We start from the raw sequence: 124,336 nt of genomic DNA, 5'->3' as shown, positions 1-124,336 counted from the left end.
ATACACTCTGACCTGCTCCATATCAATTCCTCAAACATTAGGGGGTCTGCAGACCTGCTGAGTTAACCCTCACATTCTTGTTATGTGACACTGTGAAAACCCAATAAAATTGGTTATCTAACCAAGTCTGGGACTCGGCACCACCTCCTCCTCTGTGAGGAATTGCTCTGATTCCTGTGCAACTCCAGTTTTATACCTGAACACGTGTGTGGTGGTGAATCCAGCTTAGCCATGTCCTGGCAGAGGCAAAATCCGGGCTCCAAGGAAAGCCCAGCCCAGCGTCACAGGCTGAATTAGTGCTGGCTGCGTGGTGGGAATAAAGCTGAACTGTGCAGTGCAAAAATATTGTTACCAACTCCCCAGACTGTCAGTCAGACAGAAATTAATAAGCCCAAAGAGACTGATAGGAAGTAAAGAAAAGCAAACTCAAAAGGGAAAAAGTGGAATCGAAACCCAGGCTTCAAGTTTCGTAGCTCACAACATTCTGTCTAGGGAAAATCACAGTCTGTGAAGGTAAATGGGTAGACTGAAAAATTCCTGAACTCAGGGACTCTTGCCTGGAATAATTTCAGCAAGTTTTACCTCTAATACAGCAGGATTTTGCAGCTGAAGCAAAATCCAGAATATCTGAAGTGTTATGGACATTTTATTAAATGAGAGCTGGTGTATTTTTAATGTCAGTCCCCCAAAACATCAGCAAAAAGTACTAAGATGAAGATGCTTTTGCATTTGTGGTTTTAAAATTTTTATTAAAATTTGGTTGCCAGTGAGCCCGAGATAACCATTTAAACCCGGTTTGCTCTAGAGTGAAAATCCCATTTCTTTTCTGTGGTAGTGTTTGTTTGTTTGTTTTTTGTTTTTAAGAAGAGTCTCTATGGGGCATTGACAGCTGTTGGTTGTCACCTGGTTTTTAAAAAACCTTTTAACCTCATAAATCTTGTATATCAAGTCTGTCAGTGCCAATGGGGCCAGTGTATAGCAAGTGTCAGTGCTTTGGTGCCAGTGGTTCCCTGTTTCTCACTGAGCATATAAATGATTGGTTATTCCTTATAAATCTAGTGATAACATCTGCAAAGTGCTAAGAGTTTTCCCAAATTCCACAGTCTGAGGAATTCTCTCAGACTACAAGCATCAGAAAAAAGGAGACATAAAATTAAATACACAGAGTGAGTGTGCAAATGTGAACAGGCAGAAAAGACCTGTGTACCTCACACTAGTTAACTGTAGCAGATAATTACTGTTTCTCATTCCAAGAGGTGTGTCTAGAGAGAGTATGTGGATTTTATGGGAAGTTTTGTGCTGACAAGCTGCTGACAAGCCCATGGCTGGGACCCCTGGCAGGGCAGAGATGGGATGTGACAGTCACACTATCTGCCTTTCTTGCTGTCTCCTCTAGGGTTTTACTGGGTTTACCTTTCTTGTCTCCCCTTATAAACAGATGACAGACCCTCTAACAGGGTATAGCAGCTCAGGGACAGTTTGGGGAAACCACATTTAATAAAAAAAATCAGCTAATGTTGAATAGTCTATCAGAGCTGACTACCTCGAAACAGGAAAATTTTGGTTCTAGGGTATTTCAGTTCTTTTCTGTCAGGAAGAAGGATCTTCAGCCTGGAATAGAAGGGATGGAAATAACTATTGTTCATTCTGAAAATGCAATCAATAGGAGCTGTAAAAGGTTAGTGGTTTCAGTCAGAGGTTTTCAGCTGACATTTGAAAGAGGAACAAACCCATCACAAGTTGAGAATTGGGCCTTCTTGAAGAAGAAAATGTTGTATAAACCACCTTCATATCAAACAGACATAAACCTCCCTCTGAAGCAAAAGCCCTGCAACAGATTTCATAGAACAGATTGCAAAGCAGTTTCAGCTACTGCTCTTTGTGCTGAACAAAACACTTTCAAAAATATCTCTACAGACATTCCAAAGGGAAGCAGATTGGGAAGCAGTTAATTTTCCATCCCGTTCAGGAGGTGGCAGTGGAGACCCGGCAGTGGAGGATTGTCAGCTGGAACTTAAGTGATGTCTCAGAGAAAGTTGAAGTCAGGAGAAATTCGCCAGCCATGACCATGTTATGTAGGACAAAGTAGCAGCCATTCTAAGTGGCCATTTCTAAGACACCAATGACTGAAGAGTGAAGAATCAAACTAGAGAAATTCAGCCTTTACAAAACTGGGTAGGAGACTCATTTGGGTGTAGTTACAGCTACTTCTGCTGTCAACCCTTATGGTATTTACTTTTGTTTATAGGAGATATTTCCTTCTTTAATTAGATTTGCAACACCAAAGGTGTGCACAGCTTGAGGAACGAGTAACACACAATGCAGCTCTGTTGTAGAAGGCTTGGTACAGCAGAACACATTACAGTTCAGTGTTGTTGTGCTGGTGTGAGTGTATGAAAAGATAAATTCAAAACATTTGCTTCAAAAGTGGAAATGAGGAAGAGCAGAGACCACAGTTACTTTTGTGCCTACATACAAATTCATTAATTGTTGTGCAGAGTCAGGGACATCTTTGTATCTTGTGAGTTTCAAAGCAACCTGAAAAGAGGAGGCTCAGAGGTGACCTCAGCACTGTCTAGAACTGCCAGAAGGGAAGTTCTGGCCAGGTGGGGGTTGGTTTCTTCTCCCAGGCACTCAGCAATAGGACAAGGGGGCACGATGGGCTCAAGCTCTGCCAGGGGAAATTGAAGTTGGAGAGCAGAAAAAAATTCTTTGCAGAGAGAGTGCTCAGGGATTGGAATGGGCTGCCCAGAGAGGGGGTGGATTCCCCATCCCTGGAGGTTTTTCAACTGAGTTTGGCCGTGGCACTGAGTGCCATGATCTGGTAAAGGGACTGGAGTTGGACCAAGGGTTGGACTTGATGATCTCAGAGGTCTTTTCCAACCCAATCCATTCTATGATTCTTTACAGCTTATATACACAGATTTGCAGTTGTTGAAATCTCTAAAAACCGAAGAACAAAATCCACACAGCCGTTCTTTTTTTTTAATTATTATTTGACACTCACATTACAAAATTTAGAAACCATAGACAGTTCAGGCAAACTGTTAAAACACAGTATAAATTAGGGGGGTTTAATATATAAATTCTATACATAGGTAAGTTAGCTGGAACATGACCGACAAAAGGATTTCATAACAATCTTACCACAACTGTATAAAAAGGCGTGGGAATAGGCTGGGCACTACATCATGAATGCAGGTTAAGACATTTCCACAACAGCTACAAAGCGTAACAATGACCATGCTATTCTCGCAGTGTGTATGTGGGGCAGAGTATGTATATTTACCATTAACATTTTGCAAGATCTATGTACAGTCACAAAATCATAACAGCTTTCAAGTAGCTTTGCTGTTTCCTGCCTGTGCATTTAATAAAGTGTTGGTATTTGTTCTGAGGATTTTTAACAAAGCTACGTGGTTTGGGTATTATGGATGGGGTAAAAGTTGGACTTGATGATCTTAAAGGTCCTTTCTGACCTAAATGATTCTACAATTTTATGATTCTATGGTAGAGGGATTTCAATTTTGACCTGAAAATGCTAATCCTAACATGAAATTGTTTAATTTAATGAAGAAACTACAGGTAAAGTACAGTTCCTCATTGCTATCACTCACATGATTAGTATGTACCAGTCTTTTAATCCATATTTTTTTCCTAACTCAGTTCTTTTTCAGAACTGAAGTGACAATTAATTCCCATTTTTCTAAGCACACTTGTAAAAAGGAGTTACACCAGAAGAAATGTAAAACTATTTAGATATCTTTATGGGGTAACTTTTTGAAAGTACATGCTTCCCTGGTGACCCAGGATGTGTCATCCAGCCTTGGAATTTCTCAGTCTGAAAATAAAGACAGTTCTGCTCACCCATTTTTACTCTGTCCTTTAAGGTCTGTGACTAAACTACCATTCTAATAGTTTTGGAGTTGCATGTTCTTGGAGTTTAGGTTTTGGATAGCTGACAGTCACTGTCACTAAAAGTGAAAAAAACCTTTAAAATCTGATTTTTTACCTTTATAGGATGATGAACATTTGCTAAGAGTTCTGAAACCCACAGGATAATTTATTTTCCATCTGTGTTGTGTACCAGCAAACCGTGTTTTTACAGACAGACCCCTAAGGGAAGTACTTGTACACTCGTAAGAACCATATCTTCAAACACTTGAATTGAATAGCTCTGTTGTGCATGTTTTGCTAAGATTTAATAATTAGGAGGATTCTGTTGGAACAACTCCTTTTGGTTCATGGCAAGGACAGTGAGTGATAACACCACCTGGCCTGCTCCAGCAATACATGTGATACCAACTGTCCAGACAGCTCTGCCCATGGGCCAAACATCAACAAACAAACTTTTTGTTTCAAAAAGACTGGAATTTTAGAAGCATAATTAAATAATGAAAGCAGTGATATAGTCCTGACCACTAACAGTTCACTGAGGAAGTCACGTTTCTCTGAAACTATAGCTGGATTCTGGAATTTTCTCTGTAGCTGGACTATGGAATTTTGTGTTCATAATTCCATTAAATGGGCTTTGCACCTTTTAGAAGGAGGTTTCCTGTAACTTGTAGGACTCCTAAGCTCTGAACTCTTATGTCTTTCTGCATTCAGGAAAGCTTGGGAACATTGCTGCACTGCAGCATTAATCTGGCTTGGCAGCTTCAGGGCCACAGGGATGAAAAGGGAGAAGGACTCTTATTCTATTATGACAGATCTGGAGTATGATTACAGAGCCTTTGTGTGGCAGAGAGCTAGAAAAATGTTCCTTTGGCATTTTGCAAGAGCTGTTTGTGGAGCAAAATACCACTTCTGTGGAGGGAAAGGCACCAGGGGAAAAGGGAGCAGTCTGAGCCACTCTGAATTTACAGCACTACAGCCTGTGCCTGGCCCCAGTGAAGGACAGCAGTTACTAACACTTAGTTTTTTATTGTAGCTGAGGCTGTAGCCTGAGTTTGAGTGTCTTGCACCCATGCAGAGTATATGAAATACCACCCACACAAGCCATTGGCTCCCCACCTACATCTTGCATAATGTAAAAATGCAGGATGTGATGTAAAAATAAATTAATACCAAACAGATCAAACTCCAGATCTGTAACAAATTCTTCACTGTTTCATGTCCACCACAGAAATCTCTTTTAGTTCAAAGCATTTTCTTGTATTCATTCTGTTGGATGGAAAAAAAGTGTAGTAGGTTTTGTCCCAGGTGAACTTCCAAGAACTGCCTTCCAAAAGGGATGTGTCCCAGCACCAGAAAGCTCAGAGTGCAAGGTCAGATATGAATTGCATGTCAGCTTTGTACAGGATCACCTAATCACCCCTGTGCCTCAGTCAGTGCATGTGCCACCACACAGACCCCAGGCACGTTCCCCAGCACTGATGTCCTGCACCAGCTGCAGAGGTCATTTCACTCAACAGGTGATGTTAGAAAGGACAGAAGAAGACAGCCTTGGCCCACAGCTGAGCCTCTGAGCAGTAACAAATGGGCTTTTCCCTGTTTCCTTGTCACTCCCTTACCTCATTCTGCAACTACAACAATGAAAATAATCAGTTCATAATCAAAGGGGTTTTAATTTCCAGTGAGAGAGCCATCTGAGACAGTATGGCTAATTTCTACAAGTCTAAAAAGAGAAAAAGGTTCTTAAGGCCAGAAAGTCAAATTTTGATCTCAGACATGAGTTAAATCATTGGATCAGATTTAGTCCTTGATTTGCTGCTGAAATTTCAGCAATGTCAAACCTTTTGCTAGGGCTGGATTTTCAGCCTATGAAGTGCATCTCCCATTTGAGAGTTGCAGCTGGCACGGGGACCGTACCAGTTGTCGATGCAGTTTAATCCCTATGAATAACTAAAAACTGTACTACAGTTAATAATTGCAGGACTGCTCCAGAGTCCATCACAATCAACTGGAGTTTTTCCTCTGGCACATCCCTGTGCTTGGGGATCTGTCTCACTCCAAGGAACAGCCATTGCTAAGCCACAGACTGTTACCTTTGTAATATTTTTACCCTGATATACATAACAGTATCTTTTCCACTAACATGTTTTCTTGTTGATAATTCCAATTACATATTCAGTAATCTGAGCTCTGTTCTAAACTGGATTTACAGTCATGTGCAAACCAGTGCTCATGTGCTTTAACAAAAGGTGCATAAACTATTGCAATAAAACATGACAAAGTAACCAAGATAGCAGTTAGGGACAGGCTTAATTTGAAGTTAGTGAGTGTCTTATCACCACTGACCACATCATAAAATATTTTCAAGCTGAGAAAACTATCTATATACTTAAATTGCTTCTTATTTGAAGTGCTTTAGGAGCTGTCCACACCTTGCTAAAGTGAAACCTCAGCAGTGGCTGGGATCACGGTTTGCTTCCAGATCTGCATATCCTCTCTCCATATGGGGAGGAGCTTCCAGAGATGTACACAGGATTGTGTTTCCTGCCTGACAGGGGCAGTAACGACAGGCTGAGCTCAGTGTGCTCTGGTGCACAGGGCTCTTGTGTGAGTTTTGGCCCTGAAAACTCAGCCACACCCAGCTGACCTACATCCATCCGTCTTTCACTGCATAATGTGATGGATGCTGATGTGAACTTGAGGGCGAGATGGAAGGATTTAAGTGTCTTTTGAAAGGCATTGAGCAAGTTCATCTCCTGACTTCGACACAAGCTGAAGGCACACAATTCCCTCATTGCTTCCCACTGGGCTTGTATCGAGCCCAGCGTTGCAGAATGGCACACTCAGAAAATGGAAAAATGGGGCTTTTGCTACCACTGATTACACTGTGGAAGGAGCAGAAGTGATTTCATGTATTTGGGTCTTTAAAATGCTGCTGCACACAGAAGCTAAGTTAATGCTTCTGAAGGACTGTGTCTTATTCACACCTTACTAGCTTAGGGGTCTGATACTAACACTGCAGACCTGTAGGTCTAGTTTTGCTCTGTGTAGCATTAGTTCAAGCAGCTGTCAGGAAGGTGAATCCACTCAAAAAAGTGGAATTAGAAAGCCATGACATTACTACTAGTAACGTGCCTAGAAATTAGTCTAATGACCACATGCCTTACAGTGGCTTAGTGCTTGAATATCTTTATAGCAAGAAAAATTAATTACTGGACATGTTGTTTTTTCTCATTTTCATATAATACTAATAAATTTTTGGAAGAAATCTATTCTCCAAGTTGTCATGCTTTGTTTTCAGTTGTACTCATGCTTCCTGAAACTGTTGGTGAAGCAAAGGTCTAACCACTCTCCTGCAGGAGCTGTACCCCCTGGTTAGGCTAAACATGAATTAGAAATGCAACTGACAGCTGTAACTTAAGGCTTACATCATTTCTGTTTAAATCAATAGGATTTTGGCTACAAAATTATGTGAAGACAAGCCATGATTCCTGAAGCCCATTTTTTAAAAGCACTGTCTTCTCATGTGAAGCTGCTCTGCACTCCCATCTCCAAGTCATTCTGCAAAGATGACTGGACACCAAATACTACAGATTAATGTGCCATGCACCTCTATAAAGCAAGTCTGAGTACTCCCCAAGAGATGAGGATGTTTAGCACCTCTGAAAAAAGACCTTTTAAATGTGTGACTACATAAAGGCTTAAGGATATTTAGTGCTTTTGACAGTTCCACTAAGCCCTTAATACCCACCTAAATATGACCTTTATGCTTCCATTTTAAGCACTGAGGTTTGAAAGTTTTGTACTATGAAAGTGGCTTAGTGATAAACTTTAGGAGATCTAATTTAACTTATACTTACAAAATTGACCTAATTCATGAAAGGTACTCCAAAATATAAAGTATTATGGTGAGAAATCGCATTTTAATTACCTTCAGGGTTTTATGATCTCAGCTGCACCAACCTCTATTGGCTCGTTAGAAAAGGAGTAAAGATTTCAATTTTAAGAAGCAGGTTTTAAGAAAGGGCCCATCCACCAACACTACATTTCAAATAAATAAACCCCTACGTTTCCACTATGAAGTCACACTGTGCCTGTTTAAAAATGCAGATAGTAAGAAAAAATGTCCATTTAGCAAACACACTTAAGCATTAGCACTGTTGTGAGTATGTTTATGGTTATTGCTCTGTATTTGTCTGGAATTTAACAGGCTCTTAATGGCTTCATTTCGGAAATGGTTCTGCCTGAAGGAATGGCTGTGTGTGTATGTTGCTCTGTATTGCTCTCAGCTTATGTACAAAAATTAACAAACAGCCTATTGCAGTATCAGCAGAATATTCATCATTCCCTGGCTGGTATGATGTTGTACCTTACCTTGGTTCTTCCAGCAAGTTAGTAATCAAAATGAAATGTTCAATGTCATGGGCATTTAGGTTTCATTTAAGCTTTTTGAGGTCCTTCCTTGGGCAGCTGGAACCATTCCTTCCATATACAAACAATTAGTCTACTCTTAGGGCTTAGTTCTGAATCTAATATAGTACATTATCATTTAACATACCTGTTACAGTAGCACCTTGATTATTGTACAACTTTAAAGACCATATTTTATATTATCTGTAAGGTAAGAGTGAACATGGTTTAGATCCTGAAAGTAAAAAAGACAAAAACGGTTATCTGCTCATGAATGACAAATTCTTTAGTGCATTCACTCCAGTCTGAAACCCTTTCTCCTTTCAAAGCATACCATGTGGTTTCCAAATTCAGAGCAATTACCCCCCATCCTCCTGGTGTCCTGTTGCAAAATAAACAGTACTGTGTTAATTGGAACCTGATAGAAGTGGTGATGTAGGTTTGTTTTGTTTTTTAAGATGTGATAAAACCCTCTAAAAGATACAACTTGGCATCAGTGAATTTAGGGAATACATTACATACATTAAATAGAGGTAAGCTGACTCCAGAGTTATCTTCTTCTTCATTCAGCTTCAGGAGTGGTAGGGGTGTCTTCAAGCAGCACCATCTGCACTCTGTGCCCTCCTCAGACCAGCCAAGATTCACAGTAAGAAAAGCAACAACAGCCATGGGAGAATACTAAGCAATAGTCACACTTCAGATTGTTCTCTGCAGAAGTCCAGGGGGTCTGTACGACCATCCCATGCTGACCCTTTACGTGACATACATGGATATGTGGGAGTGATGGCAGTTTTCATCCCTGCAGCAGTCACTGCTTTGCTCAACAAGGCTGGGGGACTGCTAATGCAAGATGAAGTTCTTTCTTCAGTCAGCAATTAACCAGATTGCTGTAATGTCTGTCTTTTGATTTAATTTTACAAGCCTCAGAGGGTTTAAAGAGCTGCTGTCTGAAGCACCTGCTTCTGAGAAATACTCGTGTATTTTTCCTTTCCTTTTTTATACTTTTCCATTCTCTATTGCAGTACCATGATTCTCCATGCTCCTGGTTTTCTTGCATTTTCCTTCAGAGGCAAAATTACAGTGATCCTGATGCAGTTTGGGCACAGCCACAAATTGTTTGTCCTTCCTCCCCATGTCTCATAGCTAGAAAAGCATCATTGTGCACACAGTTCAGTTGATTTCACTGGATGAATCCAGTTCATCCATCACGTTAGGCAGTCAAAAAAACCCAACAAAAAAACTCAAACAAAAGAAATTGTCTAAATCCCAAACAGGCATCTTTGGAATCAGTAGTGCAAAATGTTTGCGGATGTCTTTTCCTTGACCTACTGCAATAATCTCTTAATCTTCAAGTCTTTCCTAAAATAGTGGATCTGCAAATTTAAAACATAAGAACAATGAAAAAAAAAGCAAATGTAAAGTGTTTTGGGTTTTTTTAAAAATTACTTTCTTCAGATTTTCACTTAAATCATTATGCATCTCTGATAAGAGCTGTAAATTGTTAACCAGTTAACTTGGGGAATTCCTCATGCTTTAAATGGAGGATAATTTCAGATTACAACCAGCTTTTAGCAGTGCAGTCTCAGCTCTGCAGATCAGTTTTAAATGGAAGAGACCTCCCTCAGAGCTCACAGTTTAAATGCCTGCACTTCACAAACTTTGGCTATCAGTGCAGATACTTTAGAAATGAGCTGATAAAATGGGAGGTTACCTTAAGGATTTCCACCTGTCTTTTTCTGTCTGGTTTTCCGGACTTTCACTTTCATAGGAAGCCAGATATAAACCTGGAAAGGTAAATATATGTTATTCCAACAGCATCAGTAACCCCCCATCTCTCTGCATTGTTGTATGTCCTGTATTGTCCCACTCAGCAAGAGAAACTAAACCCTCATGGTCCATCAGGTGGCTGGTAATGAGCAGGACTGGTGTTTAGCTCACATGTCTGCCTTGGAAAGCTGTTTTTGATGGAACACTAAAGGAGTCCAGAGTTAAAATATTTTATCATGACCTTCTTGTAACAATATTAAGCAGTTGACTGGTCTCTGGTTTTCCATATAGAGATTTGAGCCTATTTTCTCCATCACAGCATAGAGTTATAGAAAAACTAAAAAAGACAAGCAGAGCTGACAGTTAAATATTACAGCTTTTAAAAATTAAGCATTGCCTTATTATTTAACACAAATTTATCTTCCTCAATCTTTTCAAAGCTTATGGTAACATGGTATCTTGAATGGATACACAACACCCTCAAGGTAAGAGTGAGTTACAGAAACCACCAAGGAATGCAGTGGAAGAAAATAAACCTCTCGAGGGTTTTTCCCCTGCAAATTTTTACACTGTAGGTTGCATTTTATGACACCAAAATGTGTCTTTTGCAGAGTCTCCTCTGCAAAAGCTGGCAGTGAATATCTCACTGTCTTCACAGGATCACAGGCTGGGATTTGTGTTCACACGCATTTCCTCACTGGAATGCTTCATGTTGCTTTATTCTTTAATGCTGGGACCATCTCAGTGTTCAAGTCTGTGCTGCGAATCAATTGCCTGTGAATCCTCGAGTGCTGGCCCACCATTCCACCCTGCTGTGACAGGCACAGTACAGCTGCATTTCACATGCCACTGCAGCATCTCTCATATATCCCCTCATGAAAGCAGTAGGAATATAGGGGAGGGCATGAGAGAGAAAATCTGCAAACAATTAGTGGGTTGAGGTCACCCTTTTTTTAGCCCAGTAGCCTGAACGCTGTACTTTTACCATGACTTTTGTTTTCTGTCCCTATCAAGCCTAAAACCAGAACAAATGCCTCCATCCTATCTCCTTTTGATAACATTACTGTAATCACATTAATTATTCTATTTTTGCAGTCATTCTTAGGATTTAGGCAGGATTTTAGAAGAAGTATTTTGTGTTCTGAAGTAGTCTGTGAAATAAAACCTGTCTGGTCTGATTAACGTGGATTAGTGCAGAAAACTGCCTATAGAATCAAGAAAAAACAAACCCCACAGCAGTATAGCTTAGGGGAAGGTAATTATAGACAATTCTCTGTGTGACAATGTACCGAGAGGCAGCTGACACAAACCAATGGGAAATGACACAGTCTGACATGCTGGATGCCAGACTGGAGAGGACAGATGAGTATAAAAAGACAATCAGAGAAATAATTTCAGGACAGGGCTTTCATAGCTTCAGTTTAAATCATTTACTAGAAGAGGTTTTCTTAAAAATTCTTTTTCATAAATAGCATGTTTCTTTGTTGCAGAGAAGAAGGTCAGCTGGACACCATCGCCCCGGGCTGTGTGTGCTGAAGAGATGACAGTGTTGGTTTGTGGAAGAGATTAGTTCTGGCTCCATCAATCACAGAGTGAGTGGCTAAGGGACAGCTGACATTCACAGCACGACACACAGGCCTTGTGTGGCCTCTTTCTGTGACTGCAAAAACAGGGCCACAATGGCAACTTCCTAGACAGCACCTTAGAGAGAAGTTATGGACAAGAGAGAAGCAATCAGGGAGCAGCTCTGTGTGCTGGAAGGTTTTATTTGCAAAAACACATTGATAGACTGAGCATAGACAAGTTGTGTGACAGGAAAGCTGGGAAAGAACTGGGACTGGTCAGGGAGAGAAATCACCAAAGCACGGATCAGTGTTAATTAGTAGTGACAAAGAGACACATTTTCAGTGATTAGGGATTGTACAGAGCCTTACCATCTTCAGTAAAAATGGGAGCAGTATGCAAGTAGTGGATGATGTTAGGGTCTTGCTCAAATGGGCATTCCACTTGCTTCCATGTTATAAACTCTCCTACTTGCTTAGCCAGTTCCAGAAATTTCTGTAAACATAAAATCATTCCACTCAGATACAGGAAGATTATCTCATACTCAGTTTGTTGGTGTGAACTGAAAATTGCAGGCAAACAGTCTCAGTGCTATCAGAACGGGATAGGTAAAAACATTTGTCAGATCTTACTTCAAAGTTGACATGTCCATTTGGAAGGCGATTAGCACATCCTTCATTCAAAAAATAAATGTCTTTGATCAATAGGCTGAAGAAGGGGATCACAATCTGTGAAGAGAAGAGAAATGACATAACTATTATCTTTCCAGTCCACTATTTTATCTGCATGAAAGAACAACTCAATTGGGAGAGAGGATAATAAAGAAATATTAACTTTTCAGTGTGCTATGAACTTAAAAAGCAGTACAGTGACAGGCAGGCAAAAGGGCAGTGGTGTACAGAGAGACCTTCAGCAATCAGGAGAATGTACACTGAGATGAAAGTAAACTGAACACAATGCTCACTGAGCACAATAGCATGACTAAGAAAATGCTAATAACCCAGTTTATTATCAACACCATCACTGTCTGATGACAGGATCAGACAGCAAAGAGCAAAATAAAATTGCAGGACTCTTCCCTATTCTGTTGTGCCTTTATAAGCAAAAGATGTTGAACACACAAACTGAGCAATTTAAAGACAGCTGGGAATCAAAGTACCACTATTGTCCCTGAACAAGGAAATGCAGAATAAAATTTGGTGACTAAGGACTTGCCTACAAACAGTTAATGGGAAGCTGTTTCATGTTCAACAGCTCTATGCATGGCTACCTCTTGAGGCATGTAATTTCCTTCCTGGTGCATGATTAGTACAACCTGCTTCTCCAAATTAGCCCACAGACAGTAGCATTGAAAATATTACATTAGTTTACAGGAAACTGCCAACAGTAGCCAGAGAGACCATTAGCCCTGGCAGAGTGGCATACAACAGTGACCCAAGCCTTCCCTCTAACCCACCAGAGGTGGGTCCTAATTTGCTATAAGAGAAGTCTACTTCTGGGCAAGGCTCTTGAAATGAATGGAATTACAGCAGGGATAAATTTGAGGCCAGATGTTGTACAGCAGAAAGCAGTAAGGGCTTTCTTAAGGGCACCCCCAGCAGTCCAGCAGAGATCCAGAGTGAAGCAGAGTCACTTCAGGTACTCTTGTGTCACAACTAAAAAGAAAAAGACTGATAACACAAAGGACCAGCCCATGACAAGGCTGACTCCCAGGGCTCTGGGATTCCACAATCAAATCTCGGTCTGCCCCCTCTCCAGCAGTGACAGGGCCATAGGAAAAGGCTGCTTGGAGGGTTTAATCTGTAAGATCAGCAGCCACCTCTGGGAGCATTTTCCTGTGGCAGCAACACCTGTATTTTAAGCCTTGAAGTATAAACTGAATCACCAGGAACACAAAGGAAAGCACAGTGCGTGGCAGAGTGTCCGAATGTTTCCACTGGCCTATTTATATATTAATTGAATTGGAGCTTCTTAAGCAGCACCAAAGCTAAAGTGCCTTCATGGCAAGCAAGACCAGCCAAGGGAGCAATCCTTTAATTAGGTGTTTAATGTGGTGCTGTTGTTCCATCTTGTGCTGTACATCAGCTGTAAGAGGATGTGAAATGGACCCAGAACAGGACTGGCAGCTGTTATTTTCCAGCCTACAGCCTTCATTTGCCATGAGTGTGAACGAGTCACAGACATGAAACGCTCACTGAGGCAACGAGTCCACAAGCCACCCCCAACATGTGCTGTGAAAATGGAACCAATTCCTGCTCCAGCTAAAATACCACATCCAGTAAACTGCTAAAGAGCTGCATTTCTGTTGGCTTTTTTATGGGACAGCCACAGATAAACTCTGTAATGTCACTGCACTAGCCATAAAAAAGCCTGGACTGACACTCCAAGAGCCATTGGCTTTATCCTGGTACATCCCACTGATAAAATACAGGAATGAAAACAAAGCACATCTGATCCACCCACAATGCTGTGCCTTCCTGTCAGGGTCAGGTGGAGCAATTTCTAGTCCAACTGAGCTAAGTGTGTTTCAGGATTCATTTTCATATTATCCAACCTAGATGAATCAACCTGCAGCACACAATACAACTCAGCCTATGTGACTTGTTTTCTACCAAAAATGATGATGGCTCTGGAACCACTGTGGTCTCATGAGGTGGAAAGATACAGAGAGCAGGAGCCAGGCACTGATCCCCAGCTAGAAATGACTGCCAAGTCCTGTCTACATAATATTTTGCAGGCAGATGTGAGCTTGTCCTGCCCTGCTCCACACTGCCTGGGAGCGAGGTCAGCACCATCAGTGCTGCTGAACATGAATGAACAGCCTTGGTGAGAGGGGAGGTCCATGAATGTGGGCTCAGTGCCATGCTAATACAGCTACAAAGCCACAAGTCAGCTCAGAATGTGGCAGAGCTTGTTCTCATCTGCATCCAAAAGGTGCCAAAGGCATGCACAAGGATACCAATTCTTTACACATTTTCATGGGATTTCTGTCTTTGGGTCACCATTTATTTTCTCTATAAAAATATATTACCCTGTATGTTTTGCTTTCCAAGTTTCTGTAGGAAAACCAGCAAAAGCTGCACTCTAATATTGGCTTCAATCCAGGCACTTTACTAGCATAAAATCTGGGTTAGTGCCAGAAACTCCTATTTCTCTGTGTTTTGATTCCCTCCCTGTGCCATCCAACCCACCCACAGGCTGAAGCACAACTGCCTCCTGCAGAAAGAAGAAAGTTAATGAGATCCAACATGTTCTTCCCTCATGGTATCAGACAGCAACAACACACAGCACTGCACTGTACATCCTCCCAACATTTCAAAGCAGAGACATGGCATTAGCACAGTGCAGGCTTTCCAAGTGGAATGACTTAATTTTGGAGGTGTTGTAGGTCATTTGACTGCACAGAGAAAACCAGACTTAGTGACTAACAAGAACACCTCTCTGCCAGCACAACTCACTTTGAAGATAAAAATTTTTGAGTTTGCCAAGCAGCAACATTACATATTCTATCAAAAAAAGGGATCATGTTCTTTCAGTTTTGTTCAAGCTCATTTAAAACAAATAAATAATAGTCTAGCTCATAAAAAGAAACCAAATTCCTTAATCCTACAACATGCATAATGTGATCTGCTTTATCTGACACTGTAAAATACTGTTTGAATAGCTACCAAATCATATCGTGGAGCATTTTTTGGAACTAATGTTCAGAAAACAGAATATGGGCTTTTTCTGATGTAAAATGGATTCCTTTTTATCTAATGGCCTCTCTGCCCTCAGTATTAACCAGCTAGGGGTAGAGATATGACAGAGATTGCTAACTTTGCAGGAAATTAAGTCAAGCAACTAGTTTGAATATCTATCATGGTTGCAGAAGAACTAAACTGCAAAAGCACCTCACACTGACAGATCCTCACTACAGTGTGTGAGAGTTAAGGGTCCCAAACATCCAAAGCCATCATCTCTCCCTTGCACAGAGAAGTGCTTTTCAGAACAACTCCATGTACTCCCATTGCAGCTGAGTCAGCCTGACACCAGATGCTGATCTCATTTCACTGTAAGTGCTGTGACATTCCATTAGCTTCAGCAGATTTACATCAAATTTACAGGGGTGTGAGATTAGCATCTGGCCTGGCTCCTCTAGTGAATGAATACTAAATTCTGTATTATGCTTGTTCGTGCAGTATCCACTTTACCTTTGCCACACTGTGCAGAGATTACCCATTTCTGACTGCAGGCAATTGCAGTGCTAAATACAAACCCTCTTCTACAGAACAACAACAAAAAAAGAATTGAATGGAAAAATAAGAAAATTAACAAGAAACACACTGGGGCACAAAACAGGAGGATCCTGCACTCTAACATCTTGTCAATCTGATTTCTGCAGCATCAGTGACATGTCAGAAAGCTCCATATGCCACGAACACTGATGAAACACTTCAGTTCTTGCTCACTGAGATGGCAGCATCAACCAAAGGAAATAAAAATTCACAAGGACAGAATATCACCCCAAATTTGCTGCAACGGATTCCATCTAGACTCTTTTGCATTGCTTGTGGTAAGGCACCTTTCCTTAAAGTAAATGGAGAACCTCCTTGTCTCCTGTGCTGTGCCCTTTGCTCTCCATCTCACATCACAACCTGCACAATGGGGGCTTGTCTGCCAGAGCCTGGGAGCACAGTTGGAACAAAGCACAGTTTCACCTGGGCCTGCCAGGCTGATGAGGTGACCTCATCACTGTCTAGAACTGCCTGCAGGGAAGTTCCAGCCAGGTGGGGGTTGGTCTCTTCTCCCAGGCACTCAGCAATAGGACAAGGGGGCACGATGGGCTCAAGCTCTGCCAGGGGAAATTGAAGTTGGAGAGCAGGAAGAAATTCTTTGCAGAGAGAGTGCTCAGGCATTGGAATGGGCTGCCCAGAGAGGGGGTGGATTCCCCATCCCTGGAGGTTTTTCAACTGAGCTTGGCCATGGCACTGAGTGCCATGATCTGGTAAAGGGACTGGAGTTGGACCAAGGGTTGGACTTGATGATCTTGGAGTTCTTTTCCAACACAATTGATTCTATGATTCTCCACACCAAAATAAAAGTAATTTGGGGCTGGAATACCTGTTCCATCAGGTTTATCAATCTGAACAATGTGAATTTCCCAGGGATGTAGAGACACTTGCAACAATGTCCTCCATGCCATGTGTCCTGCCCTCTCTGACCCCACAGTGTCTGAGAGCAAGTCCACAAAGCCCTTTGATGCCCTTCAGGATCTTTCAACCACAGAGTTACATTTCCAACCACATTTAGCGGCGCACAAGCCTTGCCCTGATGACCCATGGAAGGGAGAGAGCATCTGCATCAAGTCTCTGAGCTGCTGCCTCCCATCAGCAGTGCACTCCACCCATTTGGAGACCCATGAGCTGTGGTCACACCCACCTTCTCCCTGTTGCTGTGAGCGGTGAGGGACCTGTGGGCAGCCCCACGCAGAGCAGTTCGGTAGTTGTAGAAGTTACCAGTGGGGTCCATCTGGTGCTGGATGCACAAAGGAAGACACGTTGGTTAGAAAGCAACTTGGGTCCTCTAAAGACAAGTTTACACACCATTGTGGCAAACCCTGAGCAAGCTTTGCCTACATCTTCAAAATGTGCACCTTCAAAATCCACATAACCTGCAGAACTCCATGCACCGAAGACACAATGAGAGGTTTACAGCCCATGGCCCTCTGTACATTTGATTTTTCTATTAACAGCTTACTGAGCTTTTATGTGAAGAATAAGGGCTGTACACTATATATGCCAAATCCCAGAATCTTCAATACAAAAAGCAACTTTGGGCCTTTGTTCAACATCCAAGGTATAGATTGGGAGGTTTACATTCAGCATCCTGTCCATGCCTCAATGGAATGCTATGCCATGCATATAGGCTCATATTTCTGGGGTTTTTTAATTCCTCCTGTTTATTTGAGTGCTCTGAATCCCCTCTACATATCAGCAGCTTCACACTTTCCTCACTACACCTGGGAAATTTCAGCTTAGAATGTGTCCCTTTGTCTATGAAACGTGTCTGCAAACATCTCACACCTGGATAACAATCTGAAAATTCCCAAACAAAAAAATCTACAATATAACTGAAGCAGTACATCAGCATCTTTTATTAAAAATATTTTTTCTTTACCTCAAGAATGAAAAATTTAGCCGTTTTCACTTTTGACCAAGTCTTCTTTAGCCTGGAAACTGGGCTCATGTTCATTCCAGCTACAAGTGAGAGGGAAAAAAAAGAGAGCCATGGGTAAGAGTCAGGCTTCCTTTTTCATCTGTGACAGCTGATGGAGAGGCCTGGTTAGAAGCTGTACTTACAAATGATTGCCATCAGCGAATTAAAATTCCCGATGTTAAAGCACTCTCGGGCAACATCAATGAAGAATTCAATGACTTGTGCTCGCTGTTTCTTTTTTGCAGGCTGTAAATTAAAAGAAATGAGTATCTGTAATAAGCAGAGGCAGAACTGGAGGTTATGCCTAGGCATTTGTTCCATGTATAGCTCAGCTCCACGCACAGTTGGGGCCATCTGCTATCAGTCACTGGCCCTGATTCTGTTCCAGCAAACCACTGGGTGCTGGGGACTGACAGCCTCTGAAATCAAAGCTTTAGTGCAGTGACACAGAAGAAACCCACAGCATCCCCAGGCTTGCCTCAGTGACCACCTCAGGGCTGGAACAGACAGCCCAGCAGCTCTGGAGCAGGGCCTGAGCTCCCTGCTGGCCTCCCTCCACTCAGGGGGCACAGCAGCACAGACTTTCCTGAGGGCAGGATTTCACACTCATAGAACAGCTGCATTTTTGTCCCAGAAAGAGTTTGTTTCACTGCATTAATCCCTTTCCCCTCCTCTGTCCCTGCTAGCAATACAGCCAGGCAAAATGGTAGTGTGCATTTTAAATACACGTTTTAATTGGACTGGAATCACCCCCACTTTTCCAAAGATGATTTTCAAATGGTAATTCTTACGTGTCACAGGCTCTCCAAGCTCTTTAAACTATTATTACTCCTCTCTTCCACACTCTTTTCAAAGGGGAAAACATTAATTTCATTTCGATGGGGTCAAATTAAACAAACTAAACTCAGTACCAAGTTAAGAAACAACAGTCACAGCTACAGGAAAGGGCAGCAGGACAAAGAGCCCCGCAGTGGGAATTTACACACACAACAGAGCTTCAGGATGACAGATAACAAATATGGCTCCACTAGAATCTCTTCTACCAGACATCTCACAGGATAATTCAAGGCATTTTTTCCTCTCTTTTTCCCTGCAGGGTTCATTATTCCACACTGTGCTCCTACTACATCAAGAGGACAGAGCATCCCCCGTGTGCCTCTGGCTCTGTTTGCAGTGTGTTTATCATCCATCAGGTCGCTTCTGCAAGTGCAGCATTACTAAAACTTACCATCAGATGCTTAGCTGGGTCATGGGAAATAAATTCTCAGGTTTTCTTATTAATATAAAATCTCAAAGTGGTACCTCAGGCATGTGGTAAAACACGCCACGTACTTTTGACTTACCATGCAGATTTCTGTTGCTACAAGATAGCAGAGCCTGTTGAACCATTTCACATAAGCCTCGAGGTTACTCGTCTTCTTCTGTTCACTAAAACAAGTCTGGGGAGGGGGGAAAACACAGAAAGATATAACTGTGTTCAGGCAGATGCCTGATCACTAAGATAAATACCACACAAAGGTAATTACTGGCCACATCTCTCTCCTGCACATGGAAAACTGTGTGTTAAGAGCCCTTTCCAAAGGTCCCTGGGTGGGTGGGTGGGTGGCAGATGGGGGGCAGCTGAGTGTGTCACACTGTGCCACTCACACCAGTGTACAGAGCACAGCCCCTCTGGCCTGCAGCAAGTGTTCCCTGACTCTGTCTGCACTGACCCTTCTCACTGGGATGGGAACAGCTGGGGCATTGCAGGGTTTGACAGCAACAAGAATATGCAGAGAAAATAAGACAGGCAGAGTGTTCCACAGCACGCTCAGTCTGAGGCTTTGATTCCAGGACTTCATTCATACAGAAAATGCAATCACCCTCAGCCGTTTTCTGGTGGGGAGAGGCCAGAATTCAGTGAAGTGTACAAGAGAGAAGCAAGCAAAAACACAGTTCTAATTGCTTCTTCATCAAAAAAATCTTTTTCCCTTTCTGAATTTTCAGGAAAACAGGCACTTAATGATAAGCTCTGCCTTGATGGCTGGGCTTGAACAGGTCACTGACATGCCAGAGACACTTCAGTGATAAGAGCCATTACAAGAAGCACATTTTTCTCTTACTTACATAAAACTGAACATAAATTCCCATAACTGAGAGTGGCTGTGGGAGCAGCCACTTGGCTAAACATTTCCAGTTCCTTTGTCCTCAACAGCAAATTTGACTTCAGAGGAGTGACAGAACAGTTCACACAATCTGAAGATGTTCCTTGGGATTATAAGAATGCAAAGTCCTTTTCCCAACTCTAAATTTTTAGACAATCCACACAGGACACGCAGCTCTCTGGAGTTCATGAGATTTGTCTGAACATTCATTAACATCCACTAGAGGGTACTAGAGAATACTGATTTTTTGTTTTATTAGGATGATCATTTCCCAGCACTAAACAAATGCCACTAAGAAGAAAACAACAATGCACAAGCACAAATCCATTAATGTCAGTGGCATCACCCTATTATGTAAGGCAAACAAGTGACTAAGAACACCTTCAGCAATGGGGCTTAATTGCATTCCCGAGGGAATTCTAAGTAAGAAAATATTCACCTGTAATTCTGTATACAGGCATATTTAGAAACACAAATCACAGTGCCATGCTACAGAGGAGCAAAGCTTATGGCTGAAATTCTGAGGCATTTTATGGATAGACTACATAAACAGCTGAAGTGTATTTTAAAAGCATCTCAAAAAAGTGTCAGCAAGCAGCATGTAAATATTAAAAAAAAGGAAACCCAAATCAGCCCCAGTCTACCCATAGCAGCTGCTTTGCATGTGCTCAGTTTCTTGATCCCTGTCACAGCAAAAAGTCCATGAAACCCTGTTTTTGTTCTGAATATGGTATTTCCATCTCAGCACTGTTGTCCTGTGCCAGGGCGTAAAGACCACAGCTAATAACACAAAACTTGTGAAAAATGTGCAGCAGTTAAAGTTGAGACAGACTGCTTTTTAAAGGTTAAGCTTTATAAATGGCAGCAATATTTAGCACCTCCCAAGCATCTTCCATCTGTAACTCAGAATGCTTGATAAACATTCATAAGTGAAGCCTTTTGAAGCCCTCACGCAAGAAAGACGTTTAATATGATCTTCAGCTGGAGGGAATTCAGACCTGAGCCAGCTCCCTGTGCTCAGCTGGGGTGTTCCTCACAGGTCAGGGAATATGTGACTCCACAGAAGGTTTGTGTCACTGCGTTCAAAGACATGTCCAGAGAAGGGCAAAGAGTTGGGGAAGGGTCGGAGCACAGGTTTGATGAGGAGCAGCTGAGGGAGCTGGGGCAGCTCAGCCTGGAGAAAAAGAGGCTCAGGGGGGACCTTCTTGCCCTCTGAAAGGAGGTTACAGTGCAAGGGAGGGGTTCCTTCCTAAAGAATGTGATCAGTGCTCAGAATACCTGGAACTGAATCTCTGCCCATTTCCCTCACCCTGAAACCAACTGCAGAATCTCTGTAACTACAAGAGAAGGGCTCACTATTGCACTTTTCATCCATCCATCCATCCATCCATCCATCCATCCATCCATCCATCCATCTGAAGAATTTTCCACCCTCTTTCTTTTCAGACAATAAGTGAAATCTCTGACTCCCCCTCTCCAGCTAGGAAGTCTCTTTCTTCATTGAGGCACTCACTGAAATGCTGCTTCAAACCCCAGTGTGAAATCAGTGGAAAGACTCCAAGTGGCTTTCACAGCCTTTGGATGAAACTCTGGTCAGGCTCCATTCCCTGCGGTGCTTTGGGTTAACAGCTATTGTGTGGAGAGAGAAGAGTGTGTTGATTCATGACCCACTGAGTCATTACTGTGGTGTCTGGGCACACACTATGGGCATGACATCACTTCCCGAGCCTTTACGCCTTCAGCAGAGGGAACAGACATTCCCTGGCTGTGCACAGCCACAAACCATCTGTCCCAGTCAGAGCAGGTTGGGAGGAACAAGCCAGAGAGCAGAACATCAGGGTGCTGGCCAGTCTTGGGCTGGGCAGTCCTCTCACCAGAAAGGAATGGCAATGACCTGGCACTGTGAGCTCTGCCAACAGGTCCCATCCTTGCTGTGAGAACACAGGTCAGCAGCTGGCCTGGCCTTGCTCCTGGGGACCTCATCACACCAGTTCATCTGGACAGACATCACAGGAGACACTGCATGGAGAGGAACCATACCTTGGTGCCATCCAGAGGGTCTTTATGTACAAATGCCTGCACAAATTCCTCAGGTCCAATGTGGCTTAACCTTTCCTATTGTGGGGGGAAAAATGGGAAAAAATCAGAAGGCACCCCAGAATCTTCTGTTTCTCTTGATAAGACACTACCATTATCTGTCAGCTCTGAATGGTGTTACTGAACTGGTAGACAGCCAACTAGCACCACAAATTAAAATTCATAAGAACAATTAGAACTATTTCAGCAGAAAGAAGAAAATGAGCATAAATAAGTCTCATTACTGACAAGTTACAGTAAGAGTCCACTCCACTGTGCTGGATGCACAGGGCTCCATCTGGGAGCCAGGATATCTCAGTTCTGTGCTTGATCCTACCTCAGACCTGCTGTGGTCCAGCAAATAATTGTTTTAAATAAGCATCAAATAATTCTTACTAACAAAAAAGCATTAGACAGTTTCAGAGCAGAGTATTTGATATATTGGATGCAGTAACAAAAGAGAAGGCAGAGAGCATTGATTACAGTACAGTGGAATTAAAACCTCTACCTGCATCTCTTTTGAAAAGGCAAGGATGCCTCAGTTACAGGGAATTTCCCCTGTGTGTGGAGGGAAAAAAAAGGCAAGAAAAAAGACTGCAGGAAAAAGGAATTCTACTCTCTGGCTTAAGATATATAAAGCAAAGAGAGCCAAACCTGCATGTCCTGAAAACTAATCTAGGTGAGATGATGCTACTTTTGGGGTTTCTGAACCATTCCACTTCTTGACAAATAGAATATCAACTACCTTCAGAATTCCCAAGGCTAATTTAATGATATTCACTCCAATCCACAATCCATTTCATGGTGTGTTTTTCCAGCCTCCCTCTCAGGGCTGAACAGTGTCCACAGGAGGACAGGCAGCAGGGACTCATCAGGGCAGCAAGAGATCTGCAGAGGGCAGCAGTGTTTTATGTTCTTCTGTGCACATCCAGGAGGTCTACAGGGAGGACCTGACCCTGGGAGAAGGGTGTACAAACAACACCACATCCAGTGTTTTGGCACTGCAATTGGAGGGATTACCAACAAAAGCCTGTTTGGGAGAGCACTGCAGCCCAATGGTGGAAACAGCAGGACCTTGTGTGGGTGGTGTTTGCACACCCAAAGGGAAGAAGGAAAATCATATCAGACAACTCAGATGCTTTGTGTATCTGGAGGAATAGATTTGAACTGTTAAAATTTCTTCCAAATTGATAATAGGATTAATGGCAGCCATTTCAACAGCACCTGCAGGTTGTGGGGCTGTGAGCACCTTACAGAAGTGACCTTCTTGGGACTTGACCTTTCTGGGACCATGATTCTCATTTCACAAATGAGCAAGCTGAAGCACAGTGACCCTCCCTAAGATGCACAGGACCATTCTGTTATATAGTTTGCTTCCCAAGCATCCTTAACCTGTCAAACTCTGCCTCCTGCTGCAGTGCTGGTACAGCATGGGATGTGCTGTGCTGCAGCAGTGCAGACATTTTTTGGTTATGTCTGGAATACTTAGCAGTTCATGGCTTAAAGTAATACCTCTGGCTGCAGAAGTTGGGAACCCTTCCCACTTACCAGCTCCACATGTGTCAGCTGCTGAGCCAGAGTGTAGGGGTCACTGCAGACACTCAGGATTTCTCTCTGAATTGATGGGGGTTTACTTTTAAAGGCAACCAGCTTATCAGAGACAGCAGCACTGATCTTGACAATCCCTTCTTGCCCATGGCTGAGGGTGGCAAGCTTCTGATTCAGTGTTTGCAAAAGCTGATTCATCTTTTTCCAGTAGGCCTGAGGAGACAGGGAGAGAAAGAAACATAAACCACTCAGAAAACTTGACAAAGGAGTGTTTTTGTGCTGAATTTTCCTTTCTGCAAAATACTCCTAAGCCAGCAACAGGTTACCATTTCATTTCCAACAAGCCTATTTCAGAATAACCAGTTGGCTTAATTACAGTTCTGTGCTCTGGACCACAGAAACAGACTGCAGTCAAGAGAAAAGGCAGGCAGGACTGGTGGGTTGGGCTGGCACTGATAGTCCCATATTCCTGCCAACATCAGGGTCAGAGGAGAGAGAATGCTACAACATGAGTTATTGCAGCTTTCTGGAGCACAGCAGCACCCTTTACACCAGTGATGTGTTGGCTGAGAACTCTACCTGTTAATGGTGCCTTGTCAACTCTTATTTATTAGCAATAAGAACTGTTTCTAACACTGTTCTCTGTGTCTTTTTGAGCTGAATGCAGCAGGAGCAAGCTGCAGCTTGCTACCTAGTTGGAGTGGTTGGAGCACTGCAGCACTGTGTAGCTTTGAGTATTTAATGACCAAAATGTTAATTGCTGCTGAAGGAAGCTCATATTGCATTCTGAGCACAGCCATGTGCTCAGCAGGATGATCATTCCTAAGTTGCCCAGGTTGTTCTCAGAGCTGGAGCAGCTCCTTACAGACAATAAGTGCAGCTGCTGGCCATGGAGTATGAGCAGAAAGAAGTGACTTCAACTCTTCATGACTGACAGCTGCAGACACCACAGGACTGAGAGAATGGAGAGAACTGGTAGGGTTGATTGCAAATGTCCTTGGCAAAAGCCTTGCACAGAGGATGAGGTATACCCTGCTGAGGAACATGGTCTCATGGGCTTTCCCAGCCAGAGAAGGACGCACTGAGCACTTGCTCCATTTCAAAGAGCATGATCACTCAGGAACTATCAGTTTGCAGGCTGGTGACTTCCAGCTCCTCCCTCAGCACAAAGACACAGTGGAGAGATCCTCTGGCTGCTCACAAGTGAAATAAGTCCCCATCCCAACAGGATATAATAATGTCAAGCTGCCATAACATCAGTTTGTCATCTGTGAGTGAGGCTCCAGAGCTGGCAAGGAGCGCCCGTCACACCTGCAGATGTTCACCCTGGCACCCTGCACATCATCCTCCAACCACCCAGGGCCTGGCCAGCCTGTGCCTCCCATAGAGAGCAACACACACCCGTGCCACACAGCCCAAGGGAGTGCTTGGGAAGTACTGAATCCCAGTACTGGATCCAGCCTTTGTCTCCTTCAGCAGTTTGAAGGCTGTGGATGGGCTTCAGTGTTAGGCACTGACAGCACTCATGTTTTAGGGTGTTCAAGGCACCAGAAACCAGTCAGTGCTCTTCTCTCCTGCACAGAATCCCATCTGCACACTGGAAGTAGAACCTTCTCCTACTTCTCACTGAAAATAACATGGTTACATCTACTGTGTCTTCATTCCAGGGTAGGAAAGGTTGGAGACCTTCAGAACATCCCAAGCGCTTCAACTTTTGCCACAACACTTTGAAACTTGAATGCATCTTTTCTAACAGGTTTCACATCACTGAGGTCCCTCTGGTTTCACCTCAGGAAGGTGGTCTCTGAGCTGCCCCAGCACATGGGCTGGGCAAGCAGGATATAAACAAGCTTTTTTTTTTCCAAAATAGAGTTGTTAAGTCTGAAATTAAGTAAGTACCTAGAGGGCAGGAGGGACTTGTCTTGGAAAATGAGGACACACAATGTATTTGGAAGCAAATCACACAGAAAGAGCCAAAATTGAGTGAGGAAAACAAAAGCTCACTCATTTTTTATCTGTTACAGATGTATATTAGCTCCAAGGAAAGGAGACTATGGGCCTTCTTCATGTAAATCCTCATGCAAACAGGTGGTCACACTTTTGATTTACAAAGACTGTTCTGGACCCAAACTGCTGACCACCATGTAAATATTTCTCTGTTTTACATCCAGGTGTGTCTGCAAATCTGCTCATGAACACAATGTTATTTTTTAGTGAAGACTCAAATAGTGACATATTCGGTATTTAGTGAATATATTTTGTAAACAGGGAAATTAACTGGGGGGAGTGGGCAGGCACAGCACTGCAATCCAAGTCTGCTAAGGAGTATAAAACATCTGGCTAAAGGACTTAGCTGGAAACCCAACTATCTTTCTAAAAGGAGTTTGGTTTAGAAATATTGAACCAGCCATGTTTGTGCAGTATCAAATTCTTCACAGTTTGGATGAAAAACCAAAAAGCAGCATAAAATTGGGTGAAAGATGTGCATATTAGCCAGTCTTTCAATAAATCCCTATCAAGAGATCTAGTTTCACTTGTTTTTTTAGGGAATATGGCACAAAAATAGATACGGACAACAGTAAACAAAGACTCAGGTAAGCCAATGATCTAATAAAGAGTGAAATAAGAGACACATTTAACAGACACACAAAAAAATCCACAGAAATCAGAGCTCTTGACACAATTGGTTGGGTGCATCTTTGCCTAGAAAGCTTTTCTGTGTGCATTGGAGGAGAAATAAAAAAAAAATTCCTGCTTTTGCCCTTCTTAAAGCACTTCCTGCCTCCTTTAAACTACATTCACTAAGTGAAAACAACATTGTTCATTACCTTCAATGTGCTGGTAATTATCTTGCCACAAAGTGACCCCCCACTGTACAGGGGCTGCATGCTGGACTCTATCAACCAATTTCACTTCACTGCCACATTAACAGTCAAAAGAAGCAACTATTGCTTAATATTTCAAGAAAATGTTTCGTTCTTAACTAGGAAAGTTCCTCTGAAGACAGCAGGCCTCAGCAGGTGGCTTAGGAGCTCAAAGTTTAATTAAATTTCTAGCTCTAAATGCAAATCACAGCACTTACTCAGAAATGCTGCTCAGCATGGACACCTTTATAAGCACATCACAGAGCCTTTAGAAAGTGGACTCCACAAAGGACAGGAGCACACACTGCAGGGGAAAATCCTGCACTGACCTACATGGACAGCACGAATCTTTCAGTCTTTGTTTGCTGTGGTTCACAATGGGAACAACTTTCTTCCAAACAACTAACTGGCACCACTACTCCTCTGCACTGTTCCTTAGAAAAGGAAATTTGCTTTTGTAGGACATGAGCTGTTTCTTAAATTAATTATTGATTTTGCTTAGGCATAATCACTTGCAATTACAATATCTAGTAATATCTGAAAAACAATGATTTGAAACTAATGTGGTCTGAGGTCCCCCAGGGCACCCACAAGTATTGATACACAGCCATGCTCTCTCCAGAGTGAAGGTGTGCAGTGCTGGCTCAGGTTAGGCAAATAAACTGTTGGTTTGCACGCAGAAATTTGATTTATATCACGGCTCTTCACCAGGGCAACTACTGCTTTTAAAGAGCACACACAAAGCCCCTCTTCTCTGCCCTTGGGCTGGTTCCTTCTTCCCAGTGGACAAGATATTGAGGGGTCTGTTTGGGTTTCTCTCACTGAAGGGCTACAAAACACCTTTTGGGGTGGTTGACAGCAGCAAATCAAATGACTCTTTCGCTTGAGGGAGTTTTACTGCACTGTCAATGGAACTGAAGCTACTTTGGCTCTTTCTGAGTGTTTTTTTTTTGTTCCCTTCACCTCCATCACTGTGTCCCACATCTTCCCCTTCCCATCCCTTCTCTCCCATAGGCTGGCCAGCCCAGCCAGGGGATCCATGCCAGCCTACAGCTTCCTGAAAGTGCCAGACATGATGCCAGCCCAGCCCAGAACAGCTGTTCCCATTTCTGACATATTTCATGTGCGTAGGAGGGTCCAGTTTCATTTTGGTTGTGCTGCAGTCCTGCTGATTCCTTCTCTCCTCTCTCCACCCTTCCCTCTCTCAGCCTCATGGGTATGTTCCTGTTGTCCCTCTGTGGTTTGAGGCCACGCCTTGATGTACCCAATGGAACTGAATTCTTCCACATCCCATGGTTAACCTGGAGGTAATTAGAGACTCTGTACTATTTGCTTATTATTTTCATGGGCTTTGTGGTCTTTTTAATGTTTCTGAATTAATTTATGGGGTTCACCCACCTGAATTTGCAAGCAGGTCTCCCAGAGACTCCATCCCCTGTGACCTGCCCTGCCATACACTTGGACACCAAGACCATGCACACATCTAGTCTGAGTTTCTGCTCAGACAGAAGACACACTGCTGTCTTCTGCCACTTCCATGCTCCCAGAGAAGCTACATGTTCATTAATATTTGCATTTTCTTTAAACATAAGAACTTAAGTCTAGAGAAGCTGTGGATGCCCCATCCCTGAAGTGTCCAAGGCCAGGTTGGGTGGGCCTCTGAGCAACCTGGGCTAGTGGAAGGTGTCCCCACCCATGGCAGGGGCTGGCACAAGATGGTCTTTAAGGTCCCTTCCAACCCAAACAAGTCTGTGATTCTGTGATTCTACCTTGGGAGATCACAGCTCTTTTCCCATTTGAATTGTCACCAGCACATTCAGTCCATGCTATGCCTTCACATATTCCTTCTGTAAAACGGGAACATTGTTATACTGTGCAGTAGATAAAGTCCATTAATCACTCTGATATGTCCCCATGTCACTGCCACAGGAGTACCTAAAGTGAGAGCTGTGGCTTTCAGGGAAGCTACTGCAGCTTTTTACCATTATACAAGAACAAGTGTCCAGGAAGAAGCATGGAACAGAATGTGGCAAAAGGAGAAATGGAGGAACCAAGTGGTAAAATCATCTTAACATCTCAACACAGCATCCCAGGCCAGGCATCCTCACCTCATCACACGGGGCTATCCTGTGAATCATGTCTTTCAGATGGCCAATCATCCGCTCTTCCTGAAAGTCATACGGGAATGTCTCTGTCCACTCTGTCAGCAACTGGAGGATTTTGGGTCCAAATTTTCTGATTCGAGCCTGAAACAGAAACCATTGGATGGTGATGGACAGGGATTGAGATGTGTTTACTCATTAAAGTCTCCCACCAAATATCTGTGTCGCTGCATGTGGGGCCAGATTTTCAAATAAGGCATTTATGGTTGCACCTGCAAAATCTGCACACATGCATAGACACAGTGGGGTGCACAAATTATACATTTGGGCATGCAAAATCTGCCAGAACTGCATGCACAACTGTCTGTTTTACATGCAGATTTAAGTATTCTGCACATGCAATTGTCTGGTTTCTGGTTAGATAAACATTTTGTTGGTGCAACCTTTATACCTTTTTTAAAAACGTCTGTCCCTTTTGCTGCTTTGAGCCATTTGTTCTTCCCTTTTGTACTTACAATTCTGCTACATTTTCATCCTTCTCTGAAAAATTGATTGGAATGAATTTCTTGACAAACAAAGAGGGTTTTGGCTTCTTTGCTTTCTGGCTGTATGAGAAAACTACTTTGTGACCAGTGGCAGATGTAAGATGAAGAAGAAAAGATGGACAAAACAGCAGCACTTTAGTAACTTGATCCAAGATACTGATAATGTTGCTCTCTTCCCACATGACCTCAAGGTCATGATAGGACAAGGACACTCACTCACATAACACACAGCTGATGCCCACTCTACTTTTGGTGTAGATTTATCTGTGGATGCAGCAGTGGGAATAATCAGGATGATAAGGGGCAAGGAGGGAAATGTGGGGAATGGCACAGTTGGTGCATTAGTGTTATCTCAAAAGACGGCCAGCACAGCTGCTCCCAAAGCTTTCATCCTCTGTTATCCAAGAACATGTGAAAATAAAATCATGTTAAACAACAAACTGCATTTTTATTTACAGAAAACACAGACTGAAACAAACAGCCTTCTGTATCCTACGTACTGCAGCTAAAGTGTACTCTGTAATCAGGAGAAATTATACTCTTAAACTCCCAAGCTCTTTGTTTTTCAACCAAGGTGGTTAAAATGCATATTTCAGCTTTCCACCAACAACAGGTTTCAATGAACCACATCTCTAAAAATAACTGCTGTCAGCTAGCATTAAGCTCAGGCTCAAAGACCAGCAGGTGGCTGCTGAAGGGAAAGCTTTATTGGGAACTACAAAGGTCTGAGGAGACATTTGCTCCAGCTGTGTAAACTGTATCAGGAATCAATGGAGAGGACTTTGTGTAAGTCACAGGGCACAGGGGATGGGAGGCTGCCTGTGTGAAAAGTTTCAAAGCCAGCCCTGCTCTCAGGAACACAAACCCAGTGTCCACCAACCCAGTGTTACTACAAAACACAGATTCACTTCAGGCAGATGAGAGATCTTTGTAATAAAATAGTGTTTCTCATTCCTTGAAAGTTTCATGAGCAGCAAAACATTGCAATGGTCACATTTTAATCCTCCTAAACTTGTATCTGTCACAGAATTGACAGATTTCATCACACCTTAGAAAACTTGTTTTGCATGGTGCACTTTCATACAAATATTTCTGTTAACAAAGACTGTGTGGGCAATCCCAGTCTCGGGTTGCTGAGTAGTCTGGTGAATGGCTCTCCATGGTGAAGGCAGAGCTTCTGTTACTCGTGTAACCAGAGTGCAAAAACAAGCACAGGTGTTCAGGTGTTGGTGACTCAGTATTTGATGCCAAAACCACTGTTTCAAAGCTAGAAAGGCTGATCCTGAGAATTGTTTCAGAATTTTGGGGGTTCTGGAAAGGTGCATCTAATGCATGTTGTTCCCCAATCCACTGCTCTGAAGGTGCATCTCCTGCTCCAGGTAATGCACTGGATGCACCAAGGAGAGCTGAGCAGAATCCAGCAATGAACAGGATCCAGTGGGATCCATCCCCACTGCAATTCTGTGGCACTGCCAGAGGGTGCACATGTGTTGCTACACACTGTACCAGCTTGCACAGTCCCTGGGGCAAAACAGGAGGAGTGCTGAGGCAGGAACAGCTTGGATTTTCTCCTCTCTTTGCCTGTCACAGCTGCATTGCTGTTTCCACTCGTGCCTGGTGGGCAGCAGGAGCTTAGTGGGTACCTGCATGCTGTTCCAGAGTGTTCAAAGGCACAGGTAAGGCCAGGAGGGAATATTACTGCACCAGAAGAAAGAAAGCAAAAGGGCAGAGGCATTAAGTAAAAATGGGAGAGTGGTGTGTCGACATCCACAACTGGCAGTGTGTGAGGTTCATGTCCTACCTCTTGGCATCCCGCAGGCTTCATCAGAGCCTTAAAGAAGTTAAGGAGGAAAGTCACCTGGGAAGACTGAGACAGGGGGAAAGGGAAAATTAGAAGAAGATTTGAAGTGATTAGTGCCTGCAGCACTGCTCTCAGACATGGGTACTAGGATGCTTCAATGTCAGGATCTCAGTGGCAACCACCATCCTTTAAGAGAAAGCTTCATTCGGTCCAAAGGGAGGCAAAGGACACACCCCAGAGCTCCAGAGTCTCTGCCCATTGGAAATACCTCACGTTTTTCTGCTGTGGAGACAAACTAACCTTGTCCAGCACGGGGTCGTCCAGCCGCTGCTGCTCAATGCACTTGTGACAAACTCGGGACAAAAGCTCATGGGGTTCAATGAAGAGTCTGGAACTCAGCAGGAATGTAAAGATATAGGCTTTCTGTGGGAGAAACACAAACAGACCTGCTGTAAGCACTCACACAGTGGGTAAAATCGACCATAAAACCCCTCAACTCCACAGGTTTTGCATTTTCATGGGGCATAGTCTTTCTGTCTAAAAGACTTAAGGATTCTTGACCCTGAATATGGAACTGGTTATACTGGGGGTAGGAGGCAGTGGCATCTCCTTCCTCCAAAGCATCCACTAAATATGCAGCAAGGACAGTGTGTAGGTCAGTGTGCAGGAGCAAGCCCAGGCACAGGAGACAGCACAACCAGGAGACTGGAGGCCAATAAAGCTCAGTGTGCAGACACTCAGGAATCTCTGGGTTGTGCTGGGTTGGGAGATACAGACACCCCCCCCCCCCAGCAGCCACATCTTGCTACTGCCCTACAGATTTCACCCAGCCTGCTTTCAGCAATATTGCATTTATTCTACTAACTCCCCAAAACTCATTTCTATCAGCCAAGTCATATCATATGCAGTTCCACGTCTGTGAAGCTGTGGGAAGCAGGTCTGCTGGATAAATCCTTGGATTATTTAAATTATGCCAGCAGTGAATTTAAAATATATGCATGAAGCCTCAGTTGTTTGCATCCTGACCCCTCCTGGTACCTGAATTATCTTCTTTCCCCCAGCCCTAGCCATGCTCTTGAGCAGCAGGTATAATATTATGTATCACACATTGCTTAATGAAAATCTCACAGCCTGATCTGTCCATTACCTATTTTTATTGCCTTTCTGCTTTTTTTTTTTAATTGAGATGCTTCTTCATTACTTATTTTTAGCTGATCAGAAACTGAGCTCTGGGTAATTTAAAATATGCTGCCTGCTCTGCATTGATAACTTTCCCAGTCTTTTCAAGTGCCCAGAAGTCAATGCTACTCTGTGCTTTGAAATACAAGCCTTTCCATGGAGATATATTAGCACTTAAAAGTCTTCCAGTCAAACTCTGTCTGAATTCCACAGAGGATGTGCAAAATCCAGTGAAGTCAATAGCTTGCAGGACCATAAACCTGCTTCCAGTTTAGATCCTCACACTGTTGGTGAAGAAAAACTGAATACTCACTGATGGAGCAAGGATCAGGATCTGGGCTGTGCTGTCCAGTGACTGCAAAGCTGGTGTGACTGTAACCCCAGGTGAATTATGAACCCATCAGAAGAAGCACCTCTGTCCATGCTTTGTACATACAGGCAAACCTGGATGACTTCAGCAGCCACTGAAATTCAGCTCATTTAATGCCAGTTCAGACTTGAAAGTTTTTTGCTTCAGTTTTTCTCTAAACCTCTCTGGGATGCACTGCTATTTTTGAACTGTTCCAACTGCTACATCACTAATTCATCACCACGACAGCTCCCCTGCTCTCTTATTTAAAGGCAGTATCGTCTTTGGGATCTGCTTTTTCATGGGAACAATTATAGAGCAGTGAAGCAGCATTTAAAGCAATGCATCAATTTACCAAGCTTTAATTGTATGCAGCTTTTAAATTAGCCTTCTTAATTCAAAATTTAACACATTTGCACTTTTGCATAAAGTGCTGCCCCAATTCATCAAAATTAAACCATTTATTATGCTGTGAATTGCTTACTTCAGGGTAGTAATCAGTGGTAGGTATCAGATGCTGGATTAGAGCATCAAGAGATGCTGAGGTAAGGTTTCCATCCTGGAAGATCAGTCCTCCTTGTTCCCCTTCTTTGGAAGTATGTAGATGAGGGCTGAAGCCACATGGGGTAAACATACTGGTGGAGCTCAGTGTTTGGGGCATGCCTTCCTGCAAGAGAGGGGAGATCCATCAGACCCACAGCCACCTCTGTCCTCTGGCTGCTTAGAAAAACACAAGCCACTAACAAGAGCTTCCTGCTCACAAAATTAACACGATCCTTCATGTTACTGTTGGCATTGGCAGGTCATGCCTGTGACAGGAAGCACACAGGAAAATGGGACATTTTTATTCAGTTTTGGGCCAGAAAGTGAGGGCAGCTACTTTGGGCTCCTACCCCAATCAAGAGTGTCTGTGATGATAATTCTCTTTTTGCTGCCATCCCAGGTCAGTCCCATGTAGGAGAATTCAGCAGGTTCCTGAGCAGAATGGAGCAGGTTGTTTGAAACTCTGCCCTCCTGAGAATGAGGCAGGGAGAACTTTGGGTGAGAGAGGGAGAGAACAGGGGGGCCACCTACGGCTTGCTCAGGATGGACCTTGGAAAATGCCCTGTGGGTCCCATGGGACAGGAGATGTGTCAGAGTGAGGAGGCAGGAGCAGGAGCAGAAGTCAACTGGGGGAGGATGGAAAAATGAAGTAAGCTGGAGGGAACAGAGAATGTGGGAGCTGATAAAGTGATTAAAGAGCAAGGAAAAGAGAAATGAGGAAGAGGGAGAAAGCAGACACCTGCACTATATTTGGAGCCTGAAGTTAGTCAGTCCTAGATCTATACTTAGGTACAGAATAAATGTTTCAAAGAGATCCTGAGCACTCATTGCCGTCACTAGAGATGCAGAGTCCTCAGCACTTTGGGAAAGGAGGCCAGGCAGGCTCCAAGCACGTAGCCCAGTTTCAAGCTCCCTGCTTTTTAGTTATCCAGGTTTTTCAGGTTACATTCTAGACTTCGTATCTATTTTGGGGTTCACAATCAGCTTTAATCGTTCCTTCTGTTGATCCAAGTTGTTTTGTTTTTGAATTGCTGGAGAAGGATGACAGATTTTGCCCTGAGAGCTTTAAAGCATCTTGAGCTGCATCTGAAATCCCCCCTAAAAGCTGCTCCTCAGCCAAAGGTGGTATTATAGGACATGGTCTGGAAAAATGACAGGATAGAGACTGGGAAAAGGACAGTGCATGCTCCCTCTCAGGTCTACAAATGCATCATCCCCTCTGTGACCTGACTTTGCTTCTGCTTGATCTTACCTCATGCAAAGGAGGATGGGAAAAAGATGATGGAAGGGAAGAGTACCAGAGCCAACCTCTGTTGCCCTGAGCAGCTGCAGAACTTCTCCCAGAACTGCAGCTCTCCCTCTGGGAGAGCAAGATCTGTACCCCATGGGCTGCTGAGCCAGCACCAACCTCCCACATGGGAAGGGCCATGGGCTGACAGTGCCAGTTGCTGCACCTCAACCTGCTGGGATTGGGCACACACAGCCAGCAGTCACACCTTAGTTTTTAATATATTTCTCTGCCTTTTCTATTCAGTCACATCTACTTATCTGTCTCTTTACCATCCCACACAACTTCAAAAGCTGCCCCAAGGATTTGGCTTAAAATTTTGAGTTTGCCTTTCTCCCCCATGCACAGGCAGCCATTATGTGACCCAGGCAGTTCAGCTTCAGGTACAGCACATTGTGTTCACTCCTGCAAAAGCACCTCTCTGTCTCTGCCTGGCACATCCATCACTCCCCCAGCTCAGGCTGCTGCACTTTGCCAGCTCAGAGCCACCCTGTGCCGCCCAGGATGAGAAGGGCAGTGTTCCCGTGAGCCAGGCAGGGTGTGAAGCCCTGGGAGAGGCTGCCAGCTGGGTCCCAGCACCGTGGGAGATCAGGCTTTACAAGCAAAACTTGGGTGACTTCATCCTTCAAAGGAGGGACCGTTCCCTGGAGCCAGCAGTGATCGCTGCATCTTATCTCCTCCTGGGAGGCTCACAGGGGCTGCCTCTGGGATTTGCAATCCACACAAAGAACCAAAATGTCCAACCCAACAAATTCCTGTCTCAGCTGAAAAATGAAACAGAAGTCGGATTTGAGTTTAAAGACCTGAATATCTGAATGTCAACCCAGCCACGGTGGAAGCTGAAGTATCTACTTGTAATGAATGTGCAGATGTGCCTGTTAATAAGGTTCTCAGAACAAATAATTGCTGCTTTTTGTACACAGCTCAGACTCTGTGTAGTAAAGGGGAAGAACTGCCAAATCCCATTTGTTGCTTCTAAAACACTCTATGTTATGGCTTGTTTCTATGGCAATAATCCCACGAAGGATTTCATGTCCACACAGAGCAAGAAATAAATCTCATGGACATACAGCTGTCTAGATGAGAAGAGAAAGTTGAAACAGCTGTGAACTTACAGGACACATCCTGGCTTCAGCATAAAACACAACTCCCAAGTAATGATTTATTCAGTGCAATCCCTCACTGTCAATGCCATTTTTATTAACAAATAGAAACCCATCTAAACAGGATATTGCCTGAACTTTTGCATTTTATTACATGAGAAATCTTGCTGAAATACACAGTAATTCTTTTTCAAAAAAGTCACCTTTTTTTTTTTTTAAACTGAAATGAAACAGCTCTACAACTGTCACTGGGACATCCATTCTGGATATTGTTAAGAAATGAAATTTGAGTTTTAATTATTAAGTTCCTGGTCTAATCTCAAGTTTTTGTCCAAGTTCTGTGTCATATCTGAGCTGGTGCCTGGTTGCCACCTCACCTGCCACCAAAGAAGACCTGACAGTTTTAACTACCTGCCATTGTGTTCCCTGTTAACTGACACTGTTACATTCACATCAGGATGAGACCAACTGTACAAAGACTAAGAACCTTTTGCACTACTCAGTGTGAAAATAACTACCATTAGAATTTAGCAGACAGGAACTTAGGACAGGGACTTCTCTGCTCACAACATTTAATTTCTTTTTCTGTTCATGCATTTCCAAAGTTCTCTTTTCAAGAGTACTAAATAAAAACAGGATCTTTCTTTGGAAGTTGCTTGCAATAGGCAGAGGAGGAGGCTCTGCTGTCAGTCACTCACAGAACACAGAAACAAGGGAAGCACTGAAAGGAAAATAAACAAGCAAACAACCTCAAGGAGATTTGTCTTATTGTACTGACAGTGGTTTGGGTGATGGAAAAGGCAGGTGGTACAGACAGAGGCAGACCCTTCCCAGAAGAGCACAGTGACAGGATGAGAGGCAGCAGCCCCAGGCTACAGCTGAAGGGAAAATCATCCCCTGAGCACCTCCTGGAACTGGAGGAAGGACTTGGAAAGGATGTTCAGTTTCCAGCCTGGGAGATTTTCAACACCCACATAGACAAGAACCTGAGTAAACTTCAAGCCCTGCTTGAAGTGTGAGCTTGGACTAATGACCAGGAGGAATCCCTTCTGATTAACTTCTCTGTGATTCTAACACATCTTTCTCAAAGTGTTGTAGTATCACCTCATTTCTGAGTTTGCTAATATAAACCATGGCAAGTAAAAACAGAATCCAGATTATTAGATAATTGTCAGAAGTCCATCTCTGAAACAAAAAAAATTCCCACTTTTCCTGGAAACAAGAACTCACATTTGGTAAAAGTGACTCAAAACCTCACTTGAAAAGCAATTGAAGTTAACCTGAAGTCAATGAGATTTAAGCATGTGAACATCCAGCATGTAAGTGCCTCTATGAACTTTAGTTCATTTCAACACGCAGTGTTTTGCTGTTTCTCTCCTTTCTGAAGGAGATCAGATGCCAGTTTTGACTGATAATTGGTGCTCTGGAGGAAGTGCTGCTGGTGAAGGGCAAACTTCCACACCCCAACATGCAAAATGACTGACAATACAGGTGGCTGCACACACATGGCATTCGAACTATGTGCCCTGAAGGACTGAGACCTGGAGATGGGACCATCTTCCTGCACTGGTTAAAAAAACCCAACAAAACAACAAAAAAAGAATATCCAAGGGCAGACTATTTCTGGGACTGGTCTCTGTTACACAGGACCTCCCATGTGGGAGAAGGCAGGGCATGTGGCTCCTTCCTTGCCTGCAGAAATCAAGATAATAAATTGGAAACAAAAGCAGATTGGACTCAGAACTATCTGGACAAAGGGAACATAAAATGGTGCTGAGCTGGCAGCATTTTGCATTAATTTTACCGAAACATTAATTCACCAGCAGTGGCACAGAGCAACCAATAACCCCAGCTGTGTGCAGGTGGTGCTGAGCAAGGTGGCACAGGAAAGGTCCCTCCTCCCTTCTGGGGGCACTTTGCAGTGAGGTCTCCTCATGACCCCCTAACCCCAAAAATGAGGAGGACAGTGGTGTCACACTGGATCATAGTGGGCTCTGCAATGTTCTCCCAGGTCTTGGGTTGTGTGTTCAGCCAAGGATTCTCTGACTGGGAAATGCAACAGCTCAAGCAATAGTTTGTTTAACTGTGCCTTTTTTGGATGATAAGGTCTTGTTTGCTGTAAGTGAGCCCATTGCCACCACAGAGGAAATGCACTTCTGGGATGTTATGGTAAAAACTGGAACAGGGAACCTTCTGCATTTATTTCTACCTCTGCTCTTTTTTTGCTGTTCTTCTGTTTAATCACTCATCATCCTTGGCTTTTATTGGCTGCTACTAAGTGCCTTTTTTTTCTTGCATTTCTTCAATTTATTTCATAAGTTTGTAAGATTGGAAATTGGAAAGTAATGGCAATATACTGCTTTTTAATCCTTCTCCACTGACCAGCACAACTCAGTATTCCAACACAGCGATGAAAAAAGGCAACCCACAGACACTTCTCACTACAAATTCTGCTGCTTACACAAAAATATTTCAGGACTTGACTCAGTGAGTTAAAGCACAGAACGAAAGGATCATCACCTGGAAACTCTGTACCAATCTACATCTGCAAGTGCCTTAAAACCTCCAGAAAACCAATACCCAAACCTGGCAAACTGAGCAGGGCAGGGCTTCAAAGGCTGCCTAACCATAATACAGGCCCACAGATGTGTGGCAAGAGAGGTTGAGGTGCCAGAGGATGGCTGGAGGCTGCCAGAGGTGACCTGCAGCAGAGCCATGAGGGTAAATACCCCCCAGCCTTGCTCAGTTCCACCACCTGCTGTCACAAGTGTCCCCATGGCAAGTACAGTTAATGCTCACGTGGACATGAAATCTTCAGGAAACATTTAATGTGGTTGTCAGTGGCTTTGATGTGATAAGTGTTTTATCCTTTATCAAAAACTTAATCATGCTGTTTACTTTTGATCTTCATTTCATCTTTGCCTTCCATCTGCTCTGCCTCTCTCAAGGGGAAACAAGAGCTGTACCATGTGACGAATGGAGCGGGGCTGCAGACTCATCTTCCCACCCACTTAACTTTCAGATTAACCAAATAAATAAAAGCCTTCCCACTTCAGGGATGAAAGGCACAAGCTTCTGATGATGTCCCAGCAGAATTACAGGAGCTAAAGAGGATGGTGAGGGAAGGTGTGGACACTGGAGTGTCCAGCTGTGCCATGGAGGGGGGGGCAGTGTCACTCCCTATCCTGATCATCACAACAGGCTCCTCCTGACAAGAACTCACAGTGTGCAAGTCAGTGCTCAGTGAGCACAGGCAGGGGATAAACTTGGAGACTCAGGGTCAAGCATTACTTTGGCAAGGCACAGACTTTAACAAACACCTAATCCAGAGTGAGCTGGATTTGTTCTTGCTTCCACCTGTGAACCAAAATAGCAAACATTTCCAATCCCATCTCCATCCTTCAAAAGTCTTTACTGACCAAACATTCACAAAACCCACAGTCCAAGGAAGCAAAGATGGTTCACAACAAACATTCTGGAAAAACATTTTGGAGAAATCTTGGCCAGCTTTAGTTAACCAGATCTGCTGCCCAGCCATCACTACATGGGCAACAAATCCTGCTCCACATTCTCAGCCAGGACAGCACGAGACGCACTCGGGTCTCATCTGCCTCAGTACCTGCCCACCACTGTCACACAAACCCTAAATACCAGTGAGCTCAGCAGAAGCTTCAGCAACAGATGCTCATCTTTCTTTACATTACTGTCAGGAATTTTCCTTTATTCAGGAAAAAAATTCAGAAGATAATCATAACAAGTTAAAATTCATGTTTTTCTCAGCTTCTTTTGTAGAGAGGAAAGTAGAGGAAAGAGAAGAGAATTCTAGTGTTTCAGAATACAGAAGAAAAACCACTGCCAAGTAATTGCTTCCAGTTGTTAAGGCCTTGGTTATAAACGTTTTCTCAGCAAGAGTACCTGGCATTAAACTCAATGTATACTGATGTAATTAGGGAAATAGTAGCACATGTAACTTTCTTTTCACCTTTTCAACAGGCCCTGAAACATTCAATTTACAGCCTATGAAGTTGTGAAATTGCTGAAAACTCAACCTGTCAATCCCAGTAGTGTTGAAAATGGTTAAATGAACAATATAATGAACTTTCTCCATGAGTTAGAAACACAAAGGGATCACAAGGGATAAGAATGGTGGGACAGCAAAGGTAGGAAAAAACACTTAAACTGAAATATTCTCCAAACTCAATAACAAGGATTACATCTCAATATAGGCTCCATCCCCTTTCCTACCCATTCCCTGCAGCAGCTGAGGCACTTGACTGACATTCCTATGGATGAGATTGCAAAAGCAACAAGTGAACTTAAGGCTCTGGGTATCTAATCAGAATTAGATAACAATTCTATTTCCTTTGATCCCACCTGGTTCTCACCTCTTACTCATCCACCCTCCCAAATCACTTCCCTAAAGAGTTCACCCATGTGGAGCCTTCTCTGGGTGCAGGGGAAGGAAAACACCTGACAAATCTACACCAGCATTTGCAAAAAGCAGCCTTGGGTAAAGGAAGGAGAAGGAAAGGAAGGAGGAAGGAGAAGGAAAGGAAGGAGGAAGGAGAAGGAAAGGAAGGAGGAAGGAGAAGGAAAGGAAGGAGGAAGGAGAAGGAAAGGAAGGAGGAAGGAGAAGGAAAGGAAGGAGGAAGGAGAAGGAAAGGAAGGAGGAAGGAGAAGGAAAGGAAGGAGGAAGGAGAAGGAAAGGAAGGAGGAAGGAGAAGGAAAGGAAGGAGGAAGGAGAAGGAAAGGAAGGAGGAAGGAGAAGGAAAGGAAGGAGGAAGGAGAAGGAAAGGAAGGAGGAAGGAGAAGGAAAGGAAGGAGGAAGGAGAAGGAAAGGAAGGAGGAAGGAGAAGGAAAGGAAGGAGGAAGGAGAAGGAAAGGAAGGAGGAAGGAGAAGGAAAGGAAGGAGGAAGGAGAAGGAAAGGAAGGAGGAAGGAGAAGGAAAGGAAGGAGGAAGGAGAAGGAAAGGAAGGAGGAAGGAGAAGGAAAGGAAGGAGGAAGGAGAAGGAAAGGAAGGAGGAAGGAGAAGGAAAGGAAGGAGGAAGGAGAAGGAAAGGAAGGAGGAAGGAGAAGGAAAGAAGGAGAGCTCCACGACGAGTTGTGGTGCACAGCACTCCAGATCAGGGGAGGGATGTGGGACAGGAGCCTCAGGGAGCCTGGAAAGCTTTACTACTTTTTCTTCTGAAAAATCAAACTCCACAGAAATTACTGGGCTCTACAACTCAAATTTTTACTCCGAGCTAGAACAAGAATTGTTACTCCCTGAGATAAGCCCACAGCTGCATTGAAAGCTGCAGCAGAGCCACACGTCCCTCTGCCTGCCGAATTTATTCCATTGTGTCAGTAAAATGATCATAGAGGTAAAATGATCTTGTACTAGAGGTTTATGAGAAATAACTTGCAGTCAAATACTACACTGAAAAAAACAACTACACCAACCAATTACCTTGAAATGTGACGGACAAGCCTCAGAAAGAGGCCCAATTTGTAGGTAAGGAGGCATTAAATCAATTACCAGCACAGTGCAAGCAAGAACAAGGTCACCTTGCTGAAGGAATATTTCTGTTTATGCTCATGTCAGACTATTTTGCTCGATAGAGAAAAATGAAGACCTGATTATCATGAATTTGGTAGACTGGTCTGAAGTAGAATGTAAATCAGAAATGGGGAGATTTATGGCCAATTAAATTGAACTCCAATCAAAATCCCATTCAGGCAACAGTTCCCTGGGGGCTTCAATTTGTTAGTGCCACATTTTTTTAATAATTTTCTTTTTCATGTAACATCAGCAATAATAAAAGCCCTTCAATAACAACCAGAGCCATGAACACTTTATTTATCTTGAAATGCCATCATTGCCTGGAATCAGAAAGCATTGAAAGGACTCACTGTAATCACTCAGGAACAACTCCCCATAACACTGCAATGGGTGTAGAGCTTTTTTTTCTTAGTCTCAGAGCAATTTCTCTTTCCATTAATCTGGTTCAAGTCTGAAGTATTTCTCCTGAGCACAAGGGAGCTGGTGCTGACCCTGCCATGAGACCCAAGGCAGACTCTCATGTCTCAGACTCCCTCCCAGCCCTGCGTGTGCACGTGACACACACGGCCCGTGGCGTGTCTGAGCCTCATCATTAGCAGATTTTTAGCTTTATTAGAAGGAGAATGCCTATCACCATGTTCCAGATGCCCTTGACAATATTCAAATGTATGCCAAAGGCAGCAGTCTGGGTTTCTCTCACTTTAGGCTGGGAAATCTGTTTTCTGCTCTAATGTGCTTCTCTCTGCTTACGCCTCCCCCTTCCCGCAGAGTTCCTGGTATCCTGGTAAAACCCTTAGACAATATAAAAACTATTCTGGTGTAGAGAGGGTTTGGTTTTTTAAAAAGAAAAAGTTAGCTTTGCTTAGAAATTATCCTTTTCATCAAGGAAAGAAAGAGGATAAATAGAACATAAATGGAACAAGGAAAATGAGAGTGCTTAGGGTGGGAATGAGTTACTGTATCTTTTGTTAAACACAGAATTGCAAAATCTGCCCTGAGTGAAGTCAGAGCTCAACCAGGCATGGACAGAGAGGGAAATCCCGGAACAAAACCATGCAGGGCAGCATTCCCAGAAACCACTGACATCAACAGGAGCCTTTTGGCTCAACTCAGTTGTCGCCACCACTGTGACTGCCTGGAAATCAGTCAATGCTTGGAGCTTCTTGCTTCAGTGGTGGAAGTGGTGAAGAGAGGAAGTTATTTGAGGATAACTAACACTTATCAACCTGCAGGGCTGTGTGGCTTTGTAGGGCAGTCTGGGCTGTGCCATCATCGAACTCACACTTGAAAACAAGAAAACTGCTGTGGGAATGTTATTTAATAGCTAAATCCCCAGGCATGACATCGCCACTGCCTCCAGCCCTCAGCAGCCGCCTCCTCTCAGGAGCAGCTTCTTCCAGGCCAAACCTGGAGGAATCAGGGCAGCTGAAAAGCAGCATGGCAGAGTCTGGCCCCGCCACACCAACAGCTTTGCATGAGCAGGGACGCCTCTCCCCAGCTAAATGAATGCTGTCTCCACTGCATGCTGTCAGAATTACAATGGAAAGCCCGTAAATAAAACAGAAATGCAGATCTCAGTCCTCCTCTCGTGACATCTTGGTGAGAACAAGCCCTGACAGGAATAAAAAACCTCCCACACTAAGCAAAGCAATTCTGCTATTTATGCAGGAGGAAGAAGGAAAGCTGTATATCAAACAAATAATTACAAGAGCAGCTTTATCAGTCCCTGCTGATTACTCTCAGCTCGATTTGATGATTCTGCCAGAGCTCTGCAGGTTGTTCAGAGAGGTGGATGTCACAACATTTTACTTGCAGTTCTTTCATTTATTAGCACCTACTGCTACCTGTCTCTTAGTCAAAAATCTTGGCACACATTTAGAAATTGGTCTCTTGGAGTCTGTCAGGGAGGTTTAAAAACCTATAGATCATATTTTTATACATACACATACATCCTCAGACAGACTCTGCATGTGATTATGAAGCATAATGATGCATTGTGGGTGTTACATACGTATGTGCAGTTATATAGAGGCACACACATTTTTATGTAAGTGCCCCCTTCTCCTCAATATATAAGTACAGAAATTCAAGTGACATGCTTATCACTGCTCCAGTTTGGGTAGGACAACATTTCATTTGACTTCTTTTCTTTCCCAGGTTTGCTAAGATATTAAATGGAGGAGGGTCTAATTTTTATCTGGCAAACATCAACTCTCTCTGAAGAGCAGCATAAGCTCAGTCTGGCACCAATGTTGATTTACCACCATCATTAATTATACTACATTTGAGCACTGCTCAATTATCAGATTAGGAGCAAAAATCTGAAAGATATTTGTGCCAACTGCCATGGTCTGCAGGCATCTCTAAGATTTATGTCCAACTGCAAGACATCCTTTGTGGGGATGTCCAGCATCTCTGTGCTCTGGTGTGCAGTGCCCAGCCAAGAGGACAGAAAACCAAACTCCTGATTTGTGGTGCCACATCCTCTGTTCTCAACTCACCTCCCAGCGCTGTGAACAGAACTGTGGGCAGGAAAACCAAGAGGTCAGAGCTGAGCCTGTCAGTGATGGATCCAGCCATGCTACGTCCCCCCTCTCAGCTCTGGGTGGGAGAAACACTGATGGTGACACTCAGACACACAGGACTTCCCTCCCTGGCAGGGAGGATGGACAAGCACAAGGGCTACACCAGCACAGCCAACAGCTCCTGCTTAGCCACAGCTCTGGGTTATTTCCCCCAGGCAGCCTCAGAGTGCTCCAGACTGACAAGCAGCCTCTCATGCTCTAGGGGTGACATATGGACACATCTCCCTAAAAGAAACGAGCTCGTGATTTTCTGGATTTCCCCTTCTGGAGCACCATCTGTGCCCGCTCCCAGTGCCACCACCCACTGCCACGGCGTGACCCGAGGCCGCCGGGCATGAGGCAGCAAAGCAGCAGCAGCAGCCACAGCTCCCCCCAAATTTAAACACAGCCACGCTGGAAGAGGCTCAGCCCACATGAGCTCAGCCTTCATTTGGAGTCTCCTGCTGACAGATTTTCTCTGGTTGAATTAAGTATTTAAAAAAAAAGAAATTAAAAAGGCGAAAAAAGAGATTGCTGACATTTAGGATAATGCTGCAAGTCTGTAGCTGGAAAATAAATCCCTCTGCTTCAAAAATTTGAGCTGCAGCCCAAGGACCACCACAGGTGAGGGTGCTGGGCCCAGACAGATCCTGCTGGGGCTCCCACACCCCAGGGAAGCTCCACGCTCAGCCCCGACCACCTCTTCCCCCAGGGAAACGGGCAGGGGAGACTCACTGCTGAGCTGACTAATTGCTCATTAGCCGAAATTAACTCTGCAAGACAATTCTGTGATCACTGCTAGAAGTCTGTCATTAAAGAGGACTGCAGACATCAGTTCTCAGCTTCCTATCAAAGCACCAGTGATGTGATGCTCTGGCTTCGGGATCAACAATCTGCTCTGAGAGAACCATGGGAACTGTCCATGCCGCTCACCCGCCTGCCTGGAGCTCTGGCCACCATGGGATGCATCGTAGAAAGGCAAGAGCACTGCAGAGGGCAGGAACACAACACTTTGCTGACCACAGCAGCCTCTTTCTGCTCCTGGGTGAAGAGACTTGTTCACAGCCTGAAGCACGAAATTTAATATCCACCCAAAACCTGCTCTTGCTGGTGATTCTCAGTGCCCACACAGAAATGAGAACCTTCAGGAGCCAGCAAGCAGAACCTTTCCTAGAGCTGTGGTAGGGAGCTCAGTGAAATACACGTGTCATGGAGGAGCTGACTTTAAATATTAGGAGAATAGATTTTTCTTGGCATCATTCCACTGATTTTTGTGGTATAAAACCCAGGGGTGAATATGGTCCAAGATATACACAAAATGAGCTAAATTCTGAACTGCACTTGCTGACCTCATAATTCTTCAGCAGTTGAAATGTGGGTTACAAAGCCAATTTCCATAAAGGACGTGTTCTGTTAACAGTGGGAGACTGTGCTGACTCGAGCTGTGTGAGCACACTACTGAGACATTTCCCACATAATCTACATTCATTCCATACTTTTTGGAAGTGCTCCTCAAAAGAGGGTGTCAAGGGTGCAAATCCTATAGATCAAAAAGATATGTGACCCGTCAGAAAGCAGAGAAAGCAGAGCTTTTTTAACTCATTATTCTGGTGCTTTGAGAAGCCCCAAACAACACACAAGGTTTTTCTTTACCCCCAAGCCCTCAAGGCTGCAGGGCAGCAGCTTGCCTGGGGTATAGGCAGTCCAGATGGGGACACTCAGCCCTCCACAGCACTTGGAAAAGGACATGCTGTACAAGGACATGGTGAAAATTAATTAATTAATTCATTTTGCATATCACTTGAACAACAGCGAGGTTTTCAAAGCAGCAACTACCACTGTTGTGAAATTGTACTATTTTAATAATATAACCAACTACCTGATACAAAATTTGAATGCACACCAGAGTTTTTACCCTGTGGCTAAATGTCTCACCCTTACTTAATCTTCTAAGGCTCCAGACCTGCACAGACAAGACACACACACCAGGACTTTAAACTCCGTAGGGGAATTTCTGGTAAAACTATGCACCTACAGATATGCAAACATGGAGGATTTGCAAAAGGAAGAGTCTAATGTCACCTGTAATCTCTCAAGCCTGCAGATTTATACCTGCAATTGAGGAAAACCCTTGACTTTCCACTCTGCATGGGAAGTTGGATGAATTCCATGCTCAAATTAGGTCTGCCATCTCCATGTATCTGATGGCAACATGGCTGTAATTCTTGCCATCTTATTTCTATTCGGTGGCCACAAACTCAACAAGCCCTTGAAATCAGTGAAATACTATTCCAAGAAATATGTTTTTTTGCTGCATATGGATAAGGGGAGTCATCTTTGCTCTCCAAATACAACTGACGTCTCACACCAACATTTACAGCAACAAGCTTAGAGATCACAAATAAAAACCCAGTTCTGGTATTTGCAAATTATCCAGGAGTGCTAATACCAAAACCAGAAATGTGCAACTTGTCTTGAAACATTTATTCAGCTAAATAATTATTTCAGTTTGAATAATTCTAAAGAAGCTGAGCCAGCAGCCTACTGCAAACAAAGAATATTGACAGGAACGTTGGTGTATGCTCAATTTAAGGCAATAACTAGAAGAGACATAGAGCCCTTTGTCAACTGGATATACACCAAGTATGTGATAGCACAGAATAGCCACAAACACTATTTTAGGACTACTTAGAATTTAAATGATCATAGAGATTAGGGGTCAAGCCATCAGCATGTCCAAAACTTGCATGGGTGGGTTCCCAGTGCAATACACCCTTCCATGGATCCAGTGCTTGGGAACAGGACTCAGGCTGTGCTCACACAAACATTCACTGCCACAGGAGTTTGCAGAGGGATGGACAAGGGCAGGTGAAGATTTCATTGCTAAATGTTTTGCTGGGATGTCCCCAGCTGTAGCTTTGATGGATACAGGATATGGGAACCTGATTAGGAAACAATCTGAATTCCATAAAGAGAAAACCATGGAAATGAGGACAGTAATAAGGTGTGCAGTGCTCAGTGCAACCAAGAAGTGGGATTGAATGCTGGCTTGTAAATAATGTTAATGAGACCAGAAAATGTAAGAATTCCAGAGCATCACACAAGTCCCCAATAAAGTTTTCAGCAGGACAGGTGAGGAGTTGAAACACCACATAGAAACAGCCCAGCCCCTTCTCCTGGCAGCACTAGGACATTGCTTTAGATGTGGTGTGAAGTTATTCCCTTCTTTGGGATGGCACTTTAAGCTCCAGGATGCTTTCCTTGCGTTTCAAATTTTCAAATTCCCATTTCAGCAGTCCCTGCTGTACTTTTAGATGGCACTGAAATTTCACAGACTGTACTTCCCTACTGAGAGAATCTATTTAGGAAGGAAGCAGAGAGGTAACCAACTGGAAACCCACAATGAAGGAAAGACTACTTGTTACCTCCCCAAGGGAGAGAGAGGAGAGTAAAAGTTAATGGAAGGATAATCAAGAACTCTTCAGGGATATCAGTTTATAGGGCAGGAGAATATATAACTGCGACTTGTTTGCATAGCAAGAAACTACAGGAGAAGGTGTGACAGCCAAATGCAGCTTAGGAAAATATGGTTATCTGTAAAGCTGGGAGCTTCCTCGAGTGGGAAAACACAATCCCAACACTGAGCTTGACAAGGGAAGGCTAAACAACATCAGTGTGTCTGCTCTGGGCAGCCATGCAGTGAAATGGCTTCCTATGACATTCACAGAGTTTTCAGCAGACGTGCCTGGGACTCAAAGAAACAAGCTGGTTTTGGGGGATTTCAAGGATCCCTGTTTAAAATATCCACAAAACTGAAATACTCAAGCTGTAAAACAGCATGGTGAAATTGGGTGCCTTTAAATAGTTGGTAAAAAACCAACAGCACAGAGATTGCTTGAAAACACCACACTGTGCTACAAGAACAGGACAAAATGCAATTCAGTTTTAGACAGAGCCCTGGGTATTTAAGTTCTTCAAAGAGTTTTAAAAGACTGAACTCCAGAGAAGCTGCAGGGTCCAAAAGCAGAGATGTAATAGCTATTTACCCACACTGCAGAGCATGTCTGTGGTCATGATACCTCACCTGGAGACATGCTTGCACCTCATCAGGGCCAGGAATTGCTGTCAGTCCTGGCATGGGAGCCTTTTTGGGAAATATGAGGGGTTCACCCATATCTGAACTCCCTCCACACTATGATAAACATTTTGTTCAAGCAGTAAATTCCAAATAGAGGTACCTGTGAAGATCCCCCCTTCACACCAGTGGTTCCCATTCACACCCATTCTGCACATTTAATAAAGCCCCCAGCTGGTCCCTGCAAGTGCCACCACACTTTGGCCAGATCTGTGCCCTGACCTTCCTGCCAAGGCCAGCACAAAGCTCCCCTTCCCTTCCTGCTCTGGGCTGGTTGGCAGTGTCACCACAGCCTATTAAACACTATGAAAAGGAAGGACCATGAAAAGTCCTTTCATTGACATAAGTGATCAAAAGCAGGACTTTATTATTAGAATCTGTTTTGTCAAAAAGGAGGATATATTGGCCAAGATTATCTCAGTCTGTTTTGTGATCATTTCAGTGAAATCTTTTGCATTGGCCAAATCCGGAAATGTGTGGGAAATTAAGTGATTTAGCCCATTATGTCTCTTACCACACTAATGACCAATATTCTTTTTTATTCAGGGCATTTTTCAGTGTGTGCCTGCCATTCAAAACTATACAATTGCTTTCTTGTTTAAAATTTTTACTAACATAGAGAGTATCTAGATGGCTACCACAATTACCTGAGGGGAAAAAAGTTCCATTTTCTATTTGGCACAATTTAGCACCATTTTTCAGGACTGTAGTCCATTTTACCAGCTGAGTGACTTCTCAGTGAGAACTCAATTTCAAAATTCCCAAATCCTCCACTTTGAAACCCTTTCATGTTACACCAGCAATTCATTCCACTCCACTGCCACCTCACACACCGTGAGAAGTCAGAGTCAAGAGGTTATTCTGGAGCTCAGTCCATTGCTATTCAAAGTTCATTTCTACAAAAGGCTCCAGGAGCTTCCAAGTTCCAAACCACCTTTCCACAAAGACAGGGTTTGGTCCAGCACCATGTAGAACCCTGAGATGTTTTTCTCTCTCACGTCTGCAAATCTTTGATAATTTTCACCTTCTCTAGACAGTTCAATGACACTTATTTGGAAGTGAGTTCAGGCAGGAATTTTACCGGCTGAGTAGTTTTGCTCTCTGCATTTCACTATCACATCAGTCCTGGCTCTCTTCCAACCAGGAGACCTAGAAGAATCCTGAAGAGGTTTTTGTACTTAGACCAAGCCTTCTGCTGAGCTGTGGGCACCATCTGTAAAGTGACTCTAAGAAAATGACATCATAGTGTGGCAAACATGTTCTTCTGACAGTAAATTTGTTTGGCACACAGAGTCAAACCTGAGCTTTTTCAAATTGTCAGCGTCTTGAGCTCAGTCTTGCAGCTAAACACCACGTTGTGCTCTTTCTACTTCACGTCTCACACTTCAGCAACAATGCCATCTCGGCAATCAAACCTGAGCTGGCATTTTTTGTGATGACTCACAGAGCTGATTACAATATAATTGCTCTGCCAGACCTGGGCTGGCTCAAAATTGCAGCAAATGTATCACAGAGGTGTCTCTTAATTCCCCACCCTTTGTTCAGGAAATTAAACACACTCAGAGAGAAGAGACAGATGCAGCAATGGAGTGTGCATTTTACCCTCATTTGTAACCAGTCCAACTCTTAACTAATGGGGCTTAATGTGGCTGTACATTATGGTTTCAGATGGGTGTCTTTACTCACACTGAGTTATGCACTTCATGAGGAGCAGCAACAAAACCACGCGCTCACCAAGCAAAGCGCTGAGAAATAAGGCTGGAGTGAGACTCTGTAAGTTAAAGTGACATTTAGTAGCATAACAGCCACATAACCTCAAGACAGAGGCTCTTAACCCACAGCAGACTTATTTCTAATGCTGTGTTTGTCACAGGTGACACGCAGTTTCCTGCTCCCCAGACAGCACTGACACACAATAGAGAAACCTTCAGTCTCTCTGAAGGCAAGAATGTCCTTGTCACCCAGTGAAAGATGGTAACCCCAGCCTGGTGTGTGCTGTAATCACACCAGCACAGCAAACCCAGGGGAGGAAAATGAAAGCAGCCAAGAGGCTGTGCCTACCTTCTGAATCGATTTATCTCAGGGCATGCCTGCAGCCCTCCTCTGCCAGACACCACTGCTGTGCACCGGCAACATCACTGAAGTCGGCAACAAATATCGACCTCTAAAACATCAGCCAGGCTGTTCCATGTGAACCTTGGATGTGACTCAGTGTGGGAATACATCTTCAAAAGCAAGAGTTTCAGACGGCATTCTCATAAAAAAACCAAACCCAAACCCAATCCCAAACAAACAGTTCATTTCAAATCACTCCTCCTTCTTCCTTTTGCTTTTGTTTATAATTGCACCAGGAATGAGTTTTTCTGGGGTACTATTTTAAAAGTCCAGGCCTTGGAGAAGTTCTGCCAAGTCCTAGCAAAACACAATGTAATTTTAAAATTACAGTCTGACAAACTGCTGCTTTGAGAGAACAATCATCTCCTAAATGACTGAGCAGGCTGCCTCAATCACTGCATTGCACGAGCTAGAGAAGGGGCTGCAAGAGCATGTAGCGGTCACTGCTCTAATTCCATGCAAGACATGGACTTCAACAACATCTGAACAACACCACGTTGGATGAAAATCCCAGGAATTGCTCAGCACCATCCCTCCTTGGCCTGAATTTACTTTTTGTACTGAAATATCAGGATGGTACCACAGCAAGTCTGTTCATGCCTTGTTAAGATGTCAGATTGACACCACACAGCTCCATCAAATAACAGTAACTCATGTCTCCCAGATATGATTCAATTAATTTGTGTTATTTTAGTCTGTGCTGGGCTGAGCACCAGAGAACACTACACAGAGATAGAGCATGCTGGGTATAGCAACGATCACCTGAATGAGCCTGATGCTCCAGACAGCAACCCAGATTCAAGCTGAAGGTGGGACTGCAAAAGCAGTGACAGATGATCTTGGGATCACCAGAGATGGAAGAATCATCTATTTTCATTTCCCCAAATCCTCTGCAGCTTTCAGACCTGTCAGCAGTAAAGCACTGCCCAGCAGGAGCAAAGTAGTCCGGGATAATCCTGCGACACAGCTCTTCCTAATGAACTGCAGTGATGGGCAATGGCAACTCCACTGTCAAGCCTTGCTCTGGACTCCCACCCAGCACCTGTGGGATCTCAACATGCAGGAAGGATTTGGGAAGCTGTCAAAGGGCAGAGGACACCCAGCACTGCCAGTCCTTTTCTCTGCACAGCCACACTGCAGGTGCCACAACGACACACAGGGCAGGGTGACAAGGGCAGGGAGCAGCTGTCTGAAGCCAGACCAATCTGCAGAGAGGTGACACTACCCTGCAAAGAAACGTGCTTTGGAGAAAGTTCCAGCCACAATGCTGTCTTTTAGCCCAAAAAGAGCCCATGCCCTGCAGTCACCTGTCACTGGTCCCCACAGAGGGACGGTGTGTGACATCTACCCCATGGCTGACAGCTTTGTGCTGCTGGATGGGAACCCACATCCTCCAGCTGACTGCCCAGAGGCCATCAGACTTTGAACCTTTATCACTGTGGCCCTGTGGCCAAGGCCAGCACAAGCCACCTGCAGTGCCACCCCCAAGGTGAGCCAACATCAGCAGCACAACTTGGGGCCACCAGCAGCACAGCCACTGCCTCCAAAGAGGCTGGGGGAGGGAGAGGGTGAAAGCAAGGAAAATACAAGTTGTCTGGTGAACATTACATCAGGGCACAAGCCAAATTATCCAGGGTGGAACTCAGCCCTGAATTTGCCTCATGGGGGAAAGACCAATTCACTTCTAAGAATGTACAGACAATAAGGAATTCCAACAGCTGGACACACTGCAGCCCATAGCAGGCGTGGCTCCCTTCTTCCAGCTTGAGCAATCCACAGAGCTCTACTTGCTGCTGGCTGTAACCTACAGCATTAACTGTACAAGATTTATGTTTAAAGCATATTAGTAACACTTTTAAATGACGGAGGCATTTTAGCAAACAGTAAATTCTGCAGAAGCTCTTTTTGGCAGAGTTATCAATAATCCTATTAATGACAAGGTGCAATTTACAGCAAACTGGCAGTGGAAAGGAGATACAGGACTTATGTGAAACAAAACGATAATACAATATTATTCCATTCACTGTGCTTTCTCTTAATTGCCTTGTTATGTATGCTCAGGGCTCACAATCTATCAGGGATGAAGTTGTTTGTTCATAAAGCAGCACACAAGAGGTTTTTAATCCAAGATCCCCCTAGCTGCATTTCAGGATTCATTTCAAAGTTGTCCTTAATTTTTCCATTTTGTATAAGTTTATCCTAATATTAGCAAGCACTCTTCTGAAAAGAAACTGCTGTGCTCAGTTGTGTCACTTGTACTGGATTATGACTGTGCTTACTAAGGCTTTACTCAGTAAGACTCACAAAGAGACATAACTTGCAAAACAGACTGCAGAGCTCCTGTCACCCTTCCCTGTCCCCAGGTCTGCAGGAGGGCTGCTGGTCCTCAGGACTGAACCCAACTAATAGTCATTTGTGTCTCTCCAAGTGACCCAGGCTCAGTGCATGTGTTATAACAGAGGCATCAACAATACCCTTTGCACAATTATGAAACAACTCTACTGAACTGGATGCATAGTTCTAAAGTAACAAGAAAACTTTACCTCTAAGAACATCTCTATCCTATTAAAACATGAAAAAAACCCCACACTGGAAACTTTAAAGATGGTAGGAAGACACATCTGAGGCTTTAAAATTATTTAAATTACTTGTTTTCTTTACAACATTATCTCATCTTCAGGTGTCCACGTGGGAGGGTAGACAGATGGTTACTCAGCTGAGGAACTTGAGTCTGCTCTTTGTACAATGGTAACAACCAGCAGTCTGGAAGGAACACGAGCTCCAGACCAGGCCAAAGTCCAAATCCAGGAGAAGAGACTGTGGAAATATCATTTACAGGAACTGCTCAGTTCTAGCTTTTGTGTGGTTTTGCTTCAGCTTCGATTCCCAAGGCTCTCACAGATGGATTTGGTCATTACGCCATGAACAGCTAAAAAGCCCAAGGTGCACATTTTTATACCATATATAGTGGTGAGAATGTCAGCTATGCTGGGAATGAAGATGATGATGAATGCTTTTATTTTATTTCTAGTTTTAATTATCGGGTAAATTCCATTTACCACCTAGAATGTGAAATGTGTTTTATTACAATAATATGCTTCCGGCATGAAGCCAAGACAGAGCTTCCAAGCAAGGGGGAGGGGGCATTAAACTGTGCTGACTGGTGTTGAAAGCACTTGACATTTCTCCATTTCATTTTCTAGGTGCCACATCATAAATAAGCTCAATAAACTGTTGCTTACAGTCCTGGCCAATTTGAAACCCTACCTGACAGATTTATTTCAAGTATACCCTGTCCTCCAAAGCTGCTGGGAAACAACAACTTATCACTGTCAACCTGTTATTTCTAGATCTGACACTGTCTGTAGCATCAGCAAAGCCATTTCCAGTGCTTGTTTGCAGAGATGCTGAAAGTCACTGGAAGCTGATGGGTGCCTGCACTCATTGCTGGAGACACAACAGATAAGCAAAGTGACACTTAGTTGTCTTACATCAAATGTACTGCCAAAAAAGAGACCAAAAATGAGGAAACAGATATGGATTTTCTTCAATTCATATTCCTCCACAGTTTAGGAGAACTAGAGAATTATTCCTTGCTTCGGGTAACAGCACTGGTCAGTTCTTACCTACAGCTCTACTTGCATCTCAGCCAAGCTGACCTGCACCAGAAAACTCCAGTTTCTCAGAACTTTCTCTTACAAAAGCCATCAGCTTGGCATTACCTGCCTCTGACAAACTAGAGCAAAACTCAGCTGAGGGTGGTTCTCTAGGTGAGTGCTTGTTAAAGTACACACATGTGGCTGGTGTGCAGATGACTGATGTGAAGAGAACTGGGACTGAGAAATTCCAGTCTGGGCAGAGCCTTACCTCAAAACAAACTGGACATGAGTGTGTCATTGTTGGCTCTGTTAGCTCAGGTACACAGTGACATTAGGGAAACCAGCACAGTCCTGGGGTCTGACACCTCAGTGACAGGCAGTGCAACAGCTCTGTATGGCTGCTGTGAGATGGGAGCTCACACCGCAGGGACCATCCACATCCCACCCCTTTGGGCTCTCCAACTCAGAGAGATATTTCACACTCACAATGCTAGTGCAGCTTTGGCTGAAATTTCAGCCTGCAAATCAAACCCTACCCTGCTCATCCCCCAACAAGGCCATTTGCCTCCCACCACCTTCTGCACGCCCAGAGCCCTTCAGCAGCATTTCCTTCTCCCACACTGAGTGCAGCAGTCTGGCCTGTGATCCCGGCTGGAGCTGCTGGGCAGGAGAAGGCAGTCCAAGAGATTTCCACATTATCATGGCTCTCCATGAATGACTTCAAAGGAACACACAGATCCTATCTTCAGGAGATTAGCTGCAAGTGAACTGCCTGTGTAGGCAAGCTTGTTCCAGTCTTTCATCCTGTAACTTGCAGGATCTCCACACAGCAGAGACAATCCAAGCCCACATTTGCCCAAGCCTCCTACACTATGTCTGCAGGATGGTCATTTCCGGCTGCCAGGGCTATAAAAGAGGACAGGATAACACTCACCACCTCTCCTGTAGGACAGAAATGTTTATTCCAACCTACACAGCAACTGCCATTGTTTGGGTTAAGTATTCAAATCTTGTCCTCTTGTGAGTTCCAGAATTACTTTTACTAGTTAGTTTACACAACATACATAATTACATTTCCTTGAATACAAACCCCATTTCCTGTCATGCCTTTACATTCAGAAAAACAGCTTAGCAATACATTAATGTATGGCTGAAGGCTAGCAAGTCCCTGGGAGCTTTGGGTGTATCCTCACAGGAAGGAGCTTTGCCTGCAAAGTGGGGACCAGGAGCTGCACCTGCCACGGACAGCAAAAACACTGTTCTGAAAAAAGTACATGAGGGTTCCTGTGTGCAGCTGTGGAGCCCAGGGGAAGCTCCATATGCTGTTACACATCGAGTTAGTGCTGTCAGACAGAGGCTGCTTGGCTCTGCACAAGCTGCTGGGGACGGGGCTGGGACAGTCCCTGCTCCCAGCTCTGTACAAACACAAGGCAAATTTCCAGCAGCACTGCAGCAACTGCCAGGTATGCAATGGAGCCACCCACACCAGTGCTTTTGGGTGCACTTGGGAATTTTCACAAGTGTCTCAATGATTGACAGACTCCCAGATTCCCAAACACCCTGCCAGGACAGCACTGGAGAACCACAGACAAAGGGGCCACTCTGTGTATTTTGGCCACTGTAGAAGTTATCAGAGAGGTCTCTATGAAACAAACTTAAAGCTACTTCACTTCCACATCCTGCTCGTGCCAGCTAGGAAAGGAAGGAGAGGACAGAGAGGGAACACAAATCACATGGTTGTGGTTTTCTCTCACCAAGTGGAGCTCAGTGCAGGGGCAGGCTCCAGGCTGGCAGTGCCTGCCACCCCAGCTCCAGAGCCAAACCCCTGCACCCCTCCCAGCCCCTGCAGCTCAGGGCTCCTGTCAAGGCCTCCTGAAGGGTGTTTCTGTTCCCTCACCTACACTGAAATGTGAACAAACCTCAAAGTTCCAGGGTGGCAAAGATAAACATGGTGCACATTTCCCTCTCCTGGATGAAACATCAGGTTGTGCCAATTGGTGCTGCATTATGCACATCTCAAACTGCTCCAGCTCTGCATTAGCATTCTGGAGCACAGCTTTATCCTCCTGCTTCAGAGACCAGCCCCTGCTTTACATAAATCTTTAATGAAACACTCTGCCTCCAGCACTGGTGCCTATGAACAAAAGGCAGAGTTGAAGGAAAACAGTTTTACCTCCAAAAAAACAGAGCAGTTCTACAGATAGCACATCGAAATTACACTTACTACACCAACCTGGGGTCCCTGGAGCACCATCAAAAGGAAGGCAGAGCATCAAGAAACGTGAGGAGATGGGAAAAACTGTAAAGTGCTTTCCAGAAAGGCAGGGAGGAGAGTCATTCAGTTGAGGTTCCTGCTAAAACACAGCAGGATCTATCCACTCTTCCAACACACGTGTCTGGCTGATGCCCATGTGGGAGTCTGTGAGTGCCAGGTTGGCACCAAATGCTCTGCAGCAATGAAATAGGCTTCCCACTGATCAGGAGGCTGATGTCAAAACCCTGAGATTTAAAAACACACACACAAATGTATCAACTTTCTATTCCCTTTGGGGTTCTGAGCACTTACAGTTAGTGTTGTCAAGTGTTTCAAATGCTTCCTTCACAAATTTAAAGGTTGTAAATGTTTGTCTCCTCCTGCAAGACGCACTAAGTAGAAATAAGACTAGAAACTGAGATTGTACTGATTCAGGACTAGGAAATGTCATTCTAAGATAAAACTAAGTACCATGAAACTAAAGACAAAGTTGCAGGTGCTGGTAACAGTGTGACCAGGACTGCTGTGGTCCTGATGCAAAACAGTGACCAGGGGATGCTACAAGGCCCTCCGAGCTGAGAATACACACTGCAGTGCAAAGACATCCAACATTTAGGGCTTCAAGTTGGAACACTCAACTGATGTTTTTCCAAGCAGTCTGCAGGAGTTAAGGCACGTATCTTCCATTAATCTTAATGGAAAATGTTTGTTTAAATCCTCAACACTGCCTTGAAAAGATGTATCTCAGCTTCACAATCTGGACTGGGTGCTTAAGTTTTCATTTTTAATATCACATCTGCATGTAAACCCCAAGTCAGTAAATAATTTAAATGTGTTCTTCAAACTGCAACAGCCAACAAGGCTACTCATGTGCTCAAAATTTAGTAAACATATAAGTGTCCCATCCAGCAGAGATGAGGTTGCTCACATGGCTCTCTGTTTTCCTGAACTGATGCCTAAAGCCTGCAGAGCCTGCCATAAGGAAGTTATCATTTTGCCAACAAATACCATTGTGTTAGCACACTTTCTCCTACAAGTAAAGAGAAACAGCAATGCCAGAGATGTGCTCCAAGACAGACTGGTGTGTTGGAGTCATCAGTTGCCTGAGCATTTTGCCATTCTTATCCATATTTTGGGCTCCCTAATCAGAGATCGGAACTAAGCTGAAAAACAGGATATTTTTCAATTATCCCCTTAGTTTTTCTGAGCAGCAAGAATTCTAGACTAGGCTTTCTGCATCACAGACATCTATTGTGAAGATTACAAATAAAACAAGAAAATCCTCCAAACCCCAAACCCAATACCTTCAAATAGCAGTCAAGTGGTGTAGGACAAACCCTCCTTCCCAGATTGATTTCAAATACACAAAATACACATGGTTTTGGCAATTCAAAATACCTTCAGATTTGGCTGCCTCTTACCTGTGCAGGACACCACAGGGGAACCAGGGACAGGAACTCAAGAACTTGAGCTGAAGGCCCAAACACGGGCAGGAGGGTGTTATGTCCTTTGGGATGAGACATTTTGGGAAGAATCACCACGAGCATTTGGACCTGATCTCCAGCTTTGGAACTGAGGGCTCTGAAAGCGTGGAGACATTTGTATCCCACCACCTGATTCTCACACCCATCAGCATAAGAGTATGACAATATATTAACAACTACATGCACCCAACATTTTAGCTTTTTAAAGCTATTTGTGGCTGCATTTTGAAACTCAGAACCATACAATAATCATATAAAAGCTCAGAAGCTTCCATTTGCAGTCACATCCAAGGTAAGAAGCAGGTAAGACAGCAGCTGGATGCTAAACATAATCTGGTGAGACCATGTGCAGCACAAAGGAGAGAGAGATCCTGCTCTCCCACCCCTATTGCTTTCCTTGCAACAGAGGCAGCAACTGGCAGAAAGTGGGTGAGTCTTTTACTGTGCTGATCTAGCAGAAAATTAACACAGCAAGAAGTAAAAAGCCCTCCAAGGACTGCCCTGCCCCTTATCCAAACTGAACATTGCCCACAGAATGAGCCCAGGGAGCCCACACCTGTCAGCCACAGAACTTGCAAACCTGAGGCAAGGGAGAGGGAGGAGATGCACAGCTCTGAAAGAGGAAAGAGACTCCCTTTTGGCTTCAGTTCATGGGCAGGTTAAAACCTTCGAGCCATGCTCTCAGTGAGCAAGTGGCATCCAGCACATGTCAGGGAGGAGACAACACTGTGCATTTTTAGGTCTAGTCAGCAGACAGAGGCAGGTCTGCAGAATGACACATAGCAGTGCATGCAGAGAAGAGCAGATAAAAATCACAGCATGTGGCAGGCAATGGGCAAGATTCCTCTCCACAGCTGTGCCAAGGCACACTCAGACAGGGGGGCACGTTTGGCCTCCCCTCCCTACAGCTGGAAGGCTGGACAAAGTCCTGCCAAGCACAGAGGAGTGCCAGTTTCCACACCAAATCCCTCTCCACTCCCTGCAGTCTTACATGTATTTCTGTAATGTGGAAGGAAGAGCACATGTGACGAGGCCAGAGGACTTGCCCACCCCCTGTGTGTTCATGGGTTGGTGCTGAAGGTGTGAGGACCATTTGCTGGGGGCAGCAGGTTCATGCCAGCAGGTACCAGACACAGCAGCTCACTGCTGGACAGCTGCACAGGCTGCCACCTCAGGCAGCAATCACAGCCTGAGCTGTGTCCACATTGTCTTAGAGATGCTCAGGGGAACCCAACTTAAACAAGCTTTTATCCCCTGCACTGGTCCTGCTGGCAGAGAGACAGCAAACTGCAGACTTCTCTGCAGCCCTTTATTCATACTCTCAGTAAGGTTATTTCCCTGGCTCTTCTGCAGGCAAACAGCTTTGGGACCTACACAGACCCTCACTCCTACACTACGGCAAGACAAGGACTTACATGAACAGGTACTCGGAGTCACAGCACACCCTGCATAAAGAACAGGGTTTCCTTGAACTCATTTCTGTGTGAATGACAGCTTCATTTTCAGAAAGAGAAGCTCATTTTGATCCTTCTGAGTAATCCCACTGATTGGAGCCACCGGTAGATTGCTCTGTGGCTCATTGATTAAGCTCAATGTGAATAATTGCATTACTAAAATAGACTGGCTCAGTCACCACTGAAGATAAGGCAGAGCAGCCAGGGGTGGCAGAGGCAGTGCACCCACCTGACACCCCACCTCTGGAAGGACAGTAGAAGGGCCTGTGTGGCTGCAGAGAACTGACCTCCAGAAGGTCAGCAGCCTGTCTGTTCTCCCCTATGGCTGTATCTGGCTCCTGAGTGGATGGACCACTTGATGCCGTGGTCCTAGACGTGAATTTAGTATGCATGACGGTGTTCCTGAGGGCACAGAGCAATGCTAAACATGCTGACAAAGGCAAGGGAAGCGACCTGGAAATGACAAAGTGAAGCAAGGGAAGGAGCAAAGACGAGGTGGCTGAGGAGAGTCTGCACAGTTCTATCTCTACAGCCCACTGGGAGAGGCGATGAGGTTTGTCTGATACAGTTGGCGCAGTGCAGGCGTTGCTACATGTCTCTGGTTTGGGCAAAGCTCTACAGACTGGCAGCCAGGAGATTAATCTTCTATTGCCCAGAAGTGGTGGGGGCAACACAAGGAATCAAAAAGAAAGCCATTTTAGCTTTTCATCATGTAGAATATTATGTCGAAGGCAGAGACGCACTGTCCTGAGCAGAGCACCGGCTTCTGGCAGCAAGCACAGAGCTGCCACACAGTTCTGAGCAGCTTAGACTGTAATTCTCCAAGCTGAGGTCCCTTTTTCATAACAATAAGCAGTAGAAAACTTACTTTTAATATGCAGAAACAATCACTCATAAAATCAAAGATAAATTCTACAAAACTAAAGTATTACTTTTCATGGCAGATGAGGCTTTAAACACTGCAAGAGAGAAGAAACTTCCCTTAATTCCCTTAATTAACGAGATTTGGTAAATGAGTGCATTTCCTGTGCAACAAACTACAAACTTCCATTTCCAAAGTACACTATGTTAAATTGGACAAAGGCCCATTATTCTGGAATAAAAGATTGCTCACTGGAGGGTTCACTCTAAAGTAAGTATTCCAAGAATATCTTCATCCAAGAATACAAGCAGCGTATTTGCAAGTGGAGACGAAGCAACTCTTAATATACTAATATCTCCTAAAGGAAATAGCACAAAGATTTAGCACTTAGCAGACAAAGAAAACACAGTAGCTCAGCCTATTGGTTATACAGAAGCTCAGGAGACAGAGGGATGAGCTGCCTCCTGTGAACAGAAGACCCTCAGGGCATGTCTCTGCTCTGTGGTATAAAGCAAGGAGCTGTCTCCGCACCCTGCACTGCACCACGCAGACATCACGTCTCAGACTGTCTCAGTACCTGGGGACCACCGTGTACTTTTATTTAAACAGTGAACTACACTGTGAGCTTCTTTGTCTCGAGTTAGCTGAGCCTTTGGGCAGGTGCCCATTGCAGGGTGTGGGCAGGACAGGTGAGCACCTTTACCACTGTGCACAAGTCCACGGTGGATTTGGGCACCATCATCGCATGGGTGAGTGCATGGCTTGAGCACAAGGTAGTGGTGGAGACCACAAATGGATACCTGCTCCCACTTCACACTGAAGATCTCCCTGGCACCCTAAACCCACTGAGAGATGGCAGGGGCATCACTAAAAAGTCGACAGAAGACAGAGCAGTCACAAGATCAGTGTGGCTTATAGGGATTCTGCCCAGCTCAACCTGCAACACTCCCAAAGCCATCTCCTCCAAATTCTTCCCAAAACCTTGCCTACAAAAAGTGTTACACCAGCAGGGTGCTCAGACCAGATGAAGGGACTCTCACCAGTGATGCACACAGAGAGCTCCTAGGCAGGTAAGTCATTTGGGATGGACAACAACTTGACCACACACAACAGATTTTTGTTCCATAGACCAGCTGATGACAATCTTTAGCAGAGTATGTACTACTGATACAGAAAGACTGCTCAAGTTGTTCTGTGGAATAATAAGCATCAGCCTTTCCTTCTCAGGAGCTTCTCTGGGCACTCTCACAGCGAACAGTCAAAGTCAACTCAGCAGGATGCCCAACTCTTGACTTTCATTATCGTAAATTATTCACAGCAGAAGTGTCACTTTAGCAGTGTACAATTTCTTGTCATTATAAATATTTTCATATTATAACTTTCCTTCTCTTATACCTGTGTAGTCTTGGACCACACTCATTCTTTCACCTGTGCAAAGCTGTTCCTACACAGAGGACAGTCCTCAGCTTCCTGGAACACAGAGCAAAACTTACAAGGACACTCTCCAGACTTTCAGAAAGGATCACTAATAGTAATTTCTTACAGCACTTTTAGTGATTTACCCCATTCCCCCAAATAAATTTTTCTTTCCTACCACAATACCAGTTGATGCACACACTCCACTTTCAGTATAATCAATATATTGATACAGAAGTGAATGCCTTGCCATACATCTTTTCACTGCTTTAATACCCTGACTTCCCCCTATGGCTGTTTGAACTAATTCCATTCTAAGCCCTTAACTGCATTTCTGTGCCAATGATTTCCAATTCGAAGGCTTTGCATTGCCAATTACACACATGCATGCACATACCTACATGTGCATCTTCTGTTAATGCTTTAAGCAATACTTCAGTCCTTTAATATTCCCTTCAAGGCCTTTCACAATCTCCCCACGATGCTATTGAGGCTGACAATTAACCACACTGAAACATCCCTGCCACCTCATGCAGTGGTCACAGACAGGAAAACGTTACAGAAACACACATTCACTTTCTCATACGCAGGTACAAAGTCCTGGCTTGCCTATTATCATGTTTTATCTAGGTAGGAAAATACTTAGTGTTAGTTATTCACAGTTCTACTCACCCTCCTCTGTTTTGGTAGTTCAGACCAGGAGTGCTGAGTCATTCCAGGAGAATCATCACTTTTTCTTCAGTGATGTGTTTGCCATGGCCAGTGCCATCAGTTGGCAGATTTTGCCCACTAACAGAATGACCTGGGCTGTACAGCAGGGACAGCAGGCAGGTCTGCTAGAGCAGCTAGGACACATGGAGCTCCTGATCTCCTGCAACACCCACCCCTGAAATGGCAGAGGGAGGAGCACTAATTTCCAGCTCCAGGCCTGTTTTCATGCTGCCAACCACCTCGAGGTGTGGACGTGGGCAGCAGATTAACCTGTCACAGACAGGATATGGCTGAAGTCTACAAAGGGCTTATCCTCCTCCCTGCAGCTTGTGCCAAGAGAGCTGGAGAAACTCCAAAAGTGGAGACTCAAGCACCAGGATGTTCCTCAGAACCTCAATTTACTGTCAGCCTTCCAAGAAACTACTTGTGTACCTATAAAGTCTCCAGGACCACACTGGTTCTCTCCTGCAGGAAACCAAGAGTAGGAACAGTCCCTTCCATGAGCTCTGGCTGCCCAGATAGTCTCGCTGATGGCAAATGTTTGACTTCTTGCTGTGGGTGATTTTTAAATTGAAGTCACCTGCAGTGTCCTGTTTGGAAAAGCATTTCCTAATGCACTTTTGTCTCTCGGGATAAATACACATTTCTGTTTAAAAACTGAGGCTTTTTCCTCATCAAAGAAACTGGAATTTATATTGCACAAAACACTACAGAAATCAAAATACACTTTTCCTACTATGAGCATGAAAAAATAAAAAAGAACCTTCCTACATAAATATGATAAAACAGACACTCAAGTCACAAACTAAGCATTTTACAGTAGTTTTGGAAAGAAAAATACAAAATTTGAAGTCAATATTCCTCCTGGAATGAGATTAAAGATATTATTTTATGCCCTACTTGAAACATCATAGTAATTTTCATCTGCACTAATAAAAATAAATCAGCAGCTGATCTTCCATGCATTACAATTATCATTTCATGCAACAGTCACAATGTTTCTGAGATGCATTTGCCCTTTGGAACTCCTGCCACAAATGGAGCTGAATTTAGAGACTGCTGCATGCACAGATTTATTACACCAATTCTTTCCAAAGGAGGACATTGTCATGTAGGAAATGCAATGTGGACAGCTAGAGAGAGCCATCCAGTACTAAGTAAAGACTTTTAAGGGGAAAGTAACTAGAGCTGAACAACTAAAAAAGAAATAATCATCTTGCTGGGTGACCAGCAAAGCCCTGTTTGGAGCACATTTGTCACCCAGACATAAATTAATGAATTCCTGACCAGCCCCCCCTGCCTGCAGCTCAGCCTTTCGCAGATGTTAATTTGCAGAGCAGGACACAACTTGCTGTTACACGGGAGAAGTTCAATATTTATTAATCAAGAGTCCCCAGTCTGTGCTGCTGCTTGCAGTGGAGATCACCTGCCCATGGGTTCTGTCAGTCCTGTTGGGAACGCTGCCCCTCGAGACACCACAAAAAACACCATCACTGCCAGCCCTCAGCCGGGGTGTTTGCACAGCCAGAGTCCAAAGCTGGGAACCTGCAACCTCTTGTTGGGCAATTCAAACAGAAAATGCTGGAAAGACAAAAGGTTTAATCTCAGATTTGCACACAGCAACTTATCCTTGCAATAATTGTTCACTCTTGGAAAGAGAGCTACGTGAAAAGGGAGAATTGAAGTGGGCAGCTGCACATCGGGAGATTTACTCCAAACCCTCCCAGAGAGCCTTTCTTTTACAACCCAGGACAGTAATACATTCAACTGTGCTAAAGCAAAAGTGTCAGCCACAGAGATTTAAGGAGATAATACAGTGAAAGCTCAGGGACTAGATAAAATCATAAAAAGATGCAGGCAAAAGCTGCTTTTTCTTGCCCTTTATTATCACTTGTCACTGTTGTATTGGATGGGGAAGGCAGAGCACAACAGTTTCAGCAGGAAGGGTGGCTGGGGCAACCTTCTCTTCAGCTGCCCACAGCACACTATCATGACCCAAATCCAAACCCAGCTTGCCCCTGAGCACGTTTGTTCTTCTGGCTCAGAAAAACCCAACTCTTGTCACCAATGGAAACACTGTCAGGTGGGAGTCTAAGTTGCTTAAGAGGTCAACCCCAACCTTAGATTCTGTGTCCACATTTCTATGACTGAGCTCCACAGTATGTCTTGGCAACATACAGATTATCCCTGAAGCTTTGTAAGGCCATGGAAAGGAAATACATAGGTATGATACAGACCCAACACTACATAAGCTGCAAACCCCTCTGCTTTCATATCTCTGGAAGCCATGTAGAAAAGATCTTCATAGCCATATGCTTGGTGCCTCCAAGCACTTGGTCCCGCAGGTCCCACTGGAAAAACCCAGCAAACTGGAAAGCCCCAGAGCCACCTTTGCAGCAGCACATGGGCTGAATGGAGTCTGCCACCCCAGCACTGGACACGCTTGGTCACGCATGTTTATGTCTGCTCTGTGCTTGAAAACGCTCTCTCTAAGACACAGCTTTGCCAAATAGGTCTGCCACCATCTTCCAAATAATTCATATGAATGTCTTGCATTTTTCAAGTGATGTCATGAAACACAGGGCTGCACACACCACAAACACTGACATATTTCACTAATACAATCCAGGAGCAGCATATGGAGAATATTTATGCAGGTCTTTATTATTTTTCATGAAAGGTAAACGACCCTTTAGGGGAAATGGTGACTGGAGCTGACAGCATCTTTGTTTTTAGGAAAAAAATACTAATGGGGGAGGATCAGAGACTTTGCAGGGGTACAAATTCCTCCAGTCCTGTTGCAGGGAAAAACATTCTCTTCTTCCTACAATTTTGTTGTCATTCATCTTATAAGCTGGTCTTACTACATTTGTTACTCAACACACTAATTAGCAGAAATAAGAAGATGCATATAAATAAAATTCAGCTATTGACTCTAATTAGGTCTTCTTAATAGTTGTTTTACTAATTGGGGTGGAGCAATTTTGTCACGATTGTAGCTGCTGACCAACAATTAAGTAGAAGGCAGATTTAATACCTTCTTGATCTCCTGACAAAAGCCAACACACATCCAAACTCCTGTGAGAGAAACCAAAACTAATCTGAGCAATGTGACATTAGCTCATGTTGTCTCACCAGGTGAAAAGCAAAGCTGGGATGGTACCAAAACCTCAAGTCTTTGCTTTGAGCTTTACTTGCTGACAGCAGTAACACCCCGGTGCAGGAACAGTGCCAGGTTTGGGCAGTATTGGTTTGTCCTCCCAAGGAAGGGCAAAGGCACAGATTAGCCCAAAGGAAGAGCAGTGTGTGACTCAGGGGACCAACCTGGCTTTTAGGGTGCCAGCACTTACCTCCTGTGCTCTGAGACATCACACAGCAGCCCCTACACAGGTTCCATAATCTCACAGTCCCTGTTTCCGAGCCTCAGAAGTGGACACCGGCCTGTCTCTAACATGGAAGGATAAATGCAGTAATTATCACCAGACACCCCACTCAGCAAACAAGAAAATAAAGGCCATTTATTTGCCCATCCAGTTACAAAACCACTACCAGAAAACTCGGCAAATCAAGACTCTGGAATCTGATTTAATTAAATCAATGGGAATTATATCATAAGGCAGTTAAATGCCTCCCTGACATCCGATCCCGTCAGATCTCGGAAGCTCAGCAGGGTCAGCCCCAGATTAGTACTGGGATGGGAGACCTCCTGGGAAATGCCGGGTGCTGTAGGTTCTAGTCCTGAGGAACTTCACTGGCACTGTCCAAGCTCGCTCGGCCGTGGCAGATGAACCTCAGGACTTAAACGGTGGGGCCAGTTCTGCACACGCTGAGCCTCACCTAAAATCCATTGTGCAGGCTGGAAGGGCCCACCCACGTGGGGACAGCCCTTCCCAACTCTTCATTCGTGAAGCTGAGCCACACACATATCATCAATTTATCAGAAATCTCAAACCTAACAGGAAATTTTTTATATTGACTACAAACCCCTTCCATGGAGCCGCCTGTTAGTCCCTCCTCTATGGAACAGCCCTGGCAGCCCAGCTGCACCTCTGCTGCTCCATTTGTCATCTCAGCTCACCATTTGTTCCTCCCAACACAGATCATCTTACACAAAGCAGTTGTCATGCCTCTTCCTCGTCCCCACCATCTCAAGCACTTGACACATTCCACTCCCCACGTGCTCAGAAAAATCACTTGTCATGAGAGTTTTCAAACGGGGCTTGTCAAAACATCAAGACAGAAGCTGTGGAGGGCACAGAACCTTCAATTTCTTGTGCTCCTTGCTGAAACAAGCCCATAGCCCTGTACAACAGGCTTTTCTTTCCACAAAATACCACTGAGATATTTGGACGTGGCTTGTAAAGAAGAATCCTGACAGAAGGGGAGGTGAGGGAGACACAACAATCTTAAAAGAAAACTTCATGCCTAAAAAAGCCTACAAAAAGTAAAACCTGGGTGTCTGTAGCAAAAACGATCAGGAAGTGATTTAAGACGATTTGGAAATACCATGTCAGTGGCTGGTTGAACACCTCCTTTAGAATACAAACATTCAGCAGGCTATTTATAGTCCAAGGGGAAAAGCTTCCGCTTCCCCCACCCAAGCACAGCAGAGCACAGTGAGGAGCATAAATTTTGAGCAACTCCAATAGACATGAACAAGTCACTGGCTTTATCTCAATTTAACTGATTTCAGAAAACTTAAAGAAGTGATACTCAAGATGAGGGCTCTCAATCTCAAAGACACTCAAACCCCTCCTAGACCCGCTATTGTGTAGACAGCAATTGCTGATTTATTGACTGCAGAATGCTGTGGATAAAGCCCTAGTATTTGCTAATACCTCGCCTGAAAATGGCCTTTAATGGCCCAATTCAACTCCCATTAGCAAGAAAGGAACAACACCCATTTTCTTTAATGGAGTTGAATGAAGTTGTATCAGTTAGCAGCTGATCGGGAAAATAAAACATTTGAACCAATTAGTCTGACTGGCTACATTTTGACTGATATGAAAACTTCAAACCTAGGGCTAAACCAAAGAAATTATAGTGCTGTTTCTAGATTAAAAAGAAAGGTGTTGAGACCTCTCATTCACTTGGGTGTAACTCAGAAGGAACCCTGGTGAAACCAGGGCAGCTTCAGGGACACAAATGCAAAGTGACAGGGAAATCCAGACTTCCATTCACATCACATATTCCATGGTTCTTTCTAGTTCGCAGTAATACACCAAGTTAAGCTGCTTATTAGACGGGCACATTCTCCTGACCGCAGCCAGACTTGCATGTTATGTTGGGCTTGCCATCGGTACTGACCGCCCTTTTATCATAATTCTGCTGTCATTTGTGGTTCCACTTCAGAAGATCCTTGCTTTAATACACAAATGGGATCACTCTCAGCACTGCTACAGCCCAGAAGAGGCACGTGAGTAATGCCACGAGAGGGACTCCTTGTAACCTTCCCTTTTTATACCAGTCCCTTGCACATTTTCCTAACAATCTATACCATCAAATACGGGTGCTGTGGCACACGCTTCCAAGCCCCACAACACACCCATTAGCAAATAATGACCTTCCTGAAATGACCTAATAACAGCTAATAACTGCCACAAAGAATAAAAAGGCTGTTGCACAGAAAGTCTTCTACAGAATAAAGAAAAAATCCAAATTTTTATTAGTGTAATCACTAATAGATAAATGGTTCTTATGTGATGAATTTACTTTTAGGAAATGCCTGGTATTAGATAATGAAATTGTCCCACAAAACAAAACCAACCCCCAAACCAACAATTTCACAAAGCACACTGCAGTCTGGCAGCTCATGAATGAAACACTCCGTAGGTGTTTGTGTACATTTATAATTTACTACACCACATTAAGAAATAAGACAACTGCAAACGACAAGCTGCTGCTCTCCCAGCTGTGTACACTGTGTAATGATACCTTCCACCAGGGCTCAGCCAGCCTCACTCCCAGCCCCTCAGCTGGGAGACAGACAGACCGATCCAAATCAGTTCCAGCAACTCTGCCTTTATAAAGGTCTAAAGCAATACCCACTGAGCATCTGAAATGCTGTTTAGCACATGCACATGCCAAGAACAGAGGGACAAATCCCATCCCTGATGCACAGAAGAGCACACAACACTGGCAGTCTCCACAGAGGCTGAGAGGAACTGGAATCTTTTCTCCCGGTCTTGGCACAGCAGCAGCTACGAGAGACACTGCTCATCTTGTCCTTCAGCAGTGCTTGGAGATGGTGAGCACTAATTGCACCTCTCCCTCCATTCTCTCTCCTTGGAGCAGGGCAGAAAGTGCCAGGGGACACTGCTCCTCAGCAGGGACAAATTCCATGGCCTATTGCCTGGTTCTCACCTCTCTCATTTTGTGTGCACGAGGCACAAGTGGTTCAGCTGTGCCAGAGTTCTCCCCCAGGTCCTGAAAGGTCCCATCTCACCTGCTTCAAACCTTGCTTTCATCCAGCATCCCAAACCTGTACAAAATCACTGCTAATCTCATACAGAGGCAGATATCCATATCTGGCAGCTCATGCAGGACCAGGATCAGCCCCTCTGGAACAAGGCACCAAACTCAGCCAGCCACAAACTCAGCTTTTCATGTGCTCCCAGCTCAGGGAAGTCTCCAGATGCAATTTTCAGCACTCAGCTAAAACTATGAAACGCCAATGTAAGTGCACAGAAGTGCCTCACTGCATCACAGGATAATTTCTACACCACTTTCACCTGCCCTTGATCTTTCAACCTGAATTTCTCTACTGGACCCACTGTTTGAGGTTGCACCTGTAACCCTGGTGAATTATTTCATGCTGGGTCATCCTAAAGGCTGAGTCGTAAGTGACACATGTAACCATAACCCCAAACTCCTTTCTGTGCATGTGGATAACAAGACTCTGCAGAGTGTCAGTTCCAAGAACATGAAAGATTTGAATGAAGTGATGGAAAAAATTGAAGACCTCAGCAGTCATTTTTGCTCTCTGCAGATCTTGACTACACGTAGCATCTTGCCTGAGTTCAAGTTTCAGTACAGCTAAAGTCCACTGGCAGCAACACAGGGACAGACATCAAGCTCTGATGCTTTGAGAGGGCACCTCCAGTCCCCAGGGCAGCACAAGGGACTGTCTCAAGATGTTCCTGAAGTCTTTTCTCTTGCCTGACTCCCATACCCCTGCACGGTGCTCACTTCCATACCCTATCCTGGGTTCCAGCCCTGCAGAAAGCATCAGGCCTTTTGCCAGCACCAGTGGTTTGTCACAACTTCCTGCACTTGTGGCTTTCTCTTCTACTTGTTTGAAGTTGTGGGAAGTATGTGGAACGTGAGCCCCAAGCAAGGTGACCAGGTAGAGGCTGTTTATACACACGCATTGGAACAGCCAACACGTACACGTTCAAAATTGCTGTAATCAGGAAATGAGCCATGAAATGTGTAAGCGGCTGCACATTAATAATCTGGTTTATAGCTTAAATTAGAATCTTTGGAATTTCACAGCCAGACACTTTTAAATAGGTCAAAAATGTGGTAATCACACTTAATGATCACACTGTGATGTGCACCGCATCAGAGCTGGGAATGAGGGAACCTGAGCAGAATGGAGATGAACCACTGGCACACTCAAAAAAGCATTTGATGAACCTCAAGAACAAAACAGATAACCCAGGCCAGAAGTTTTTTATCCTTTGGTCCTGTTCTTCAGAAATGAGGTCTGAGATTTCATATGATCACACACAACAAATGCTGTACCTCTGTATTTTCTTTTAGTTACCACTGCAGATTAGTAAAGGATTCGACCACTTACCACCAGTGAGAATTTAATGATGGAAACAAAGCCTTCCCCAGCTGAGGAACATGGTTTGTTATTGTACTTGCCCATGCACACAGAGTTAAAACATATTCCTGGGCATCAGCATTTTGATTTCTTTTAAAGAACAAAAATTGAGATCTCGGTCACAGTAATCTTGTAGTCTCCAAACCAGGGAAATCCTTCACAATTTTTCTAAGTTTAGACACATGCTTATGTTCTCTTTACAACAACTTGACTTTAGGTACAATAAACCTGACGGAAAAATGAAGTAAAAAATAAGAATTTCAGCAAGAGAAGCAGTTGCTGCTAATTAATCCTGTCCTGTCAAGCTGTTGAGGAATAACCGAAAAGGTAAACCAAGGGGGAAAAAAATCAGCTATATTCTATAAAAACAAAGTCAATGTTTGTCTACTGTGAAAGTACAAAGTCAGCAGGGGAGACTGCTTGGAAGCTTATAAGAAAACAGGAGAGAAATGTTTTTTTGGTTTCTTTTTTCCTCCAGTCAAACTTGGTTTCTTCTAAAAAACAAAGCAAGGCAAAAGATGAAAGGCCTTCTCTTCTGAAGCCAAAGATGAAGAATACAAAGAATATTAATGACTAACGAGTCTGTCTGAAAATGCCACAAGCTTAGCTGTAGTGGGGACTAAAAGGAAGAAGAGTACTGCCATTAACTAATAAGTTTCTGATCTAAGGAGCAGTGATGAAGGCTGATTGGGTCATTTATGGAAGGGAACACGAGTTCAAAAGAACACAAGTTCCCTAAAGAGGATAAAAGGAAAGAGAGAGAGATGCCATTATGCACAAGCTCAGGATGGTTGTGGTTCATCCACAAAGCACATAAAGGCACTAAATTCCCAATTAGGGCTTGTCTGTCCCTCACACATGTTTGTATGGGCAGGTACAGCTGTCCTGGGGGAAGCTCCAGAGTTGCACCAAAACTTGCCTTTGTCACAGTTTATTGGCCCCAGCACCAGCCTGTCTGGCTTCCCAACGCCCTGGCATCCCACAGTGGTCTGGGAGGGTCTTATCCACCAGGGGCAGAGCAGCAAGGGAGGGAGGCAGGCACTGGTCTCTCAGCTCTGCACTGTCCTGCACCAACACAGCTCTGCAGGATCAGTGCAAAGAACGTCCCTCCAGGTTTGAAGTTTGCTCATTCTCTTTTGATAAATCCTTCCAATTTAAGCAAGTGAAGAATAATAAAACCAGGATGAAGAAAGAAAAGAAACAAAAAAACAAACCTCGGAGCCAAAAATGACATGATGCCAACTTCAGATTTGGAAAGTGATTCATTTGCCAGCTCATAGGCACACACACCTAATGTGTCTATATTTATATGCATGGACTTGGGCTCCCTGCTCTGTAGAGGCATTGAGCATTTTTAAATTAGCAAGAAATCAAAACTCACTGCACTTCGAGGAGAGAAGATGGAAAATTTCCCCTTTCTCTAAGCTTAGATTAGAGGAATCTTGATGCAGCAGCTCTGCCTGCAACATCCAGCAAGGCTGAGAGCCAGCATGGACACTCAATTTTCTCTGAGATTCCTTCCCTTAACAGGCCACTGCTCACTCCTGTAGACAGAGTATTTTGCATTGGAGTCTGATCCAGCAGATGATATGAGAAGCCTCTGCGTCAGGACAGAAATTCTGGGAGCATTCTGACTGTGATGGCAGTGTTGAACCCAGTACTGCCAGAGAGCTGTGCTGCTGCCCCTTCCTGCTGCCTTACTAGGCTGGGAATTCAAAGGCCCATGTTCAGTGCCCAGCTTTGTCCATAACACACAGTGGTATCACCAAAGAACACCACACTCTCTCAGCATCCCCTTCTGGAAAACGGGGATAAGGACATGTCTCAGCAGCATCACAAACGTTTGTTAATGCTTGTAAGCACTTTGTAGATAAGGAACATCAAGACAGCAGTTAGCAGAGGGATTTGGGACACAGACAGACATAAATCCAAAGCACTCATATCATACACTCTTTTTAGACAAGCATAGCAGCAGATCAGCTTCCTGCATTTAGTGGTTGTGGGCTCCATCCTCTCAACAGACTGAGCACTGCCTTTGATCCAAAAAATGAGTCCGTGGAGAATATTCACATGTTTAATGTTAATCATATGCTTAAATCCTCTGCATCTATAAAGAGGGTAAAGGAGAAAAGTGTTCCCCAGTTCCAAAACAAACATACATTTCCAGAAGTTATATTAAGGACATGAGCAAACATTTGACCAGCAAAGGAAAGGCCTTCACTATACACCTGCTAAGCTTCTGCATCCCTGAGGAAACGTGCAGGTGGGAAAAGGCTCCAGAGTGAGTTTGCAGAGACAAAATCTCTCAAACACAACCAACGTGGTGCTATTTGATAGAAGCTCCCCAGAGCACGTGAGCTACAATTCCACAGGCAGAGCAGTCCTTGAACAAGGAAACCAGGAACCAGAATAAAAGAAGTTTACTAAGACACTCACCACACAGACTTGAACTTATTATTGTGGATTCATTTGCAACTATTAATTCCTTCATTTATTAATTGTCTATTGTGAGAGAAGAGGCCTTCCTCTGAGTACAGGCACTGCCACCCTGTCCTCACAAACTCCATGTGGCATTGGCAGCACCTGGACAGCATCTTCTCCTAACTCAGAGAGGAACAATACTAAACAGAAGGCATTGGATATCCCTTAAAGCCTTGTTTATTTTTGGCACAGGCTGCTCTCTCTCTCTCATCTTCACTATCTGAAATATCTAACTCGATTTACATCCTCCTAAACTCCTGGCCTAGCTAATGGCTTGGGGCTACCAGCCTCCTTAGATAGCTGGTCAGTGTCCACAAGTCTCTGCTCTGTCATAAAGGCCACCTCGACCCAGGTCATTCTAAATCCTTTCCTACAGATGGATCAAGTCAGTGGAGTGAGGGCACAACTCCCTTTTCACGGGTGAGCTCAGCAGAACAAGAGCAGGTACCTGCAGCATTAGGATGCTCTGAGCTCCACGTGGTCACAGATGTGCTCCTGCAGAGCAAAGCACTCCCAGCTACATCCAGGGCTGCAGGGTGGACACAGCCCTGACCAGATGAACATCTGCAGCATAAACATAAAACTGGCTTCCAGAGATGATTTTCGAAAGCCTGTTAAACAAGGAAAGCCTCAGGCAACCAAAGGACCACTATCCAGAGCTTCACTGCTGTAGCAGATCCGTAAACATTATCCAGCTTACTCACAGCAACATCACGTATTGCCAGCAATGTGAAAAGGACAAATCACTCTCTCACCAGCATAAATTGCCCAAGATGCTAAACAAGGCTGCTAATTATTTCTGAGGATTTTTCAAGAATCCTTTAAGATTATTGTCCTCAAATTTGATTAAATAACGCTATAAATCCTTTCAACTGAACATCATTAGATGAAGTTGATGGTAGAAAAGAAACATTTTGTCCTCGAGCAATGGCTTTTTGAGAAGTGTGCTGTATTTTGACAGTACAGAGCACTAAACCAGAGGGAGCTGTTTCAGTCACAACTTGCAAAGGGTTAACAAGGCATTTATCCTCCTTATTTGGCTCAATTAGCACTATACAAAATGCCAACTATTCCCACTTTCACCTGCCCTAAACTTAGAACCAGGAGGGATGGAATCACGTTGCTGGGTGAGGCTGTAAGAAGCTCAAGGGAAGTTAACTCAGCACTAGAAATGCCGGTTATGTTTCTCCACCTCCTCTGCAAGACACTTTGCTGTTCCAAGGTTTGTAGATACTACAGAACAACACGAAGTTCACTGATGTTACAACTCATCAGCATGATCTGGCACATCCCACCACTGGGGAAACCCTCTAGAGAGGACTGAAAGCCCCAGAAGACATCTCCGTGACTTTCTTTATCACCAGCTTCCTGGAGAAAGAGGCAGTCTCTTAGGATGGGGTAAGGTACAAGGCATAACTTCTAGAGAATCTCTCACAATAAGACCTCTTAGACATCTCTGATGCCTTTCTGTTTTTTGGTGCCTCTATTAATATCACTCAGGAGGTCAGATTTCATTACCAGACACTTTTCTCTGGCTAGACCCTTGACTTTTCTTTTGCTCTACGTGTTCTTTGTTGGAATATATGAAGTGCCAAAAGGTAACAAAGGAATGCACTGCTCATCCTCGCCCCTTTACTTGGTGATCCTTCCCCATTCCACACAGGCAGTCCACTCCTTCTTCCACCCCTAACAAAACAGATGAGATTAAGAGTCCTGGAAAGCAGAGCACTAGCAAGGTGCATCTTTCAGTGCTAAAGAGGGCAGACACACCTTCAGGCACAAGGTGCTGCTGACTGCACCACAGAGCACAGGTATCTCATATCCAGGACTGCTGGAACACACCTTTTACACTCCACTGGCTTGAGAATAATAATTAAATTCCAGTCTAATTTCTTTCTGATTGACTACCCTAACTCCTGAGTGACTCCCATTAAGTCAATTCCCAGTGCCTTTAAATAAGGAGCCCGTGAAGCTGCTAAAACAATGACAATCTTTTTATCTGGGAAATACTTGCCCAGGAAATTTCTCCCATGGAATATAAGTGCCAGTATTTTAGGTTTCACTAACATCATAAGATGTGCCGTCACCACCCTACTCAACACGGGGAGGGACCATCAAGTCTAGAGAATACAATCCAAGCACAAATGCCCCCTCCTGTGCACTTCTCTTTTTGCCCTCATTTCCCAGTGTTTCATCCTGTGCCAGAGGGATCGGTGCCCAGTGTGGATCCTCACAAAAGCCACCAAAACACCCCAGGCTATACGATGTCACCCAGGAATACCGTGGGTATTAAAGCCACCACTGAGGGACGAGGTCTGTGCAGCTGCTCCCCCGTCCTGTTAATTGGGTACAGTGGACACGCTCACGCCGTAAGCACATCTTTGACATAACACAGCATGACAATTTCTTCAGAGTCACAGAAATGCAGAGCATACAAATAAACCTGAATGCTGAAACCACTTCATTGTTCATAAGAATATGCACGTTGCACCTGTTACGACCAAGAGCACTGTCTGTGCCTTGGAGCTGATTATTTCAGCCTTTAACAAGCCTCTCTTGGAGGACTGTTAAATTCCAGGAGTAAATAAAGCACAGCAAAATTATTTTACAACAAGAAATCATTACCGAATATACAGATAGAGAGGTCTTTAAATTCAAGGCAAAAAAAACAACCCTCAAACTGACATTTTCCCCCGGAGCTTCCCACGACCGCTGAGTCAGTTTAAATTAAATTTAGCTGAAACAAAATAACTCCAAGATTGATACCGCTAGAGTCCTACCCTGAAACAAATGTTTGGGCTCCCGGGAGTCCGGGTGGAGAGGAAGGGAAGACGCCGGCGGCAGCACAAGCAGGCAGCGCTCCCCAAAACCCCGTCCCGGCAGGAGGGACCGGGCGGCAGCGGCGACACTCCCGCAGCGCCGCAGGGAGCAGGTGGCAGAGCCGGTCCCCGCAGCGCAGCCCCGGCGCCAGCACGGTGCGGGGTGGGGTGATCTTTTTACGCGGAGAGAGGGACGCGGAGGAGCGCGGGAGAGGCGGCAGCACCCGCGGCTGCGGCAGCGCGGTGCGGGCAGGGCGCGGCGGAGGGGACGGGGATGGGGATGGGGACGGGACTCACCGAGCTACGCGCGGCTGCTGCCCCCGCTGCCGTCCATGGGGGCGGCGGGGGGACGGGAGCCCGCTGCGGGCCAGAGCCGCCCCGCGATCCGCCGCATCTGCCCGCCGCCGCGCAGGAGGAGGAGGAGAACGAGGAGGAGAAGGAGGAGGAGGAGGAGGAAGGGCAGCCCGCGCCGCCCCGGCCCCCGCGCAGCCCGGCCGCAGAGCGCCGCCTGCCCGCCGCACTGGGAGGGCACCGCGGCGGCCGGGGGGGCCAGGCCGGAGGCAGGTGCGGGATGCGGCGGGGGTGGCCCCGGGGAGGCGCAGCTGCCGGGGCGCGGAGAAGGCGGGGAGTGGCTGGAAGCGCCTGTGCGTAACGTGGCCCGGCGCGAATCCGCCCCGCGAGGGCTTTTAATGAAGTACAGATGTTCCCTAATATAATTATGTTGTCCTCGCCCTGAAAATTGGCTTTGGCAGCCGCGCTGATCGAATCCCCCGTGTGCAGGTGCTGTGCCCGCACCCCCGCCGGCATCTCCCCCGACACCGCGGCCAGGCACTGCCCTGGGGACCCCACTTGTCCCGAGAACTCCCCGTTTGGGACCTGCAATTGCAAAGGAAGCTTTTGGCTCACAGCAGGTGAAAATGACGGGCAGCATTTATTTGCTTATTTCTCTAAGTACGTGTCCTTAGAAAGCACGGGCTCGCTTTCTAACTGGGCGGCTCGTAGGCAAAGAGGACAAAACACGCTGGTTATGTAAATGAAAGTTTATCACAGGCATTGGGAAAGGGCCACGTTATCGAACAGGAGAGCGGCACTGCTTTAGGGTGTCCTGGCTGGCTGTGCCCTGTGCAGCTCCCTCACTATACCTGTGCTCTCAGCCAGGTGAGCTGCAGCTGCTTAAAACACTCCAGCTTGACTTGTCTTTAGGGAAATTGCCAATGAGGACACGCTAATACAAGCCAGATGTGTGGGCGTTTTCTGCATGATGTGGGGGAAATGGATCAAGCCCACAAATTCACGTTGCAGGGGACAAGGAGCCAACACAAGGTAATGATTTCTAGTCACTGCAGGCCCCAGACCACACTGCTTTCACCTGATGACTCAAAGCCGAAACCCAGCCATGCCATTCCTGCTGACACTTGGACACTGAGGAGTGTAAATACTTCAGATAAGCAGGATTAGGGAGTTCTCCTAGCCCAGGGCTGCACATCTGTACCTCTCTCATGTGTCAGCTCAGGCAGTGTCTAAGGGGTTGGGCATTTCTGCGTGTTAACAAAAAATGCAGGTTGGAAGTCAGCTCTCCAATCCTCAAAAAAGAGCATGTCCTGCCCACTCCTCTTGCACAGTTCAGGTTTTAACCACCAGATTTATCAACTTGTTGTTGTTATTTTAATTGAAGGCAAACAGTTACAGTCCTTTCAGGCAATTATCAACTTCTCAGCCCAAGCCCACAAGGATAGTCACACTCCCATTTTATATTTACCACAGGTGACACCTGTGGAGTGAGAATCATTTTGTACCCATGTGAAGGGCAAAGGAGTGGATTTACCCACAGCCTGGAGCTCCATCAGCATTAATCCTGACCTCAGCATGAGGAGCTCTGCCTTTGCCTCACAGGAACAGTAAAACGCTCCTAGTTTTTACAACTGTGCTCTGCAGATTTCTGAGGAGCCCAAGGGGACAGGGGTTTCACAAGCTGTACATGGCAGGGAGTTTCCTTGGGATGCCTTTGACTGGGCCCCTTTGGGGTTTTGCTCACCCTCCAATACCCCCATGGCTGCTCAGAAGACGCAGAGATATAAGTGATGCTACATTTTCCAGGCACTATTTTTCATATTATTCTTGATTCTGTTGTGATCCCCAGAGAGCAAAGGCATGGGGAAGGTGTAACTTCAGAGGCAGTTGTGTGTATTCCCCAAGCACAGATGCCTCAGCAGTGGATGGCTAAGGAGGCAGGATGGAGATGAAGAAATAAGACTATCCTTACCTCCAGTTCAACTTCAGCCATAGTAGAATCTTTTCTTAGAAGGATATAAATATAGAAAAGGTGAGGGAAGCACAAAATCAATACAATCTGGAACAATGTGACTCAAACCAGAGGACAAGCAGCCTGACAGGCTCACTGCAATTTCTTTCTTAAGGTCTTTTCTGGAAATGTTAATTTTTTCTTTTAAAAAAACCAGCCCATCATCATTACAGGCTCTCACTTGAGACTCCCCAATATTCCTCTAAAACCAACATAGAAATAACTCCAGAACTACCTAGTTGAGTTTTCCCACAAGGGCAGATGCAGGAGAACATTCACCCTAAATGGGGGAGTCCTCCAGCTTATAAACTGTTCAGTGAAGATACAAGTAGACTTGCACACTTATTGGCAGCATCCTTGTTTTTCTTATGCTTCAGGGTCCTTTCAGCAGAATTCTCCTTCTCCTCCTCCTCCCCTTTCCAAGGTCTACAGATCAGTACTTTTCAGCTGTCTCTCACTGACTCAGTTTTTCTACCATCTTTCCAAGTGTTAATCTGATAAGTGTGTGATTTCCAAGGATCAGCTTTGTCAGAGGGATGAAACAGTGTACTTACTCCTCTGTGACCTCTGTTGCATTTCCCATCCTCCACCCATTATTAAAGGTAGTTGGTTCAGAGCTGGCTTCAACTTGTTCCTTAGATATTCCTGGGTAATATTCCTCTGGCTTTGCCCTTCTCAGTGTACCTTTTGTTTCTGTGCCCCTCTGCAAGTAGGTGCTTGTTGTTTCCTGAAGTTCTTCTCCTAGAAGCAGAAAACAGGAAAACTTACTGTAAAATTCAAGCACTAACAGGTCAACCATTAATTCTCTTCTTTAGTTCATCCCTTTTAAAGAATAAATGATTTATTAAAAGAAACAAGGTAACCCAACTGTTTGATCCTGAGCAAATAAGAGCAATGCCTTTCCCTCCACACCCCTGGGATAACATACCTGTCCAACGTTTTATTAACTTTGCTAATTGCATTAAGCATCTTGCAGTGCTGAACAGTCATCAGCTACTAATTCCCAGATCACTATAGTTGAGTTGACTGTTAAATGAGAAAAATTCATAGCAGGGGAAAAAAAAAGAGACATTTTGGCCCCACAGTAGTAACCAACTGAATTCTGATCAGGTCTGAGCAGTGATCATATTTCATGTACTAGTGGAAGATGATGTTAGAACTCACATGATAAATATGAGCTATATGGGTCCAAGTGAGATTGATTAATAGATCTTGCATGTTCAGACATTTCTACAAACAAGAAAAATTAGGTTTCCATATGTGAATATTTTATGCAGATTTTAAAGCAGATAATTTGTACCTGCTCTTTCAGTTTGTTACCTGTAGTATGACATGTTAATGTAATAATAATCTAAATTTACATACACAAATAACTGGAAGGTCTAGATCTGGCACATTGGGGAGTAATTTCTGGCTGGAAACATTAGCAGTGTGATAACTATTTAGACAAATATATGAAATTAAATAAGTGCTTGTCAAAGGGAAAATGCACTGTTATGAAAACCAAGATTGGTATAGTCTCATAAAAATGTAACCTGTGAGAAAGAGTTAATTAGAAATTCTCTCCTACTGCTTTTCCTGGTTCTTTCCTCCTTTTTCTGAGGTGAAATCCTGCCCCCCAGGAGCAGAGTGCTGGGGTGGCTGATGCAGCCATGCCTTGCTGCAAAGTGGAAAAGCAGTAACTCAGCTTGAAGTGGGGGGCTGGCCCATCCTGCAGTCCAGGCTGGGGAGCAAACATGCCTGTGCCAGAGGGGGCCCTGTCCAGGCTGGGTGTGAGACACACACATAAGGGCTGGTGGTGCACACACAGTAGGTTTGACATGAGAAATGTGCACCTTTACTTTTGATCCTGACACTGCTGAAGACCTGAATTCTGCTCGAGCTAACAGGAGAAGCAGCAAGGTTAGAGGGGACATACAGAAGAAGCTGCAACTGTCCTGCAGTCTCTGTCAGACAGTGGTTTCCACTTGACCTGAACCCACATTTTCCATTTTTAAGAAGCATAAGGGCATTTTGACTGTAGTTTTATGAAATAAATATTTCTGCCTTTTCTAATTTGTTCATCAGGGAACCCTTTCTACAGCCAACCAGAAGAAAACTGTATGGAAAGAAGCAGGGGGGAAAAAAGAGGAAAGACAGAAAAGGCCAGTCAAGCTACTGCTAATCACATTAATTTATATATGCTGTTTATAATTAACCTGTTCAAACATTCATTTTCTTTCTTCAATAAAGACCACATCTCTCCAGGACCCTCACCATGTCCATTGTCTTTGTGACAGACAGTAGAGATAGGTACCAATTACGTGGCTGTTATTTAGTGAGTACTCCAGAGTACTTTGATGAAGCAGCATTGTAAATTCTCAGTAGCAGCTAATTGTCTCATTTTAATTCATTTTTAATGAGACACCTGGGAGAATGAGGAAACATCACAAAAGTGCCAAAATCCCAGAGTATTTTTGAGTTAGTCTCCCAATCTCTCCTTATTTCTGTCTTCCTGTAAAAGGACTTTTTGGTCCTAGTACACAAAGGTGAAGCCCCTTTGATTAACCTAACTGGTTAACAGCATCATTCATTGCCATGTCTTAACCTTCTCCCACAGGCAAGGGAGGATGATGGCAGAATCTAAGAAACACCATGGAAGGAATCCAGAAAAAAGAAGCCTCTGGTCCTTAGGCATTCCACATCTTCATCACTTCTGTCTCTCTAGACAACCTGTCCACATATCCATAGTTGCCAGCAGGCTGTAGAAGGAAGGGTTGTCTCTCATCATCATTTGACATGTAGATGTGATTCTCAGATAGAAAGAAAAGTGGCAAAGGGGTGTATTTCCTTCATCAGCAGCTGACTCGTTCCATACTGTTTTGTGAAAGGAAGGGTGTCCTCTGATGGTCTCCAGCTTGGTTTCCTTAGTTAAGAAAGACACACTCCCTCTTGGTTCTCACTCACATGGCTTAGTGTTACACTCTGTGCTAACTTCAACATCCAGATTTTATTGACTAAATGGGGGAATTACTTTCAGTGAGACAGAACTGCCCAAGTCTCCATCAGCATTCTGGCTTGGGGAGGTCATTGGCACAGCATCCTGTTGGTCTCTGCTGCTGTGGTGGCTGGAGGACAGAGGAGCACACTCCAAGGTGGCCCTCAACCAAGCCACACAAGGAGCTCATAGATCAAACCCAGCCCTGTGAATTGCACCTGGGGGAGCCCTGGACACTGAGAAATGTATGTGGTATGCTCTGACTTTAATTAGAGAGGTACCTGTGGTGACAGATTGGCTGTGTTTTCCCTGAGGGATTTATCAAAAATTGAAAGGCACACCCAGTAAGCCATGTGGCTTCACTAAGATACTGCCCTCTCAGCTTTGGTAAATAGCTGTGCTCTTTCCTTGGGGTTGTGATAATTTTTACCAGGTGAGGCCTGCCAGCAGTCACAGGGTGGGTGTGGCTGGTCCACAGCCACCACAGAGTCACCACCCCTGGAGCAGCGTCCCCAGGGCCAATGTCTGGAGCACTCTGTGGTGTGGCTAAGCCCCATCCTTGCCCCACATTTTACCTGCCATTCCCTGCCTTTAGCTCTGACTTCTTAATGAGGCAGAGTGGTCAGGGCTATGGGAAGATCCACAAGTTTCAGTAGCAGGCTGAAAGCAGCTGTGGATGCTGTGGCTGAGTGCTCAGAGCAGATGTGCACCTCTGGTTAGTGCTGCCCTGCCCAGATGCCATAGCCTGCAGTCACTGACTGGTTTCAGTGGGGGAGAACTCCGGTCCAACCTCAGTATCTTTGATGTTTAACAGTATAATGACATTTAATAGTATTAGTATGCCAAAAAATGGCTGGGTTTTTTGTGTCTATAATTTAGTTGCTTAATGCCTAAAGGAGCCTTGCACATTTGGAGTACTTAACGGAGAGAAGGGCTTGTTGATTCCAGCAGAAGAGCTCTCCAGCCTGTGGTACTGCCATAGTGGAGTGCCTGGCACAGTTTTATCCTGCTCAGCTGCAAAACTCCCCTTCAATTTTGCTGCTTCTGGGAAATGCCTATGAGTAAGGTGAGCTGGCCCCTTGCATAGAAGGCTGCCAAGCTGCTGAGTGAGTTTGAAGAGAGGAACTGGGGGGGTTATGTTGTGACCATATGGTCAGGGAGAGCGTCACTTTTGGGAAATGAGCATTCATGTATTGAATCTACTATTACAGAAAAAAAAAAAAAAAGCTAAAAGTCCCATAGCAGTTAAGGGTCCTTTGTTGATGAAGATTATTTTGACAAGAGCTCCAGGAAACTTATTTTCCCACTGAAAACCCATTTTCAGGCTATTTTTGTCTTTACTGTATTTCATCTCCTTTTCTAAGATGGATTTTCTTCACCACAGATGAGATCCCAATTTCTTTTCAGACTTGGACAATGGTGCAGTTGAAGAGGATGACAACAACAAGCTGCTTCTCAAACTGCCACACAAAAGAGTTCAGTCAGGATATTTACAATAAATACAGGCACCGAGTGTGAGGGCTCCCGTCTCCTGGCAGCGCTGCTTTGCGCAGTTTTTCCTCTGGAAGGAATCTCTGACATCAGTGGCCTCGGGAATGTATGTTGAGATGGTTTAATCAGAGTTGAAAATCACAGCACAGAAAGGGGCTTCAGTTCTGGCTGGACAGAATGTACCCAATTTGGGAGCCACTGAGGAATGTCACTGATATCACACAGCCTTCAGCTCGTCTCCGTCCAGCATTAAAATGGCATTATGAGCCTGATTCAGCAAAGCACTGAAGCTTATGTTGAACTTTAATTTCTTCAATTAGACTTAAATACTTGTTTAGGGATGTGGATATGCCACAATACCCACGGAGATCACAGCGCTGTTCAACAGGTAATTTGTTTTAGCCAGTGAATCCCTCTGAAGATAAAGGTTTTGTCAACTTTCCCCTACTCCTGCCTGTTGGATCTTCCTGTTGACTTTATCCTTACACTGCCAGGCAGTCTTTCAGGACCCAACACTTCCTCCTCATTATATATTCATACAACATCAAGTACAAATAGGACTAGAGTTTCTATAGCTCTCATAACACCAATAATTACAACAGGAATAGATTTAAGCACGGGCTTTATTGTCCTCCTAAATAGAGGTTTATATTTAGAGGCTTTATCTTGTTTGTGTTTCCCTCCATGTGTGAAATGGGTCTTTACTCAACCCAGCTTACTTTAGATCCCCACAAGGCAAAGTGTCTGTGGGTGGAGTGACATCTATTTGAAGGGAACAGAATTAGGTGAGTAGTAAAGATTAAAAGGTCTGGAAAACTTCTAAGTCTTCAGATGACATATTGAGTTATGCCAAGGTTGGGGCCAAGTTCCTGTGTGGCTTGGAAGCCATGGAAATGCAGAATGGTTCTGCAGTAAGTTAATCTGCAGATAAGAACCTAAAGCAGAGTTAATTACAGAGCAGGTTCAAGGGAAAGCTCGGCTGAGCCTACAGGGTTATTGCATCAGTGATACAGCAGGAGGTGGGAAAAGGAATTCCAGAGTGTGGGCAGGTAACCTGGGAGAGATGGGCCCAGGCCGACTGAGCTCTGACAGGGTAGAACTGGCTGTCAGCAGGAGCAGATCCAGCCTGATAATTGTCAGAGAGTTCCAAGGACTGCTGGAATCAGCTGCTTAATTGCGTGAGAGCTGTGAGGGAATGGCAAAGGTGGATCTAACTCATCATCCAGGGGCAAGTTCTAACACTGCTGGACAAACATTTTGCTGAAGGGTCTTTCTTAGCTATCAGGTTTTTATCTGAATTCTGCCGCCTGCATTCCTAAGAGAAGGAAAAAAGCCTGCAAGAGCAAACCCTTGCCCAGAGAATAGTGTGTGTTTGACTGACAGGCATGTAGGGTTTTTTTTGAAATTACATTTTTCAAAGGGGTAGGGTCAAGGGCTTTCTCTTGCAGAAGATCAAAGGTTACATCCTTTGCTCATCTAAACCAACTTGGCTTCAGCGACTCCTTTGTTGATTTGTAGCGGCTGAGTCTCCACCAAAAACACAGCCCAGACACAGGATCAGCAGCACACCCAAGCCTGCTCTCCAGCTATGAGATAGAACATGATTCATACCCCAAGCACAGGAGAAGTGGAATGCAAAAAGCAAACAGAAGACAAGGTGAAAAGTAATTACATTCCCTTAATTGCAGACTAAAAAAACCAAAAAGTATAACACCAAAAATTGTTCATTAGATCCTTTCCCTTTAAAACCTGTAAAACATAAAGGCAGCCTCTTTATTGAATCCTGGGTTCTGACAGAAAAATAAATGTTGTTGTAGGAATTATTGGAAGATACATCTAATTAAAATCTTCAAAAAATGCACTGTAAATGTAAGAGCTATTAAGCTGGGCTGAAATATATAGATCTTATTTAAACTGGAAGGAGGTAAATAATCCTTGCTCTTTATGTGATTGCCATTGGCAGAAAAGAAAATAATGTGGAATTATGATAAATGGTGCAGGCAGTAATGAAAGCTATGGCAAGCACTCTCAAGGGAGACACCACCCACAAGTGGTGAGTAAAGAAAGTAGTAAAGTACATAAAGTAGTGGTAAGACTGAAAGTATAAAATCTATTTAAACCACAGGTTTGAGTGCAGAGAGAGTTCTGTTCTGAAGATTGAAATCACAGGACCAAGCAGCACTGGGGTGGGAGAACTTCCTCAATTTGTTACCATTTAATCCTGCTGTGTGACTGTGTGTGTGTGTTCTGGGGCATGAACTGTGCTCCATTTCAGCCCAGCCTGGGAGGTGACAGTTGGCTTTAATTAGTTTTAACTGGTTCAAATTATGTAAACATTGATTTCACACTTACAGGTTGAGATAGCAGATACTGTCAAAAGTAAAATTAAAAGAAAAATGTGTGCACAAGAGTAGAAAGGGCTCAGCAGCAGAGAGGAGCAGAAAACTCTCTGCAGACCCAAGATGAACACAGCAGCCACCTTCACCAGGTATTGGCCAGCATTAGTATGTTCCTAACAAGAACAGAAAGTAATTTTGATTTTTGCCACAAAGGACATTTGTGCTCGATGTCTGTGATGGGGTCTGCGTGACTTGAGAACCAGCAGAATAATACTGTGTGTGTCCAATATCCTAAACCACAATTTATTTGCTTTTTCCATCAAAACACACTGTTCCTGTGGGGGCATAATTTTAGAGCTCAACTCTCAAGCTGGCTCTGAAAGCTTCTATTAAGACAGAAATCTCCCAGATAATAGAAAACTGTCTCAGGCCCATTCTCTTGCACGTCAGGCTCTGTCTGTCCATCCAGGAGTTTATAGCAAGCTCATCTTTGTAATAATAGACACACTAAAGGAGGTCTTAAAAAGCCAGTGATTTCCAACAGCATTCCTCTCTCCTTCCTCCTCTGTTGTCTCTTTTTCCTCCCCCATCAGTACAGGTCAGCTTTGGTAAAGAGAGAGCTCTTGCACTGAGTTTGGAGAGTATCAGGATTGTTCAGACAACAGTAAGGGACAAAACCAAGTCCTGAACCAAGCCCACTCTGCCAGTGAAGCTGGAACCCCCTGCAGCAATAGTTTGTGCCTCCACATCTCCCCAGCTGCAGCCAGGCTTTCCCTAGAGGAGAGGATCACAGACCTTGGGCTCTTTTACAGAAAGATGAATAAATAAAAGAGAAAACAGGAACACGGCAGGCAGCTGCATTTCATTACTTTCTGATTTAGTCATCCAGACTTACAAAGTGATAGTAAACACTGTTATCTCCATGTACTGGGTGGGTGTGAAATATAACCTGAAGGACACACTCTCAAAGCTGTTATTTGCTTGCTTTATAGTGTAGACTTTTCTAATGGAGCTGAATTAAATTCTCAGTACTGCATCACAGAAGGAGACTGGGTTTATTTAATATCCAAAGATATTGGTCCAAACAGGAGGCAACACTGCCCTCCATCAGCAGATGGAGAGGAAAAATACAGCCCTGTTCTTTAGTGTATTTGCTTTACCATTTTTCATTCCCAGCATTCAATTAGTCAGCAAGGTTAATCTTTAGCTAGAGCTCATTGCAAGGACTGTGTTTCTTTCCTCTGTTCTGCTGGAGCTCCGTGTACACAGAGCCTTGAGCTTGTACATCTGCAAAGGTAGAGACTGACCTGGGGAAAAAGCAAAGTGTTTCCCTTGTTCCCCAAATTCTCCCCAGCTGAGCAGGCAACATGAGGTGCATTAGCACATCCCCTGTCCCCGTGTTTCCCACTGACCCAAGCCTGGTCCAAAACAACAGCCCCAGCCAAACCACCAATGATGTGATATTTGCTCTTAAATGTCAAGCTGAAGAATTTGCTCCAGTCATGTCACTTCCTGTGCTGAAATCAGATTCCAGCAGCTGCACTGTCCTCACCAGTCAGAGCTGGCTCTTGGTGCATTTCTAAATGGGTTTATTGCAGCTCAAAGCTGTTGGGAGAGGCTGAGCAGAGCCGCTTCAGGAAAAAAAATACAATAAACAGCAGTCATGCTTCACACGTGAACTCATTTTTTTCTGAAGAAGGAAAAGAGTGGTTAAACCTCAGAAGAAAGACTCCAGATTGTGAACTTCAGTTCTCTTCCCAGCAGAGTCCCCTTATCTTGCCCCAGACTGAAATGCAGGCATGAGAGCACAGGACAGCTGAGATGGGATCACTCCTTCTCCTTTTGTTATGCGGAAGTTATGGGAAGACCAAGCCAGGACAGATGATTTGTCTGTGCATTACTCAGCCAAAGAACTCGTACTCTTGCAAAACAAAAACACTACCAACAATAATTCAGGCTCTCCAAGGAACATGTCAGGGAATGTAGAAGCTGGAGACTGAAAGACAAGCTGGCAGCGGGGGGGAATACTTGCCTCCCTTTGACATAAGCAAAACATTCACATCTCTCACATCTGATGGTGCACCATGTTGAGGTCCATGAGCAACCTCTGAGCAAGGCTAAAGCACCTCAGGTTACAGCCATGCTAACCCCAGAAGTTGAAAAGCTCCTGTTTGTGGAGCTACCTCAGCTGAAATCAGGTGAGATAACAACAGCACTCTTGATTGCACACTACAGACCTCTGTCTTTGTATCTCAGAAATGCATTTGGGGATTCATCTTCCTTGATACTTCAGAAAAATAAGCTCTGCAAGATAATGTTTGCTGCATACAGATGCAACATTGGGCAAAGCTCTTTATAAGAATTTGTTATAGGTCCTCTAAGCAAGAAAGATAACTGGACTATGAAATAACCAGTCATTATAAAAGGATACAGAGAGCCCAAAATCCTAGTAATGGATTTTTATCCATCCAGGCAAACTAGAAAACTCCATCAGGGAAAATTAATTGTAAGTCTTTGGTTTTGGTGCTGAATTGTGTTTTTAGAGCTGAAGTGTGTCCAATAGGGAATGAAGTTGTACAAAATTTGATCAGGCAATACAGGGGCTAGACTAAAGTTGGGGAGAAGGGGCAGAACAAACCACAGGCTAGAGAGATTTTAAAGGCAAAGTGCACCAATGGAGAAGAACAACCCTCTCTGAATGGTAGGCAGGCAGGATCCTTTTCCAAAGTACATTATTCTGCCATCAGATGATAAATCTAAGCATGATGTTATTTATTCCTGACCACATCCAAAACTTTAATCTGCATTATTTACAAAGTCCACAGCTATTTGGCAAACGGGACAGAAGAAGTGTCAGCTGTAAGGGGCTCCTGCTTTGAAGACAAATAGACAGGCAGACAAAGAGTCAAGGAAGGGCTCCAGTGTTTCAGCTGCGTGGCCAAGAGCCACTTCTTTGGAGCATATGGCGCGCACTAACAGGTTTATTTTCCCCGAGGAGGATGTATAAACTGTCTGCAACTGCTCTTCACACTTGTCACTCCAAGTCAGATAATTTTTCCAAGGCATTCTGCTAAAACAGCCCCCCAGTTGAAGCTGAACAAAGAATCTGTGGGTGCCTTGCAGGTCGTTCAGGGAGCAAAGGGCTAAGGCCGCACAACCAGAGTGTGGTAAAACACACGGGGAAGTGTGTCCAGAAGCTGACAAAGGCAGAGGGATGAGATATGAAATGAGAGCAATTAAATGAGGAGGGGCAAGTCTGGAGCGGGGGCACTGCTGGGAAATAGAGTTAAATTCGGGTCAGGGAGAGCAGCAGCAAGTGGCAGCACGTCTGTGCAGCTGTCCCAGCCCAGCCAGGTCTCGGATGCGCCAGCAGTCCTTGGGCTCTCTCCTTCCACCAGGCAGTGCCCGGCGGGTGCGAGGACTGGCCAGCCTCTGCTGCCAGCCCCACCGAGCTGCAGCCTGCCCCGAGGCCCATTGCACACCGTGATTAATATGCAGAGACCAGAGTGACTGGCAAAGATAATTACACAGCGAGTCAATTGGCTGGCAAAGTTAATTATGCAGGGAGTCAAATGAGTGGCAAACCAAGCGACTGAGGCAGAATAAAGAAACATTTGGCAGTGACAAATGGCAAAACAAGTTACTCAGACAGGGGGTCAAGCATGCTGGACACTGGGTGCGCTCTCCGGCAGCGGGAGCTGGCACGGTGTCCGTGTGCGCTCCCGGGGCAGGAGCGCAGCCCCGGCGGGACCCGCATCTCCATCAGCCCTCACTGCAATTACTCCGTTTAACCTCCCTCCCTCCGCCTCAGGACTGCTCCATTGCAACACACGAGGAAGTATTTTGCATTCTTTTCAGCCGAATGTTAAGCAGACGTATCGACCTGAGAGGGAAAAATATTAACTGACCCGGGAGCGACTTGTGTGCCCGCCCTCGGCACATTCCCGGTGCCAGCATCAGCAACACCCCTCCAGCACAGGCGGGAGCTACAGGGAAAGGAAACCTTTCCCTTCTGCCATTAAAATCTAAAGCAGGAAAATCCCATAGGCTGGGCCAGGGAAGTTTCTACCAACACAAACGGGTCACATCTTACCTGGAAACCAGCTCGATTTACTTTTCCTGACTATGAGCAATGGCATTTTTTTCAAGGATTTAATGAAAAAAGATGGCACAGAGCTTTGAGATCCCTTTGGGAAAGGTTACAATCTTTATTTCCATATATATTATATTATAAAAATAGTAAGAGCCCTGAAGTGCTCTGCAAAGAGCTAAAGGGAGGCAGGTAACTGGAAACTTTTTTATTCCTTACAAGGTATAACCAAACCCACAAGTATTGAGATTCTCAAGTGTTTGGGTCTGTTCCTTACTTTCTTCTACATTAGATAACTTACATGAATATCAGAGCTAGAGTCCTCCAAAATTATGTTTTGCCTAGAAATTACTGAAACAAAGTTAAAGAATTGGGGAAAAAAAGTTTAATCCTGGTATCTTCAGTAGTTTTTGGTTTGTTAATATTTATTTCATTGGGCTGCCCAGCTGGCATGGTTGGGCTATGGAGGACTTTGAGGCCACATCTGCTGGGAAAGCTTAGGTGTCTGTAATGTAAATTTACACACAGGTTCTCTAGTAAAATAAAGGAAATTACAGTTACCTTTTTGTTAATTGCCTCCAAAAATAGTTTTCCCAAACTATATCCAGTGTTTTCCAGATAAACTGTTCTTTACATGCAACATTTTCATATCTTGAACATTTTATTTGAAAGCAATATATTTCTTCTGAGGTGAATTATGCTACTGTAACCATGAGATGGAAAAAAGGAAAAAAAGGAAGGAAAGGCAACCTCGAAACACTAGGCAGTTTAAAACAAAGAAGAACAAATAACAATAGCAGAGAATCAATGTGGTACATGAAAAATAAGTCCTTTCTAGGTCACGCTTAAATTTGCATTAATGGCCTTCTTGTCACATTATCTCAGGGGAACTTAGGATTAGCATGCAAAAGAAGCATGATACAAACTAGAGCAGTAATACTTGTTTTATTTACCAGACCATTTTCTCCAAAGGAACTAAATGTGAGAATTTTGAGGGATGTAACTTTCATCTTTTAAAAAGGAACTACAGGAGTTAGGAAGAGCTCACCGTAATTAGGAGCTATTCAAATAATATACAACTCCTCTCTGTATTTACTCAGCAGTGTGTACTTTAATCTTGGCAAACATTAAACTGACCCAAGCCATCTCCTTCTATAGACTGGCTCAGGAGCCCATTTGTTGAGTTCCTGGATCAGCTCTTAAGAAAACAGATCTTACCAAGTGCACTTAAAAATAAACACAGAGTATTCCCAAATCTGCATCTGAAAACATGCTTGATAAATATGATAGAAAGTGGAGGGGGAAAAAAAGAAACCATAACCATTTAATCTGCCAGTCCAATGTGTAATAGAGGTGAGTTCACATAAGGGTTGTTGCTGTTGTTTTGGAGTAGCAGGGCAGTGTATTGACAAGATTTGGGAATTAATAGAGATCCTGGCTTTTATTATTGTCTGGTGTGCCAGTGAGTGGTGAGTAACCACATTCCTGGTGCTTCAGCAGATCCTGTGGGAGATTCACCACATGGGAGTTTTGATTCACACACTATCAGCATTAAATGGTCTGGCCCTCATTGTCTTTTCTCATCACAGAACTCTACAGAAAGTGTTTATTGAGGATGTTCCACATCTCAGGTGCTGGAAGTGGGTGGGATCTGGAGGTGGTTTTACACTGCAGCCTCATGCCTGGCAGCTCATGGTACCACCTGTCTACTAAGTTTTTATTTAGCAAGTCTATTAAGGTTTGCTGCAGAACCAACCAATTGGTTGCAGAAAAGCAGCCTGGAGATAACAAAGGGACTCCTGCACCCAGCTCTGAAAGGTGTGTGAGCACACAGATGTAGGACTGTCTGACCTGTAAAGGGAGTATCATTCGTGCCATCAAATCTCTGCTGTCAGGGCAGGGAACTGCAGCAGGAAACCTTTTCTCAAATGCTGAAATCTCATCATTTGCCCAGCAATGCCAGATACAAGAACACTGCCATTATCATTACTTCAGGCTGAGAAAATGGAAACAAATCTTTTGAATTAACAGTCATCTTTACAAATAGCCTAGACCTGCCAAGTTTTTGGACTTTCTTGAAAATCCTCTGAATTTTAAAGCTCATCAAGACTCTGCAGCTGGAGTGGGAATAGATAATCCAGCCCAGGCACTGCTATGGGAAAGAGACCCAGCAGGGTGAGAGAACAGACATCAAACACTGTGGCCGGCAGAAACTATACACACCCACTTTGTGGAGTCCCCAAATGTTACAGGGGGCACAAGGCTGTGGAAAAATTATGCCCAAAAGAAATTTAAGGCACCCAGGGCAGGACACAACCAAGCTGCTAAAACTTGTTTTTAAAACATGCCACCTACAGTGAAAACACAGTTACCTGTTTGCATCCTGGTATATTCAAATGCTGATTTTCAGAATTGCAAGGCCCACATATTAACACGGTTTGATCAGCAGTTTTACACTGCTCAGCCATGGCTGCTTTCATTATCTGCCACCCATCTGTACTGCTGGTATGCTTGGCTCTTTTACAGTGTTGATCATGTCTGATTTAACATGCCAGGTTACATTAACAGCTCTGAAACCCAAATGGCCACACAAGTCCTGAAAAAGCGGTTGGGCTGCTTTGCTGTTGTTACACATTATATTCCCCTCCTCATTGTCAGTAAATCCAACTGGAGAAGCACTTCCAGGGGGAGACCATTAGCCACCAAACACCCCAGGGCATCACAGCAGCCCACAGAGCTGATACTTTCTGCCAGCCAACCAGCAGCTCTAAAATGTGCAGAGCTTGAAAGGTTTCTGGGCACCCCTCCTACCCCCAATTAGTTATACCAGTGACTTGTCTGTATGAGGAATTAGGAAGAGGGGAAAAAATTAGCTTTTCCTCTGGCTTCCAATTTAATGAAAGGCTTAAAAGTTCAGTGAATTCAGAGAATGCAACCTTTGGGGCTCTCTTGGAGAACAATGGACATAATAAGAAAATCTAATGTTTCTCATACAAGTATATCTCTTAAAACTCTTACAAATCTTAGGGTTTAGGTAGAAAAAACTTAAACCATAGGCAGATCAGTGTCTTATCAGCCTGCTATAAGATTAAATAGTCTCTTAATCAAAAATCAGATTAGCAACACTTTGTTAAAGCTAATTATGTGAGGAAAGCCATCTTCTTGTTGCATTGCCAAAATATTGGATATAATATTTTTTTCTCATTCATTGCAGCATTTTAGACCAAATGTTTTGGCAGCTTAATTAGAGACAGGTGGTGCCGTTGCCATAATTACATAGAAGTCCTCATATTTTGTCATCATGCTTATTAGAGCTGTTGATTCAGCATGAAAGGGAAGCATCCTGGCCAACCAAATATTGCAGCATTCTTCATGGAAATGCAGTGCACCTGTAGAGGAGCTGCCTGATTTAGAAGCCAAATATTTATTTCAGCTCTGGGACAGCACTGCCTTTTCCAGTAGGAAACAGTTAAATGGAACTGAAAGCTCTCAACCCCAAATGAAACCCAAACCCATTGCAGTCTAATGGCAACATTCCCATTGACTTAATTGGGACCAAACCCCAGCTGGCCTTCTTGAGCAGGATAAGGCTGATTTATATAGGATGGATATGGGACAAGTCTACAAATATAACTGAGATCAGAATTTGGCTCATTAATCTCACAGGAGTTGGGCTGGCTGTGGCCAGGGAAAGCAGGGCTGGACTTGGCTTGCATGACACCTCAGGATCCCAACTCTCAGCTCACCCTGTTCTGAAAAGGCACATTTATTCTCAGGAGGACCCAGAAAGGCTTATGCTGAGGTTGTAAAGAGAGTGGTGGTCTTCAAGGTCACAAACAGAGTCTACAGTTCGTTTACCTACAAGTCTGAAAAAGCTGATAAAGCTGCAACTGCTGCTGTCACCTTCCCACATCTCCTCAGCTAAAACTGTTCTGGCCCAGCTGGTTCAAATGGGAAATTCACGTCTCATGCCAACCTCATGGCTGATTTTTCAGAGTGTCACAGCAGTTGTAGATGGCAGAACTGCAGTCTGTGCATCCCTAGGAATCAAATGACCTCTCAGCCTTGGGTGGTCCTTCTGGGCTGGGGCAGCTGTGTCACGGCACACAGAGCAGTGGCTCAGTCTGTGTCACATCACAGTTTTCAGCACCTCAGGTGCAACTCCATTGAGATGTACCAGGGCAACAACCCAGACTAACACCACTGAACACACAGCATGCACCAGGGCTGAGCCAAACTCAAATGGATCTCATAGATAATCAATACCTGCATTTATGACCCCTTTGCCCTCTTTCCCATTTTTGCCATCACATTTTTTACAACCACACGAATTATCTTATGATTGTGCCCCTTTGGCTGAGCTCTGGGGGCTCTGTGTAGCTCGTGTGTGGAGCTCCCTCAGTAATCCTTGAAGCATTGGAGAGCAATTAATCAAAATCACTGCTCCAGAATGTAAGTAATAAAGTTCTTTAAGCACCACATTTCCCTTAAGCCTTCTCGTTTATCCCTGAGATCTTACACTGCCTGTTCAAAGTTAGTGACAGGACTCGAGTTCCCATCTGTGCTGGCTAATTTCTTGATGATTTAGAGGTTTTAGGCCATTCAATCCATGTAGCTCTTCTACAGGGAATGGGGCCAAGGCAACATATCTCAAAGAGCAGACCATGAAATTCCCTGGGGAAAAATGCCCAATCCCCCAAGATTCCTCAGCCATTTGGGAAACAGCTTCAGGAAATCAGTGCTACACTTCCCTCCACTTCTTTGAATTTGGAGCCCACATCCCACTTGTATAAAAGAGACAGATCAGTACCAGTTTAAGTGGTATTTTGATTCCTAATTTTGAGCCTAATTCTGTTAGTGCAGAACTGATGGGAGCTCAGCTTCTTATCAGCAAGAAGATAAAGGTTTTCCCAGTTTATCTGGACACAGAGCAGTCTTAAAGAACTGTGAATAAATTCCAGCATAATCAATATATTTTATCTCCTTTCTGATGTATGCAACAACTTTAAGACCTTTTGGGTACTGTGATATTTAATGCCAATAACCTCACAATAATCACCTCAGCTGCAGCTTCAATGAAGTACTTAAGATGTCACCAAATCTTGAAAGGTGCAATCAACTCAACAGCCTGAGTAAAAATGTTACAGATTATCAGATTTTAGGGTGTTTTCTATATACACAGGTAATAAATCCTGAAAGGTTTTAGTAAAGCCCAACAACAAATAAAAATTATGAGGATATAAAAGACCTTATATAAGATATTTTTGTAACTGAACAACCCAACAAGTATGTCCTGGCCCCACATGCAGACTCTGAAGCCTGAAATGAAGAAAATAATCTCCTAAAATGAATCCATGGACTTTTAAGTTTTCAAGAAATAGAACAAGCTTGTTGACAGCATTTACCTGAAATAAATGCTCAGCCAAAAAGAAGGCAAGACCAAAGGCTCGAGACCAAAACTTGTGTGGGTTTGTTTTTGTTTTGTTGTTTTTTTGGGGTTTTTTTTGTCCAGGGAGAAGACACAGGAGGACAGGATTGAGCAGTTGTCAGAATCACAGCTTGTTCTGTATTTCTGCATTTCTGTTTTGGATGGACTCCAAGCTCTAAATGAAAATGCTCTGCCCTGTACTACAAGGGAGTTTTAATCCCCCCCCAAATTTAGCAGCTGTAGCATCTCTTCCCCTGTGGTAGGGAGCATTTAACAAAGCACTTCTGCAGCCACTTCCCTCTTTTCCCAAATCCACCACACTGCGGAGGAAATCTCAGTGTTTCATTTTTATGAAGGGGTAAAGGGAGCTTTGGAACCCTGAGCTGAGTTGAAACAAGCCTTTAACTCCATTAATTTCTTGGGAGGGGAGAAAGGAAACATCAGAACTTTGCACAATCACAGCTGGATGGCACATTCCCAGCATTACCCTGACTTTTTGTGTTCAAATTAGTGTTTCCTGGAAGTGGAAGAGCTGCAGACACAACACAAGATTTGCTTGTAGATTTTAAGATGATACTTGTGACAGTCATACCCAACTTAGTGTAACAGGTCAGAAACTCTCTGTTGTAGTTTGGGATTATTATGTAAATTCTCTCCCCTGCCACTTAACTGCCCAGGCCAGCGGTTAACAAAAGAAGCAGTTAACTGTGATCGCTGGGGTGGGGGCAGGTTTGTCTCTTTTGGTTTTTTTTGGATATTCTCCTCAGTCTTGGCTCGGCGGAACGGGGGAGTGGGGGCTCCAAGGAGGCAGGCTGCCCTGCTGGTTACTGCTGGGGTTTTCCCTGGCTGTCTTGCCGCTGCCTACTTCGGATTACTTTTTCCTGCCGTGCTGCTACCTGCCTTGGATTTGCTGCTGGTTGCTCGTACCTGTCTGCTTCTTGGACGGGGAACACAGGGGAAAGAGACTGAGTCCATCTGAAAGCCCACTGCTCGTCTGTTTCGCTGGAGAGGGACTGAAACTCACTCTGCAGCCAGCGGGCTGTGACAAGGACACTTAAGTATAACCTTTTCTCCCGGAGGAAAACCTGCTGGGTTTTTGTTGTTGTTGTTTTTTTTTTTCCTCTTATGGTGTTGGGGAAGTGGGTTGCACTAGTCTGTTTACATATATATATATATATATAGCAGTTATCCTTCTTGTATTAAAATTCCTTTTCTTAAATTTGATAAAGAGTGGTGTGATTATTGAGGAGGAGGCCCCTCCCCTGCTTGTGGGTAAAACATTTTGGTTTTTCCCCTCAAACCGAGACACTCTCCACACAGAGCTCTCAGCTAGTTTTGATAACTGTGCCTTTGAAATATTGTGAATTTGTCTGTAATTGATGGAGGATCCAGCCCCTTCAGAGACCCTGACCAGCTCATGTAAAACAGCATATCTCTGTTTTCTCACATGGGAAACTTCCCAGATCTCAGTAATTTTTGTTCAACAGACACATGGAAGCCCAGCCAGCAACAGGGCTGATTTTCCTCCTGGAAGAGTCAGAAGCAAAGGTAAATATTGTGCTAAGATCCATGAAACACCCAAGTCAACCAGGATGTTGATTATCCCTCTGTCCACTGAGGTTTGGAACATGACACTTCTGGAAAAGCCCAAATTCACACATCAGTTAAAGCTACTTTAGATGATTCCAAATCCATGAATTATTTTAAATAAGAAAGATGCCATAAAGAAAATAATTCTGCACACAAGCACGTCTTGCCTTGCATTCAGCAGGGCTCACAGGGCCCAGCTAAGCTCAGCCCTGGCTCTGCAGTCCCTGCTTGAACTACACTGGAGGAACACCCAACCCCAGCTCTTTCCCACCACTGGCAACTATTTCTAGTTTCAATTTTAGCAGCTCCTGCTAAATACCTCTCAGTATGCTCTACAAAACATCTGGTTTTCCCTGGACATTATGATACCTATGCTATGTAATTTTGGATGGAAAGTGGTTTTATCTGAAAACCAATCAAAGCAAAATGATTTCTGTCAGTTTTATTCACCCCATGTTTTATAGGAAGAGAGGCCAGAATATGAGTTGCTTTGGCAATTCTTATTTCTCCTTTGATAACCTGAAGAAAATTGATCACTGCCAATCTGCAGGTGTGTTGTGGGTTATATCATATTTGCTGGTACAGAAGAGATATTCCATGACTTGGTGTAATGTCCTCATCCTTAGTATTCACCCTTTGATCCTTCACCCCCCCAAATAAGTAACAATAAAGAGGACTGGCTTCTCCTTGCTGAGGGCTTTGTCACAACAGTGGCTGTTTGCTCGTCCTTGCCCACTCCAGGTGTCACTAGGAACTTGTGGGAGGATGCAGGAGCCATCTCCCTTTCTGTTACAACCTGCTGCCTCCAAGAAAAGCCAGCTGAAGGAGTTACAGGGTGCATGGGTTTGATTGCCAGTGAAGGTTATTTCTGGTCATGCCTCTACAAGTATTGCTTGAAACAGCCACAAAGAGGGGAAGATATTCTAAGTGTGCTCAGTTCTGGTGTTTCACTTCACTGTTCAAGTCAAAAATGAATTAAGGCATTCTTGATGGTCCACTTGTTTTTTCTATTAATTTTCATTGCTACTATCCTGGTCCAGTGCTCCTTGACACAGATAATACAAGTTCACAGGACAGAAGTGCCTGTGAAACAGGAATTGCTCAGAGGCATCTGCTTGTTGGAGAATTAGCACAGACCTGGCTGTGACCAAACAAGCCCCTTTCCAGAGGAATCTGGTGTGGGGAGGTGGGAAGGTTTCAGAGCTTTCTGTGTTTGCTGAACAAGGCTGGTGCTCAGCAGCCCCCTCAGATTTCAGGGAATGGCCACCAGTCCTGCAGCCACAAGCCTGGGGAAGGATGGAGTCACTTTGACAGGGACTGCAGTCCTGAATGGGAGAGCCTGGACAGCCCATTACCAGTCCCAAATCCTGTCCCTGCCTGTTTTATACTGTGAAGCTTTCAGCTGTTCTTCAAAGGCTTTGACCCCCCCCCCCCCGCCCCCCCACTCCTTAATCAAGGAAATCAAAAGGAATTTTACTAGATTAAATTAAAAGCAGATTTACAGGATTAAAGTCTGTAGAATCAGGAATTCAGGTTGAAAAGGAGAAACTCTGAAGTGCTCAGTGTACAGTAAAGAAGTAGAGTTTTCCTTATGAGTCGAGAATGGGAATTTCCAGGAAGTGTGATGCAGGAAGGCACCCAGATTTCACTGGAATTCCTGGGAGTCTGGCACCAAATTGCATTAGGGCACTTGAAAATTCTCAGTCATGCTTATTAACTGTCTGTCATAAAATTTAAGTGATACATTTGCCCTTCTGTTTTACTAGGCAATAACCCAATTAATGTGAGGATAAACTAGGAGGCCAAAGGGAATTGGATTATGTCTGAGGAAAACAGAGGAGCAATTAAAGTATCACTATTATAGGAGACATTGAATTAACATAGTAATGAAAACATTCCTCCCTGTTTGGGAAATGGGGACTAGGTCTCCAGTTTTATGTCTGGGGATTATGAGCAGTGAGAGCCCCTTGTTAGGGTCTATCAGTTGACATCACAGCCATAATTTCATTTGTTGGCCATACAGAGAGACGGAAAGAGTAGGGATTAAAAGAGTAAAGGTTCTTGCACCTCCTTCTGCCCCAAAGCTGCTCCTTCCCAGCACCCTCAGCCTCCCTCTCACACCCACACCCAGTGGTTGCTGCTCTCCTGCTTCCAAACTACTTCAGGTTTGAGTTCCAGTGAACATTTTAATTAACAAAGAGCAACTTTTACCTGGAGCAATCTCATTAAACAAACAAGCCCAACATTGGCCATGATTTCCCTCAGAATTAAAATGGTGCCTCCAGGAAAACATAAGACTACCTTACAAACCCACAAAAAGCTGTAATCATAAACCAAAATGCTTTGGAGTAACAGAACAGCCTTATTTTGCCCAGCCTGCCAGGCCTATGGCAGGTCTGCAGTTCTAGTCCACAGGTCTGTTTGGCTTCACCAAGTAAAAGAAGTGCACACAATGGTTACTGCAAGTTATGGCTTCTCTTCCCCTGGTGTGCAAGTGCCAGGGTCAGGCTTACAGCTCTGACAGCAATATTGGTGTGCACAATGGTGGAAAATGAGTTAGTACTTGGTGTAAGAGGATGGCAGCTGAAATCACAATGATGATGCTTAATCGTGGACTTCACAGACTGTGTTCCCCAGAGTCATAAGGATGCAAAACTGGAAATGCATTAGCAAGAGAAAGGAGGACTTCCATTCCTCTTATGGCTTTGTTAAAATGCTGCATTTTGCATTATCCTTTCTGGGGATGTGAGTTTAGTCCTGGGAATATTTAGCAAACCGACAAGCTAACGAGTTTTGCCAATGAATAGGATTTCAGATTTGAGGCTAGGGAAGGGTTTGTTTTAATTGAGGGTTTTGATGCAGCCCTTTTCAGTTGTGTGCTAAAAAGTACTTGCTTGTACCCCAGTGTGGATTATTTCATTGCTCAACCGGAAAAGTAGTAGCAGAAAATTACCATTCATACACCAACATGGATTATTTTATTGCTCAACCAGAAAAGCAGTAGCAGTACTCCTAATCCATTGTGTTAGCAACACTGTAGCAACCATACAGGGACCAGCTGAGACTGGGTGTAAACTACGAGCAATAGGTTTTGTGTATGCGGTTTTTGGTTTTTTTTTTTAATAAACAGGAGCTCATTTTGGTCCCTGTGCCTGTTGCATCCCCACCTCCCATGCAGGACTTCAATGGCACGAGCTCAATCTGTACTACCACTTGAAAAGTATACCCTGAAATGCAAACTAGGGTAGAAGAGAGGAAAATTCCTTGCTTAAAATCCAAGCTAAACAAGAACTATATATGAATAATACTAAAAGTCCAAGGCAAACATCCCCACTAAGTCTCTTCCCCAGAACATGATGCATCTGTAAACAGCCTTTGCCATCTGTATGCTGGTGGGAAATGAAACGTGGGCTTCTCAGGATCCCAAAGCCTTACAGCTGAAGGAAGACTGTCTGTAGTTCAAATATTTATAAGTCACTTTCCATATTTTGAACTCTCCCTGTTAAACTCTTAAACCTATCCTCCTAATCCACACTGATTAACACCAAAAGTGTCTTTGATCACATGTAATCTAATTGAATGCTTTCAATGCCCATGCCTGTAAACCATGAAACAAGCTCATGTTGTACATACATTATAAAAATAAAGGTATCTGACTGCCCTTCAAGAGAGTCAGCTCAGATCTGCACCCAGCACAGAATGGCTGCTCCACAGATTGCCCTGTTCACCTGGAATAATCTCACAAAAACTATGACACTTCACAGCAAACAAACCTTCCTTGTCAGCTCTACTTCCCAGTGTAGGAACCAACAGCTGAGACATCAGCTCTGAGGCACAAGTCCTGCTCTCTGCCTTGCTCCAGTTCTGACAGTCACTGGAACCTGTGCTGAGCCAGTTCTGGGGCCAAAAACAAACAAAAAACCCCCCAACCAACCAACCCCCCAAAAAACCAAACAAAAACACCCCAAAGAACACACTCACAAAAGTAAGCAAACAACAAATGAACCAACCACATCCCTTTTTGGAGGGGGAGGTTAATTTTTCTGGTCCATAGCAGGTCCAAAAAGCATCAGATCCAACATAACGTGGATAGAGAGAGCAGAAGGGAATAGGGCAGAGGCCAAGCAGTCCTCTCCTATTTGGCACCAGTGGGTTGGACCCACAGAGAACCTGCCCCTTCCTTTCATGTGGCAAGCACACTCAGAGGCATCCCAGGCACTTACCCTTGTGCCAGTCTTGGCAGACAAACAAACTTGAGATGCTCAGCAGTGAAAACCTGAGCTGATGCCTGTCCTCACCCTCACAGGCACTGGGATATGCCAACCACAGGTCCCATTCCTGGGCACTGCTCCATGCCAGGACTGTGCCCTGTGGTCCCAGAGGCAGTCATGGCATGAACTCTGCCTGAGCCAGCCAATACCAGGGCGAAGAGACTGCTCCTGCTTTAGAGCTGCTGGCTTTGCCCTTCATATTTGAAGGTGGTTTGATCCCACGGGTTACAGCATCTGAGAAGGCTGCAGGGGATGCAGAAGCACTGCGAGAAGCCATCCCTGAAGATGCCTAATCAGAGCTGAGTGATGGCTATTGGGCAATAAATATAGATGTTGATTAATTATTGAGGAAAGAGAAGGCTTTTTAATGCAAAATCTCCTTATCAAGATGGAATGTATCACCTACTGCAACTTAGCTATTTGAGCACTTTATTCTGGTTTTAGCTAACCCCAGTTACTCAGAATACATCCATTATTCCTAAATATCCATCCAGCTTTGGATCCAGTTGCTGCAGTGAGACCATTAACCAGTGCAATTAGCCTGAGCATGTGCACACCAGGTCCAGTGTCCCAGTGCAGACATAAAAGACCGATGCTCATAGAAGCAGCCAAACAAATTTTCTGGCTCATTTGATTTTAAAGTGTGCAACAGGAAGATCTGAAAGGACATTTATTTTTCCTCAGATTGAAATGCTTTTAATCTTCCTTGGAAAGGAAGTTTCTTCGGATTCATTCCTTACTTTCTTCTTTGCCTCCCCTCTAACAGCTGCCCCTCTGCTATTTTAACAAGCTCTCAGTCTCTTTAACACTTCATTGCATTCAAACATTTCTTAACAAGGGCCTAGAGAGAAAACAGGAAGAAGAAAAATTATTATTTTCAATCCATTCCCTAGTCAAGCTCTTACATTGTAACTGCACCTAAGCTGAAAATTCATTAGAAAATTATGGGTAAAGGATTCAGAGTAAGACTCAAAGCAGCTTTCTGAGAGATGATTCCCTGCAGTCTGGTTATTGAATATAAACATTTGTCCTTTGAAAACACTTCTAAAAAAGCTATTCCTCTACAACAGCAACATTTTTCTTTAAATGGTTAATATTAATAATTCACTAGCACTGAAGGGATTCCAGCATTTTATTTCATTTTTGAGCTAGAGCTTTGGTTTTATTTTCAGAGGTTTAAGTCAGCCTGAATGTAACTGAGATTATGTTCACATAACGAGACAATGATCATTTTGTGGTTAAGGCCCTACCAATGCCCAGGAGCTGCAAGTTCAATTCTGCTTCTGGAGTACGTGTGAGACCCTGGGGAAGTCATTTAAGCTGTTTACTCTCAAAGGCACATTTCCTCCACCTTTCCTAGTAGATGATAAAAGAGCTTAATAATAAACCAGACTTTAACTAACAAAACAAAGCAAAGCAAAAGAAACAACAAAAAAATATCCAGGACCATCTTTGGCCAAGACTCCCAGCCTTTTAATGAAATTGAAAACCTTTATTATTTATTCAGTTTGTATGGGATTTTGGAAAGGATGGGGCTTCTAGGAAAGCAGGGAACAGTGACCATTCAGACATGGATAGGCTCTGACAGAAGTCTGGGAAGTCAGGTCATTTCAACAAAACCACTGAGGTCCAACAACTGGAAAATTGCTGATCAAGAACTTCCCCATGAGTCTTGCATTTAAGTTCTTCAGGACAGAGAGGAACTCTAATTACCCAAATGTTTAGATATTCTCACCAGGAAAAGACTTGCTGTTGGTTGACACCTCCATAAGCTGAATGATCACATGTGCCTAATTAGGGATAACATTTTTAATATGTAAGAATTTCCTTATGGAATTCGGAGGAACTTTCTGGCAGCAGCCACTTTCCAAGGTCTCCCTCACACTGCAGGAGCTGCTGCTTCCTGGGATGATTGGGAGGGAGAGGAGGCAAACCGCAGGTGAGCTGTTCCTCTCCCCCAGGAGCACAACTCCTGTCTCAGCAAAACAGAGTCACCCACGGAGGCTGAGAGAGGACTTGGCCCCTGGCACTGCCCAGAGGATGTGCCACAGCATGCCCTGTGTTTGGGCAGCACCCAGCAGGTCCCTTTGATGTGGGATAACAGCCAGGCAGGCAAAAGCATAAGAGGAGAACTAATGAGTAACAGCAGAGGTGGGAAAGGCAGTTGCAAGTCCAGGGTAAGTCGAATGAAACGTCGTTTGTGCTTTTCTAGGAGAGCCCAGACACCTCCCAGCCATGAAATGGGCCAGACCAAGGCTGGGAAGCACAAGATGCAGAAACCTGTGGGCAGTGAATGACCTTGGAGGTAAGATGGGTGAGCTGAGAACTGATCCAGCTGTGGCTGGGGCAGGGGGATCAGGAGGAGGTGGTTGATCTACAGGCAAAGAAAAACCCCTTTCACGCCCACAGAGGAGTAGCCTTTAGGAGAGCAGCTCCCTGGAGCTGAGGTGGGGGCACCACACGTGGGTGTCACTCCTTACTGACCACACTTTGTAACCATCACTCTTTGCAGCTGCACCTAAGTCAGGAGTATTGGGAGCAAACTGGATGTGAGCATTGTATTTGTGATAAATTTAGTATATTTGCATCATATTAAGCTTTGACAGAGACCTGGTAACAACCCCCCCTTAGATTTTGGAGGTAGTTTCTATTTAGAAATGGTGACAGAAAGTGCAGTGGCTGAGCCAAACCATCATCCACACTGCAGATCATGTCTGAAATCCAGAGGTTTTAAGCAGCATGTATAGTCCATCTGCTTTCTGTTATTTCCTGTATCATTCTCCTGACTCAGGAATTAGCAAAGACAAGAACCAATTCCCTCTACCAATGTTGTAAGATATCATTTGAATAATTTTTATTAAGCTTTGAGGAAGGGAACCTTTCTGCCTGGTTACACATATTTGGGATATTTCAATGTGTAACACTCACTTTCCACTTACAGGCTCGCAGCACAAAGATTTCAGAAAAAATAAAGTCACCCAATAAATGAAGTCAGTTTTCTTCTCTCCATTTCACATTTATTGTTAAGGAAAATGCAGAATTTTAAAGCAAGGCTTAAATAAGCACAGTAGGATTGTTCAGGGGGGTCATATTTGTGCTTGCTGTACTTGTTTGAATGGCCAAAATAAGGTACTATGTAGAAATCACTGTTATTGTGCACCTACCAGAAAGGCAGAATAACCAACTTGACCTGATTTGAGTGGGTTTATATTTGTGGGATACCTTCAGCAAGTTTTGTTCACCTCTGACTCTACAAGGAAGCAAATACAATAAGACTGGAAAGATGTTCCTTTGAAACTTTTCTGTGTAGGGGAAATTGAGAATTTAATTTCCCTAAAAAAATAATAATAATAAAAAAAGTTTAGGCTGCTTGTGAAGATTCTTATTTCCTAACTAAATGATTTTCTGCTCCTCCTAAAGATGTGATTGCTTTGATAGGAAGAATATGACTCCTGAATGCACTTGTTAGCAACCACGAATCAGCCTCCAGTTTGTTTAAATGTTGGTTTAACTTTCCTAATCCTTCAAATACCACCAGCAAGTCTGATGATTTTGGCCCTCAGCATCACCCCCAAGAGAGGAGGGAGGAAGGCAGCTTGACAATGTGGTTGGTAAATAGTGGCACTAGATCATCTCTGCCTTTGATACTGAAGAATTCCTGGTACAACTGCAGTTGTCACTTACAGCGGATGGCAATTTTTTTTTTTAATAAATTGTGATATCCTGACAAACTTCAGTTTCAGACACAGAGTTACAAAAGAGTCCCAGAAGACTGTTCTGCATGAGTACAAACTAATTATAACCTTGGCCTTGTCCAATTAGCTTTTAAAACACAGCTTTTAAGCCACAGAATAAATTTGTCTGAAAGGAAAAGGATTTTTTAAATCGCAAGATGTCTATCATACAATTTTAACAAACTTCACACAAGAACATGCCAACACTTTTCTGAGCCATATGTGGGTTTCTGTTGTCAGTTAAAAATCTTGAATACCCCATGCAGGAACTACTGAATAAAGCTGTTTATACTATAGAAGTAAACAGAAATATTTTGGATGATTCTTTGCATTTCATCGTTATTACCAACTTAAGGCTCTTTCAAACACATTAGAAATTTGTATTGTTCAAAACCCATCAAGTTTTATGAATAGAAGCAGACGTAGCATTTAATGTGATCTTTTGAGCCAGCACAGCTGTAGCTGCCTACAGAGCTAATGCTCCTCGAGCCAAGAGGCATCTTTCCATGTTGTGATTATACACCAGAAGTTTAAATCCTTAAACCCCCAACTCCTGAGATGGAGTTGACCCTTTAGGATCCATCTGAGACAAGGCTGAGCAGCCTCTTTTTCCCCTGAAGCAACTTCCTGTGACCCTTGTGCCCTCGGAAAGCTGAGGATTCAAACTCGCTATCACAGAAAAATCCTGAAAATGAGCAACTCCAGCGTGTCAGTTCCCTGTTCAATCTCCATCAGCACAGAAACAAGAGAAAGGGCCAAAACCACAGCTCGCTTGCACTGAGAGCTGAAAGCCACAATCCAGCTGCTTTGGCTGGTGCAGCCCTTTAAAACCTCCGGAATTCCCCAGGGCTGCTCTGGCCTTGGAGCAGGATGAGCCTGAGCAGCCTGTTTGTGCTCAGCACTCAGCTCCCCAGCTGGACAGAGCCAGCTCAGCTGGGATTCAAGTCCAGCCACAACTGCAACCTGAAGAAATATCCTTTTCCTTCTACAGCTCAGTGTTGGTGCTTCTGCTTTCCTGGGACAGCTCAGCTCATCTATAGGAGTGTTGTGTTCAGTTCTGGGCCCCTCAGTTCAGGAAAGAGATTGAGAGGCTGGAGCAGGGCCAGAGAAGAGCAACGAGGCTGGAGAAGGGACTGGAGCACAAGTGCTGTGGGGAGAGGCTGAGGGAGCTGGGGGTGTTTAGCCTGGAGAAGAGGAGGCTCAGAGGTGACCTCATCACTGTCTAGAACTGCCTGAAGGGAAGTTCTGGCCAGGTGGGGGTTGGTCTCTTCTCCCAGGCACTCAGCAATAGGACAAGGGGGCACGATGGGCTCAAGCTCTGCCAGGGGAAATTGAAGTTGGAGAGCAGAAAAAATTCTTTGCAGAGAGAGTGCTCAGGCATTGGAATGGGCTGCCCAGAGAGGTGGTGGATTCCCCATCCCTGGAGGTTTTTAAGGTGAGCTTGGCCGTGGCACTGAGTGCCATGATCTGGTAAAGGGACTGGAGTTGGACCAAGGGTTGGACTTGATGACCTCGGAGGTCTTTTCCAACCCAATCCATTCTATGATTCTAGGAGGTCTCTGAGGGTGCATCAGAACACTGGTGCAGGTGGCACTGATAGTTGCAGAGTGGCACATGAGGTCACAACCCTGGCAGCATCAGGGACAGCTGCCCCTGCACTGAGGAGCTTTCCAAACACAGAGAGTTTGCAGTCAGTGGTGGGATTGCAGCAGAAGCCACTCCTCTGCAGCACTGCCCTCCTCAGCTGTGGGGGCACAGTTCTGCTGCAGCACACAGGGCTGAGGTTATCTGAGCTGCTAAAGGCCTCAGGGCTGAGGTTAAACTGAGCTGTTAAAGGCCTCAGGGCTGAGGTTAAACTGAGCTGTTAAAGGCCTCAGCTTGTGTTTGTAGGATGAGAGGACTGGGATGAGCCTCCTGGTCGATACCTGGCTCTGCTGCCTGTGTTCTTCCTCTTCTAACTGTGCCCTGTGCTTTCTGGGGGTTGTGGTTGGATCTGTCCTGTGTTGGGTAGTGCAGTTGTTGCAGTTGGGTTGTGCTGTGTTGCAGCTCTGGTCCAAGCTGCAGAAAGGACCACTCCTAGTTACCTTCTTGGGCTGGGTCTAATGTTACTGAGGTGCTGCTGGAATGCAGATGCTTTCAAAATGGGAAGGCTCCCATTGACATTTTCTGTGCTTGGTCACACAACCTTCTTCCACCACAGACCTCCTCTTCCTCCAGGGCACATCTCTGCCACAACACTGGCCTTCCTCCCTTGCCCATGTCTTTCTTTCCATGCTCAGAAATGCAGCTCTGTGAGCTTTCAGCTCTGTGTAATCTGTGTGCACCATAAGCATTTTTTTTAAATGCCAGCAATATACCAAGGGTTTTATACTACCCAATGGATGCTGCAGTGGGAAGTGGAAAGTTAAGGGTCACTGCTTCAAATTCCTCTCTTGAACTACTAAAATCACTCCGAATTTTTGCTTTTTAAAGGATTTGCACTGACAACAGCTTCCTTCCTTTAAAAAGGAATATAAATTTTCATCAAAACCTACTAAAATGCAAATCAATGTATCTTTGCTATTTTGGAGAATGATCGTTATGAGTTGACAAACAGTCTACTCACCATCTGAGAGAGCTTGTCACAACACACATAAATTAACCCTCCCCCCCAGCACAAAGTACAGTAATCTAAAAAAAATGGATTTTTCTTTTCTTCAACTACAGCCCATGGAGAATTATCTTCTTTGCAGAGCTTCTTGTGATGTATTGCTGCTCAATCATGCATGCACCTTTGAAACAGCGTCACAAGTTCTTCCTGACAGAAAGGAATGTGTTCCTACTCCAAGGTTACCTTTGTTCAAAATATACAATAGAAACTAGATGCTAATGAGAAAATAAATGCACAGTGCAGCCTTTGGAAGTGGCAGTGCTGGAGCTATCACCTTGCCTGAAGCAATACATTCCAGGCGAGCATACACTGTATTTTTAAAATCTGTCACCTCACAGACTAGCAAGCATTCATTGATTATATGTTTTTCTTTGATTAATTGCCAATATCATTAATATGTTGAAAATCACACCTAAAAACCCAGATTTTGAAAGCTTTTCCAAAGAATATATATGAAGATCAAGGACTAAAATTCTCTGCAAGAGGAGAATCCTGACAAGTCCCCAACTTGAGTTAACTGGGACAAGCTCAGCAAGGAAATAAGATTGTTGCTGATGTTTAGAGCAGTGAGAGAGCAGGGAGGAGTCCCTCGGGCCCACAGCTTGGTCAGCATCACCCTCCTGTGGGACTTTCCCTCAGCAGTCCCAGACAGCAGAAAGAGAAGAAGAGAGGGCAGAAGCTCTGCAGGTGCTTCCAGAGCAGGAGACAATCCATCTCCCACTGCTCCTTCAAATTCTAGCTGAAGCAGGTTGTGGTTTTTTTATGCCAACCTAATTGTATCCAGTTAGCTTAACCAAAAATCATTCTGGGGCCTCCCTTCCCCTTCATTTGGTACAGAAAAGCCAGAATAAAACTCTTCAGAACTGTTCCTGTAATAGCAACCTTTGAGCATTTAACACTTTGTCAGCACAGCCTTGCACTGAGGGCCAAGCCAAGGGCAGGGCACAGCGGTGGCTCAGGGCCCAGCAGCTACCAGGGACACACAATATAAAAAGGAAAGCACCTTGTTTTCTCACTGCATTTCAGTGATGCTCCCTGGTCCCTGCTACACCAGGACACATGGCTAAGACACACACCTGCCTTCACCTGGCTCTCAAAGGATGGACTCCTATGTAGTATGGGAGATACAAGTTAAAATTCCAGATCAAACAGGCTGCTCACCCCTGGGAGAATTGAATTAACAGTATTTCCCAGGGGAAGGGCTTGCCCTGCCTTCTTTAGGAAATTCTGCAGGTGCCTTTGGGAGAGTGAGACAGGCACAAAAGCAGAGACAGTCTGTGTGGAAGCCTGACTTCATAACTCTCTTTTACTTTCATCAGAAGGACCCTTCTTGATCCTCCACATGCCCTGGCCCCTTCACCAGGGCTTTTACAACCAAAATGAGACCTGGATTAGCATTTGTTACACCTGCCTATGTCATATTTCTCACATTGCCACTGTGTATTTCCACCAAGATGCTGAAATCCCATCTCAGATGGGCAGTAAAACCAGAAAAGCTCTGGATAGGAATGACACACAACATTATAGATAAGAAATAAGCTGCTCATTTATTGATTGTCACCATTGTACCAACGCTGAAACTCTTCCATGTCTGAATATCATCATTAAACATGTCCTGAACAATTAACTGGTATAAAAAGAACAAAATAACCAGACCACAGTGCAGATAACAGAAGTATCTTTGTGAAAGAGGAGCCATAAGAAATCTAGAGAACATTAGATATATATCACACACATTCTAAATTTAAGGCCGAGGGTAATTATTTTAATGTGGAACTTTCAATCACTGCTCACCCTACAGAGCTTCCCCACGGACTTGAGTTTGAGTAATGTAGCAATGACAGCATTACCACTTGTAATAGAAAGAATCATTACAGCATCATTATCAAGAAATTACTCTTGCAATTAGTAATAATTCCCACATTCACAGTCAAATAAGTAACACTTTCTCCAATAATTCCCACATTCACAGTCAAATAAGTAACACTTCCCTCATTAATTTCATTTCCCTCTAAGTCTAGAGAAAGCAACTTTTCTTATCATTGTGTTTTAATATACCTGTCTGCTCCTTTGTCTAAATAGTTCCTAATCCTCTACTTTTGAAGAGAGCTGTGTCAACTCGGGTAATTTCACAAGGATTGAACTACAGAGTCTGTCAGGTTATCAGGCAGGTAAAAAAATGAATTCTCATGTGTGACCTGGTTCTACAATGTACTCTAAATGGAAATCCCACCCTTCAGATGCATTTACAACAGGAGGAGAATGATAACTGAGGACAGTGTAAAACATCATCCTATGTACTACTGGTGAGTAGCAGCTCACAGGAGTGTTGCTGTGTAATTACTGGGAACACAATCCCATTTGTATGGCTTGATCCAAAGCCTGTTCCAGCTATCAAGAAGAGGAGCCCAAGCTCAGAGTTCTGGCCCAGACAGTATGTGGGAAGGGTTTCTGTTTGCCTCTTTTTCTGAGCACTCATAATCCTCCAGGGAAATCCCAGTACTGAGGTGTTCAGTCCTGTTTATCAGCCCCTCCATTATGGGCTATGCCCTCGGAAGGAAATTTTGGAGCCTAACCCAGGAGTCAGGAGTGGAGAGAGGAGGGGGTGTGGCAGAATAAAGAGAACACCCTCTCACCACAAGGAGCTGGGAAGGCCACAGCACCCACAGCACCCACCTGTGCTCTGTTCTCTTGGTTGTGAGGAACAGCTTTTCTCCACTGGCAGACCTAAGGAGAAAGTGCTGAGCACAGCACTCCATTTGAGGTCCTGGTTCCTTTGTACAGGGCCTAAGTGGGAGCCAAAATCTTACCCTACACTGTGATGCTGAATTTCTGAAATATTTTTGGAAGTTCTAAGCACACAGAGAGAACAAAATAACCAACCTTACGACACAGCCTGTGAGCACTTTGGGTGGATGTGCCAATCTCATGTATAATTCTATTACATTCCCCTTTATCCCCCAGCTTAACTCTTTGCAGAATCTTCCTTGGTGATATCTTACAGCTGCTTTGTATGAAAGCTGATGAATGCATTCATTGTTCTTACACAACTCCAAGGCATAAAGTTCCTTAGTAAATCAGACTTTCAATACACAGAGGAAAACACTACAAAATAGCACAAGACAGAGCAAGAAGTACTTGGATTACTATCAATAATTAAATAAAAACCATTGACTGGTAAATTTGCTGATGTTCCTCATGCAGATTTTCCTCACTTCACTGATGTTACACAGCCTCTATTTCAGCTCACATTCCCTCAGGACTGCAGAGGGTCTCTTAAGCCACCACAACAATTCTGCTGTCATGTGCTCCCATGTCATGCAATCCTTCAGATACTAATCAAAAGCCACTTTATGGGTATTTCAGGTGCCTTGCCTGCATACTGTGAGCCTTTTCCGGATCTCTGCAGCTCTCTTATTTGGAAATCTCCTCTCACTCAAACTAAATGCATCTCAACTAGACTAAGTGTTCCACTCCAGTGCCAAGCATAGGAGTGCCGTAGCTGTTGTGGTCCAGGACTAGAAGAAAACCAGTCTGCAGGGAGAGGTAATATCTTTCATTAGATTGATTTGTACAATGGGAAAGCACTGGGCAAACTTACAGATGCACAGGCCAACAGCAGAACTCCTCTTCCTGCTTCCTACTCCTCCTCTATTTATAGCCAACTATAATGTTCTCTCCTTAGTTTTCATTTCAGGAAGTGAAGGCCAAGCTGCTTCTCCTGTGAGAGCCTCAATCTCCTATTTTAGGATTAGAGATTCCTTCTTGCTCCTAACATGACCATCAGCCCCAGAAATCCTCTTCCAGACTGGGATGGAAATCTGACCCTCTGCTCTTTCAAAGCGTCCAAGAGACAGCTCAGGGCTCACCAGAAAAATCCTACCTGGAGGATCCAGAATTTCAAGCATCCTCTGCACAGTCTTATCACAAAGGAAAACCATGACATGTTTACATTAACAATTCTAATATCAGTAACAGATTCATGTTTGAGCCTGAGTGATGATTTCCATTGCATGATACTTAAAACAGCCCTGAGTGATTTGCTTCTACTCCTTAATAGTATTCATAATTAGAGATCCGCTTCTTGCCTCTCTCAGTGTGAAAAACAATGTTTTCCAGTTTTAGCATTGATGGGAGGGAGTGATGAAGGGCCTGTCACCAAAATGATTAATGAAACAAGTAGGAATTATGTCCCCACATCACTCCTACAAATGAATATGTAGCTTCCTTCCTAGGAAGTTCTCACTCCTGGATGATTCTAACTCACTGTGCTTTGCAAAGCCCTGAGGTCAGGTAAGATTTTTTGCTACAAGTGAATGAAAAAAAAAACTTGGCATCCCTCCAGTCATAGTACAATGAAAATCACTGAGATCTCTCAGAGCAATTTGTTCTAGCAGAGTGCTCAGGCTATGGGACTTGAGCGCAATCCTGCAAGTCAAAGCTCTGCAAACAAAGCCCTGTATTTATAGCAGATCTCCTCCTCCTGATGTTGGAATTCTGGCTCAGAAGTGCCATGCAGGGACCCAGCTCTGCTATGGGGTGCTCAGGTTTTCTACTCCTGTGCAGGGCAGTAGTGATCATGGCCACACTCGACCCAGAATCCTGGAACCCAGGAGGGAGGAAGATGGAGACTGTGCTTTGGATCAGGTTTCAGGCGTCTCAAAAAACCAAGCAAAGGAAGTCCACATCCGAGGGAGTGTGAAACAGTGGCCTCAGTGGCCACTGATTTTTACTTCAAAACAAGAGGCTGAACTTGACTGCCCTCAAGATCAAGCTAATAAATATTATTACAAAGCACTTGCTCATTTGCAATCATAGGAAACCATCACTTCTCTGCAATTGCTTTGCACAGCACCCAGCACTGGGGGGAAGGGGGTGAGAAGGGTTGGAAACTGTTTGTTGTCATGTTTGTGTTGCAAGTGTTTTGTTTACAGGGGCAATCACGATGCTCAGCAGGCCAAGCACAGCGTAAAGATCATAAGAATTTGCCATGAATTAAAAATGAACAATAGTTAAAGATGCCATTTTCCTATTCTCTCAGCAGCTGCAGCACAGCAAGGTAACTTTTCAAAGAAAGCCTCATCAGTTCTGACACTTTGTAAAATGCAGAGCCTGACCTCCTCAGTATTTACATAGTTCACTGATCAATTAGGATGCAGCACTAAACAGCAGTGCTTGGAACACAGATATTCTCCACCTTGGCCCTCTCTGACCTCCTCACACAGTAATGAATTTTCTTCCTGCTTGCCCTGCAGAATGGATCAACCTTAATTATCCCTCAAAAGACCAGCATTGACCCAAATTTATTAGAAAATTGAGGGACTGTCATACTAAACTAGAAATCTGATGTCACATCAAAGATAGCTCCCAGCACTCTCACACATCTCTGCAGCTCGAGGCGCTCTCAGACTGAAATGCAGCCCTGCAGGGAAGCCACAGTCCAACCCTGCCAGCAGTCTGTGTTCCCCTCTGTCTGCTGTGGGGTCCCAGCACCCTGAAAAGTCCAGCCAGGTCTGAGGTCTCACTGCTGAGTGCCATACAGATGAAAAACACCATCCACAAAGTCAACCTTCCTGGACAATGGGATGCATCCACGGGCACAGTGCACTTGACTCACAGGATGGGAGTGAGGACCACAGCATGGATTTGGCATTGGGAGACCAGGGCTCAGACCAGACCTCAAGCAAGTCATTCACCTCCTCTGTAACACAAAAGCTGAGATGATCTTCACTAGCTGCTCCATTTCAAAATCTAATCTTATATTAATTAAAGCCAGTGGCTACAATGGTAATTCCATGTGCAACTTCCACCAATGTGAATGTGTTTGGCCTAGATTGCAAGACTCTATTAAGCATATAGGTAGGCTCCAGACAAGGGAAGTTAATTAAAGCCCAATCATAAATCACTGTAATTAGAAATAAAATAAATGTGAGAAATAGCCATAATGAGAGAACTCTTCATGAATACAGAAGAGACAAATTGTGCAACAGGGTCCCAGCACAGAGAGATCTTGCACTGCCCCATGGAGCATGTTTTCCAATATCCTAGTTACAGCTGAGGGGTTTGGAAACAGAAAAGCCTCTGTGGGATTTCCTTTCATTTTTGGGTGCCATGCCTGTCCTCATAAATGCCCAGAGCAGTAGCAGCTTATAAATATATATATATAAATATAAAGCTATATAGATATATATTATATATAAATACAACCAGTATGGGTTGATGCACATACAATCATTCCATTTTAAGCATTACATTTTTCAAGGCATTGCTGGAATTGAGAGCCAAGCTGGAGGACAGAGGCAGCTGCATAGCAGATCTGTGGAACAGCAGAACTTCTTTCTGGGAAAATCCATGGTGTTTTATGTATGAAAATGAGACTATGTATGGAATATTGGATGCATCCAAGAAACACAGCTTACTGAGCAAGGGAAGTGCCATTGCTTCAGCCCTGTTCTGCCATGTAGGTAGAGGTGCCTTGATTGAGCAGTGCTTTTCTGGGAATTGATGGGAAATCATGATGTTCAGTGACTGAAATAATCTTTGCATAGAGGGTCATTCAAGTGAAAAGTGTCAATTTTATCCAAATGACGAAGAATTATTACAAATCCTGATCTTCAGACAGAATAACTTCTTTTCTTCAAGAAACACTCTGCATATTGAACCAGCAGCATTAAAATGCATTGATGAGTCTGCCTCTGACTGAGACCCTGAGTTACCATAACCTTCTGCTCCTGCTGAACCCAAGGAGATGCTCAGAGCCCAGCAGGTTACTTTTCAAATGACATCTGAGGACCCAATGAAGTCACACAATCCAATACAGCCTCAGAGCTGAGAGATGTCCAGGCTTGTATCTAGACTTTGCACCTCTGGTCCAGTCTAACAGCTAAAGGAGAATGACAACAATTTAACACTGCCAAATGTCCAGCTCTTACTATGAGACAAACACACATTCTATGAAATAATCAACGGAAAATCCCTGGTCCCAGTACATTAGCCCAGTAGAACTCAGACATGCTACACAACCTCCTAAAAGGCTTTTAAACAGCATTTTGAACACTTATTATTTATACTGTGGCAGTACCCAAAGATTTCAGTTGGTATTGGAGCCCTACAGCGGTAGACATTTTATAAACTCATAAGAAATTATTCTCCTCTGTGCCTTCCTCCTCAAGAACCTGCAGTTACTGGAGATGAATCCTGGAAAATACTGGAAACTGCCCTAATAGGAACACACAGACTGCAGCAATGCAGATGTACAGCCCAACAGCTCTGAAATGCTGACACCTTTAAAGCAACTCTATAGTACATATCAGCAATCCCTGCAGGTTTATGAACTATCAGGTTTAGCCTTTGAGACAAGGAACCACTTTGAACCAAATTGCAAAAGATTCAAAAGGATTTTTTTCAAACTCTAATTCAGTCTTTGTTAGTGATTGTTTTACAGTGGAAGTAATGGAGCAGGGAAATTATGTACTTAATATAGCAAGTAGCTAACTTAAAGTAGCTATTTAAATTCATGTGCTGCTCAGCTCCAACTCAAATAGAAATTATTTCCTTTTATTTTTGCCAGTTTCTTTGCTGGTGTGTATCAGTGTAACGTCCAGGGGGTGATACCCCCTTCTATCAGATAAAAATATTTCATGATATTATCTGCCTGCCTGGAGGAACTGGCTAAAAATCTGAATCCCATGGGTCATTCCAGCCTAAAGAAATAATTAATGGTGAAGTCTGATATGTTTGACACAATCCTGTTTGCTTTCAAATTATGTACAAAGCCTTGTTTCGCTTCACACCCCAGGAACGAAGCAGCAGGAGAGAGCTCCAAGTCCTTTTTTAGCCAGCAAAGAGCTGCACTCAGCAGTTTTTCAAGGCTGTGCTGCCAGTGCTTGTCTCTGGCTGCTCACACAGAGAATCCGATGCTGCTCTGCCAGGACACAGAACAACATCTTGTGCAGCTCCTACAACCCCCCTGAGTGGTGACTTCAGCTTGGGGGTTTGGAGGAAGCTTTGACATACAAAGGGGACATCAGGTACCTGCTGCATTTTTCCAAAATGCAGTCAACAAAGTGTTACTGTGACCAGGCAATTGCCAGATTTCATGTAACACATAACAATACAAATTACACTTTCTATGTAACCAATTGAAAGAACAGAGAGAGTCACAATCCTGGGGGGCTTTCAGGTCAGCTTTCAGCTGAGCTTTCACCCCAGCTTTGGGGTGTGGGCAAGCATTAAAAACATTGCTAGAACACCAAGACAGGGCCTGTCTCAGCAGCCCCAGATCTGATCCCTTCTCCCCTTGCCCTGCCTGACCCTAGAGCAGGGAGTTCCACTGCATCCCTGGTAGCCAAAAGGCCAGTATTTTGGCATGGTAACTGGCTGGCACACACACACAAATTCGAGGCATCCAGCTGCCTGGCACCAAAATGCAGGCAGCTCAAAAGCACTGCATGGCATGTTCTGCTTTGTGTGCAGCTCTGCTTTTCTCTTGACACAAAGCATTTCAAGGTTCAAACCTTGTCTCGTCTCTAGCTTTATTTATATATATACTTTTTATTGTCATCATGCACTGTCACTATCCTAGTTCCATTATATCCCACATGCTGAGGCAGCATCCCACTGTTTTATTGCTTGTTCCCAGACTATGGACTGCATCTCTCAAACATGCACTCACATGCACTGAAGTCAACCATGCCCGAGTCTGCACTGCCCTGTGCAAGTTTGTTCAGGGCCACACATTCCCCACCACCCCCCAGCACTGCCTTTTGCACATGGAAGACATTTGCATTCAGACAAGTCTTTAAAAGCCTTTTTACATTTGTTAGAGGAGCCATCACGGGTAAGGTGGTGTAAATCAATGTGCTAAGGGTGGGATATATTGATTTCCCTCTGAGGTTTATTTGCAGTCTGACTGAAAGACCTAATATTAAGAGACAATAAATTGAGCCATCTTGCCACTCAGGGGCAGTTTGTAGAGGCTTACATGGGTGCAGGGGAGGTGCAACAGAACAGGTACAGGGATACCTGCAGCCAGGGCGTGAGAGAAACACCCCCAAAATCCAGACAACAGGCAGGAGCAGCAAAAGATTAGACCCTACAGTAGGAACATCTCCAGAAACCAATGGGCTACACACCAGAGCAAATGGGGTGAGTCTTCTTTTATTGACTCCCAGGCACTCAGCAATAGGACAAAGGGGCACGATGGGCTCAAGCTCTGCCAGGGGAAATTGAAGTTGGAGATCAGAAAAAAATTCTTTGCAGAGAGAGTGCTCAGGCATTGGAATGGGCTGCCCAGAGAGGGGGTGGATTCCCCATCTCTGGAGGTTTTTCAGCTGAGATTGGCCATAGCACTGAGTGCCATGATCTGGTAAAGGGACTGGAGTTGGACCAAGGGTTGGACTTGATGATCTTGGAGGTCTTTTCCAACCCAATCCATTCTATGATTCTATGAAAGAAAACATCTCCTTTGTTACGTTTACATTGTGGGGAAGAGATGCTCTGTGACTGCTCCAGCCACCCTGACACTGGAGTGGCTCCCAGGCCCGTGCCATGTCCCTGTGCAGGGAGGGGAGAAGAGGATGGGCACAGCCCAGCCAGCCCTGAGAGCCTGCCAGCCCGGGGGTTCTGAAAGCACAGTGAGGAGCAAGGGTAGGACATGGCACCTAACCCTGTCATGGTGAAGGGATCTCCTCCCAGTCCCCAGGCAGAGGGGACAGCCATGGCATAGCCCCCTAAGCTCAGCCCCTCAGTCAGTGCTGTGACTGCAGGGAAAGCCCTCCCTGTGCAAGAAAAACACGTTTTTCCTGTTTCACCCCCATTTTACTTTGCTCAGGAGCGAGCCAGTGCCCTCCCCTGGAGGCAGCTGCAGCAGCAGATAAGGAGGCTGAGAATCAGTGTCAAGAGGGGAGTGACCTCAGGTAAAGCCAGCGGTGCCCTATCCATGAGAACACACGGATCTCCTCTGTTCCTCCCCCACAGATTTACCCACATCGGTTTCCTTAGTTCCAAGGATGTCTCCTGCCAATTCAGGGCCCCTTTCCAAGCTTGGTGGCTCAGCCTGTCCCTAGGGAATCATAGAATCAGTTGGGTTGGAAGAGACCTCTGAGATCATCAAGTCCAACCCTTAGTCCAACCCCACTTTGATTACCAGATCATGGCACTCAGTGCCACATCCAGTCTCACTTTAAAAGCCTTCAGGGTCAGAGAATCCACCACCTCCCTGGGCAGGCCATTCCAGGGCCTGACCAGTCTCCCTGTAAAGAACTTCTTCCTGATATCCAACTTAAACCTCCCCTGGCAGAGCTTAAGCCCATGCCCTCTTGTCCTACTGTTGGTTGCCTGAGAGAAGGAAAGGTCACCCACCATGAGGGCAGGGACACACCAGCCACACCAGTAGCAGGATTGGGAACAAAACCTCTTGCAGTCCCTTAGATGGGGCAGTTCCATTTCCTGCACAGCCCTGCTTTTTAAAGGGAAAATGGGATTGTGGTGTCCATTGTTTACTCAGTCCTTGCAGGGAACACCTCGCTGTGCCCAGATGGATGTGCCATGCCCTTCAGGGAGCCACTAAAGCAGAGAACACCAGCTCCAAGATCAGCACAGGGGATACACTTGGGCTGCTCCACAGGGAGGCAGAAACGCTGCCAGTGGCTGGAACGTATTAGGCTGTGCAAATGTGGGTTTTTAGCCTGTTAGTTCAGGAAATTAATTTCTACTGAGTTTTGCAGTTTCCCCTCCTGCTCCATGGACCCTGTGACGGTCATTTGTCACTGCTGCTCAGAAGAAAGACGATTTTAAGAAGGGCAATGAGGCATTCGACAAGCTTGCCAGTTAGTGTGGAAACATCACACGCTGTCATACAATAGCACTGTAAGCAGCAACACCTCCAGACAAAGTTGTATGGTCACACCTTTAGCTAGTGGTGAAAGCTCCTTTTGTTAGGCTAAAGAAAAAGCTCAGGGAGGATGTGCTCCAGAGCAGGGAAGAATATGAATACACAGGAGGTGATTAGACACTCAGCTGCACCAATAAATTGGTGTGAAAATCAGAAACCCCTTAATAGGCTGATTCAAATTTTGCAGCCCACCCTCCCTGCAATGGTTCAGCTTTACATCACTTGCTGGTGATATCATTGCTTTGCCAGGCTGGTAATCCTTCTTTCCACTTACTGCAGTTTACATAAGCACATAGACAAACCCCACCAATGACATTTGCTATAAACTTTCCCCTCTATTGAATTTGCTGTTCCCCCCAGGCACTCCAAGGCCCTGTGTTGAAATCCTGCAGCCTTTCCCCACAGAGCAGCCAAGTCCTGCCTGACATCACCTGCAGGTGTTTATATAGTGCAAGAAAAAGGCTGCAATGAAAACAGTGCCCTCTTGACCTTGTTGAGTAAAGGGATTGCAAAAAAATTTACAAATATTCTTTCATTCAGGAGGCATTAATTTATTAGCGACCAGTCTCCTTGCCAGTCAAAGAGAATAGGACTCACTCTCAGCAGCCCATGAACACACCTTCCTTGTCTGTCAGTCTCCTAACCCTTCCAAGCCTTCTGCTCTCCCATTTTCCCATCTAAATTGCTCCATCACAAACAAGATTTAATTCCTAGACTGGATAGCACACAGAGGTCAGTGGGAAGATACAACATGGCACATGTTATAGCAGGAGTGAGTGACCTCAACACCTTGGCTCCAGCAGAGAGTGAAATGTAAAAGGAGGTGCAGCCTACTCTGGTCAACACTTCCTGATCACAGCTTGTCTTTCTAGATATATCCTGCTCTTCTGGCTCTTCATACAGAGAATACTCTTGCTCAGGTAGAGTGACCCAGTCGTGTGGTTATGTGGGAGTAATTGTAATACATGTGGGTGTCAACCAAGGGGCAACAAAACTGGTTTAACCAGCACACCGAGGACTCTGGCAGAAGGTGCGAATGACACCGGTTTGGGCTTAGTCCTGAAGTTACACTTGTCATCTCCATCACAGTTTACTATGTCTTTACTCTAGCTGGCCAACTCCTTCCAATTCTGAAGAGATAAAATATAGGCCTTATGTCCACGTTGCCTTGTGCAGGTCAAGATTTCATTTTGTAAAGCTCCCTAATTGCAGCTGTTTTCCTTTCACATTCACCTGTGCTTTCACATGCATTGCACTGGCAAAGGGCTGAAGTCCAAGGTAGAGTCTGAAGTTTGTGATAAACAGCAAGATGCTGACCTCAGACATCAGGGTTGTTTTTGTGAGGAATTAAAGAGCATCACAATCCCCCATCTCCTAACCCAACTACCAGCTGTGTATTTCTCCAGGCTGACTTCAGGAGCATCCAAAATCCCATTTGCAGCCCAGCTGAGGAGACACACAGAGACACAATGAATCTGTCCTGCCAGATGCTAAACTACTCACTTAGGGTTACAAGAAGAGGCTTTGGCACTGTTATTGGAGGTTTTGTTAGAGGCTAGATGGATAAATATATAAAAAGGAGATTCAAGGTGCTTGTAATAACGTCATCACTTTTTGTTCAGGTTCCTGTTTAATTTGGCACCAAATGGAATGTTTTTTACTTTAACATTCTGACATTCTGTCTATAGATTGTGGTGTAAAAGCCACCCAAGGGCAGACAGTATTTTGCATGACTTTTGCTGACTCTGGCTGTCTCCAGAAAAGATCTGGTCCAACTTTATGTCCATGTCTCATGAAAAAGCAGTTTGAAAGATGGAAAATAAAACCAAAGCCTATCAATAATAAAAATAGCTGCCTGGAGGAATTAAGTGGGTGTATCTTCTGATTTGAAGCCAGAGACCTTCTATGGCCTTAAATGACTCCAGAGAAGAGAACTTTTGAAGCTCCTGAAGGAGGAATATGTATTTTACACATTCCCATTTAATGAATTAAAGCTTTATCTACCTGATCTAGTTTGTTCCCCAAACACCCACTAACTCCACAGTGGTCCTGCAGTACTTGATGAATGCATCGTGTGCTCAGTTTTTAATCTGGATCCTGACAACAACTGAGAACCTGAAACAATTAAAGGCAGGGATAGAACATGTTGGACTTGCTCCTATTACCATTTACAGAAACTTGTTATAGCTCCTTTCATTTCATCAAAAGCTGGATAAGGTTCAGGACCACCAGTTCAAACTGGGGCAATCCTTAGGCAAGTACTTCACTGGAGCATCAGACTTCCAGCCCAGCACGCTCTTACGTGTGATTGCAAGGTGGAATATCATTACAGAACTCCATGAGGAAGGAATCCATCCCTCTAATCTCAGACATCTGTAGAAGTGACATCTTTTTCGCCCAGGGCAATATTATGGGTTGTCTCAGTTTTTATCTGTTTGCGCTCTGAGTGAGGTTTGTCACATTTCCAGCTGTTTAGAACATCACGTCTCACACTGAAATAGCCATGAAACAAGACAGTGTTTGTAATAATTTAAAACAGTCACTTACCCCTAAGCAACTCATTTGTCTCCGACCAGAACACCAGAGTAATAACTGGGATTAAAGATAGAGCAGTCAAGACAAAAAAAAGGTAAATCAATCACTACATTAGGATATTGAAGAATCATTTGCATGTACTCAAAAAGTATGATACTCGCTATTTAGCTCAGCTGTAGCAGCCACAAATTCATAAATATTCATCAAACAACCTTTTAGCAAAACTTCTCGACTATGATGGTGGCCAGCTACTGAATTCAATCTAATTGAAAATCTGAGAAGTAATGAAATGATTGCATGTCTGTCTGTTCATTAAATCAGTGTGCAAATTTGCATAGATTAATTTGCGTCAAATTAATAGCTCCACTCTTGGCTTAGAGCCAAGAGGACTTATGATCAATCTATAGTTTTAATTCAATTCTGCCCTCCAAAAATGTTGGGTGGTTTTTGCTATTTTAGAGACAGAAAATCAGAGCCGAATATGATTTTCACCACTTGTGTCATTTCTCCCCGTTTCTGGTGTTGTGATGATTAATTACAATAAAACATGCACATGATTTAAAAGCAAAAAAAGAAACATGCAGCCTCAGCAGAGAGAGCTGAGGTCTGGTTTGCTTCTCTGGAAAAGTCTCATTGCAAGGCTCAGATATTCAACTACACTGAATTTGCACATGGGGATGTCTGGGGTAGAACATACAACTCATGAGGCTGTTTTATGGCCCAGGACTGGTGGCTCCCTGTGTATTTGAGCACAATCCTGCCTGTCCCTCATCAGGTCCCCAGCCCACCATGCTCAGCCTTTCCAGAGGATGCAGAACTTGCTCTACCTATGCACCCTACAGTGGTTTAAATCTATTTAAACACTGATGTTCCATGTGCTGAGTTCTGTCAGGAAAACAACGATTCCTTCAACCTTCAGTCGTTTGAAGTCAATAACAGGGATAGCCAGTGCATGCATTTACATTGTCAGCTTGCTTTTATTTTTAACCCACTTTTTTAACAGAAAAACAATCAGGCTTTAATTCAGGACATTTGATTAATCAAACTCAGACCATCTGCTGCAGCCCTGCCTCCTGCTGATCTGCATTGCCTGAAGTCAGCGACAGGATTCAGGGCTGCAGTCTCACACTGTCTCTTCCCCTCTCAGCTGTTTCACTGCAAATCTGCTCCTTTCAGCCACCACACAGGGCCTGGGCTTTGTTTACTGTGATGACCATTTAGGATGGCCACAGTGCCAGACAATTTGTATCAAAATAAAGGATATGTGCAAACACTAGTTATACAACAAATTGCTAAACCTGTGTGAAAATAGTACGAACCAAGGAAATCACAGTAACACAAAGAAATTATCTATTAAAAAAAGAGAGTTCTTCACAATTCAAATACTGTAGTAGCAATGCAATTTTGGTTTTATCATAGTTTACACCTTTGAGCAGTAATGGATATTCTGCCTTCATGGTTTACTTTTTTCCTCCTATATTCAGAGATGTACTCAGGAAATCGGAGCAAAGAGCTCAGCAGGATGAACTTGCATTATCTTGGAGATTTTGGTGGGATTAGATCAGTTTTAGTCTGGCAGAGCATGCCCTCATACTGGATTGCAGCATAGCTAAGAGCTGCTCTACCTCGTGTTTGTGGGTGCAAACACTGCACCAACCAGCTGTATTTGGAAGGAGAGAAGGAACGTGGCCCTTCAGCAGCCCTACCATGCAGTAAATCCATAGCATCTTTCAGAGGTATGTGGGGAGAAGCAGCATGGTTAGATGGCAGTAAGAGACAGGATAAAGTTCTGTTACCATAGAGAACTTGGTTTTGGTGACATGCAGTCCTTTTGCAAGTGCATGAACTTCACTTCTGTTGACCCCAGATGTTGGAGTAAATCTCAGAAGTCAAGTAGGAACAGCACCTTGAGAGTCAGCCCTTAGTCATCAAAACCAGCAGGCAAATTATCAGAAGACATCAGTGCACCAGATACTGAAAATTTGCTTATCTGGTTCCCAGGGTGAATTTCTGAATGACAGAGTATCAAAACACTCATTTCCAAAAGGCTGACCTGGGGTTTTTTCTTGTCTTGCTGGTTACATCCAAGATCCTTGAACCTATTGGTTTCCTGAGTGTCTCAAGGTGAGACTCAGCACACAATTGTCAAGTCAGAAAGCTCTCCAAGAGATTTATTGCTGCAATATCAAAGGATCAGGGCTCTTTTGAGTGCAGCATAGAAGAAGCAAGCCATGCCCTGCCCCAAAAACTCACAGGCTAAATAAATAAAGAGCAGAAAATAGGATCTTAGGAAGGTGAAGGTTACAAGAGAAGTGATAACACTGATGTCTTCTGAAGCAGGAACTGGTGTTCCAACACATTGCACCTGGTTGTTTCCTTAGAAGCTGTTTACCAACAGCACCAGCAGCAAAGAAATGGACAGAGGTAAACATCACACAGACTAAAGGAGGGGAGAATGAGAGGGGTTTGTCCCCCATCTAATTATTCAAAGGTAAAAATGCAACGCTGTTTGCCATCTTCCACAACAGCAATCAGCAGAGAATATGGGTGTCTCTGCAGCCCCACAGCATTTTGCCAGAGAGAAGACACAAGAGTCAAGCAAAGCACATGATTTACAAACAGACTTGTAGTTCAATCAGGAAAGTACTGTGGGCTTGGAATCCAAAGTCTCAAACAAAACAATCCAGGCAAGATAACTTCTAGCAGTGGTCAGTTACTGCCATGGGCAAAGCTCTGCACATCCCTGGGTGTGAGCCAGCCCTTGCTGGTACCCCTGGAGCTCCATAAGGAACAGCACACTCCGTGCTCCTTGCAGGAACAAGACCATGGCTGTCTGAATGCCTTCAATAACAAGCATCCTCCAGCAACTGAGGCTAATGCAATAAAGACAATTTCATTTTGGCATAAAGAAAAACCAAGGGAATGACATGATGTATTGGCAAAATTTTAATCATAGAAGGCCAGAGAGGCAGCTTAAAAGAGTTAGGTTGTTATTAATCGGGTCACAGTGGTGCTGCATTTCAAAACAGACTTAACACGTGCTAATTTCATTTCAGTGCTGCTGAAGCTGAGTCAGCTATCAAAGCCTCTTCTGGACCAGGCACGTTCAGAACAGCAAAGAATTTCCTTGCCTTCATGGAATTGTTTTCCTCTCTTTGGTAAGGACACTGGGAGAGAGAAAATATGACCCCTCACCCCTTCCCCCCTTTAAGGCTGCCAATACCCTGTACAGCTCGAGCTGAGGAGAAAGAGGATAAGAAGCACCATGGTATTGAAAGAAATCACCTAGATAAGGGCTGTTGTATTTGCTAAACTGATGAAGGCGATGGAGTATTTCCCTTCTCCTACAAATGGGGATTTCAAGCAGCCTGAGTGAGTTTCCCAGAGTCAGAGCAGGTCAGTGAGAATAGGAATAGACCCAGTCCCTGACCCCTGCTACTGCCACAGATCAGACTCACACCCTCTGCTAAAGAATTATCTCCTCCTTGTTCCTCCAAGTACCTTTGCCCTGTCTTTGACTTTGGGGAAGACCAAATGGAGCTCTGGAGTGCTGCATTGAAAGCAAGTTCCTGTTCCCAAGGAAGCTGCCCTGGAAGCAGAGTGAAAAGTGGCACATCAACCACACAGTGAAGAAACATCACAGCCTCTTCTTCCACTCCCCAAAACCAGCTCAGCAGGGCCACCATTCCAGTGGGGCTGTGCAGCCCAATTCCTTCCTTCCTTATGAATGAATCAGTGGAAGCCATTTTGCATCCCCAACTACAACACTTGCTGCCAGTGGGGACTACAAGGTTAAGTCTGAGTAGTAGCTCAGTAGTTGGTAACACGGAGTACCCCTCATCCTGCTGGCCAGAAAGGTGTAGTAACAGCAAGAAACACGGGCAAGCAACTATAAGGAAATATACTGAAACAGGACACACTTTACCAGGACTGACACTTCCTCCAGACTTATATGGTCCATTTACGTGGTACAAAAATAACTGTGGCATGACTGGAATTGTGACATGGAAGAACATCATTGGGCTTGCTGGAGATAGACAGGTGGTCATTTATGAAATGTAACAGAAACAAAGGTTGGGTTATCTTCTCAGTTTCAACAAGGTAAAGCAATGTGATTAGGAGAGCAAAGAAAACACCAGATATCTACTGTCCAGAGAGCTTAAGCTGATATAAAACACATGTTTCAAGAGATAAACTTTTGGATCCCCTCCACAGTCCTTGCCAGACAGCTGGGATTTTAACATTCCCATGTCTGACTGAAGTCCAGAATTCTCACAAAGTACCTGATTCTGATGAATTACTTCTGTTCTTCCAGTCAACACTTTTGGTGCTTTTCACACATTGCTTTGTTTTTCAAAAATAGATTCCTGGTGTCCTAAGTAGAGGAATTGACTGAACGTTCTCATATGAGGTCCATTTCTAGCACCTAAACAAGAAACTTGGGGGTTCTAGGCAAAACCTTCATTTTTTTCTTTCTGACATAATTTCCTTCAAACTAATTAAGTGACAGCCCTCCACCCTTCCAGGAATCCCCAGTTCACAAGGCACAGAGCCCAAGGCAGCCCACCTGGCTGCCACACACCTGGAGTGGGAAATGAGACACAGTGGGGAAAAAAGGAATTTCTATGCAATGAGACATTGAGTCCTTTTTCTGGAGCTTGAAGATGCTCCATTTTGAACCAGAGGTTCTAAGGCAGGTGAGGAGAATTACAGCAAATATTGAGATCACCTGATAATCACTAATTACTCTAGACCAAGCAACACTTCTCTGCTAATTATACACACCCCCCCCACACACACACACACAATGAAATTACTGAGTCACAGCAAACCTAAGGAAGGTTCACTTCTCCAAGTCTTTTTTCCTCCCCAAAGTCCTGGACCTGTAAGTTACCTACTTTTATACCAGTATGAACCACCACAAACTGCTATGAACTCCATGAAGAGAAAACTGTCATAAATGAAAGGAAGACTTGAATAGCTTAGAAATTCAGAGTATTGGGAAAGAAGGCACAAGAAACCCCTTTCTTATTTCAGGTGCAAAGCAGGTCCTTCCTAAGTGTGTCACGTAGGCCACTGCAGTGAGAGACAGCTCACAGTGCCAGGAGGATGCAGCAGACACAAAAGGTCAAGTGCTTTCCCTACCTCAGGATCAAACATCTTCCATCATCTGCTCAACTTCTTTTATTTTCTGAGCTCTCAGTACAGCTGAGTTCTTTTGAAGATCACTAGGTGCCTGCCCACCAAGAGCTGCTCAGTACTTTTACAAGTTCACCCTCTTGCCAAGCAACATTATTTCATAGGCAACGTATCAAAGTTCAAATACAGAGATTGTGGGCAAAACACCAGTAGAAGGATAACAGAAAAATTCCAGTAATACATGAATTAGCTTGA

At 44.2% G+C, this 124,336-nt stretch overlaps 1 protein-coding gene across 3 annotated transcripts; it reads right to left on the bottom strand.

The window, feature by feature from the left end:
* Nucleotides 1-2,977: 2,977 nt before the first annotated feature.
* On the bottom strand, nt 2,978-75,166 carry RASGEF1C (RasGEF domain family member 1C). Of its 3 annotated transcripts, XM_071570179.1 has the most exons (15): nt 74,939-75,166; nt 32,925-33,107; nt 31,213-31,335; nt 30,913-30,978; nt 28,573-28,710; nt 23,601-23,813; nt 22,017-22,091; nt 19,176-19,271; nt 17,976-18,078; nt 17,794-17,873; nt 17,056-17,151; nt 12,267-12,362; nt 12,006-12,129; nt 10,016-10,088; nt 2,978-9,677 (listed from the first exon to the last, which is right to left on the bottom strand). In XM_071570179.1, exons 2-15 carry the CDS (start codon nt 33,099-33,101, stop codon nt 9,653-9,655), a joined length of 1,485 nt encoding a protein of 494 aa, XP_071426280.1. In that variant the 5' UTR covers nt 33,102-33,107; nt 74,939-75,166; the 3' UTR covers nt 2,978-9,652. The 3 variants fall into 3 exon arrangements, with proteins under 3 accessions (XP_071426280.1, XP_071426279.1, XP_071426278.1); XM_071570178.1 differs by lacking the exon at nt 30,913-30,978 and having other exon boundaries at nt 74,939-75,163; XM_071570177.1 differs by lacking the exons at nt 2,978-9,677; nt 10,016-10,088; nt 30,913-30,978 and adding an exon at nt 11,599-11,772 and having other exon boundaries at nt 74,939-75,022.
* Nucleotides 75,167-124,336: the final 49,170 nt, after the last annotated feature.

This window comes from Pithys albifrons, chromosome 15 (genome assembly GCF_047495875.1).
Source record: "Pithys albifrons albifrons isolate INPA30051 chromosome 15, PitAlb_v1, whole genome shotgun sequence".
NCBI classification, from domain to species: domain Eukaryota; kingdom Metazoa; phylum Chordata; class Aves; order Passeriformes; family Thamnophilidae; genus Pithys; species Pithys albifrons.
Note: the sequence above shows the minus strand (reverse complement) of the source record. Positions and strands in the feature narration are given on the sequence as shown.

Bases quoted from the DNA above. Each gene is read 5' to 3' on its own strand.
- RASGEF1C (XM_071570179.1), bottom strand. From the start codon at position 33,101: ATGCCCCAAACACTGAGCTCCACCAGTATGTTTACCCCATGTGGCTTC. The intron at 19,272-22,016 runs GTATGGTTCCTC...CCCCCTCCCCAG, and splicing joins ACCCTCTGGATGGCACCAAG to ACTTGTTTTAGTGAACAGAA. The intron at 9,678-10,015 runs GTAACCTCCCAT...TTAAATTTGCAG, and splicing joins GACAGGTGGAAATCCTTAAG to ATCCACTATTTTAGGAAAGA.